General features: G+C 37.4%; 6 protein-coding genes and 3 long non-coding RNA genes across 12 annotated transcripts; 3 read left to right on the top strand and 6 right to left on the bottom strand.

The window, feature by feature from the left end:
* Positions 1-1,386: 1,386 nt before the first annotated feature.
* LOC146713496 (high affinity immunoglobulin gamma Fc receptor I-like) lies at positions 1,387-31,619 on the bottom strand. Its single transcript, XM_085438335.1, has 4 exons — positions 31,616-31,619; positions 31,139-31,408; positions 1,911-2,156; positions 1,387-1,520 (listed from the first exon to the last, which is right to left on the bottom strand). The coding sequence occupies exons 1-4, from the start codon at positions 31,617-31,619 to the stop codon at positions 1,387-1,389; spliced, it is 654 nt and encodes a 217-aa protein (XP_085294461.1).
* Positions 31,620-35,848: 4,229 nt separating this feature from the next.
* LOC146713497 (uncharacterized) lies at positions 35,849-42,630 on the bottom strand. Its single transcript, XR_014917951.1, has 4 exons — positions 42,425-42,630; positions 40,107-40,188; positions 36,734-36,798; positions 35,849-36,630 (listed from the first exon to the last, which is right to left on the bottom strand). It is a non-coding gene; the product is annotated as an uncharacterized LOC146713497 (long non-coding RNA).
* Positions 42,631-44,817: 2,187 nt separating this feature from the next.
* On the top strand, positions 44,818-47,718 carry LOC146713498 (uncharacterized). Its single transcript, XM_085438346.1, has 5 exons — positions 44,818-45,848; positions 46,045-46,404; positions 46,692-46,760; positions 46,869-47,015; positions 47,491-47,718. Exons 1-5 carry the CDS (start codon positions 45,702-45,704, stop codon positions 47,716-47,718), a joined length of 951 nt encoding a protein of 316 aa, XP_085294472.1. The 5' UTR covers positions 44,818-45,701.
* A 5,437-nt stretch (positions 47,719-53,155) lies between these two features.
* Positions 53,156-58,654, bottom strand: LOC146713499 (uncharacterized). 3 transcript variants are annotated; one of them, XM_085448469.1, is made up of 3 exons: positions 53,607-58,654; positions 53,316-53,446; positions 53,162-53,223 (listed from the first exon to the last, which is right to left on the bottom strand). In XM_085448469.1, the coding sequence occupies exons 1-2, from the start codon at positions 58,476-58,478 to the stop codon at positions 53,336-53,338; spliced, it is 4,983 nt and encodes a 1,660-aa protein (XP_085304595.1). In that variant the 5' UTR covers positions 58,479-58,654; the 3' UTR covers positions 53,162-53,223; positions 53,316-53,335. The 3 variants fall into 3 exon arrangements, with proteins under 3 accessions (XP_085304581.1, XP_085304595.1, XP_085304589.1); XM_085448455.1 differs by having other exon boundaries at positions 53,156-53,223; positions 53,316-58,654; XM_085448463.1 differs by lacking the exon at positions 53,162-53,223 and having other exon boundaries at positions 53,264-53,446.
* A 1,323-nt stretch (positions 58,655-59,977) lies between these two features.
* Positions 59,978-60,980, top strand: LOC146713500 (uncharacterized). The gene is made up of 2 exons (XR_014917954.1): positions 59,978-60,077; positions 60,875-60,980. It is a non-coding gene; the product is annotated as an uncharacterized LOC146713500 (long non-coding RNA).
* Positions 60,981-90,469: 29,489 nt separating this feature from the next.
* LOC146713501 (cell adhesion molecule CEACAM20-like) lies at positions 90,470-91,675 on the bottom strand. Its single transcript, XM_085438357.1, has 4 exons — positions 91,642-91,675; positions 91,227-91,487; positions 90,902-91,144; positions 90,470-90,669 (listed from the first exon to the last, which is right to left on the bottom strand). Exons 1-4 carry the CDS (start codon positions 91,673-91,675, stop codon positions 90,470-90,472), a joined length of 738 nt encoding a protein of 245 aa, XP_085294483.1.
* A 6,201-nt stretch (positions 91,676-97,876) lies between these two features.
* On the bottom strand, positions 97,877-98,972 carry LOC146713502 (uncharacterized). Its single transcript, XR_014919278.1, has 2 exons — positions 98,728-98,972; positions 97,877-98,134 (listed from the first exon to the last, which is right to left on the bottom strand). It is a non-coding gene; the product is annotated as an uncharacterized LOC146713502 (long non-coding RNA).
* Positions 98,973-101,687: 2,715 nt separating this feature from the next.
* On the bottom strand, positions 101,688-112,023 carry LOC146713503 (low affinity immunoglobulin gamma Fc region receptor III-like). The gene is made up of 9 exons (XM_085438370.1): positions 111,993-112,023; positions 111,733-111,777; positions 111,270-111,527; positions 110,938-111,183; positions 104,138-104,386; positions 103,711-103,824; positions 103,456-103,521; positions 102,562-102,633; positions 101,688-101,737 (listed from the first exon to the last, which is right to left on the bottom strand). The coding sequence occupies exons 1-9, from the start codon at positions 112,021-112,023 to the stop codon at positions 101,688-101,690; spliced, it is 1,131 nt and encodes a 376-aa protein (XP_085294496.1).
* A 25,081-nt stretch (positions 112,024-137,104) lies between these two features.
* LOC146713504 (butyrophilin subfamily 3 member A2-like) lies at positions 137,105-142,469 on the top strand. Of its 2 annotated transcripts, XM_085448687.1 has the most exons (7): positions 137,105-137,156; positions 138,394-138,481; positions 138,696-139,037; positions 139,800-140,078; positions 140,169-140,288; positions 141,336-141,773; positions 141,914-142,469. In XM_085448687.1, exons 2-6 carry the CDS (start codon positions 138,403-138,405, stop codon positions 141,767-141,769), a joined length of 1,254 nt encoding a protein of 417 aa, XP_085304813.1. In that variant the 5' UTR covers positions 137,105-137,156; positions 138,394-138,402; the 3' UTR covers positions 141,770-141,773; positions 141,914-142,469. The 2 variants fall into 2 exon arrangements, with proteins under 2 accessions (XP_085304813.1, XP_085304805.1); XM_085448679.1 differs by having other exon boundaries at positions 141,336-142,469.
* Positions 142,470-144,179: the final 1,710 nt, after the last annotated feature.

A 144,179-nucleotide genomic window follows, 5' to 3' on the forward strand; every position in this document is an offset into this window, starting at 1 on the left:
AACCAACAGACTTAAAAACTCCTTTGTCCCACACGCCATCAGACTGTTTAACTCCTCACTGCAGGGAAGGGGGAGGAGGAACAGGGGGACATGGGAGGGCGGGAACAACTAATCTGTAGTGCTTTTTTTACACTGTCCAATATTTGCAATGTTTGTTTTTTTCTTATATTTGACTGTGCAATAATCATTGTGCAACATAGTCACTCAAATGTGCAATCCTATTTATCCATGTTGTATATTCTGTATTAATATATGTGTGTATATATGGTGTATTTATGCTTATATCCTTACTCTCATTCCCCTTATTGTATGTGTAACATGTAACTTCTGTCGGTGCTGTGGAAACTGAATTTGCCAGAGGAACCCACCCAAGGGATTAATAAAGTTTCATCTCATCTAATCTAATCTAATCTAATCTTAAACAACTCAAACTCAAGTTATCACCTCATGTCACTCATGGGCCCTACACACACTCACATTCACATTTGTTACCGGCCTGTTTTTCGCTGTGTGCTGGCTGAACACCTCTTCTCCCCGGTAAGAGCCCAAACAGTCTGACTTGCAGTTCAGTTGCTTCATAAATTGCTGTTCACAAGTCGTAAACTGAATCAATTCTCAGCTCCCTGAAGACACCACGCTGCCTCTGCTACAGCATGTTAGCCAGTCACTGTACAGCTTTCCGACAAAGAAAATCTGGCTTCAGATCAATGATGAAGCAGCATTACAATGAAAGAAACAAGGAAGCAGTGTGGACTTTTGTCTTTCAGCAAGAATTCATACTTAATCACTGCAGGTTTTGGACTTTTGATCACACATACTGATGCATGGCAATATAACACAAGATAAATCACTGAAATGCAACAAATTAAGGTTCTATAAACAGCTTGGAGTTTTATACACTGGTGTTCCCTGTAAACACCAGTGTATAACATGTAGGTTTTTGATATGAGTCTTGTATTCTGTAAGCAATTAGTAAAGTACATAAAATATTTGTTTTCTGTATTTATTAATTGAAGCATTTAAAATGCAGTGAGATGCATTTCAGTACATAGAAAATCATAGGTCACAACAAACACACTACAAAGTTCTTTTATAGACAAGTAGAAATATTGCGATGACTTTGCAGATGTTTTTCAGAATTATGATGGGGTTTTTTTTTAAATTGTACTTACACAGATGACTTTTTTATATCATAACATTTTTATTTAAAATATATTTTAATTTCTTAAAACAGTCACATCACATGATGCATGTGCTTTTAGAAGCTTAAAAAGCTTGCAAAACAATTCATTGAGTACCTACATGAAGCATGATAGGATATCAGCCATTTAGCTTTCATTGTTCTATTTGTCATCAGTAGCTGAATCATTTATAGCTGGGCAACCATTAGTTAGCTGTAGCTCTGATTTTCCCAAAGTGATGAAGTCCCACCAAAAGCAGCAGCAGAGCCACCACCATCATGATAGTGAAGACAGTTCGTAAGACGAGGTTAATATGACAACCGTGGTCTCTCTGGGACTCTGTGTGATGGGATGCAGAGATGATAGAAGACAGTGAGACAAAGTGGATTTTCAGTGTATTGAATGTTTACTGTCTGCATACATTTTGCAGACAGTTATTGTTATTTTTTAATTAAAGGAAGTTACTTTAGTTTTGTTACATGAATAAAAATGAGTGATTACAAATTAAAGTTTGACATCATCAAACTTTAAACCAACCTTTTCACTCGTGGTGAAAAAAAATTGTGTAACTGAAAACAATTCAGTGTAGGTAAATTAACTTTGACATGTGACAATAACACCATTATTGTTTCACCATGAGGTTGTCTGACAGCATCTAAAAATCCAGAAGTTTTATTGTGTTGAGGCAATTGCTGTGTCGTGTGGACATTAACCATCGCTGTTTCTCACCTTTGACACTTAGCCAGCTCGCTATAGATTCTGCACCTCCTGAGATGCTGCACTTGTAAAGTCCTTCATCCAACTTGGAAACTCTTTGGATAGTCATGTTTCCTGTGGAGCTGCTCTTAACATGAACTCCACCTTTGTAAAAATGAAAGGTGAAGTTGGAGGAAACTATTTTGTTTCTGCAGCGAAGAGTCACAGCTTCTCCCTCTATCACAGTAACAGCAGGACTCTCCAGGACCACAGAACCAGCTGATAATTAGTCATGGATGAGATATGTTAGCTATTAAATTCATGGACAATTAATCACAAAATATTCTTGTCTTTGTGCAAACATACCAGTCACAAAGGTGGTCAGAGGGCCCGGTGGCGCCAGTGTCCGGCAGCCTTGTCTCTGTTAGTGCGCCCCAGGGTGGCTGTGGCTACAATGTAGCTTGGTATCGCCAGTGTGTGAATGTGTGAATGACTGAATGTAGTGTGAAGCGCTTTGGGGTCCTTAGGGACTAGAAAAGCGCTATACAAATGCAGGCCACTTACTGATGTCTCGTTTCTGCAGCTCAGAGTTACATCTTCTCCCTTTATCACAGGAACAGCAGCAGTCTCCAGGATCAGAAAACCAGTTGAAAATCAATGTGTTGTTTAATTAAAATGTGTGTTTGATTATGAAAAATCATTGCTTACTAAATTAAAACATACAGTGATGTTTCAGGGCGATCCTGTTGCTGTTTTGTCATTAATGTAGCTGCATGATTTTATATTCTCTTTTAATGTATGTACAACAATATAATGAGAGACCCCCGTCATAGTAAAAAGTTCTCGGCTCATACTTAAAGAGCTGTGATCTGTTTGGAACAACAAAGCGAAGCTGCAGCTGAGATTAAGAAAAGAAGAAATTAATTTCAGTTTTATTTTTGAATAAAAGAAAAAAAAATCAAACTACACATAGTAAAATAACAAAATACATATCAAATTTCCATTGATTAAAGCCCCACTGTGTGTATGTGTGTGAAATACAATAAGGCCCATTTGGGAGGCTAACCTAAGAGACAAAGTGCCAGAAATCTGCCAGTAGAGGTGTGTGCTGGGACTGACAGATGGTTTTAGGTTCGGAGTCACATTACATCAGGTTGATTTTCCTTTGACTTTCACAGACCACAGTGTGATCGGCAGTGAGAGCAGAGCAGATGTTGATGAGTTATCTTCAAAGTGAAAATAAGGAGTGAAAAAGGGTATTTGTAGAAACAGCAGATTAACCAGTTCATTTCTTCAGACTGTCACTATTACCAGCAAAATGAATGAATCAGTGAATTGTTCATCAGCTACATGAAGTATGATGAGTGTGATAACTGGTTTCATTGATCTATTTCTCATCATTGCATGAACAGTTTTCTGTTTCATGACAGTTACATTTGCACATAGGTGAACACAAGTTAGAAAGTCTGAGCTAGACCAGCTGTCAGTGAGGAACAGCAGCAGAGCCACAACTATGAAAACAGTGTGTAAGATGAGGTGAATGTGACAGCTGTGCTCTGAGGCGTGGTGTCTCTGAATGTTTCTGCAGAGATTATTTAATATGTATAAAAGACAAAGGTGGATTTAAATGTGTTTTTCTGATCAGAATATATTGAACATAGTTTTTACGTGCAATAATATTGCCTGTGTTCGGGCTGCCCCCTGCAGTATATCAACTAGCAATACAAGACTGACAGAAATAAACACAATTTGACACTGAGTGCATTTGGCTAATATATCAGCCAGTTATTGAAATTAAAATTAAACAATTCTATATGAAAATCTTTATTATCTTTATATAATTATATCTGTTTGACTTTTTAATTTCAATTATTGAATGTGAAAACAGAAAGTCACAGGTCGCATATTTATCCACAAACACAGCATAGAGTCACAGACCATGATGCATCTGCTTCTAGAAATATAGCAAACAACAACAAAAAATGAATCAGTGAACTGGTAAGCAAAAAGACACATGATGTAAGAAGCATGATGGTAACATAATTGTGACAATCAGGATCTGATGCGTGGCCTCTCTGAGCCTCTGTGTAACTGGCTGCAGAAATTACAGAAACTAATGCATGGAATGGAATGGAATCGAATGGATGTAAAAAAAATGTTTGGAGATTTGGTTTTTGTTTTGTTTTGTTTTTCTCTTCCTGCAAAGAAGCAGAATCAGTCAGAGGACTCTGTCAGTAAACAAAACACTTAAGATTTATAGCTAGATGTGATCAGATTGATTGGGCAGAACAATCTCTCTTATCTTTACTCAAGAGGACAATTTAAACAGGACAATGAAACCACATATAACTGAAATTTTGCCACATGCCCACAGGCACGGGAGTTTTAGAGTTTAATAAGGCTGCAGCACGTTGTAATACCAACAGTAACCACTAGATTGCAGCAGAGGAAAGGTTTTTTCCTTCATTACATAATAATGAGTGCTTTTCCACAGATCCACATCAACAGAGGCGCTAAAGAAACTGCATTGAAACTGCATTAGTATTGTATTACTCAACACTTGTGTTAAGTAATACATGTTCATATGTGTCCATATTTATACTATTCAACCAATGCTGGTGCATCAGTACAGCTATAACTGTTTACATTTCTTTAAAACAAGCTCATTTTGAAAACAGCTCCTGGAGGTTTTACTTGTCAGTCCAGTGTAGTGCCAACGGTAACTGATGGCAGAGAAAGTTCAGTCTTTAACTCACCTGGTTCAGGTACAGCCTCAGGCTGGCATTGGGGGCTTCAGCATACACAGTATCTTTATTTGTAACATACTGGCACATAGATGGTGAAGCAGAAGGGATGTTTTTATCATGAAACACAATAATGTCTAAATTTCAAGAGTTCATTTAATAAGAAAAAGAGTATTGTTAATCCTTTCCATAGTTACATTTTCTGCTATCATGTAAACATATTAAATATGCTTGATGAATTAGTACCTTGTTAAAATCCATATTGATAACATATTATAATCCATATTCATCATGAAATATGCTGAAGGTTTTTATCCTCATACTGATAATTAGCCTATGAATTATAAGCTTACTATAAATATTCAAGCAGAAAAGAGCTGAGCAGCACCTCTCTGCATCTTAATCAATTCCTCTTCTCAGAGACACAGTCTGACCTAAAAAATTAGCCTGTTTTCTTTGACTCTGCTGAACAGTTTCTGTGTCAGCATGAAACAAGCCACCAGTTATTCAGTCTGTGCACTACCACACATACAGATATTCTCAGTAGCAAACTTTGCAGGTGTATTTCACTGCTGACCACAAATTTGGTTCATCTGTTTTGGAAAACAAAGCAATGCGACATATTCACATCAGCAGTTGACCACAATGAGAACCTGCTGTTTAGAAGAAATGAGCTGCAGCAGCTTTTTTCTTTTGAACAACATTCATGTACAAACAAAAAGAGCAGAAGCAACAAGTGCTTTAAATGCAACTTCTAAATAACAGACAGAAGCGTTTGCTAGCATGTGAATTTATTGGTACTTATAGTTCTTTGTAGTTCAGTTATATACCCAGCAGATGATGTAGAGCTTGTTCATTTGCAATAACAATACAGGCAGTGCAGAATTATTAGGCAAATGAGTATTTTGTCCACATCATCCTCTTCATGCATGTTGTCTTACTCCAAGCTGTATAGGCTCGAAAGCCTACTACCAATTAAGCATATTAGGTGATGTGCATCTCTGTAATGAGAAGGGGTGTGGTCTAGTGACATCAACACCCTAAATCAGGTGTGCATAATTATTAGGCAACGTCCTTTCCTTTGGCAAAATGGGTCAAAAGAAGGACATGACAGGCTCAGAAAAGTCAAAAATAGTGAGATATCTTGCAGAGGGATGCAGCAGTCTCAAACTTGCAAAGCTTCTGAAGCGTGATCATCAAACAAGCTGGCAAGAAAGGGTATAAAAGAAGAAAAACTAATGACATGGCCACCTTGTTCACCTGATCTGAACCCCATTGAGAACCTGTGGTCCATCATCAAATGTGAGATTTACAAGGAGGGAAAACAGTACACCTCTCTGAACAGTGTCTGGGAGGCTGTGGTTGCTGCTGCACGCAATGTTGATGGTGAACAGATCAAAACACTGACAGAATCCATGGATGGCAGGCTTTTGAGTGTCCTTGCAAAGAAAGGTGGCTATATTGGTCGCTGATTTGTTTTTGTTTTCTTTTTGAATGTCAGAAATGTATATTTGTGAATGTGGAGATGTTATATTGGTTTCACTGGTAAAAATAAATAATTGAAATGGGTATATATTTGTTTTTTGTTAAGTTGCCTAATAATTATGCACAGTAATAGTCACCTGCACACACAGATATCCCCCTAAAATAGCTAAAACTAAAAACAAACTGAAAACTACTTCCAAAAACATTCAGCTTTGATATTAATGAGTTTTTTGGGTTCATTGAGAACATGGTTGTTGTTCAATAATAAAATTATTCCTCAAAAATACAACTTGCCTAATAATTCTGCACTCCCTGTATCTGATAAATGTGGATTACATCATCGATGTTAATTTCTCTCAGATGTGATTTTTGTCTTCATTCATCTCTTTTTGAGACCTGTCAGATATACACGAAATACAGATAAAAAATGTTATTTTCTTTAAAGGATAGAGTAAATTTGGAGATTGTAGTTCGTGTTACACACCAAAATCAATTTCACAGGGCAGCTAATTAACAAACATGATTTTTTTTTGCCATGAACAATCAGTTTTATTAATATTGCCAGTATTTAATATTAACCACACATCATATATTACATATTATCTAAATGCAACAGAATCATATATCAAAGTTAATCTTACCTTTGAGTTCAGTCTCACCCGTGGGTAAGGTGTAGTGTAGTAAGATAAGATAAGATAAAACTTTATTAATCCTCTGGAAAATTCGGTAAATGGCAGAATAAAACACGTCATCATCTAACGGAGAGATATTGAGAGGACAGACGACCACAATACTAATTTGGAATCTTTGGAAAATCTGACAATCAAAGGAACATAATGTCACTATTACATCCGAAAACTTTTTCTGCCGTTTCATTTTAATTACATAAATATCAGCTCTGCTGCTCTAAACAGTTTCTTGATTTTTACCCTGTAGTTCATTAGCATTGCTAGTCAAGCTTTAGTGTTGTTTTCCTTTTCCTAATATCACTTTAAATTAATATTTAGAACCCATCATAATTAAATAGAGCACATGTGGAATCATTAATCTCACCTTTAAGTTCAGTCTCACTTGGGCTTAGGGTGTAGTAAATGGCAATAGTAGACAATAAGTCATCATCTAATGGAGAGATACAGCAGGAGTGAGAGGACAGATATCCACAGTAACATCAGTGACAATGAATACTATTTCCTATTCACTGTATTCCTGCAGTTTAATTTTGATGCATGAATGAATTCTGATGTAATTCTTACATCAGAACATTATTTTTCTGCCGTTTCATTTTAATTACATAAATATAAGCTGCTCTAAACAGTTTCTTGATATTTATCTCACATTTCATTTACGTAGGTTGTGAAGCTTTAGCATTGCTTTCCTAGCATTACAATATTGAGAAATAAAAAATAATATTTGAGAAAATCTATGTATTTTTCCCAATACTGAGACTTTTAAAAAGTTTTTTTCGATATTTTTATTTTGAGCTTCTCAGGCTTTAAAGAGCTTAATTATTTTAATTAGTTTTATTAAAATTAGAGAAAATCTTCATTATAAATAATGTGTACACATTTTAAAAACTATGTAGGAAAAACAACACAAGAAAGTGTTTGTCAGTAGTTTAAAAATTATTTATTTATTTATAAATACATTTACACATTATAAATGTATTTATTACTCTGTTATTATTACTGAAAAGAAAGAAAAAGATGCCTGTTTAAATATCTTTCCTCTTCCTGTTAATAAAATTGTGTTTCTTTTTTCCAAATATAATAACAATTAATAAGCACAATATTCAATCTGACTCCCGATTGTGGGCTGAGCCTGAATGATGTGCTTTTGTTGACAGAAAAAAGCATTTCCATAAAAAAAATAAATCAAAATAACAATTTATATTTTTGTCAACACTAATGAACACAAAGTTTCATGTCGCTTAGTGTACAAAATATTACCTTTATTTCTGTACCAGCAATTGTTGCCAAAATACATTCCAAGCAACAGCACCAGACCGTTCAATAAAGCAATGGCAAGGATCCATGGTGCGTCCTCAGAAGGGAAAAGGCTCGCCTCTTTGAAACAGTTTGGATTAAATGTTGAATGTCAAAAAAAAATTTAAAAGAGAAGAGGGAGATAAAATACCTGAAGGTTACACAAGGTTTTAAAAATCTGGGATATTTTGCGCATCTGATTAACTTACTTATATCAGCCATTACCACAAAAAAGTATTTTTTAAATAAAACGCCAAATAAAATACAGAAAAACTCAATTGAATTGTTTGCTCCTCCAAAATGGAAAATATAAGCAATAACATAGCCAGTACTCACCAACTCTCTCACCCTGAACAACCAGCAGAATCATAAAGGTCATCACTGAAGAGACAAAAGACTTTTGCAGGTACTAATAAAACATTTTGTTACATATCATAACTTGCCCACTGGGCTATGGGCTACTTTGTTTTAAAGTAAAACAAACTAAATCATCACAATTTAGACAGAATTTATAACTTTAACCTTTTTTTTTATGTGGATTATTAACGCTTTTATTTATTGTATATTATATTTACCCATTTTATCTATTATTATTTATTATTTGTATCTATTATTTTTGTTTATTTATCTTATTTGTTTACACATATAATTTTATTTTTCAAATGTGGAAATTGAGAAATTACTCACAGAGTCTGATGCCGAGAGCTCTGACATCCATGTTGTTTTGCTGCAAACTGAAGACTGAGGTGTTACGGCAGTGAGCACGGGTGTCTTCCTACTGCTCAAACTGTTTTAATATCAAATATTTTTAAAACTTCTTACAATGCAACAAAGTTTAATGAAAGTAGTTTCCACTGAGACCGATTTGCTCTTATGACAAGTCGAGCCTCAGTGATAGTGAAGTTCACTGTCAGTGGGTGGAACAAGTAACCACTTCAGACTGTTGCTGCATTTGACACAATTAGCAGGCTGGTTCATGTTTCCCACGCTCGCATTGTTACTTTGATGTTCATAACCAGCTTTTAATTCCTTAATTGATATTACAGTAATATCATTGCAGAAAAACAAGATCAACTTAAATCTTGTTCATAGTTTACAGTCTGTAAACTATACAGAGTATAAACGATGTACCAAATTCATATTTAAAAATATATTTCAAGAGATGAATAAACACATAATAAAAATGAACACAGTCTTGGTGGCACAAAAGAAGTGTTAAGGAAGGATATGAAAGCCATCAATAGTTCCAATCTTTTAATAATTTTTGTGGTAATCTGTTCAATAGATGATGAGATATTTCACGTGATAAGTGAAATATCTCAGTTAATACTTTTAAACTTCTTCTGGAACTTGACATTCATTTTTGGCCACAAGTCAATAAACATGGCTGTAAATAACTTAATCACATTCTGTCATTTAAGCATAGTTCATGTTTACATGAATGTTCATTTAGAGATAGTTGAAAAGTGTCAGGAAGAACATCTGCTTATTTAATGCTTATTACCTATGGCAATAAGCATTAAAAATGTCACTTTAATGTACCGTAACAATACATTTGATTGTTTAGTTCTTTGTTGCGGAGAGTGGGTTTTCTGTTTGTTACTGTAGGTGTACTGCAGGATGATGCTATGTGAGAGATTGCCATGAGTCTGAAAAATCTGCAGACTGCAATTTATATTTTCTACTATCTTTCTTCACTTTTTCTACTTTAAAACCTCACATTCATGTCAGTAAGAATCTATAACCTACACATACTTTTCATTTTTACATGATCAATTTATCAGTATTTTTTCCAAATAAGCTGAGTAAGTCAGCAGACTGTGTTAGTAAACTAAACCACATAAGATTTCGACCACTTAAGAAGTGACACAGTGGAGAGGGCAGAAGGATGTCTCTTATCTTTATTGTAGAGGACAATCTAAACAGGGAAATCAAGGCATAGATAACTTCAACATTTTGAATAAGTGTCACAGTCCTGGGTCATGCAATTCAGTGTTTTGAGTTTCACTGTATTATGTTATCCTTTATTTATTATGTTTTGAAAGAGTCTGGTGTTCTTTGTTCATTATATTTAATTTCACCTCCCCTGTCCTGTCATTAGGGTCATGTGTGTCAGCTGTGTTCTCATGTGTCTCTACTTCTCCTGATCACCTCATGTGTGTATTTAAGTCCTCTGTCTCCCTTGTTCATTGTTGCGTTGTCTGTGTTCCATCCCTACTGGTCAAGTTAAGTGGTCGTCAGGATTATGTGCAGTTCATGTTGCCATTCAAGTTGTTTAATTCTTAGTTCTCTAGCATATTGAGACTATCTCTCCACACCCTTACATATTCCATATGTACGGGGTACGACCCCCCTTGGTCGTGGCGTGTGGATATTTCTTTAAGACACTCCGGCACGCCCGGCTACGCCCCACAGCATACGTATAAAACAGCTGTGCAGACGTGACACCGGTGATCGTTGATCTCCACTTGTTGTGTGTGTGTGCGAAAGGGTGCTTACCTTGAGAGTACTGTGTGTGTGCGTCTATTGGAGCGTGCTTCGGCATCCTCCGTGGGCGATGTATTTCTCCCTTCTAGGTCCCCTGGTAGCCCCGGTATTCCCCTGGTATCCCTTAGCTTGGTTCCCCCTAGCTGGCCCTTGCTTCCCCTTGGTTGGTCCCCCTTCCCCGGCATATCGCCTCGAAAACAAAGCAGGCTTATGCGCTGGTCGGACCATGCTGTGCATCTGCCGGCTAGCGAGTAGCTCGGCTACAGTGTGGAAACACGGCAGGGACACGGCTTCAGCGTTCAAGCATACGCTGTCGCCTTGGCACTGTGCTGCTCGGCTGCTAAGTGTGTTAACACAGAGGGGATACCGCTTCAGCGTTCCAAACATTCGCTGTTGGCCTGCTTAACACTGTGGAAATAAACAGTGGGGAATTATGCTACGGTTCATGGCAGCTATCGTTAGCCGGCCTGCGAGTAGCATTCCAGCTGGTTAGCCTGTCTGGCGTGTTGCCCGCAGCTCGCAGGTTAACGCGGCCAGCAGGGCTCCGCTCGTAGCTTGGCTACATTGGGGAAATGTGTCAGAGTTCCAAGCATATGCTTTTACCTGTCAGCACTGTGATACAGGAGCTAATAAACAGTGGAAGGGGAGTTAAGGTTGCGGTTAGCGCTGGCTACCTGTTAGCACTTCCTGGTTAGCGTGTGGCCCCGCCCCCTTGCTTGGTAGCAGAAGTATGGCAGCCCGCACGTCCCAAACATGTCTGTGTATGGTATTTTTGCCATTTATGGTAGGCACGAGCAGTGCCTGGGTGAAATGGGGCACATATCTGACTAATGTGAAAGCAGTCTAGAGCATGCTGTGCTGGCTGACGTGGCTGCTGCTTGCATGCACTGCTTTGTTGCCAGTGCAGTCTAGGCAGACCGTGCTGGGTTTGAAAGCATTAACTGGCCCGTCCCTCCCCCTTCTCCTGCCTCCAAAAATGAGAGAGCGGGCTACTATGGGGAACATGGCTGCCACTGCTGTGACTCCAGTTAGGCAGGCCATGGGCTGGGTCCCCTCCCACACCTGTTGCTGATTTACTGCTGGCCCCTCCCACAGCGTCCCTCCCATGGCTCCGCCTCTGTAAGGCCTGGGCTTGGAGGTTGGCTGTCGGGTGGCGGATGTTGAAGAAGCTTCCGTCCTCTCCGCCGGTGTTGCCCACCTGTCCCTGGGCTGCCCCCTGCTGGTCCCCGGGCGAGTTGGGACCCTTCAGCTCATGATTGGAGCATGCCAGGTGTGGGAATTGGCCCTTCCTGAGGTCCCCTCTAGCTGAGTGGACCTCCAGGTTGTTGCTATCACACAGCCTCAGCGCCTACTGCCTGAGGTGCTGCTGCTTCCTGGTTGCAGGCCATGTGTGCCCTGCCTCCTGGCGTTTATGAGCCCCTGCCTGCAGTTGGATGCTGCCGTGCATGGCCAGCGAGTGAGAGGTCCCCTGCCTGCGCTGCTGCCTCCCGGTTGGTGCTTTGCCTGTGTGTCACAGACTTACATGGCCAGCACGGGGACGCCCAGTAGCTGGGACTTTGTGTCTGACCTCGAGTGTCTCTTTGCGAGTTCACTCTTGAGGCTCCACTGTCTGCGGACATGTACGTGGTGACGGTGACGGGTGGACCATTGGGTCGTTGCCTTGCTCAGCCCTCCACTTACGCAGGCTAGGCTGCCAGCCCCCCCCCCCCCCCCCCCCCCCGCCTGTCAAGAGCTCGGGGTGGCTTCAGCTTTGAGAATGGACGGGTCACATTACAAGCTTCACCTGTGGTTGCCCGCTTTGCCGGCGTACACGCCAGTTGGACCTCGCTGTGGCAAGTGAGTGTTCTCCAGCTGTGGTGCTGGCTCTCTGTCTGGCATTGCCGGCATGTCGTAGCCCTATGCGACCAGCGGGCTGTTACTTGGCGGCTTGGTGTGCTGCGTTCCCTGGCTATATACCTCGCGGTTCCCGGGCTGCCCTTGAGCGGCCGATCACTTGCATCCTGCATCCTGCAGGACCGGTTCAGGCCAGTCTGGCATCTGCAGACTGCTGCCTCCACCCCCTGGCTCGGCCTTCACGTCTGGCTTGGCCCTGACCGGGGTGGTGTGTGCATCTGTGTCTTGTATATGGCTCTTTGGTCTTCACTCTCGACGGTTCGGTTGCACTGTCTCCTCGCGGCGTGTCTTACAGAGTTACCCCGTACATATGGAATATGTAACGGTGTGGAGAGATAGTCTTGATATGCTAGAGAACGTACGGTTACGCTGTAACCTTGGTTCTCTTAGTGAGAGACTATCCCTCCACCGTGAGGCCACTCGGAGACGCGTTCCGATCAAACGATCACCAGTGTCACGTCTGCACAGCTGTTTTATACGTATGCTGTGCCGGAGTGTCTTAAAGAAATATCCACATGCCACGACCAAGGGGGGTCGTACCCCGTACATATGGAATATGTAACGATGTGGAGAGATAGTCTCTCACTAAGAGAACCAAGGTTACAATGTAACCGTATGTTCTTTCATGCACCCGCACAAAGAGGTTCCACGCTGATCATGTTCATGTTGGTTTACTCATGCCATGCGGTTCATAGTTTTTCATGTACATGCACTGACTCCTTTTCACATTAGTCATAGTTACTCCATTTAGTCATTTCTAGTGTTTTTTCCAGTTTAGGTTTTAGTTTAGCTATAGCCTCTGTTCCTGTTCCTCAACACACAACCCCACACAGTCTCCCCCTGCAGCTCATGACAATAAGTCGGCAGATGATGTGACATTTGTTGTTTTGGTCATCTCACGTTGCCATATCAAGAGTAACCACTAGACTGCAGCAGAAAAGGATCAGTCATAAACAAAATACCTGGAAAAACTCCTTTACTATTACTTAACACTTCTCTAGTGTTCATACAGTCCTGATCAAAAGTTTAAGACCACTTGAAAATGGCAAAAATTCACAGAACTGACCGTTTAAACTTTGCAAGAGAGCACCAAACATGGGACATTGAAAGGTGGAAGAAATTCTCTGATGAACCTTGATGGTCTTCATGGTTTCCAATGTTACTGGCATGACAAGCAGAGCCAACCTGAGATGTTTTTTACGTGCCACAGTGGAGGGGCGCCATCATGGTCTGGGGTGCTTTTTCCTTCAATGAAACACGCTTCAGGAGGTGCAGGGGGGTGGTCAAACGGCTGCTGGTTATGTCCAGAGGTTGCAGAGCATCCCTCGTGACTAAGGGCCCTCGTCTGTGTGGGAACGACTGGGTTTTGCAACAGGACAACGCTACAGTACACAATGCGCACAGGACAAGGGACTTCTTCCAGGAGAAAAACATCACTCTTTTGGACCATCCTGCGTGTTCCCCTGATTTAAATCTAATTGAGAACCTTTGGGGATGGATGGCAAGGGAAGTTTTATAAAAACAGACAACAGTTCCAGACAATAGAAGCCCTTCGTGTAGCCATATTCACCATTTTGAGGAATGTTCCCACTCAACTCATGGAAACCCTTGCATCAAGCATGTCGCAACAAATTGTTGAAGTGATCAACAATAATGGTGAAGTTACTCATTACTGTGTTCATGGTTGAAATTTTGATTTCTGTTTTGAGGTGTGTGTGTGTGTGTGGGGGGGGGGGGGGGGGGGTCTTTTTTTGTTTGTTTGAGGTATGGTCCTAAACTTTTGATCAGCTTTAAAACATCCTGTTTCAGTTTAAGAGTTGTTTTCAATAAATTGCGCACTCAAAATAATGTTTTGTCTCTCTCCCATTTCTTGTTGCATGTTGAAGCTCCACTTGAAACCTTCTTAACCAACCATGCAAAATGACTTGCTACTCTTACTGTTCTGACATTTGGGAACTGATATATAGCCTATCAAGTATGTTGTCTATGTTGTCACTCACTCAGCTTCTGACTTCTGCTTTCATACAGTCTGACAAAACAAATGTAAAACAAAACCAAATCAGCTTATTTTCTGTAACTCTTCTGAACAGCTGCTGCTGCAGTGTGACATAAGCCACAGCATTTTCAGTCTGTGCACTATATAACATTTTATGTAGACACAGCAGTCAGTACCAAACTTTGCAGTTATATTTCACTGCTTACCACAAATTTGGTTTATCTGTTTTCAAAAACAAAGCAACACATTTACATTAGTGGTTGACCACAGTGAGTACCTGCTGTTCAAAAGAAATGAGCTGCAGCAGCTGTTTTCTTCTGAGAAGCATTCATGCACAAGCAAAAAGAGAAAAAGCAACAAGTGATTTAATTTTACCTTCTACATGAGAGACAGACACATTTGTTAGTATGTGAACTTTTATCTGTTTTTATAACCATGTGAGTGACACATAACAGTTTGTTGACATTCACACCAAACCCAGCAGATGATGTACAGCTTGTTCAATTGCAATAACAATATGTGATAAATGTGGATTACTTCATCGACTTCACTTTCACTCAGATGTGATTTTTGTCTTCAGTCAGCTCTCTTTTTGCAATCTGTCAGATATACAAAAATTAAAAAACTAAAACAGTATTTTTTCTAAGGTGGAAAGTTCGAATTACACACCAATATTATCTTCACAGCAATTAAAATTTAGCCATGAACCATTGGTTTTCTTAATATTCCGTATTTAATATTCATCACCAATCAAGTATTACATATTATCTGAATGCAAGACATGAGGTATCATTAATCAAAGTTAATCTCACCTTTGAGTTCAGTTTCACCCGGCTCTAGAAGATAGCATGTCATCATCTAATGGAGAGATGCAGCCATAGTGAGAGGACAGACGACCACAGTAACATCAGTGATGATGAACAATATTTGCTATTCACTGTTAGTTAGGTCTAATTTGGAATCTTTGGAAAATCTGACAATCAAAGGAACATAATGTCACTATTACATCCGAAAAGTTTTTCTGCCTTTTCATTTTAATTACATAAATATCAGCTCTGCTGCTCTAAACAGTTTCTTGATTTTTACCCTGTAGTTCATTAGCATTGCTAGTCAAGCTTTAGTGTTGTTTTCCTTTTCCTAATATCACTTCAAATTAATATTTAGAACCCATCATAATTAAATAGAGCACATATGGAATCATTAATCTCACCTTTAAGTTCAGTCTTACTTGGGTTTAGGGTGTAGTAAATGGCAATAGTAGACAATAAGTCATCATCTAATGGAGAGATACAGCAGGAGTGAGAGGACAGATATCCACAGTAACATCAGTGACACTGAATACTATTTCCTATTCACTGTATTCCTGCAGTTTTATTTTGATGACAAACGTTCTGATGAGCTTCTTCATTGATTTTTTTTTTTAATAGGATAGTATAAAACAGTTTTATTGTCACTGTAATGAGTTAAAAGTGTCAATTTCGCCAGTGCACACTAGGTAAAAAAAAAGCATAAAATAATAATAAAATAAGACACACATGCTCACACATGATGGACACAAACAGTCCTGTCGTATTGTACTCATCCCTGCACACACATACTCATGTTTTTTTTTGCTTTGTTGAGTGTGTTTATAGGCGCTGGTTAAAGGCTGTGCACACCAGCTCATCCTTAGACAAGCCCAACCACAGTGGTATCATTTGCGAATTTGTCAACAATGTGTTGGGCCGTTTTGCAGACATAGGTATATGGGGAGCCAATGCTAAGGCTGAGGCCGCAAGATTTGTGGCTTTCTACTCTTGAGTCTCTGACTGTTGTCAGACAAGAAGCTGCTGACCCACATGATGGTGGCATGTGAAAGACCCAAGTCCCCGAGTTTGTCTGCCAGTTTGTGGGGGAGGATGGCATTAGTTAAAGGTAACTGAGAGCATTTGCACACAGCTCTCCTGCTGCTCTAAGTGTGACTGTGGCTGTGGTGTCCTCTGTAGATCTAATTGCTTTGTAATCACACTGTTGGTTGTCAAAACTGTGGAGCAGGAGTGCTCTAATGTGACCAGTTTTTCAAAGCATTTCTTTGTTACAGAGATGATAGCAACTGGCTAATGGGAACTTAAACTGGGGTTTCCTGGGCATCTCGTTGTGCTAAGCTAAGCAATGTTTAGGTTTGTTCAAAAATTAAAGTGGATGGGCTCAAAGTTTATTCTAAATGGAACAATAAAAGTTGCACTTCAGGCAACAGTTTTGACCTGTATGAAGAAACTATTTTAATTTGAAGCAGACATGTAGAAAGCTCATAGCACATGAAAGCAGAAGTTTTTAAGTAAATGAATTTATCTCCTGCTTTTTTACAAGTCTTTTTGGTATTATTCCTGAAATAAACATTAAGTTAATTAAATAAGAGAAATATTAAAATGATGAGAAGAGAGGCACACTGAGCTACTAAAGTCAGTTTCTTAGTTTAAGCCATTCAACTTACACCCATTACAATTACACCAAAAAACAAAAACAGAACATTCACAAAATTTCTGTTGCCTTTGCCCAGTTCGTCACATAATATTATAGTGTTTCATAGTACTACAACAATTAACAAACAATGTTTATTTTCTGACTCTGTTTGATTCCTGGCTGAGACTGAATTACGTGCTGATGTGATGAGAGCATGTGACAAAGTAAAAGTGATCAACACAAAGTTATGTGCAAAACATCATGTTCTTCACCTCTGTCCCAGCAATTTAAGTACATTCCGACTGACATCACCAGCGCGCTCAATGAAGCAGTGACAATGATCCAAGGTGCAGCATCAGAAGAGAAAAGGCCCGTCTCTTCAAGACAGTCTGGATTAAATGTTGAATATGTCAAAAAAAAAAGTTATTTCACAAGCTTTTAAAAAACCTGTGAGACATTTTCTCCAGTTATATTTGTGCTGATTATACGTAGATAAATAAAACCTCATCGATTGATGAAAGAATATCACTGCAAGAAATAAACGGCTAAACACAAAATATATCATAACACCTATGATCATTATTAAAGAATCTACCGCCTACCTTTCTTTCTTGAATTGTTTGCTCCTCAAAAATGAAAACATTTATATAAATAAGAACATAGCTGGTACTCACCAACTCTCTCACTCTGCACACCCAGCAGAATCATAATGGTCATCACTGAAGAGATAAAAGCAGATTTATGAAGGTATCTGCTGAATCTTACAGTTACTAATATATGAATTCATCACATGCGGCCCTGCTCTAGGCTACCTTGTCTTAATGTACAACAAACTGAAATAAACATATATTAGACAGAATTTTTAACTTTATAACCTTTTTGTAATGTGGAACAAAGATACGTGGCAAAGTTGACATCTCATAACCGTTTCATAAAAATGCAGTCCTTTCTCTTAAAGCAAAACATGAACAACATTGACAAGTTTTTAACAAGATTAATTAAAAACTTTTTTTAATAAATATATTTATCTTATGTATTTATACATATTTTTTTTTCAAATGTGGAAATTACTTACACATACCAAAAGCTCTTACATCCATGTTGTTTTGCTGAAGACTAAGGTGTTACGGCAGTGAGTGGCGGTGTCCTCAAAGAGTTTTAATATCAAATGTTATTAAAACTTCATGCAATGCAACGGAGTAGTTTTACGAAAGTAGTTTCCGCTGAGACCGATTTTCTCTTGTGGTAATTTAAGCCTCTGTGATTACGTTCATATCAGTGGGTGGAACAAGTAACCACTTCAGACTTTTGCTGCATCTGACACAACTAGCAGGCTGGTTCATGTTTCCCATGCTCGCATTGTTACTTTGACTTTTGTCTTACTAATACAAAAATATCTTAAGTGATGGTTGTGTCATTACAGAAATACAAGAAAAAAAACTTAAATGTTAATCTTGTTCATAGTTTACAATCTGTAGACTATACAGATTGTAAACTATGTACCAAATTAACCCAATATTAAATGAGATATCCAAACAAATAAATACATAATGAAAAATAAACTAATACTCAACTTATAGTTATAATAACTGCATGAAAAATCCTCAACAAAAATGTGTAGCTAAGTTCTTCCTTTAATGCAAGACTCTTTAGAGCTCTGTCAATGCAGATGTACAATGCAATGTTGAAATCAGGCCATTTGCTGAAGCCTCAGCCTCATAATGCGTGTGTGTGTGTGTGTGTGTGTGTGTGTGTGTGTGTGTGTGTGTGTGTGTGTGTGTGTGCGCGCTCTGAGAATCACCAGGTTTTGTGTACAGCATTGTAAATAGTTCTGACCATTTGTAAAAAGCAATAAAGCAGAAGGAATGACCTGGCTATTTATTTTGGTGTGTTTTCTCCTGTTAATTAAGTTTGGGAGTTTGGGGTAGTTGTTGTCTTTTGTTTGGTTTTCTGTTCAAGTGTGGTTTAGGTAGAACTTTGGTGGATTCACTTGTTTTGTTTGTTATTTTGGCCTTGAAGTTTAGGCTTTTTCTTCCACTAGAGGGCAGTCTCTTCCTTCTCTCTCTTGAAGTCCAAACTCAAAACCCACTTGTACAAAATAGCTTATCCCACATAACCTTTCCACTCTCCTTTTTTATTTGTTTATGTCTTGTGCTTTTATGATTCTGTAAACTTATTGCTTTCATGTTGCTTTTATTCTACTGTGTACAGCGACCTTGAGTGTTTTGAAAGGCACTTTCAAATAAAATGTATTATTATTATTATTATTAGTAGTACAACTACCTGCTCTAATTAAATAGGTTGCCAACTGCCAATAAAATAAAAGAAGATGAAGAAGAAATCATCATCAGTCATCAGTCACATCATGAGCATTAACCAATGCTCACCGTTGATGGCAGAGTTGGTAACCAGTTTGCAAAGAATACACACATTTTTCCTGCCTGGTGGTGGGGAAACACACAACTTAATTGGGAGACACAGAGTGATGCAGCAAAACACAGTAAGTCGTAAGCACACAGGAGTATCAGGTTATTATGCACATGCTGGTAAGTTGTCTTGTGGCAACCAGTGAATTGAAAAAAGTTACAGGGCTTTTCCTGCCTTTTCTGGAGGGTTTATATTTTACTATAAACTACCTAATATGTATTTTAAAGAAAATACATTAAGAAACACATTATATTAGATAAAATATTTCAAATATGACAAAATGCTGATTTTACAGCAGCAAAATTATTGTATCGCTACAGTTTAAAAAATTTAGAAAGGTTTCTGCCTGTACAGAGTGGATAGTCAAACAAATTGAATCATCGTGAATACATTATTTTATAGGGGTGGGGGAAAAAAATTCGACACTGTGTAGTATCGTGATATTTTGTTTGCTAATAATGTATCGATACAGGGACAGCAGAAATCGATATTTTGTTACAAAAAAGGTTTTTGTGCTCAGAGCATGTTGATCCTCTTTCTGAGCAAGAATCCTGACATTCCTTCACTGTCCAAATGTGTTTAACTTTTTTTTTGGCAGCAATAAACATGACAGTTTACTTATTTTAATTTAAGACATGTTTTATTTTAATTAAGTTTAAAACTTTTTTATTTAATCTAAATTTATATTTTGTTTTAATTTACTTTCAAATTCTTCAGTTGCTGAAGGGGCTGCATAGTTTTCATAAATTGCATAGTTCAGAATAGCTATAATTGTACCAGATGGTTGCATTCAGTTAAGTTGGACTAGACTGTAATACAAACCGTTCAGTTTGTCAACAATAAAACTGACTGGAATGAGAGAAAGACTGAGTGCGAGACTTTAGATAAAATGAATATTGATAAAGTTTACCTTTATGTACAGAATCTGAATATGGCAGATATTTTAAAAAAATCGCAATAATATTGTATCGTGCGTTAAGTATTGTGATATGGTTGTATGGTGATTCCCACCTCTATTATTTTATATGTATTTTTTTTTGTATTCTTATTGCTTTACTATTATAGGAATACATAATAAGGGAAGGGTTCTGGATCAACACCATGATGCAAACTTGTGGCCATAGTATATGCAGTATTCTGGAGGCGGTATAAAATGTCACTGTGTGTGTGTGTGTGTGTGTGTGTGTGTGTGTGTGTGTGTGTGTATTCCTGTCTAGCTATCTTTGTGAGGATCAAAATCTGCATTCTACTATACTTGTGAGAACCAACAGTCACTTGTGAGGACCAAAATCCCGGTCCCCACAAGTTTGAAGGCCTTTTTGAGGCTCAAAATGTGGTTTTAGTGTCAGGGTTACAATTAGGTTATGGTTAGGTATTAGGAGATTATGGCTTAGTTATCTCCATTTGGAGCTCCGTTGCACGGTCCTAGTGGCCGACCGGACCCTTATTCTCCTTATGATCTTCTAGTGTTACATGTGTGCTTCTCCTCTGTTTTCCTTTTATGTATTGAGTCTTGGTAACATCCCACATGATGGCATATAGAGAGGATGCCAATATATAATCCCTGTGTGAATGCACTTACCAAGGGAAATGGCCAAAAGTGCCAAAAGGTCTAAATAAAAAATATATATAATAAATAAATAAAAAATTATTAAAACTCAACTAAAAACCAACAGGCGGTCAGATCCTCCCACACCTCCATAAGGGAAATTTCACCCATTTTTAGGAAGCTTGATTTAATTTGTGCAGTTAGTAAATGTAAGAGTTCATGCAGCTGTTAAGGAACACAGCAAACACAATCAATTAGTTTTCAACCCTTTTATTTACACATTCATGTTAGTAAGTGTTTGGAGGTCAAGGAAGATCTGCTGGCCCATCAGTATCCTTACTAGCCCCCATATTTGGGTTAGGCTTATTTGTTAAAAACGATTAAAACATAAATAATTATACCTAAAAAACCTTAAAACACAAACCTATTCCACCTCTCACGATATTAAAAAAATGCATTAACAAGCTAAAAAAAACAACATTTTTACAGGGAATTATAATTATAACCAAGACCATTCCACTGACCGCCAGGCTGTCCTAAGTGGATTTAAAAGACTAGCTCAATGAAGCTGTCCAACTCTAAAACCCACAGGATGATATTTATGTTAAACTTATCTTCATCCTGGTTGGTCCTAAGGTCAGTTAGCCTAAATTTTTCTCTTTAAAAGAATCTAGCCCGCTCCTCAAAGTATCCATTTTATCTAAGTCATACATCCACATGATTATGTGATTTGATTTTTTCAATGGCAGCTGTGTTAATTTCAACTACGCCGCCTCAAATCAAGCCTCACTTTATTGATATATTAGAATGAAGGGGGATCTGTGCAGTCACATGAAGTATTTACTCCTATGTAGACCGCCTTGTCCCAATTTGGGACATTTCTCATCATTTCTCATCATCGTTTAGGATAAGGGTCAGGGTTAGGGTTACGACTGTTGTCGTAACTATCATATGTAAATTTGAGTGTGCAGCTGTTCCTCCGTGATTGGTGCATCCAGGGTGGATGGATTGCACCGATTGGCTAAGGACCGGGAGGCAGCGGATAAGAAGATACCGCTAAGGACTGCCAGGTCTTTCATCCTCGACCCAACCCAACAAGCAGACCGTTCACTGTGTCACTATGTTGGTTAATGTAAGAGCATGTAGGGTTGGACCACCTTTTTGTTTGATCAGTTTTCTCCTGTTTTTGTTAGGCAGAGGGGAAAGTGATTGTCGTTTGAGTTAGTTCTTTTGAGTAGGTAAGTTGTGTTTATTCCTGAGATAGGTTACCTTTTGTTTGTTGTTTTGGCCTTGGGTTCACCCTGAAGTTATGATATGCTCCCTTCCTTTGTTTAACTGCACTCATTGTAAATAAATCACTGTCACAAAGTATTAAGTGTGTGACGTGCTGCTTAAGGATGGACGGGGATGGATCACCCTTTATGTTGTGGTCTAGATGGGCCTAGACGGGCTGTAACAGTTAGGCATTCATTTTTAATGGTTAGGGTTAGGGTAAGGGGCTAGGGAAACCATTATGTCAAAGAAGGTCCTCACTAAGATAGCTGAACGGGCGTGTGTGTGTGTGTGTGTGTGTGTGTGTGTGCGCACTATTTTTTATGTTTAAAGATGTTTTCAAATTATTACTCATGATATAACATTGTCCAGAGATGCCCTGTAAGGAGAGTGGGAGGAAACAGTGACAAAAGGAGCTGCGTGAGACAGTGGATCGCTCACAGCTGGATTTAAAAGAGCACAGGTAACAATAACACATGTACCAGTTGTTGCATTGCAGAAGGATTCAAGTGAAAAAAACCACACAATTGCAATGTTTTGGTTCTATAACATTTTTCTATCATCACTTTATTATGGATTAGGTGTAACTGTTGTTAAGTGTGGATAATTCAAAAATACATTAATGCAAGGAGGCAAAGTGTGCTTTGTTCTCAGATGGACAGCAAGTGGAGGGTGATAACTCAGATGAGGAGATGGAAGGAGGAAGAGAGGCAAAGAGGGAGTCACAGGCAGAGCCTAGAGAGAGTGTTGAGGGAAAGCTGGAGGCTGGAGTTAGTCAGAGAGGAGGAGTGAAGCCATAAGGAGAACATTCTCAAACCTACTCCACAGCAACTGTGGAACGTTCTTTCAGAAAACTAAAACCAAACGTCACCCCTTTGCTAAGAGGAGAGGATGTCAGAGGTTCTGTAATTGGCAGTTGAGGAGGATGTTAACATCAATTAGAGTGATGTCACTGACATTTTTCTGACATGGTCAACAAAGTTACTGCTATGATTTGGGACAAGACATGAAAAGCATTTTACTTTTTCCTGCTCTTTCCAAAACACACCAATTGTCCTCTTCTGTTTTGTGATTAATAAAATGTTTCATTTATCCTCCTCTTGGTTTATCTCTGTTTTACTGTTGTTTTTAATAATTGTGGCCCAAGAGTTGGGCGTTCGCCTTGTAATCGGAAGGTTGCCGGTTCGAGCCCCGGCTCGGACAGTCTCGGTCGTTGTGTCCTTGGGCAAGACACTTCACCCGTTGCCTACTGGTGGTGGTCAGAGGGCCCAGTGGCGCCAGTGTCCGGCAGCCTTGCCTCTGTCAGTGCGCTCCAGGGTGGCTGTGGCTACAATGTAGCTGCCATCACCAGTGTGTGAATGCGTGTGTGAATGGGTGGATGACTGGATGTGTAAAGCGCTTTGGGGTCCTTAGGGACTAGTAAAGCGCTATCTAAATACAGGCCATTTACAATTTTTGATAACAGTTGTTTTTCATTTTAACTTTTTTTATGTTATTTTTAATGTGTGAATTAAAAACATTCACAGCCTATCCAGTTGCTGGTAAGGTTGACACTACTCTGTGATGGACACACACACGTACACACACACACACCTCTGTCTGACTTTTTTGTTACATTCTTAGCTTATCATGACCACCCCTTTCTTTTGCCCTATTAATATTCTGGTTTCAGTTTATCTTAGACAGGTTTTTTTTTGTTGCTTTATGGTTCCCAGCACTATCACCAATCTTTGCATTGTATTATTATCTCATAACACTAATTTTAACAGCTACTACCTCTCATGTGGAAGTCTCAGATCAAGAATGAGACTGTAGACAGTCTCTCCAACACTGCTGGAGCAGCACGATCAACCCTCAACAGCAACATAGTACCTATCAGGTAAAACATAGGCTAAGTTTGCTTTACATTGAGCCAACGTGATGACAGTGATATAGTATGGTGCAATACCATATTAGATACTTGATGAATGTGGTTTGTTGTTATTTAGCCTAGTTCTATGTGCCCCTTTTTAACTTTGAGCACCTGCCCCTTTAAACATGTCTGCACGGCCCTGTCCAGGAGATATAATACTCAGTCGTTTTAAAAGCTTTCGGTTTCGGTTTTCATGTGAAGCATGACCCTGATGGTAAGCGCTTCATGGACAAAAGTAAAACAGTATGTTGGATGTGCCACGCAATGCTCAATTACATTGGTGGGAACTAGTGCGTTAGCGCAGTTAGCTCGTTAACGTGTTGACGCCATCCAGCCCCACACACAGGGCGATCCGCGGTAGCTCATTAACGGAGATTTGCCGTGTTGTGGCGTTAACATCATTTCAACGAGATTAACGCTGACAGCACTAGTGGGAACACAATGAATATGACTCCACATTTACACCGACATCATCCTAGTGCAAAGACAAGTGGAAGCAGACAAAAACAACAAGCACGCATGCTACAAACTTTACCCGAGTCATTTAGACAGCCGTTAGCACAGGATTCTTCTTATGGGGACCTGATATGTTTAATATGCTGCTGAAAATATAGCCCAGAAGAAGCGTATAGTATAGCTTTTATTTTAGAAAGAGCCATTTCTCTGTAATAAACTCTCTTTTCCAAAGATGAGTGATTTCTCGATCAGATTTATTTTTTATTACTTTGTTGTTTCAGCAACATTAAATTTAAAAACTGTACTTTTGAGTTAAAAATATATATTTACAATTTTAATAAATGGGGGTTGCACCACCCCTAATAAATATATATATTTATACGTGTGTGTGTGTGTGTGTGTATGTATATGTGTGTGTGTATATATATATGTGTGTGTGTGTGTATGTATATATATATATATACATATATATGTATATATATATGTATATATATATATGTATATATGTATATATATATATGTGTATATATATATATATATATATATATATATATATATATATATATATAATGTGTATATATATATATATATATATATATATGTGTATATATATATATATATATATATATATGTATGTATATATATATATATATATATATATGTATGTATATATATGTGTATATATATATATATGTGTATATACATATAAATATCTTAAAAGTCACAAAACCCCTATTGCCCTTTGCAATAGGGGTTTTGCATTGTATTATTATCTCATAACACTAATTTTAACAGCTACTACCTCTCATGTGGAAGTCTCAGATCATTGCCCTTTGCAATAGGGGTTTGTGCATCACTTGTACCTTTCTCACTGTGTCACGGAAGCATGAAACCTTCACACATTAACATCACATTTCAAACTCATTGTTCATTACATTACATTCAGTACATTTTTTAAATTTTTAGCTCTTAAAACTTTTACTTTTTTTATTGGGGAACGTAACCTCACATATTCTGATGCAGATTTTTGACCACCAAAATTATTGCAGAATTGAAAACTGTGTGGCTCATTTATGCTGCTGAAACAACACTTCGTATTTAAAACTAGTTTTAATGTTCAGTTTTTTATCAAAGGGGACAAAGACAAACTTATGCTGCTCTAAATAAATCATGTAATCATTTAATATTCATCATTTTCACTATCACTGTGATTTATTAACATACGCATAAAAAACATATCAGCACGAAGCCCAGAGCAAAGATTTGACTCGTGCAGCAGTCACAACTATTAACAGGTTGAGAAAAAAAAAAAAACCCCAAAAAAAACCATCATCACAAGTTTCCCGGAGAGAATTTTTTGTTTTGTTTTTTCAGGTGAGATTAAAGCTAAAAGAAAAAAAAAACACTATCCAGCAATCTGCATAGAGTGTGTGGATTTTTGTAATATATTTGTAATTAATTGTGAATTTAATTCATCTGTGCTTGTGAAGAAGCCACTTCACAAGCGCATGGCACAACATAGAAGAGCCACCTGCACAGGACAAGACTCAGCAGTCCATCTGCATCTTAAGGATAAAGGACACTCTTTCGAGGATGTTCACATTTTGGACAGAGAGGACAGATGGTTTGAAAGAGGAGTGAAAGAAGCCATCTATGTCCACTGTGAGCGACCATCTTTGAACAGAGGCGGGGGTTTACAACACCAACTCTCTGCCATCTATAATCCAGTTTTGAGTTCCCTTCCCAGACGCCTTAACGCCCACTCACATCCTGGGCCATCTGATCTCAGGAATTCGCATGATAAGGTGGGGCCAGGTTTCACAATGAACTCACCCGAAACTCTGGCAGATTGGGACCCACACCCAGTTTCACACCTTGTCTCAGGCGATTAGAGGATCATCAGGGGGTCCTTTTGTCCCTCTGTGGGGGGTTACTCCCACTAGGTTTATATCTGGGACTCTCCACCATTTGACCTTAGAACTGAAGAAGCTTCTCGGATGAGAGGTGAAACGTCTTCAAGTAACTTAAAATAGTCCAGACGCTTTTCTTTGCAAGCTCCTTTGACTACAATGACCTGGATGACTGAGAACCTTCACAGACATATTTGGGGGGTTATTTTGTTGGGTCTAATTATTGGGGGGGTCATAACCCCCCTAGCTCCCATGGAAATTGTGCCCCTGCACATAGGTACATATACCTTAAAAAAAGCTCTCTGGCTGACAGTTCTTTAGTGATTCTCCAGGTCCTGAAGTACTGGAGCTAATGCTGATGTTTCGTTTCTGCAGCTCAGAGTTACATCTTCTCCCTTTATCACAGGAACAGCAGCAGTCTCCAGGATCAGAAAACCAGTTGAAAATCAATGTGTTGTTTATTTAATTAAAATGTGTGTTTGATTATGAAAAATCATTGCTTACTAAATTAAAACATACCAGTAACAGTGATGTTTCAGGGCGATCCTGTTGCTGTTTTGTCATTAGTGTAGCTGAATGATTTTATATTCTCTTTTAATGTATGTACAACAATATAATGAGAGACCCCCGTCACAGTAAAAAGTTCTCGGCTCATACTTAAAGAGCTGTGATCTGTTTGGAACAACAAAGTGAAGCTGCAGCTGAGATTAAGAAAAGAAGAAATTAATTTCAGTTTTATTTTTGAATAAAAGAAAAAAAAATCAAACTACGGTGTTCAATCAATCAAACCAATCAATATATACCAGAGATACCTGACAACTTTTTTTCTTGAGAACAGAGACCTGACATTTTTTTTTGTCTGATACCTGACGATGTCCTAAAATGTACACCGTACCCCGGTCTCCCCTACCCAATGCCCACAGGACAAGGGACTTCTTCCAGGAGAAAAACATCACTCTTTTGGACCATCCTGCGTGTTCCCCTGATTTAAATCTAATTGAGAACCTTTGGGGATGGATGGCAAGGGAAGTTTACAAAAACAGACAACAGTTCCAGACAATAGAAGCCCTTCATGTAGCCATATTCACCATTTTGAGGAATATCCCCACTCAACTCATGGAAACACTTGCATCAAGCATGCCACAACAAATTTTTGAAGTGATCAACAATAATGGTGAAGTTACTCATTACTGTGTTCATGGTTGAAATTTTGAGGTATGGTCCTAAACTTCTGATCAGCTTTAAAACATCCTGTTTCAGTTTAAGAGTTGTTTTCAATAAATTGCGCACTCAAAAAAATGTTTTGTCTCTCTCCCATTTCTTGTTGCATGTTGAAGCTCCACTTGAAACCTTCTTAACCAACCATGCAAAATGACTTGCTACTCTTACTGTTCTGACATTTGGGAACTGTTAAATAGCCTATCAAGTATGTTGTCTAAAACAGTTAAGTCAGGCAGAAACAAGCTGAGCACCACCTCTAAACATCTAAATGCCATTAAGTTGTTGAAATTATAGTATTACACTCACTCAGCTTCTGACTTCTGCTTTCATACAGTCTGACAAAAAAAATGTAAAACAAAACAAAATCAGCTTATTTTCTGTAACTCTTCTGAACAGCTGCTGCTGCAGTGTGACATAAGCCACAGCATTTTCAGTCTGTGCACTATATAACATTTTATGTAGACACAGCAGTCAGTACCAAACTTTGCAGTTATATTTCACTGCTTACCACAAATTTGGTTTCAAAAACAAAGCAACACATTTACATTAGTGGTTGACCACAGTGAGTACCTGCTGTTCAAAAGAAATGAGCTGCAGCAGCTGTTTTCTTCTGAGAAGCATTCATGCACAAGCAAAAAGAGAAAAAGCAACAAGTGATTTAATTTTACCTTCTACATAAGAGACAGACACATTTGTTAGTATGTGAACTTTTATCTGTTTTTATAACCATGTGATTCTGACAGCTGTTTCTCACTGAAGACACACATAACAGTTTGTTGACATTCACACCAAACCCAGCAGATGATGTACAGCTTGTTCAATTGCAATAACGATATGTGATAAATGTGGATTACTTCATCGACTTCACTTTCACTCAGATGTGATTTTGTCTTCAGTCAGCTCTCTTTCTGCGACCTGTCAGATATACGAGAATTAAAGAACTAAAACAGTATTTTTTTCAAAGGTGCAAAACTCATATTACACACCAATATTAACTTCACAGCAATTAAAATTTTTTCATGAACCATTAGTTTTATTTATATTTTGTATTTAATATTTACTACCCATCAAATATTACATATTATATGAATGTAAGACATGAGGTATCATTAATCCAAGTTAATCTCACCTTTGAGTTTAGTCTCACCGAGGCGTAAGGTGTAGTAAATGGCTCTAGAATATAACATGTCATCATCTAATGGAAAGATACAGCCATAATGAGAGGACAGACGACCACAGTAACATCAGTGATGATGAACAATATTTGCTATTCACTGTTAGTTAGGTCTAATTTGGAATCTTAGGAAAATCTGACAATCAAAGGAACATAATGTCACTATTACATCAGAACATGTAAGCAAACTGGTGGTGGTCATAACTGTGGGGCAGGAGTGCCCTAATGTGACCAGCTTTTCAAAACATTTCATTGTTACAGGGGTGATAGCAACTGGCCGGTTGTAGATGAAGCTGAAAATATTGTGTTTCCTGGGCAGAAGTGTAGAAAGCTCATAGTGTATTATCACCAGCACCTATACTCTTTCCTTATCCATGTTTACAGATACCAGAAAAAACAGCACAGGAAAGCAGAAGTTTTTAACTAAATGTATTTATCTCCTGCTTTTTTACTTTTTTTTTGGTATTATTCCTGAAAAAAGATTTAATAAATACGATAAATAATAAAATAACGATAAGAGAAGAACACAACATTCACAAAACTTATGTTGCCTTGATTTATGTGCTGATGTGCATGATGTGAGCATGCGACAAAGCAAAAGTGATCAATTCAATTCAATTTTATTTATATAGCGCCAAATCACAACAAAAGTCGCCTCAAGGCGCTTCATAGATAGAGAAAAACCCAACAATCATATGACCCCCCATGAGCAAGCACTTTGGCCACAGTGGGAAGGAAAATCTCCCTTTTAACAGGAAGAAACTTCCAGCAGAACCAGGCTCAGGGAGGGGCTATTTGCTGTGACTGGTTGGGGTGAGAGAAGGAAGACACAAAGTTATGTGCAAAACATCATGTTCAATAAAATATCTAAATGTTTATAACATAAGATCCAAGTTCTTGAGTTTGTCGTGTGTTGTTTATGGTCACAGTGGTGTAAACAGGTTGTTCAGAGCTATCACCTGAAGGGGAAGAATCATCCCTGGGCAAGAGAGGTTATGTAGAGATATATATATATATATAGATATGACTCTAAAGCTGTTGTTGGTAGCCCTCACGCTTCTCTTTTTCAGGCTTTGTGCTGTGGTTTGACCTAAGACAGTTTTAAATTATCAAAGCATCACCAGTGTCGAAAACAAAAACACCACATATGACATACTGAGCGGACACAAAAATAATCCTTTTGAGCAGCATATGTCACGTAAAACTACCACACTTCACTTTAGCTTTTATTTTAATTTTCTTAAATGTCAACCTACTAGAAATTGTATCATTCAGTCTCTCAAGCAATGCAATTTTAATCGATTGATACTGATGAAGTTACTCCCACTGTGACCCTGATTTGGACTGGTTAACAACTTTAAATTGATAAATGGATAGAAGGCCATAACATTGGTAACAAGCATGAAATAGAGTAATACAATTGTGATAATTATTTCTCTCTCACCTCCTGGATGGTCTCCATGTGAGTTTGCTGCTGATGTCTTTGAGGAAACTGATGAATAGAAAAGAAAAACCCAGCATTAGAAAAAAAAATGAATAGGGAGCTATTCTTAGAAATTCTGTAAACTTAAAAAACTGAATTACCTCTGTGTTTGCAAGTATTAAGAAATCCGACTACCAGCAGTGTCAATATTATCACTAAAAGAGGCAACACAATCCACAGCAGGAATAAGTCAGGAGTGGAATTGAAGTCATCTGACAGGGTCTCTCCTGAAGAATATGCTGCAATGGTACAACTTTATAAATATCATAGCACGTGTAATATTTCTGACTTTAAACATAAAAATTGTAACATCATTTTTATAACATAAACATTTTCATCAAGACCAAAAAGCAGAAATCTAGTTGTTAGAGTCACATTTCTCTCTCTATGAAGCTCAGACACAGAAATAAGTAAATATAGTTTTAGTCTTACATCTGACATGAAGCCAGCTTTCTGGTGATGTTCCAACACCAGAAATGCTGCACTTGTATCGTCCTTCATCAGACCTGGAAACACTGTTAATTTCCATGTTGTCAGAAGGGCTCCGGTCTATGAGGCCATCGTCTTTGTAGAAATTTGCTCTTTGGTTGGTGTGAGTTGTCTTGCTTATGCAGCGTAGAGTCACATTGTTTCCCTCAAAAACAGGGAAAACTGGACTCTGTAGGATCACAGAACCATCTGAAGATGAAGCAAAATGGATTTTTTTAAACTTTTTTAAAAAGGTAAATGACAAATACATTCTGTACCATACAAGACAAAGTGGATAATAAACCTCACCTAATTTTAAAACAAAACTCTTTACTAATTTCACAAATATGATGAACTTACCAGTTATGGTAATGTTGACACTGTTGCTTCTCTGACCCCCTTTAACCTCACACCAGTACTCTGCACTGTCTGTTACATAAATTTGAGAAATTGTGCATGAAGAGGAAGTTGTTTTACTGTTACACGCTGGACTAAAATGTTCTAACAGTTCCTCAGTGGTTCTGACTCCTCTCAGTTCAATAGGACCATCAGGGCTCTCACAATCAAAAGATAAAGGCTCATACTGAAAGTGTTGGAGTCTGTTAGGAGTCACACGAAGAGTAGCTGCACCTAAAAATTAGAAACATCACAAGATTAATAGTAAACAGAATAATCAACATTCTTATAAAATGTGTTAGTAAAAGATGATTAAACTTAAAAGGATTTTAATAAAAATCATCAACAGACTTATAAAATGTTTAAGTCAACCCCAACTTACTCACTCTCCAAAAAGTAAAAAAAGATTATTTCTTTTATTAACGTCTCTAACGTACTCACCCATTTTTTGGGTAAAGCTATTTTGAACATGTGTCCCCAGCAGAATAACTTCAAGCATTACTAGATCAGCACAGGAAAACTTTAAATTATTTCATGTACAGACATATATACAGTAAATATAAAATATAAAAATAAACCTTACAACAATTACTCACATAGTCTGAAGTAGAGAGTTGTAATCACCATGTTGTCTTACTGCTCACTGACTGAGTAAAAGACTAAAATACAACTGAAGAATATCATTGGGGGAGGGCAGGTTTCCTGTTCCTGTGCAGTTTGTTTAGTCATAATGTCTTATGAGTCTGCAGATTTCAGGTGTAAAAGAGGTCCACCATTACTCGACCTGTTCGTCTGGTTCACTCAAAAAATAAATAAATAAATAAATTGGGTGGTTATTACATTTGCTTGAGTCCAATTAGTTGCCTGGTCATGCAATATCATAAAATCACACAAGATCTCAAACCATTGGAAAATCAGTTATAACTAGAAAGTGCATTTTCTGAAGAAACTGCAGTGTGAATGCTTGAATCTGAATGTATGGACTGAAATGAATTAATTGCTGAATTTTGAGTTAAAAATTTTGAATGAGATAAAAAAAAAAAAGAAAAACAACCTGAATTTAACCTGAAAACAACAGTGCTGAACTGCTAAAAGCTGAAGGTTACACAGAAGAAGAAGTTGGAAAAAAGCTGAAAATGTTTTAATTGTAAATTAGAAAAACCTAAGAAATGAGAAAAGAACATTTAGAGTCAGAAAACATCTGAATGAATATTAAAAGGTCATATTCTTTGAATCACTGAATGACTAAAATGTGATCCCTCCACTTGGACCCACACAGTTTAAAAAGTTTACATCTCTGAGCTTTGAAAGACAAGATGTTGGAAAAAGAACAACGATGGCGACGTTTTGAGGGTAAAATGATGGCTGTAACACTGTGGACACAGCAGCAGTTGAAAGAGAAGTGTTTAAGATGAATCTTGGTACAGTGGCAGGCAGAGCTCGTTAAGCAGGCAGGTGTGAGCCTGGTTGCTATAGTGACCGCACCCAATGGCTCCATACACACGACACAGACATGCGCCTCACTTTTGCTGCTTAAAATGAACAGAAAAGTCAGGCCGAAACAAATCGTTCCCATATGAAAAGTACAAGTCGTATTGACGAAATTCTTTCACCGTGAGCGACAGCAATGTCTAGTCTACCTAATTCTCAGTTTTCATGCCTGTGGAGTTTATTATATGGACGTGGTGACAGTGTAAAGACACCATGCTCTTCTGATTTTCAAACGAACCTTCTGAGCCATTTTAACATTAGAGTCTATGGAAGAGTTGGAAGGAGGAGGCTGTGCATTGGTGACATTTATGAGAGAACCATAACACCTAGTACAATAGTAAACACATTGGATGAAAGAGGACAGCGATGGCTACGTTTTGAGGGTAAAATCATACCTGTAGAGCAAACGCTGTGGATACAGCAGCAGTTTTAAAAAAGATTTTAAGATTAATTTTTTTGCTCCTCTCACTCTAGCAGTTGAGCTGCCTCACTCTAGCCCCAACATTCCGTCCCATACACACCCATTATAAACTCTGAAACGGGTGAAAAAACATCATGAAACTTAAACTGGAACTGAAGAAAAAGTATAATAGATATTGAAAAGATAAATACAAGTTGAATAGTTGAATGTCTTGTCTTCGTTTTAAAGTTTGAATGGTGGCTCTATGTCAATGTATGTTGAAGTAGATACAGTTTAAAGAGGAGGAAGTTGAATGAGAATTTGAAGGGTCTCCCCATTGAAATACATGGGAAATTTTTGTTGAATAAAGTTGAATAAAATTAAAAATATAAATGTTAAAAATGAGAAAAATAGAAGCAGTGTTGTCCAAAAGAATAGGAATCTAACGGTGTTTGAATGGTTTTTCTAAGTTGAACGGTTTTGAAGGAGTAGGCTTTCAAAAAACGTACGGAATAGATAATAATAAAATAGAACTAGAAAGTGCATTTTCTGAAGAAACTGCAGTGTGAATGCTTGAATCTGAATGTATGGACTGAAATGAATTAATTGCTGAATTTTGAGTTAAAAATTTTGAATGAGATAAAAAAAAACAAAAAAAAAAAAACTGAATTTAACCTGAAAACAACAGTGCTGAACTGCTAAAAGCTGAAGGTTACACAGAAGAAGAAGTTGGAAAAAAGCTGAAAATGTTTTAATTGTAAATTAGAAAAACCTAAGAAATGAGAAAAGAACATTTAGAGTCAGAAAACATCTGAAAGAATATTAAAAGGTCATATTCTTTGAATCACTGAATGACTAAAATGTGATCCCTCCACTTGGACCCACACAGTTTAAAAAGTTTACATCTCTGAGCTTTGAAAGACAAGATGTTGGAAAAAGAACAACGATGGCGACGTTTTGAGGGTAAAATGATGGCTTTAACACTGTGGACACAGCAGCAGTTGAAAGAGAAGTGTTTAAGATGAATCTTGGCAGAGTGAGAGAGAGAGCTCGTTAAGCAGGCAGGTGTGAGCCTGGTTGCTATAGTGACCGCACCCAAGGGCTCCATACACACGGACACAGACATGCACCTCACTTTTGCTGCTTAAAATGAACAGAAAAGTCAGGCCGAAACAAATCGCTCCCAAATGAAAAGTAAAAGTCGTATTGACAAAATTCTTTCACCGTGAGCGACAGCAATGTCTAGTCTACCTAATTCTCAGTTTTCATGCCTGTGGAGCTTATTATATGGACGTGGTGACAGTGGAAAGACACCATGCTCTTCTGATTTTCAAACGAACCTTCTGAGCCATTTTAACATTAGAGTCTATGGAAGAGTTGGAGGGAGGAGGCTGTGCATTGGTGGCATTTATGAAAGAACCATAACACCTAGTACAATAGTAAACACATTGGATGAAAGAGGACAGCCATGGCTACGTTTTGAGGGTAAAATCATACCTGTAGAGCAAACGCTGCAGACACAGCAGCAGTTTTAAAAAATATTTTAAGATTAATTTTTTTGCTCCTCTCACTCTAGCAGTTGAGCTGCCTCACTCTAGCCCCAACATTCCGTCCCATACACACCCATTATAAACTCTGAAACGGGTGAAAAAACATCATGAAACTTAAACTGGAACTGAAGAAAAAGTATAATAGATATTGAAAAGATAAATACAAGTTGAATAGTTGAATGTCTTGTCTTCGTTTTAAAGTTTGAATGGTGGCTCTATGTCAATGTATGTGGAAGTAGTAAGAGTTTAAAAATGAGTAAGTTGAATGAGGATTTGAAGGGTCTCCCCATTGAAATACATTATAAATTTTTGTTGAATAAAGTTGAATAAAATTAGAAATATAAATGTTAAAAATATGAAAAATAGAAGCAGTGTTGTCCAAAAGAATAGGAATCTAACGGTGTTTGAATGGTTTTTCTAAGTTGAACGGTTTTGAAGTTATAGGATTACAAAAAACGTACGGAATACAGAATAAAATATAATAATAACTAGAAAAATTTGCATTTCCTGCGAAAATGCAGTGTGGATGCTTAAAGCTGAAGCTGCATGCAAAAAGTAGCTGAAAAAGCTGAAAAGTTGCAGAAATTGTAAAAACTTTGCAGAAGCAAAAGAAGTTTGCTAAAATGGAATAACTTAGCAGAACTGCAATATCTTAGAGGAAACATAATACTTGGCAGAAATACAATAGCATAGCAGAATTTAGCAGAAATATTGTAACTTACCAGAAACATGATAACTTCTCAAAAATACAAGAATTTAGGAGAAATAGTATAAGATAACAGAAAGAATATATTTAGCCAAAAATACTTAAACATTACAGAAACACTATGATTTAGAAAAATAGTACAACAGAGCAGAAATATTGTGATTTACCAGAGACACTGTGATGAACTATGAATATTGTAATTTTTAATTAAGACTATGTTTTAGCACAAATATTATAATTTGGCAGAAATACTATAATTTAGCAGAATTACTATATTAAGCACAAATCCTATAAAAAGCAGAAATGGTATGATTAAGCATAAATACTACATGTAGTAGAAATACTTTGTTTTAGCACAAATCCCATAAAAAGCAGAAATACTGTACTATGATTTAGTAGAAAAACTATAATTAATCAGAAATACTAAATTTAGCAGAAATACTATATTAAGCACAAATCCTATGAAAAGCAGAAATAGTATGATTAAGCATAAATACTACATTTAGCAGAAATACTATATTAAGCACAATTCTTATAAAAAGCAGAAATACTATATTAAGCACAAATCTTATAAAAAGCAGAAATACTATATTAAGCACAAATCTTATAAAAAGCAGAAATACTATATTAAGCACAAATCCTATAAAAAGCAGAAATAGTATATTAAGCACAAATCCTATAAAAAGCAGAAATACTATATTTGGCACAAATCCTATTAAAAGCAGAAATAGTATGATTTAGCACAATAGTAATGAGTTAAACAGAAAAATAGCTCATCTGATAGAGTGGGCACAATAATGGTGTCAAATATTTTGTTCTCCTTGTTCTCCAGTATTCTGACATATGTCTCAAAATAGAGCATTCTCTGTACAATTTCACCCCTCACATAACAAGATGAAGATGTGATCCTTGCATTGTTGAGCTGATGCCATTCCTGGTCAGCTGTCTGTTCTCCTTTTGCTGTCTCAATCTTATGTACCATGTCCTCTGTGACCAGTAAGCTTTCAAGGTTGAAGAGTTCCTCCTCACTGTAGACATGCACACTCTGTGTGGGATCCAGCCTGTACTGAGTGGCAGTGGCAGGTAAAGAGGAGGATCTTGGTAAATGTTTACAGATTTTGTGGGTAATCTGGGCTCCTGGTTAGAGAACACGCTCACCAATGCTGTCTTAAGACTGGTCTTCTTGTCACTGAAGGCCATGGTTGCGGTAAGAGGTCAATTTGTTACATCAATGTCTTTGCATGATTTTCCAGTGTTTAGCAAGGAGATGTAAAGTGGGTCACCAGCCAAGTTCTTGTACAGCGTACTCCTTTAAAGGACCATAATAATGTGAGGATAAAACAAGGCACTGTGAAAGTCATCTAGGCAATAACAATAACAATAATAATAATAACAACAACTTGACATTGTACCTGCATCATTATTCAAAAATGTCTTTGAGTTCATTGATCCATGGAACTGGCCCTGGTTCCAAACCCTGAAAAAAAAAAAATAGCAATAACAAATATAAAAGAAAAAAAATACTTATACATATTACTTATAACAGGTTATAAAAGAACATTAAAGGGTCAGTCCTGAATATGAATCTCAGCACTTACTGCTGTTTGGATTTGTCCCACTGTTGGTCTGTCTCGGTGCTGGTGTGAAGATACAACCTGCAGCTTCAGTTCTGAAAAATGTACTGTTTGAAAGGGCAAAACAGTGTGCTTACACACTGCATTGCCAGCTACACACCAGCACCGATCAGAAAAAAAGGACAACAGGGTCCCGAAGCTCAGTCTGCACTAAACCATATAGAAAGCCAGTCTTACACATACTGACAAAGGCTAGAGACTTTTTCAGGGTTAGATGATGGCGCTCAAGATGGAGCAGGAGTTACAGTCAAAGTCATTTATAATTCTGTGAACAACCATTATTTACCAGGGCTCACAGAATATGATCACTGTCCTTTCTTAGTGTCCTACAGAGTACAGTACCTAAAAGGATACCTTTATCACAGTAACATTCTAATACAAGTATAAATAATTTTAATAAATAGCATTTGAGTACAAATAACTGATATTAAATTTACCTGAGTATTAAAAGTTATTTCTGGGAATAAATTTAAGTGTCAAAATTAAACCTTTTTCTTATGTGCCATTTTGTTAAGAAAAAAAGCACATTGCTGCAGGTTTAATTAAAACAATATGGTAAGCTTTAGGCTTCAGGAAAAAAATGGTATTGGTTGTGAGACAAACAGTGGTAATAAGGGGACTTGTCATAATCGCTGAGTTCTCTACTGTTCTTTCTTACCCTAAGAGGCTTGATGTCTCTCCCTAAACAGGAACAGGTGAGAACTGAACACCCAGCCGATGCCTAACTTACAGTGTGATGCAAAAGTTTGGGCAAAATTGTTAATAGTCATTATTTTCCTGTATAAATGATTGATTGTTATGATAAAAAATGTCAGTTAAATATATCATATAGGAGACACACACAGTGATATTTGAAAAGTGAAATGACCAGAAAGTGTGTGATAATTGTTTAAACAAAATCAGGCAGGTGCATAAAATTGGGCACTGTTGTCATTTTATTGATTCCAAAACCTTTAGAACTAATTGTTGGAACTCAAATTGGCTCGGTAATCTCAGTGACCCCTGACCTACATACACAGGTGAATCCAATAATGAGAAAGAGTATTTAAGGGGGTCTACTGTAAGTTTCCCTCCTATTTTAATTTTCTCTGGAGAGTAGCAACATAGCGGCTCAAAACAACTCTCAAATGACCTGAAGACAAAGATTGTTCACCATCATGAATTAGGGGGAGGACACACAAAGCTATCTCAGAGATTTAAGCTGTCGGTTTCCACAGTTAGGAACATATTGAGAAAATGGAAGACCACAGGCTCAGTTCAAGTTAAGGCTGGAAGTGGCAGACCAAGAAAAATCTCGGATAGACAGAAGCGACGAATGGTCAGAACATTCAGAGTCGATCCACAGACCAGCACCAAAGACCTACAACATCATCTTGCAGCAGATGGAGTCACTGTGCATCGTTCAACCATTCGGCGCACTTTACACGAGCAGATGCTGTATGCGAGAGTGATGCAGAGGAAGCCTTTCTCCACCCACAGCACAAACAGAGCCGCTTGAGGTTTGCTAAAGCACATTTGGACAAACCAGCTTCATTCTGGAATAAGGTGCTGTGGACTGATGAAACTAAAACTGAGTTATTTGGGCATAACAAGGGGCGTAGTGCATCAAGGAAAAAGAATACAGTATTCCAAGAAAAACACCTGCTACCTGCAGTAAAATATGGTGGTGGCTCCATCATGCTGTGGGGCTGTGTGGCCAGTGCAGGGACACATGGATTCCACTCAGTATCACCAGATTCTGGAGACCAATGTCCAGGAATCAGTGACAAAGCTGAAGCTGCGCTGAGGCTGGATCTTTCAACAAGACAACGACCCGAAACACTGCTCAAAATCCACTAAGGCTTTCATGCAGAGGAACAAGTACAACGTCTCAGTCCCCAGACCTGAATATTATTGAAAATCTGTGGTGTGACTGTCCATGCTTGGAAGCCATCAAACCTGAATGAACTAGAGATGTTTTGTAAAGAGGAGTGGTCCAAAATACCTTCAACCACAATCCAGACTCTCATTGGAACCTACAGGAAGTGTTTAGAGGCTGTAATTTCTGCAAAGGGTGAATCTACTAAATATTGATTTCATGTCTTTTTTTGTGGTGCCCAAATTTATGCACCGGCCTGATTTTGTCTAAAAAAAAAAATATTGCACACTTTCTGTAAATCCAATACACTGCATTTCACTTCTCAAATATCACTGTGTGTGTCTCCTATATGATATATTTAACTGACATTTTTCATTGTAACAACCAACAATTTATACAGGAAAATAATGACTATTAACAAGGTTGCCCAAACTTTTGCATCACACTGTAACTCTCAGCCTGGCCATTTCACTTTTCCTGCTGTGCTGGCCTGCCCTGATGATGACAACACTGGTCACCCAGTCATTGTTTGACACTGGTTAAAAAGGGAAGTTATCAATGCACAACTTACAAACATTCCAAAAAGCAAAGCAAAAAACCTTTAGTATTTTGTCAAATGCCATACTTATTTTTGTCGTTTTTAACCAAATCTAGCTCTACTCAGAGTAGAGGAAAAATTCTCCATGTTTCACCATTGGATTCAGCAAAGATGATTCTACTAAGCATTACTTACGGTATTAATATAGATAAATGAAACATTTGCTTCATTTATGAAAGCTGATTCATCAGTGTTAAAACTACAATAAAAGGTGTTACAATCAAGAATTGCTGACATTTCAAATACTCATCAGTCTAAGCTAAGAAACCCTGTGTGACTTGGCCTCAAAAGCACACAGTCCAGTACTTAACCACATAATAATGATTAAAAGTAAGTAATAGTTTTTGTCCTCTAAATATGAAAGCTTGCCTGTTTAATATGCATCTTTGAAACTATTTTTCCCCAAATGTTGGATACTTGTCACAAATATTCCTCTCTGTAGCTCTGACATATCACAGGTCACCTGATGCCTTCGGTTTCTCTCTTGCCTTTCAGTAATCACCTACTTAGAATTCACAAAAGACCAACAATTACACCATTGACAGAAATGTCACAAAAGTCACAAAAAGGTTCTGGTGCAGAGTTCTACTTCTACTTCAGCTTCTTGGAGGCAGGAAGTGTGACAAAAGTGAAGCTTTACAGACAGAGTAGAGCAAAGTAACTGGGACAAATTTAATCTCTAAATGACTATTTACCTGTTCTTGAGAGGGCTCGAACATCATAGTTACTCGATGTTTACACTCTTACAGTCAGTCTTGATCAATTCAGCAAAAACATCTGAAAAACAAAATGTTGCACAATTTTTAAAAATAAAACAAGTAGAATTTTAAGCAAATTCTAACATGTCTGATTCTATACTGTTCAATATTATTTCATTTTCATTGTGACATCACTAGTTACATCTGATATTTCAGAGAAAACACTAAAACAATCAGCTGTTTGTGAGCTGCACACTATGATTGTGATAAAACATTTAAACTTTGTAGCTCATACAGTTATACCTCTGCTTTACGGTCTTCTGGCTTTAAGTTTATTAGGCTCTTCTTGCATAACCATCAGAGAAATAATTGGATAGTAGTCATCTGAATGTTACAGTTACTGAGGCAAAGTGTGTGGCATTAGGAGAAAGAGACAAAAAAGAAAAAACAAAACCTAAGCTGGGAAAGCTATACCTGAAACATCATTAGAAAACCTGAGACGTGGAAACTCAGAGGGGATGTCCAGCAGAGAAAACACAGGGGCTGATAGATAGCAGAGAACGTAGAAGTAACGCAGACAATCTAACGAAAACAGAGGTGAACACACACACTATGGCTGTGTCCCAATTAAGAGACCGCACACTTTGAGTGTGATTACGTCACCGCCACGGGACAACGGCTGTCCCAATTCCAAGTGTACTTCAAATGCATACTCCAAATGCGCCGTCGATTTCCCCAAATATCAAGCGTGGTCCGGTGCACGCTTTGTGGTCCCATATATCCCACAATTCATAGCGCGGCAGTGGGTGTAGATAATTTTGCAGCAAAATATGGCAAAAGGCAGCGGCCGAAGAGTGAACTGTCAATGAATATAACGTCACTGATTTTTGTGCGAATGTTTAATGAAGAACATTAAAACATTACTGTTGGCCACATGTCGGCAAAGTTATGTGACATTAGTGATGTTTGTACTTTCAGCGATTACTTGGTTTTAAAGCCTTTACTTCTAAATTAATTATATATATATATATATATATATATATATATATATATACACACATATATATACACATATATATATATACACATACACACACATGTATATACGCCTGTCCCCACACCTCGCGTGGGAGCCGCTGGGGCTCGGCAGGGACCGGTGCCTGTTCCTGCGCCCCGGAAGAAGGCGGCGGAGCCGGCAGCGGTGGAGGCGGCGCCCGAGGAGCCGCTCCAGCCGGGAGAGACTGAAGCGGCACCCGAGGAGTCGCTCCAACCGGGAGAGATAGCAGCGGAGGCGGCACCCGAGGAGTCGCTCCAGCCGGGAGAGACAGCGGCGGAGGCGGCGCCCGAGGAGCCGCTCCAGCCGAGAGAGACAGCGGCGGAGGCGGTGCCCGAGGACCCGCTCCAGCCGGGAGAGGCAGCGGCGGAGGCAGCTGCTCCCACCGGGAGGGGCGGAGAAGCCGCGGGATAAGTCGGTGGTGCCCGTGCTAGGGGAGTCCGCGGCACCGAAGCCCGAGGTTGGCGGGGTGAGCAGAGCGGCCTCACCTCCACCAGAGGCCGGTGCCTGCCGGACATCTGCCCAGCCGCCTGCGAGCCGGGGCGCACGACCGTGCCGCGTTCACCTGCCACGCGGCCGACCTTCCGCCTGCGGTGGGGGGAGTACGTTCGGCCGGATGGTTCCCCGGCCTCAGTCAGGCGATGGGGGTATGTGGCGAGGCGTAGCCTGCGGTGCCGTGCAGAGGAGGCGGACACACCTGTACGGCATCCGCAATCACGCCCCGCCGAATTAAATATTGTACTGGGTCCTGTGGTTGGGTTGTTGGTGTTATGTTGAGCTGGCAGCAGGAGAGCTGCAGCTCTGAGTGCGAATGTACAGCAACCATGTAGGGATTAATAAAAAAATATCAAAATGCCACTGGGTCTGCCATGGTCGTTTACAATGATAAATTTAAAGTCATACTAACTTTGACATATTTCTTCATATATTTGTTGAATTAAATGGTTATATGAATTAAACAGTCTGTCTGTACATAATTCTGACAGATTTTAAGGAGGCTGTAAGCTCACCAAGCCAAAACCCCAACCATACTATAGCTTTTACATCATTACATTTCTGAGTTTCATAACTGTGGTGGTGCAACTACATAATACATTATTTTAAACATACCCTAAACAACAGCTTTACAATGAACACAACTGTAAAGATTTCTGACCTTAAGTGTTTTACCCTACAGCAAGCTATCACGATTAGGCACTTATATTTAACATAGCTAATACATTTACCTTTTCCTGTCATGTGTTGACCAAGTTTAGCTTACCTTTTTGAAGTAAAACCTTGAAGCTTGACCCTTTGAATTTTGAAATGTTAGGATGCTCAGTCACCGTGTGCAGCCTTGAAACCTGCGCCTTCGGACGAAATCTGGAGGGAATTAGCACTCCTGCGTCTATGAACGTATTCGAACCGCATTGATTTCCCGCACTCTGTCCCGGGGACTAGCAGTAACGTGGATCTGTTAGGCGTGCTTCCATGACACCAGGAAAAGAGATCGCCACTTTCAAAATAAAAGCTCATCTAAAAAAATACATGCAGGGCTTTAGCAGTCGAACTTTAAAAAAACTACATAATACATTAACTACATAAAAAATAAAAAAGACCAGTAATTTTATACGTTTTAAATTGTAAGTTTGAGACTTATAAAATAGTACTGATAATTTCATAATTCAAATTAGACAAGAATCGGGTCTGATCACCAACAAAAACCGCCCTAAAGTAAAGGGACAAAATCAACACAAGGCAGTACAATTGGGAAAAACAACAATCATAGTTAGCCAATCAGGCCGATGGCAACAGATTGCATCACAATTTGTAACATCAAAGACCAGCGGTCCCTTTCCCGGTCTTTCTGAAGAAACTTACAGACACAGTCACAGCTCTTCTACTTTGTGCTCTATTAAGAACTTCATAAAACGTAAGTATTGATATTGAAACCGTTTTTTAGTGCCTTTATACCATGTATAACACATTATAATGTAGTGAAAGATAAAAAATCTAGCCATTTAAGTTCCTGTGAATATAAAGACCGTCAAAGTACCCCTAAAATTTGGTCTGACTTTTCTATCGGCCTATGAATGTTTTATATATCGTTAGCTTCATAGCATAATTGCCTAAGTCAATGACTTAGGCACTTATGCTATGAAGCTAACGATATGTGTATCTCCATTTTTCTCTCGAAGAAAAAAAATTACTTTTGATAAATTCACATTTAGTATTGATAGCAATGTATTTGTAGGTGTCATAGTTTGATGAACTTATTGTTTCAGGGATATTTAATTGAAAAAACTATCTGAATGTATTCATGAAAATGGCATCTATTTTTTTATGAAATATTAAGATCTTACAGAATCAGACAAATCTTCCAGATCTATAACAGTTTTATAAACTTTAAGACGTTACGTTTGGGCTGTTAGTAGGAAAGAATTGCTTAAGGCTGGCACTCTGCCCTGGCAACCGTCTCCCAACTTTGCTGTTTCTGGTCATAAAATTGCCATTTTCTGCCCAGTTAAGGAGGGCGGGACTGACCAAAAAGCAGGGACAGTAATTCTATAATTTTATTGGCTCAAATGATTAAAAAGGGGAGCCAATATGAACTAAAGCCACAGAGACCAAGCAGGCGCACTATGTTTTTGTTTGTGTGTGTGCACCTGGCCTGTGTGTGTTGGGGGAGGGGGAAGGGCAGGCAGGCAATCTTTAAGATGTCTGTAATGTTGCTGTTTTTCACTTCAGGAGCATGAATCCTTTTTCAGATAATCTTCCTATGATGATTCATTGTTTTCTATTGTCCACTGTAACCTATTTTCAAGTATTATTTTAATTAATAATTATTTTAATTATTATCTGAAAACAATTAACCTGAAAGGCCCTGGGGACCTTTTGTGGCTTTTGCATTTTTCGATTCCAAGCCATTTGCACTGTGTTTAATTGAATATAGCCTAATTCTCCAAAAAAAAGTTTGGTATAATTTTATTTCAAAATTCAAGTCTGACTTCCTTAAATTAGCTTCAGTGGCTAAGCTAACAATACACATCCTCTTAGAGCCCTAGTGGACGTTTTCGTCCCATTGACTTCCATTATAAACGCTATTTTTCACTGCAGAATTATTACCGTTAATGTCCTGGTGATTACTCATGTCTCCGTCTCGTTTTGGTCTATTGGCCTTAGAGTTGTAATTGTTTTATTTGTCCACCGGGTGGCGCCCTTGCTCCACATTTGACCCCGGGCTGGAAAACAGCGGGCTGCTTGGACAGACCTGCCGGAAATGAAGCCTCATTTCCGGCGTGCAGCACCGGCTTCGCCCGCTGATCATTTTTTGGTCCCTAGGACCATGAGAGGGTGCTTTTTTTTTTTTAGTCAACAGGAAATGACGTATTTGTTGTCACGTGGTATCGGACGTGTGGGCTGGAAAAAGCAGTCCCCGGTGATCGTGCCCCGGTGATCGTCGCGACTTACCCCGGCAACATGCACTTATTTCGGCCTAGAGGAGGAGCATTTGCCGCCTGGAGACCATTTTCTGGTCCTGAAAAAAAAAATAAAAGGCGATCGAAATGACTGTTTGTGCCAATCTTTAGTCCATCTAAAGGCCTAATTATAATAACAATCAAATATTACTTCAAATGTTTTTTTGGGAAAATATTTAGTTTTTTAGGTTTTTTTTTAGTTTTTTTGTAATTTAAAGGGTTAAAACAACGAAAATATAATTAAAACTTTATATGAATATTTCAGGGAGAAGTAGTTTTAAAAGACTGACCAATTTAAAGTGAAAAAAAAAATTAATATTTAATATTTTTATTGCACTTTTTGGGCGTGGTCGATAGTGTGCATTTTATGAAATGCGCTCCTGGAAAAAAAATAAAAGGCGATCGAAATGACTCTTGGTGCCAATCTTTAGTCCATCCAAAGGCCTAATTATAATAACAAACGAATATTACTTCAAATGTTTTTTTTTTGAAAATATTAAGTTTTTTTGTTTTTTGGGCCTAAAAAAACAGGGCGCTCATGTAATAAACCTGGGATTTAAAGGGTTAAAACAACGAAAATGTAATTAAAACTTTATATGAATATTTCAGGGAGAAGTAGTTTTAAAAGACTGACCAATTTAAAGTGGAAAAAAATATGAATATATAATCTTTTTATTGCACTTTTTGGGGGGTGGACGTTTAGGTCCATTAGGGCCTTTAGAGGGTGCATTTTTTAAGGGCCTACCAAGGGTTTTAAGTGGGGAAAAGAAAATTGTGATTTTTTTTCTGCGTTCCATCCAGAGTGAATTGGATAGACTTACATGTGCTGTAATATTTGTATGTATTTTATGAAGGCTCATAAGCGTTTAATTAATTTTCAGACCAACATTTTGTAAAGATAATTTGTGTTTTTACAAAAATATTGAAATGTTTTCAGGTATGTAAATATCAAGCAGGAACCTCAGAAACACACGTAGGGTTGAGGAAGTTCATGATGTGTTTGTTTTATATCAAAATGTGAAGAGATGACATGAAAGCAACAGGTGTTACTGTATTCTGTCAGAACTGGATCCAGCAGAAATGTATGAACCTGTTAATGTGTTTATTTTGCTTTTTTTTTTTTTCAGAATGGCCTTAAGGAAACTGACTGACAACCGGCCTGAGACGCCGTATTTCCGGCCCCCACCCATTCATATCCGGGTGTTGAAATGTTGTGACCAGCTAAAGGTGATTCAATTCAATTTTATTTATATAGCATCAAATCACAACAGTCGCTTTAAGGCGCTTTATATTGTACAGTAGATCGTACAATAATAAATACAGAGAAAAACCCAACAATCATATGATGTAGACTTTCACATGTATGAACGTGACTATGGAGTAAGATCATAGAAATACATTTCTTTATTTATGTATTTATCAGGTGATCAGCTGGGTTACTGAGGATGGAGAGGTCAAAGCACTGTCAACAAAAAAAAATAAAGTGGCAGCAATCACAGACGGTGAAACAGTGCTGAAGATCACCTTGTTTGAAGAGTTCTCCTCCAAAGTAAAACAGGACATGTCCTACATGATGAGGGGACATGAGCTGAGGGGCCAAGCTCCCCCTTATCTCATCAATATCACTGCAAGGACACAGTTCTTTAAAGCTCCTGCCCTGGCAGTCTCGGAGGCCCTCATCATTAAGGCGGAGGAGCTGCTTAATCCACCTTCCCCAGTAACACCACTAAAGATGAGCCCAACATCTGGAGGGCTCATGACAGTGGAAGGGGAGGTTGTGGAGGTAAATATTTGTGGTTCCATCAGAATTGATATTGCTTCAGGTTTTCAAAGAAACCATTACTTTTTTGTCTTTAAAAGTAAAAATAATAATTTTATTGTTCTTGTCAAACAAACACAAAATGGTGAGAACAAGATCAACCACTATTATTTTGTAAATGGTTGTAGATTTATCATTAACAACAATAATAAAATAATAGATGTAGTAAGTCAAGAAAGTAGCACCTAGATGTACACACACAGATTTATGCAATCACTATAACTGACATTATATTTTAATTGAATTTTCAGTGTTCGGCAGTGAGGACAGTTTGCTCAGGCAAACAACTGGTGCCAATACGCACTCTCCAGCTAAAACAGGTAATGGTGCAACTAAAGTGTAATATTGAAAATGGTGAAAATAGGCACATTTGAGATTTCCATTAGTTAATGAATAAATGTTTCATTCTGTCATTTTTGTGATTTCAGGATGGACATACCATGACTGTCTCCTTGTGGAGGGAGGCGTCAATTGTTGACGTTCGTGTGGGAGATCAGGTAAAGATCTCCCATGTGAAAGTGCACCGCTCCGCCTATGGAGTACAGCTCCAGTCAACTTCCCATACAAAGACTGAGGTATGAAGAAGCCATATGTTTGTACCAACATGTAATAGCAATGTCATTTGCCAAAATGTTTAGAATTATAGGTGGTCCAAAAGATTGACTCTGTTCATCTGGACGTAGCATTTTCAAGTGGGAGAAATGTTTCATCACTCATCCAAGTGACTTCTTCAGTCTCAGCGGACTGCAGGTTTCTGTGGTCTTTGATCAGTGCCCGTGACAATTTGTATATTACTGACCAATTAACTGACCTCCCAGCCTATTGCTTCTTCAGTGGGCTAGTTTCAGTCATTATGCAATGTACTGTTTAAAAGATTGGGTAAAACAGACTGAAGAAGTCACCTGGATGAGTGACAAAACATTTCTCCCACTTGAAAATGCTACGTCCAGATGAACAGAATCATCCTTTTGGGATTTACTTACATGGATCATTGAGCATGCATCAAGATGTGATTACCATATTAAATATATGCTTTTTGTGTATTGACAGACAAAGGAAGATGAACGTACTCAAGTAACTGTAGTTGGTGTGGACACTGCAGAGCAGTGCAGTGCACTGCAGTCCACCCAGCTGCAAGTTCTCCTTCTAACTGGAGAAACCCTCTTCATTGAAGAGGAGATGTGGAAGCCCTACGAGGAGGAGTTTGAGAAGCACAGGATCACTTTTACTGTAAAAATCAAAGGAAAACAAATAGTACACATAAAAAAAACAGAATAAATATATATAGATATAGATATATATAGATATATATATAGATATAGATATAGATATGTATATATATATATAGATCTATATATATAAATATAGTTCATTTGTTTTGTTTGTATTTTTTAAAATGTTCAAGTTGCTATGTTCATTCATTTAAACAATATTTAAAAGTTATAGTTTCAACTGCATTCTTATGCTAAGTGTTTTTTAATCTGATAAAATCTAATAAATAGCTGAAAATGCATAAAGCAGTCTCATGTTTATTAAATGAAACAGAAGACATGGTTTATAAAACACTCTCTAATGTACAGTTACATTGCATGCTCTGTACAGAGCTTAACAGACTTTTTAAGCACTTAAAACCTTCGATAAAGAACACTCCTGTAGGCCAACAACTGCCTATCTGTATGTTCAACATCATATAATACTGTTTTTATGTGTGTTTTCTAGAAGGCTGAAAGATTATATATGTTTTTCTTAAACAGTTTGAAAACATTAATAACAGTCAGTTTCAGTTTCCCTAAGTGTTGTGGTGTATTAGCTTCTGGGCTGGCTGAAGCCTATCAGGGCAAGTCCATTTAGCTCAGAATTCATATGATTACTACCAGTGTTTATTAGAGTAAAAGAAATAAATGTGAGAAGAACATGTGAGTAGTTTCTTTTAAAAAGCCTCATGGCAATGGGGATAAAGACCCTCCTGAACCTCTGAGTCCTGCAGTGCAGTAAGATGACCCTCTCACTGCAGTTCATCTTGTCCTGTGAGGATGCTTAGGTGGCTGTATTTATTGTTCTCCATTTTAGATTACAACTTCTTCCTCATCTGCTCTGCACGATGTCTGACTGACTCAACATCTTTGCAGACTGTCCTGCATTGTTTTGTTTTGTTTTTAGGTCTGGTGAACTCTTTACCACCTCCTTGGTGTTGCTGTTCAGGAGAAGACTGTTGTCATTGCTTCAGTCAGTTAAACAAATCTATACTAGAAAAATTTGCATTTCCTGCAAAAATGCAGTGTGCATGCTGTAAAGCTGAAGCTGTCTGCTGAAAATAGTTGAAAATAGCTGAAGAAGCTGAAGAAATCAAAGTCAGTGTTTAAAAAGTTGTTGAAATTTTAATAACTTTGCAGAACAACATCAAGTTAGCAAAAATGTAATAACTTATCAGAAATGCAATAACTTAGAAGAAACATAACAATTCAGCAGAAATGTTGTAGTTTACCAGAAGCTACAACTTAGCAGAAATGTAATAATTTAGTCAAAAATTAATAACTTGGCAGAAATATTACAACTTACCAGAACTGCTATAATTTTGCAGAAATGTAATTATTAGGAAAAAAATTTATACAGATAACAGCTGAAAACGATGAAGTAACCTCAAAGTTACTTGTTTAACTGTGAAAAATGACCAGAAACATTAGAAAAGAAAGAAAACCAATTCAATTCAATTTATATAGCGCCAAATCACAACAAAAGTCACCTTAAGGCGCTTCATAGATACAGAGAAAAACCCAACAATCATATGACATATGACCCCTATGAGCAAGCACTTTGGCGACAGTGGGAAGGAAAAACTCCCTTTTAACAGGAAGAAACCTCCAGCAGAACCAGGCTCAGGGAGGGGCGGCCATCTGCTGCGACCGGTTGGGGTGAGAGAAGGAAGACAGGAATACCAGCCAGCAGATAAACTGATGTGAAACAAAACCAAGGTAAAATTGCAGAATTTACACAGTTGGTGAAATGTAAAAATGGCAACATAAAAACCCCAAACAAACAAACAAAAAAAAACCAAACAACATTTAGTTAATAAATGCACAAGATGATTCGATGATAAATATGGTACCAATCTACAAAATACTGTCGAAATGAAGTCGACATTGTGATATATTTCAGGTGTGGAGAGTCACACAGCTAAACAATCGATGTGCATATTTAAAGAATCAAATAAAGAACATTGTTGTGGAATAAATTACAGTGAATAATAATCACTGCCCTGCGTTAGAGAGTGACTTATGATGAGGTATTAATTGGCTTAACTTTACCTCTAACAGCTTTTCAGATAGTGCTGTGACCAGGGTGAAATCCATCATAAAGTAACTGTAAACAGTAGAACCATTAGCATGAATGTTATGGTTCTACCCTGATCAAAACTCAAGTCTGCTGTTTGACCTGATATAAAATGATAAAGAGGAACACATATAAATGACCTTTATGAACTTTTCAAAATGACTTTATATGTCTGACCCATTATCTATATATATTAGAGCAGATGTGGAAAACCACTGTTAGACCTACTCTATACTAACACAAACACAGTCAAAAATTCATTGCTAGTGTGACATGTGGTCCTTTTTGCCTTTGACCAATGATATGCTGGTTACTTGGACCAGTTTAGTATTTGCTGTCACAGAGGAATGTTAACCATAAATCCAAAAGACAAAACTGAAAAAATATGTTAATTGCAAACATGTTTTTGCTTAGTAAGAGGATTGAAATTACATGGAAACTGTCACCTTAAAGCCTCATTGTAAATATCATCACAAACAGATGTTTTCCACACGGTTAACAAAGCTCCACCACATCCAATCACTGCATATAAATCTAAAAGAAAACAACAACAAATAAAATGTAATTAACACAAGTGAAGTCTAAGGAGCTTGGAAAGAAAAGCGTCTGGACTTGTTTAAGTTACTTGAAGACGTTTCACCTCTCATCCGAGAAGCTTCTTCAGTTCTAAGGGTCAATGGTGGAGAGTCCCAGATTTAAACCCAGTGGGAGTTTCCCCCCAAAGAGGGACAAAGAACCCCCTGATGATCCTCTACCTAATCACATGAGCCAAGGTGTGAAAGTGGGTGTGGGTCCCAATCAGCCAGGGTTTCGGGTGAGCTCATTGTGAAACCTGGCCCCACCCTATCATGTGATTTCCCGAGGTCAGGAAATCACCCACGCCCACTCCCAGGGTGTGAGTGGACGTTACGGTGTCTGGGGAGGGAACTCAAAACTGGATTATAGATGGCAGACAGTTGGTGTCATAAACCACCGCCTCTGTTTAAAGATGGTCGCTCACAGTGGACGTAAATGGCTTCTTTCACTCCTCCATCTGTCCAAAATGTGAACATTGGCATCCTCAAAGACTGACCTTTGTCCTTTAGATGCAGATGAACTGCTGAGTCTTGTCCCGTGGAGGTGGCTCTTCTATGTTGTGCCATGTGCTTGTGAAGTGGCTGTTTGGTCTCTCCGATGTAGAAGTCTGGGCATTCCTCGCTGCACTGTACAGCGTACACCACAATGTTAAGTTTGTGTTTAGGAGTTTTGTCTTTCGGGTGAACCAGTTTCTGTCTGAGTGTGTTACTGGGTCTGAAGTACACTGGGATGTCGTATTTGGAGAAAACTCTCCTGAGTTTTTCTGATACACCGGCTACATAGGGAATGACAATGTTGTTGTGTCTGTCTTTCTTATCCTCCCTCGCTGGTGTCTGATGTTCTTTTCTGTGAAGCTGGAATGCAGGCACACTGGACGAGCTTATTCTAAAAAAATACAGAAAAAGGAACATTTTTTTTGTGTTAAGGCCTAAAAACTACAAATAAGTTATACAATGAACAATATTGAAATACCTTATAGGTATAGGTATAGGTAATACCTTGCAGGCCATATAACCAGAATCCAGAGCAATCTCACACTCACATGATGGTGAGGAAAGACATGAGCTCTGCAATGAGGTTTGAAGGCCTCAGTTGGGACACGGAAGAACTCAGAAGACAGCAATACCTGCACAGAGAGACAGAGTAGAAAAAGCATAGATTTGTAATCCATAATGTGAATTAAAACTCAAAAAGTGTCAACAAGTATAATCATTTGAGTGTGGAATTATTTATGCAATAAACAGGATTTTAATTAATTAATTGAATTAAAAACACTGACATTTTTTTTTTTATCAAAGATAAAGAATGATACCTCTCTCTGCTCTGAGGATCACTGAGCATCTCTGACAGGAAATACAGTTTCCTCAGTATGAGTCATCATTGATGGTCTCAGAGGTGTGTAGTGTGGTAGCATGATGATGGTCTCCAGATCAGGCAGGAGGTCAGGTGATGGGTGTGTCATCTTCTCCATTGAAGACACACTGGTATGGCAGTTCATAAAACAGCAGTCTCCTTGTGGCATGTAGTTATCTGTGCAGTCCAGCACTGATGGATCAGGTTTGGCTCAGCAGTTCATGAAGATGGTGTCTGAAAAAATATATCTAACAAAACACGTGCTTATAACACCACCCACCCAGCTCAGCCCCCAAGTGTCTATGTAATGCTGGTATGGGGTGTCGGTTACTAAGTCTAATTAGTGCATCAGAAAGCGGGGGCTACACCTAAAGCCCACACTTTTTGATGTCTTTGTTTATTAGCAGCTTTTTCCAGCTGCTCAGAGAATTCTGACTTGGCCTTTATCCACCCAAACCCAAACCCACCCGGATAAAGGCCAAGTCAAACTCACACACCATACCAGCATTACATAGACACTTGGGGGCTGATCTGGGTGGGTGGTGTTAAACTGTAGTCGGGAACTTTCAGAAAACTATCCATTTACTTCTAAATCAGTTTTTATACATATTCTGTAAGCTGTACTAATGTTTTTCTCTACATAATGTATCATTATAGACATCTCTGGTAGCCTAAAGATAGTTTATAACTTTTGACATTTTTTACCTGTAAAACATGATAAGCAAAAACTCATTCATCACAAAAACTTTTGATTCTACAAAAGCTACTATAATCAAGAAAATATAATTGTCTGTATTTATTCATGTGACCCATAATAAATACCTGCATTTATGTGGGATTTATTTATTTACTATTTCATATTTTCAAGCCCTTGGAGGGGAAGATCTCGTTTGTTGAGCTACATACGTCACAGTAAAAAGATTTAGTCATTTAAAACATGAGAATAAAAGAAATGATGTTGGTTTAATAAATGTTGCAGCACATTTCAGGTCAGAGGTGCATGATAGCAGATGTTCTCTGCTCTGCATGAAGTTCAGCAATGATTTGGTGAAATGATTAATAACATTGCAATAAGAAAGGGTCTTCTTACAGACAGAGTAGGGAAGACAATTTTTTCAATGAAAAATATTTTTCATGCTCTACAATCAGTAAACTCTGTAACAAACATGATCTGTAATTGTTTCAAAACTCACCAGACGACTTCATGATTGGCTCGAGGACAGGACACAAAAGACAGGGTTGTGGTAACTGTAATATGATCTCAGAACACCTGAATATAGACATTTCTGTGGCTGAGAAATAAAAATGAGGTCAAGCAGGGTGTTCTTGTCTGTAGTGCCAGAAGTGATCAGCTGTGAATACCCTCTCGACTGAAACTGCTCCAGAATCTGTTTTCTTCCACTCTGCAACTGGTTCTCATTAAAATCTCCACACACAATTATTGGGTGACAGTCCATTATTTCAAGTGAATCTAAAAGACTTACCAGGTTTTGCATGAATGGTGTCAAACTGTAGTCAGGGGGTCTGTACACAACAGCAATGAGTGCAGGGAATGGAGCCTGAACCTTCAACACTAAAAACTCAAGATCAGTGACATTATGCAGATACTGTTTTACCTGAACCTGAAAATGATTCCTCAAATACACAACAACTCCCCCACCACTTCTGCTGGCCATGTGAGGAAAGTTTGTGTAGGACACATGTCTGTTGCGTTTGAACATGGTGTAGCCATCCAAATGAAGACTGTCTGCAACAAAGGAGCCTTGAAGGTGAGACTCAGTGAGACACAAAACATCTGCTAAACACATTTCATGATGACTCTTGATGTCACTGATGTGAGATGGCAAACCCTCTGTATTGTGATGGATCAGTGTAAGAGTGTCAAGTCTGCTGGCTGTTTCTCTGACCTGAAGAAGAGGCATCATTTCCTCAACACTGGCTTGTCTCATGGTTTGGAGCGCTGCAGTTACCTCGGGATTGGCGTAAATCTTTTTCTCATCCAAGTCCTGCAAATAGAGTCCACTGAGAGACGTCACCCTGCTGAGAGCAACGTAAGCCATACCTGGTTCAAAAATGTTCTTCATTGAAACTACAGCTGTCTGTGTTGTAAGACCCTGAGTTTTGTGAATTGTGCAAGCGAATGCTAGCTTTACAGGAAACTGTCTGCGTACTGCTCCTTTAAACTTCAGACTCTCCTCTGCTCTCTCAATGTAAACCAGATCATCAGAAGCTGCATTAGCACTGCGGTTGTGTCTCATAGGCTGCCGGTTGTCCATCCTGAGCCCCAGTTTAATTATGTGTCCATCATTTTCAGATCTCACCACCTTTACCAGTATACCAAAAGCACCGTTGACCAAACCGTTTAGTGTGTCCAAGTTTCTGGTCAGCATGACTCGAGCTCCTTCAGCAACATTCAGAGTGTCAGGTAAATCATTTCTCCCACCTGTAAATGGTTTGTCTCTTCGTTCCATTCTGCCTGTACATTTATCCTTCTGGAAATCGTCTGCATTGATGATTATGATGTTTGAATGAAGCTTCTTCAGGGTATCTGTGTTGTGGGATTCCACATTCTTGTTGGTGGCATAAATGTGTAAGACCTCAGTTGGACATTCTTCTGGTGCAGTCACAGCCTGTGACAACAAATCTCTGTCGCACTGAGAAAGCTCATCTGTCTTTTCTTTGACTCTAATCCTGTTCAGCATCTCTGCAAAGGCCACATCATCTTTCTGACGCATGATCTCGGTTAGAGTGATCATCTGAAAATGTTCCTGCCATAGGTCAATCTGTTCTGGATCGTAAACACAGAGAGGTTTAGACTGTCGCACTGGTGGCAGCTGGTAAAAATCTCCAACAGCTAAAACTGACATTCCACCAAAAGGTCTCTGAGTGCCTTTGATTTGTTTCAGTCTTGCATCCACATAAGCAAAAAGGGGTTTTGAAACCATTGAAATCTCATCAATAACAATAATTTCAGCATTCATCAGCTCAGATCTGACTTCATCCAGTTGGTTACCAAGTCCTTGAATGGGTGGTTTCAGACTCCTGGGTAGTTTCAGTAGAGAATGTAATGTAGAGCCATTGATAGAAAAAGCTGCTGTACCGGTAAATGAAGTCAGTAAAACAGTTGGATTTGATATGTCAGCTTCTTCTGCATTAGCAGGCAGTCTGCTCAGGATCTTTGATGCTTCAGAATGAATACACTTAATCAGATGTGACTTTCCAGTTCCTGCACCACCATTGATATAGAAGAAAAATGGATCTGGGTTCAAACCACAAACTCGCTGAATACACCAGTCTCTTATGGCATAGAACACGCAGGCCTGCTTCTGGTTCAGATTCTGATACATTACACGTACCACGGCTGGATCTACTGCAGGTTGTTCTCTGATGGCTCTGATCTCTGTTACAGCATCAGACTGACGACTGTAGTCGGGGACATTCTCCTGTTCGTTCTCATCATCAGAATGTCTCTCAGGAAGATTCTCATCACATTGCAGCCTCACAACTTCAGATTCAGGAGCAAGATTACACCATTCATCAATCACAACATCCCTATTTTGTTCAAACTCTTCCAGTGCACTCTCAATATCCTCAGAGTTCTTCTCATACTTGTCTTTATTTCTTTTCACAACCCTTTTCACAGACTCACTGTGGTCTGAACATGGAAGTCGTACAAAACCTGAGTTGTAGAAGGACTGATAGGTTTGGAACCCTTGTGGTTTCAGTTCCTGCTCTGATCTGTGTGGAAGGTAAAGTCTCAACAGTCGACCATAATATTGCTCAGGATCTTTTTCCTGTGAACAGTGGTAATATCTGATTATAGCTGGTTTATCATTCTTTCGCCTTTGTACAAATCCAAGCTGGTTTAGAAGAGGAAGCACATCTTTTCCTTCATTTGGACCACTCACCAACCTGCACAAGGCAGCAAAATCAGCCAGTGACATTTCCTCATATTCTGGGGTCTCAGGTCTGCATTTGTATTTATCACTCAAACTTGTCATCCAAATATTACAACTGTCGTGTGTTGTGCTTTCCAGGAAGCTCATGGGCCGACTCATTTTTACTGGGTTATCATCTGTTGGTACAAATACAACACTGCGGGAACATTTTTTCATTTTTAGGCCACAGACTCGAGTCACACACTCCTGTGCACTGATCTCTCTCTTTTTTGAGTAAGCCTGCATCACAGCTCTCATTTCATCACACTCATTGACGGTGTTCTTATCAGAGTTGTCAATAACTGTCTTCAGGTATTCAGAGAGGCCAGATTCTTTCTTTGTTATATATTTACAGAGGTATTCTATACATGAATAGGCATTCAAAATGAATGAGACATCTAAATTAGAGTTCCAGGCTTCAAGCAGGTCTGGGTTGTAATTGTTGATCCAACACTCATTTGGGTCACGTTTCAGAATCAGAGCTGTTTTCTTGTTTATGTCTTGGAGGCATTGTTCATACTCATTCATTGTTAAGTTGCATCGTGACAGAATCTGCTCTATGGTGAGGGAAGCAGCTTCAGGTTCCTTCAGCAGGTTCAACAAAGGTCTGAGTTTGGCTTTTGCAGCTTCAGTGTCTGAATCCTCATCCTGTCTCACAATCATTGTTCTTGTGGCTGGTGGTTTTGGAAACCCAAATCTACAACCAGAGTTCACACTCTTAAAGCATGTCTTTGTGTGGTTTTTGCTGTGCTTTTGTAGCTCAGTGACTTTTTTGTGCAGTTCAGGTTGTTTTTCTGGATCAGGGAGTTGAGCTGAGATGTATCTGTCAACAAAGTCACAGACAGTTTGGTCGTCATCCACATCTGCTTCTACCTTTTCTCGAATCCACAGCAACATGTGTATATGTGGACTACCTCTGTGCTGGAACTCAACTCTGTAAAAGTAATCAATGATCTCACCAAGGGGCTGTGCAGGAGAAAAAAGCAAATCTCTGAACAAAGCCTCAACACGTTTATCAAACATTCGCATGGTGGTTACTGGATTTGATCTTAGAATTTCACACTTTTCTGACCAGTCCAGTGCTTCAAAATCAACCTCTTCACCTTGCTGTCTCTTTATTGCTTGAATCACTTCAGGCCATCTCATCTCAGCAGCAGAGAAAGTGACAAAGAACTGAGGTGTTCCTATTTGGCGAACCATGCTGAATAGATCTCTGGTAGTTTTCTGCCAGTAAGCTGGAGTTCCTCTGAGTGGCTGCATAAATCTGATTGCATCTTTATTTCTTACCAGCTTCTCTACTTCTGTCTTACTTTGTAACATTCCTGATGTGATTTTGCGTCCATCTTTGGTCATAGTTTTACCTTTCCTTAGCTGTATCGTCATACTGGAATTAGCCAAGTGTATTTCAGTGACAAACTGTGAGAAAAACAGGTAATTTGTGTCTTTAGCAAATCTTGCATCAATGTTGAAAAGCCTTGATTTGAAGTAAGCACTTGGTGTGAGTTTAAGAAGTCTCTTTTCATCCAGTGTATTCTGACCAGTAGGAAACTGCACAGGAAATGCCATGGCTTCCAAATGAGGAGTTCTGAAGAAGCTAACAGGATTGTTTCTTTCTGCAGGAGCCACACAATATGTGTTATCAGTGAAACAGAGAATCTCTTCTGAAATGTCTACAGGCTGCAGACAACTTTCTAGAGCAAAACCTCCATTGTTCAAATCACTTTCTGGTTCATCTGGATTTTGTTCCTCTGGTTGTTCATCACAGGATTGCATATTAATATCTTGGTCACTTTGACACTCACTTTCACACAAAAGGGCATCTTTTTCATAGTTGTCAATTTCCATTAAATCTGCTTCATTATAATCATCACTTGCCATGCTGGCTTCATCACTGCTGTCATCATCAGGTAACGTTGGATCACAAAGCAATGCATCATCTCTGATAATAATATCTGTGTACTGTGGATGAATTTGTTTCAGTTTACGCAGAGCTTGAATGAGTTTAGACCAGGTGACAGTCTGGAACAGCTGATGGCCTTTGTAGCACAGTCGTCTTTTCAGCTTTATCCTCATGATCTGTGATTGGCTTCTGATCCTCGGTAAACTGTCAACTGTTTGTTGGACCTCAGATGGTACACACACCACATTACCACGTATGAGTCTCTGTCTCCCCTTTGGAAGAGGAATAATCTTAGCAAATGGTATGCATTTGGCAATCAGATGTCTCTCCAGAATGTTGAGATCACAAAGTTCAGCTGGAATATCCTGCAGTTCTAAACCATTAACAGCAGCAAGCCTGGGCATGCATCCACTTTTGAGGGAACTGTGACATGTGTGACAGATATACTCTTTTTTTCTCTCAACAGGAAAGCTGCAGTGATCATGACATGCTTCATCACACACATGAACAAATTTACCAGTTAGGCACTGATGAGCTACAGTCTGGTGTTTTGAGTAATTTTCTCTTTTGCAGATTTTCACCTGATTAGGAAAAGAAGCTTTTAGACAAACAGTACAAACATAAGATGGTGCTGACTTAATGTTGGATCTGAAACGAGATATGGCCTCATTCATTAAAGTGTTCTCTGGATGACACTGTAAACTCTCAGCTGGTCGATGCATCTGGCGATATTTCCGTTTTATATTCATTGCACATCTGATATTATGCATCTGTCTAAAAGAAAAACCGTTCCAATATTTTACTCTCATTCGTTCTCTCATATTGTCCTTGTGTTGTTGCTGAAATTGTTTTTCTTCTCCATACCGCTTTGTCATATAAGATCGTTTTTTCTGTTTAAAATCTTCGCTTTTTTTATATAGGTTATATACATATGACCTCATGTAAGCTTTATGTTTCTCTCTGAATCCAGCACAAGTTCTGTATATTCTTCTTATACGCTCTTTCTGCTTTTCTCTGAATATGGGAGACTCTCTATATGTTCTTGTTACACGTTCCTTCTGCTTTTCTCTGAATATGGGAGACTCTCTATATGTTCTTGTTACACGTTCCTTCTGCTTTTCTCTGAATATGGGAGACTCTCTATATGTTCTTGTTACACGTTCCTTCTGCTTTTCTCTGAATATGGGAGACTCTCTATATGTTCTTGTTACACGTTCCTTCTGCTTTTCTCTGAATATGGGAGACTCTCTATATGTTCTTGTTACACGTTCCTTCTGCTTTTCTCTGAATATGGGAGACTCTCTATATGTTCTTGTTATACGTTCCTTCTGCTTTTCTCTGAATAGGGGATTGTCTTTATATGTCCTTATGACACATTCTCTTTTTCTCTCTCTAATTTTAGCACTTTCCCTATACATCTTTCTTAAATGTTCTCTCTGTTTCTCCTTATAGGTAGCATTTAATTTATACAGCTCATTTTTGTACAGACTCTTTTTCTGTCTGTGATCAGGATCATTACACTTCTTAGTTGAGTTTTTTTTCTTTGTCTTGAAGCTTTCATCAAACCTGTACATCTGCCTTTCTTTCTTCTTCTGATTTTCCTTTCTCTGTGGTACTTTTTCTTGGGCTAATAATCTTCTCCTTATTTTTCTCCTTTGCTGTTTATTATATTTCAGCAGTTTATTTGAGAGTTCCTCTGTTATATTAGTTAAACAGTAGGCAGTGTTTGAATCATTCTGAGGAACAGAATCTGATGTTACCTGCGTTTCTCTCACAGAGGATGCAGATGTTTCTTTTTCTAAATACTCAGAAGGAAGATGGTTGTTTTCAGTAGCAGCTGTCTCATTTGAATAATCCACTCTGGATGATGTCACTTCAGTCGTTAAAGTGTCTCTCACAGTCTTCTGTGTCTGGTCAGTAGATCTTTGGGAGTTTATTTCATGAACGGCTTCATTTAAAGCTGGTGCTGTAACAGTTGTAGCTGTTTGTCTGTATTCGGTGGTTTGATTAGCATCTCTTTGGTCAGCAGCGTTTTCACTGTGAAACTCGATGGGCTGTAGTTCATAAGTGCAGCTTGGTGCGATGCTGAACATTCTGTACAAACGTTTGATCCTGTCAATCATGTCATTAAGACGTGTGAATTTCAACATAACTGCAGTTCCACCACTTACACTTAGCGACAATGGCATACCAGTAGACTTACGTGGGTGAGGGTCAAAATATGCATATTCACCTGAAGTCAGCCTGCTAACAGCGATGACTGTTCCTCCCATGACTAGCAAAGCATAGCGAACGTCTGAAGCCAAACACTGTAATCCCTGTTCAAGGCTCGGAAAGTGATCTGTACCATCAAATGTGCCGTAATGAGCAAACTGAGACATGTCGACTTGATACTCGTGTCTGCGGCTGGTAACAACTGAGGGAAGCTCATCGCAGGCTAGAAACACACTGTTCACAAACCTCAGTCTGGCATCTGAATAGACGGCATGGCCTTTGTCCAACACACGGTTTAGATCTGCTCTGGTAATAAATTCATCCTCGTGTAAGAATGACAGGAAAACCAAACTGTTAGCCATGCATTGCTGATTCCGGTACTTTCCATACCTAGGAGCGGCCTGGCTTCGGGAAGCACAGACGCTACTCACTCGTGGACTTTCACTGTTTGTAACCTGTACATGAGACTGTCCTGGAGCTTGTCCATCATGCTGTGTTTGTACAGTTAGCTGGGGTTTAGTCTGGATTACCTGCATAACTTCAGGCTCTGGGACAGACACTGAGGGAACACTTCTTTTTACCACATCTGCATAAGACACTGTGGCTGTCTCTCCATCATGCTGTGTTTGTACAGTTAGCTGGGGTTTAGTCTGGATTACCTGCATAACTTCAGGCTCTGGGACAGACACTGAGGGAACACTTCTTTTTACCACATCTGCATAAGACACTGTGGCTGTCTGAACACTGCTCTGCACTTCTGTGCTGGGAAAAGCTGAAACACACACCTTTACCTGCTCACTGCTCTGAGAAACATTCACCTGTTCTTTCTGCTTTTGCCATCTAAGCTTCAGGGACTGCGACCTTTGACTTTTTCTTGGCATTTTGCTGAAGTACAATCTGGAGCTTATATGTGGTTATACACAAATATAAACAAAACTGAACCTTGAAACACAGAAAAACTTATAACTCCTTAAGTTACTGTTAAATCTGAGAAATGTACTATTATACTATAAAATGTTTTTATGAATATATGAATAGATGTTAAAAAGCTGATTTGTACTCCAAACTCAAAATAAAGGAAATTCAAAGTTCTCTGGAAACAATTTGGTCCGTTTTATTGTAGCTCTTTTAGAAACGGGGTTTCTTCAGCTGGATGTTCTGCAGCAGTCAGGAAACAGGAAGTCTGGGTCCTCAGGCACTTCTCGATGACAATACTGACTGAATACTTACACTGAGTGACAAAATGGGTTTGTCCTTAAATAATAATACTATAAACTTGCAGTCAAATGTTATAGCCAATGAAACAGACTAACAGACTGGATCTGATTTATTTATCTGAATGTATGTATTACAAAATAACCAGATTATCTTATTACAAATAAACTTATAAAAAGGTGATATTTTATACAATTGATCAAAGTAAGCCAAACTAGCAGTCCAAACTAAAGTCTAATGCAAAATTAAAATGACAAATGTAGGGCTGTGTAAGTAGTTTCTACTATAAGTTCTACTGTACTGTAATTCTACTACTGTATATTCAACTTGTAATTTAAAGCAAAATGACTGAATGTGAGAGAGCTTAATGACAGGAAAGAAAGAGCAGTGAGAGCAGAGATCTCTCAGAATTCTGTAACAGATAGATCAAGTTCTGGTAACTTGGATTTCTGAAAATTGGATTCTGAAAGGATTCTCAAAACTTGGATTCTCAAATTAGATAGAGCAGTAGAGATAGAGGGATACAAGATGGAATGGCTTTCAAATTAGATAGAGCAGTAGGGATAGAGGGATACAAGATAGAATGGCTTTCAAATTAGATAGAGCAGTAGGGATAGAGGGATACAAGATAGAATGGCTTTCAAATTAGATAGAGTTGGGAGAGTGATAGGATAGACAGAATTGCTTATAATGATAGAGAGAGAGAGGATCTTCTGCAGCAGGTCACCTGTAAGACACAAAAGGCATGGAATTAGTCATATTTCCAACATGCTTGGATTTACCATATTCTTCAGACTATATGGCACACCTAAAATCCTGTCATTATCTCAAAAACATACAATGTGCCTAGCGTATCAATTCTGGTTATGCTTACTGACCTCAAACGGGATTTCTGTGGTACACAGCGCTCAAAATTCTGTCAAATATTTTAGTAAGACTTCGTAAGCTACAAAGCTGCGCTGCTTGATGTATTGTCAGAGCATTATGGCTACCATAGTCAGGACCCTCGCAGAGTAATTCGTACGGTGCTTCAACATAACATTATGGTGTGTGTACAAGGACCTGGCACGTGCTAAGAGACATGCTTAAGAAGCAGATTTCAAACTGATCAACCCATGAAGAGTTTGATGGATTTGTGGATGAGGAATGAACTGAAAAAGTGAGTGTATTGTTCTGTATTTTATGTGTTACAACTGAACAGTGTTGAGAGTTGTTTGTGAATGACTTGAATAAAGTTTGACTTATCTGACTGTTTGTTTGGCTTAATCTGCCTTAAAAACAGGCTTGTTTATTGACATTATGCCTTATAATCTCAAAAATACAATACATGTAGGGCTTTAAATACTAAAGACTTCTACAGTAAATTATTGGACTGAACAGAATGACAATGTTTAACAAATGATGGTGGAACTGTTATAAGGACATTTTTACATTCTATTAAAACAATAAACTAAGTCTATAAACTCAAACTAAGACGTGCTGCTACAGTAACTTACTGTAAATATTAAATGGTCCAACAAAACCAACACACTGAGGTTACAGCACAGTTTCAGGTCACTCTGTATGAATTTTGGCAAAATGAGAAATTTGGAGACAGCTAGTTTCTACACAGCAGTTTCTACATATTTCAGTCACATTTGGGGCATGTTTGATACACAGCAATAAGCACTACACTAAATCTATAATAAACTTATCATAGCTGATATAAAGGCCTAATTAGCAAAATTTAGTATGATGATCATTTCTTTGTAGATCATTTCATGATAAAAAGAACAGAAGTGAGTGCTGTATCTGAGCTGTTGCATGTAAGATCTTTGCTGGAGATTCCCACATTTCTTAAACAAACAAACAAACATGACTTTCAGACAGTTCATCTTTTGTAAATTAGGGCAGGATTATTTTCAAAAAACAGCCTTGATAAAAATATCAGGCCACTATAAAATGTCTTATGTTTATGTTTTCATCCCACCTATATTTTGCAAGTCATTATGACAAATTACAAAAAGCAGTTTTTAGGCAGTGATTTAAGGGAAGAAGCTTTTGAAATCCACCATGCCCTACCACCAGTGGTCTCAAACTCTGGTCCTTAAGGCCTGGTGTCCAGAAACTTTTCTATGTGTCCCTGTTGCAACACACCTGAATAACATTAGTAGGTCATTAGCAAAACTCTACAGAACGTGACTGCATGCTGAGGTGGTAATTCAGCCATTTGATTCATGTTATAGCAGCTCATGAGTGAATGAACATGATGCAATGAAAGTACTTTTAGAAGTACATTTTTCCAAACACTTAAATTACTTAAATTTGAACAGTCTTCGGGGATGCCACTTCAACACAGTCAAATTCTATACTCTCACTAATGACCTACAAATGTTATTCAGGTGTTTTGTAACAGGGACACGTGGAAAAGCTTCAGGACACCGGCCCTTGAAGAGTGGAGTTTGAGACCCCTGCCCTATGTGAATATTTAATTGTCCCTAAACTGCTAGTCGTGAGCTGCTCTAATGTGAAACAAACACATATAGTTCTGTAAAGGTTTACAAAGAGATTTCTAAGGATCTGGAGACCCCAGAAAACAAAAACGCTCCCAGATATTGTAGCTGAACAGGCAAAAACAAGTTGCCTAATAATATCTTGATGATAACCAAGAGCTGTGCTGACTAACTGCACTAAACTGAATCATCTATAGTGAGAGAAAAACACCAGCATTAAAGTCAAACATGGTGCTGTTACTGTGATGTCCCAGAGTTCCTTTACTACTTCAGGACCTACATCAACTCATCAGGTCCTGGGCTTAAGTTTAATCACACTTAGGATCTGAAGCACACAAGCAAGTCCAATTGAATGAATGAAACAAAACACTTGGTGTAAACGAATCAGTCTGGACTTTAATGAAATTAAGATACTTGGTATGACTTGAAAACCCTATCCATCCATCCATCCATCCATCCATCCATCCATCCATTCGCTTCCGCTTATCCTTTTCAGGGGGCACTGGAGCCTATCCCACCTGTCATAGGGCGAGAGGCAGGGTACACCCTGGACAGGTCGCCAGTCTGTCGCAGGGCCAACACACAGGGACAGACAACCATTCGCACTCACATTCATTCGCAGATACACACCTAGTGACAATTTGGATTATTCAATTAACCTATCCCCACAAGCTGCATGTCTTTGGACGGTGGGAGGAAGCCGGAGTACCCGGAGGGAACCCACGCAAACACCGGGAGAACATGCAAACTCCACACAGAAAGACCCCGGCCTGATGTTGGAATTAAACTCAGGACCTTCTTGCTGTGCGGCAACAGTGCTAACCACCGTGGTACTTGGTATGACTTGAAAACCCTATATTGGGCCTTAATTAAGACTTTTTTCTTTTCTTTTTTTGCCTGTCCTGTTTGGATCTAATTAAGACAATTCTGAAATTACAGTGGACCAAAATCAACCAGTGATGTAAACCAGTCATTACCAGTTACTGTAAATGCTTGATGGTAATTGTTGCTATCAGGGCATCCACAGCTGGGTATTAGAGACCAATATGTTTTTACATTAGACCAGGTTGTTCTGGTTCAAAAATGAAATCATCACTTTAAAACTGCTTTTTGTATTTATCCAGGTCATCCTTGTTAGATGATTTGAAACATGTGAAAAAAAGCATAAACAAAATAAATCTGCAAGGAAGAAAGACCTTTCTCAGCACTGTACTGCAGACAAAACCTATACTTACCAGACTTGCGACGATCAGATCAGTATCCTAGAGAAAGGAAACAACACATCAGATCACTGTTTAATGACTTACACTGTTGAACCTCTTCACACACAATCCAATTTACTGTGACATGAAATAACTAGTAAGATCCTCAATTTCTTCAAGCCTTTATGAACTCACTGTAGTCTAAAGAGGACAAACTTTAGTTACAGAGTCTCACATGACGATAACATGTGTAATAAAGGCATGCATACTACAGAAGTGCAAAGAAGAGGCACCAATATTTGTTGGTACAGATTATGGCTTTTTAGCTCCATCATTTTCTATCACAAGTCAGTGCTTAATAAAGTGTGGAAAAACCACAACTGTTAGAATCAACGGAAAACCTCATTAGGTTTTAGTTCTGATCTGAATATGTAAATCCTAAAATACATGTAAATTCTGACATGTTATAGTAACAACAGTGGCACGCCATTTTTGCAATTAATTTCTTAAAAATTATAATAAAAAGTCCTTCCATTGTACCTGTTGGCAGGAATCTTTTTGTATTTTGCAATATTTCCCTTTTATATATAATTTTCAAACACATTGTATCAAGCAACTTATTAAGAAACTGATTTAAACTTAGTGTACATAAATTACACACAGGCTTTAACATACACAACATTGCCTACTCACAACTCTGGTTCTCTTAGTCTTTTATTATTGCTTAAATGTTTAACGTACCACTTCTGTTCACTCAGGCAAAAATACTTCTATAGTGGTCTGACTTTAATGTAATACATAAGCAGAATATGAGTGAAGATATAAATCAACAACTGTGGTGCTCTTAAGTGTTTAAGCTACCACTTACACTAACTCACCTAAAATGCGTTCATAGTTATGTCTGCTAGGTAAATCCATAAACAAACGGAGAACATGAACAACTGTATAAAAACAGTTGTTTGTGTTCAAACATAAAAATCAGACACAAATGGCCTGTTAAACTTCAGGGACAGTCAGAGGTCATGTGTGGGGCCTTTGCTGCTACAAGGTATAAATTCTGACCATTTGTTTTTGCCCATCAGTAAATGGTAATGTCACAAAAACCAAACTACGTTAGGTAAGTTGCTAAACATGTTACACAGTGACAATGTCATATTACTGCAGTTACAATTGCTGCTTACTTACCAGCAAAGGCAAAACCGAAGTTCTGTTTCACTCTGTAACAAAAGAACAAAAATACAGAATCAGACAACTGAAATCAGCATCAGAGTCAATACTGCATCACAATCTGTAGTGGGAAAAAAAATCTGTTAAATTCTTTGTTTACAACAGCTTTACTATAAACACCCCATCTTCTCTTTCTGCACCTTATTAAAGATTTCTGTCTTTATTAAGGTGATGTGTCGTTTTATCCATCTGCAATTCCACAGAAATTCCTCATGAACGTAAAGTTCTAATACTTTGGTGCTATTACATAACACAGCAGATACCACAAGCAATGATTTGCTCGCACTGCACACTTGATCAAATGATAACATCACAGTTTCAAAGCGTGCAACAATCACAAATAATACTTGATACTATAAATGCTTGATGGTAGTTCTTCGTATCAGGGCTTCCACAGCTGGGTATTAGAGACCAGCATGTTCTCACATTAGAACAGATAGCTCTGGTTTGGTTTTCTCTGCTTCATACCTGAAATCATCACTTTAAAATGCTTTTTTGTATTTATTCATATCATCCCTGTTAGATGATTTGAAACATGTGACAAAAAAGCATGAACAAAATAAATCTGCAAGGAAGAAAGACTTTTCCCAGCACTGTACCTCAGACAAAATGAACTCACTTTAGTCTAAAGAGGGCAAAATTTAATTGCAGAGTCTCAAATGGCCTTAACATGTGTAATAAAAACAATAATTACTACAGAAATGCTTTGATAAGCCTTTAAAATTAGACATAAATGGCCTATTAAACTTCAGGGACATTTTTAGGGACACTCAGAGATCTAGTGGGGGGGGGGGGGGGGGGGGGGGGGGGGCTTTACTGCTTATAAATCCTAAATGTGTTTTTGCCCATGAGCAAATGGCAAGATATCACAAAAAGCCAAACTATTGTATGTAAATTGCTAAAAATGTTACACAATCCCAATTTCATATTGCTTCAGTTACAATCACTGTTTACTTACCAGCAAAGGCAAAACCAAGCTTTATTTCACTCTGTGTAACAAAAGACAAAGAACAAAAATACAGGATCAGAAAACTCAAATCAGCATCAATACTGCATCACTCTCTGTTGTCAAAAAGATTCACTAAACTTCTTTGTTTACTACAGCTGGAATACAAACAACAACTCTCCTCTGTTTTCTTTGGTCTACATCTCATTTAAGATTGCAAAACACTCACACATGAAAAACTGCACGACATATTTTTAAGGCTTTAATATTTGAGGTGGTCTGCATTCAAATTCTACTTCCTAAAATATTACCAACTGCACATAGTATCATAGTAAATATGCTGTAGTTTTAAAATAAATATCTATGTACCATACTAATAATAATATACTGCCATATTTTATTTATGTGAAGGTGGGCTGTTGTTTATTTCATTAATTTCCCACAAAGTGAGAATTTAAACTGTGCTGCAGATTTAGGTTGGCACAAACAAGCCTTTGTTAAACAGTTCTTAAAAATTAAAGTCTACATATTAGGAGTTATTATTCTTGGGCTATGTCCACACGTACACAGGTACTTTTGAAAATGGAGATTTTTCTATGCGTTTGCACCTTTCGTCCACACTTAAACGGCGTTTTCGGTCACTGAAAAACTAAAAACGCTTGCCAGAATATTTTCGAAAACTCCGTTTTTGCATTTATGTGTGGACAGGGAAACGGAGAAAACGCAGCGCCTTTTTTGACGTCACACTGTGCGCCACGTTATTGTTTCGGTGAAATGCATTTCTACAATACGGTTACTGTTAATTGTTCTCTCTGCAGTGTTTAAATGCTTACATATGCGCACACAGTTACTGTCCCCCCACAGATATGACTCGGTTCTGCTTCTATGCCCCATCTTTGTTTACCATTTCCCACCGAGGCTTCTAGACTTCTGATTGGCCAACATTTCTACACGGTTAGGAATATAGCGCCACCTGCTGCTTTGGCATGTTCCTAGCAGCGTTCTCCTTCATTTCTGCATTTATGTGTGGACGGGATTGTTTTTTAAAACAGAAACGGAAAATCTCCGTTTTCAAAAATACCCGTGTATGTGGGGACATAGCCTATGTTTAATCCTCAGTTTCTCCCCCCCTCCTTTGTCTTAATTAACCCACAAGACCTGCACACACGTGACTCTTTTTCTCCCGTGTTCGGTCAGAGGCGGTAAAATGGCTCCTTTGATCTTGCCGACAGCTGACACTGAATCTAAGATGGCGGTTCGTTAAAAACTTTACAGCATAAAGAATGAGGCTGTTTTAACCAACTGATTTGTGAAGAGAACTAACTGCACCTTATGTAACAGACTGACAAACACACCAAATGTAATTAATAAAACAACAATAACCGTGGTTCACAGTCAAATTTTCATTTCACACTGGGCTCAAAGGAGTGCTAGGCATTAGCATCGGGTTGTTAGCTCATCAAACACTCCTTTTACATACAAAAATGACAAAGTTTCACTAAGAAAAAGCAACCACTGTGTTACTCTAATATGAGTTATACCTCGGTTGGCTTTATAAATCACTAAAAGAACTCGTTAAATCACACAAACAGACTATAAACATTTAGGAGAGAAGAGGAGAAGCAGAGCAACAGCACTCACCCAGAGCGGACTCAGCGAAGTGTGCGGAAAGGCGGATGTCCGGCAGTCAGGTAAAAGATGAGGCGTTCACGGGTAGTAGGAAATTCCAGTATTACACACAATGGGCATTGTAAACATCAAAAATGTAGGTGATTTTAAATATTCTATACAATATTTATTTGCTACAGAAAAAACTCGCAGAACTTTAAATCTATAACTTGAATAAATATTATTAGAAGGCTCTACTCCTGAACACCAACACCAAAGAGCTGAGTTCACCAGACCTGAAAAAAAAAACAACAACAACCAGTCCAGGACAGTCAGTCTGCAAAGATGTTTTAAAGACAAATATATATATATAAACATTATCCATTAAGGATTCCCCTCAAAACAAATGACTATAATTTCCTAACCGTAAGGGCTAGAACGGTCACTGCACCGTTTTGTTCAGAAGAGATGGGGGAATCTTCCAGTGTTAACAATTTATCATTAAAATGTGAATTTTTAGAGATATACGACATGGATGACTTGTTGACTTAGAAGCCACGAATTCCCCAATATGCAAATTTGAATGCCTGAGGCCACATATATGATTGGCTGCCTGGGAAGCCGTGCAGGCCCTGATTTGTGGATTTGAATTCCTCAGCCCTCAGATATGATTGGCTGGCTTAGAAGCCATGAAGGCCCCAATATGCAAATTTGAATGCCTCAGGACACATATATGATTGGCTGGGAAACCGTGCAGGCCCTGATTTGAAAATTTGAATGTCTAAGTCCTCACAGAGGATTGGCTGCCTGGGGACCTGGCAGAAATATATAGAAATACTATGATTAAGCATAAATACTACATTTAGTAGAAATACTATGTTTTAGCACAAATACTATAAAAAGCAGAAATACTATAATTTAGCAGAAATACTATATTAAGCACAAATCCTATAAAAAGCAGAAATAGGATGATTAAGCATAAACACTACATTTAGTAGAAATACTATGTTTGAGCAAAAATCCTATAAAAAGCAGAAATACTATATTAGGCACAAATCCCATAAAAAGCAGAAATAGTATGATTAAGCATAAATACTACATTTAGTAGAAATACTATGTTTTAGCACAAATAGTATAAAAAGCAGAAATACTGTAATTTAGCAGAAATACTATATTAGGCACAAATAGTATAAAAAGCAGAAATACTATATTAGGTACAAATCCTATAAAAAGCAGAAATACTATATTAGGCAAAAATCCTATAAAAAGCAGAAATACTATAATTTAGAACAAATAGTATAAAAAGCAGAAATACTATAATTTAGCAGAAATACTATGTTAGGCACAAATCCGATAAAAAGCAGAAATACTATAATTTAGCAGAAATACTATGTTAGGCACAAATCCTATAAAAAGCAGAAATACTATAATTTAGCAGAAATACTATGTTAGGCACAAATCCTATAAAAAGCAGAAATACTATAATTTAGCAGAAATACTATATTAGGCATAAATCCTATGAAAAGCAGAAATAGTATGATTTAGCAGAAACACTGTATTTAGCACAAGTACCGAAAAGTACCAGAAATACTATGATTTAGCAGAATAGTAATAACTTATTGAAACACAAATGCACAGAGGGACACACAAACACAGGCTCTAATCCAGTCAACCAGTCTAACTATATTCAATTTAAATCCTACAATGACATGCTGCCAAATAAGGGCAGGGTCCTCTCTCTCCCACTAAACACACACACACACACACACACACACACACACACACACACACACACACACACACACACACACACAGGGAGAGAGCTGCCGAATTTAAATCCACCAATCAGAGTGGCTGTTTACGTTTTCCTGCCAAAACAGGTGCATCTTTTTACACACGCAGCACAGAGAGGCACAGGATTATTGCAGTCTATTTCTCATAGTGAGGACTCCCCACAAACAAATGACCATAATTTCCTAACCGTAGGGGCTAGAACGGTCATTCTTACACCGTTTTGTTCAGAAGAGATGGGGGAATCTTCCAGTGTTAACAATTTATCATTAAAATGTGAATTTTTAGAGATATACGACATGGATGACTTGTTGACTTAGAAGCCACGAATTCCCCAATATGCAAATTTGAATGCCTGAGGCCACATATATGATTGGCTGCCTGGGAAGCCGTGCAGGCCCTGATTTGTGGATTTGAATTCCTCAGCCCTCAGATATGATTGGCTGGCTTAGAAGCCATGAAGGCCCCAATATGCAAATTTGAATGCCTCAGGACACATATATGATTGGCTGGGAAACCGTGCAGGCCCTGATTTGAAAATTTGAATGTCTAAGTCCTCACAGAGGATTGGCTGCCTGGGGACCTGGCAGAAATATATAGAAATACTATGATTAAGCATAAATACTACATTTAGTAGAAATACTATGTTTTAGCACAAATACTATAAAAAGCAGAAATACTATAATTTAGCAGAAATACTATATTAAGCACAAATCCTATAAAAAGCAGAAATAGGATGATTAAGCATAAACACTACATTTAGTAGAAATATTATGTTTGAGCAAAAATTCTATAAAAAGCAGAAATACTATAATTAGGCACAAATCCCATAAAAAGCAGAAATAGTATGATTAAGCATAAATACTACATTTAGTAGAAATACTATGTTTTAGCACAAATAGTATAAAAAGCAGAAATACTGTAATTTAGCAGAAATACTATATTAGGCACAAATCTTATAAAATAGCAGAAATAGTATGATTTAGCACAATAGTAATCAGTTAAGCAGAAAAATTGGGAAAGCAAAATGGACAGCTGAAAAAATGCTGAACATGCTGAGGGTCCCTCAAATATACTTGTTAAATGAAAAAATCAGCAAAAAAATGCACAGGGAGAGAGAAGTAAGTTTCTAGGTCAGCCTGGGAGCTGCTGAATTTGAATCCACCAATCAGAGAGCCTGTGTACTTTTTCCCGCCAAAACATGTGCCTCTTTTTACACACGCAGCACAGAGAGGCACAGGATTATTGCAACCTATTTCTCATAGTGAGGACTCCCCTCAAACAAATGACCATAATTTCCAAACCGTAGGGGCTAGAGCGGTCATTCTTACACCGTTTTGTTCAGAAGAGATGGGGGAATCTTCCAGTGTTTACAATTTATCATTAAAATATGAATTATTAAAGATATTTGACTTCTAATGCACCATAACTGAGTAGAGCGAAGCAAAAACTGCCTTGACTTGCCCTCAAACAACGCTTTGTAACTCGAAATCTATTTGGAGTATCGATATCATTCTTTCACCGTAAGAGACAGCAGGCTTTGGTGAACAGTCATGGAAATTTTCAGGTCTCTGTGGAAATCCAAAAAAAAGTTATGACGAGAGAAAAAAGTGGTTCATTTCCAGAGTTTTAAATCTGAAGAAATCTGAGCGAAGGACGAATTTCCTACCCTCAAACAAGTCCAACTCATTTCAGAACGGTAATAGGTGAGAAAGAAATTCTTGAATTGTGAGCGTCAGGGGTGTCTGAAGATATTCGGGGACAAGCCTCATGTCTTAACTTTGCTTCGTTAAGGAGATATGACGATTCGAATATGCCTCTCATTACAGAAATCCAGCGATGATTTTGAACAAGCTCTCCATTGACTTTATATGGAAAGTTTTGAGACCTTGTGTTGGTCTGAGGAGATTTGCAAAAATTCTATAAATCCCACAACAATGATAGTGACATTTTCTGAAAGCCAGCAAAAATACCTACGTTTTGATGTATAATTTGTGGAAGTTGAGTGAAAATTGAGCAAGTAGCAAGAAGTTGTTCGGACATGAAGTGAAAATTGCAAAACCTTCAGTGGCACACTGGAAGCCAAGAGCATAGCAACCATAACAACGCATGTATTTTGTGAAAAATCACAATTTTGCAACTCAAAACTTTAAGAGGCATAAAAGTAAAACAGTAAAAGATTTCAAAAAGCTGAATCATACCTGAATAGACCAATAATTTAGGAACATTTTAAAGTTTGAATGGTTGTTCTAGGTGAAAATATGAGGAAGTAGTTAAGTTTCAGAAACAAGCAAATTTTAGCAGAATTGCAGAAGTTTCCCATTCATTTCAATGGGACAAATTAAAGGAAAAAAGTGGAATATTTTAAAAAGTATAATAGTTAAAAATAGCAAAAATCGTAGCAAGAAAGAGCAAAAATAGCAGAATAGTTTAAAATTTGAACGGTGAAAATCGGCTGAAAATTGTGGAAGTAGTTAAGTGCCAAAAAGTGTACGGAAGCAACTAGAATAATAATAATAATAATAATAATAATAAAGAATAAAGAGAAACAGGAACTCAATAGTGTGGATGCTTAAAGCATCCACACAACTAGAAAGTGCATTTTCTGAAGAAACTGCAGTGTGAATGCTTGAATCTGAATGTATGCACTGAAATGAAATAATTACTGAATTTAAGTTAAAAATTTTAAATGAGATTTAAAAAAAAACAACCCGAATTTAACCTGAAAACAAAAGTGCTGAACTGCTAAAAGCTGAAGGTTACACAGAAGAAGGAGTTGGAAAAAAACTGAAAATGTTTTAAATGTAAATTAGAAAACCCTAAGAAATGAGAAAAGAACATTTAGAGTCAGAAAACATCTGAATTAATATTAAAAGGTCATATTCTTTGAATCACTGAATGACTCAAATGTGATCCCTCCACTTTGATCCACACAGTTTAAAAAGTTTAAATGCCTGAGCTTTGAAAGATACGGTGTTGGAAAGAGAACAATAATGGCGACAATTTGAGGGTAAAATGATGGCTTTAACACTGTGGACACAGCAGCAGTTGAAAGAGAAGTGTTTAAGATGAATCTTGGTACAGTGGCAGGCAGAGCTCGTTAAGCAGGCAGGTGTGAGCCTGGTTGCTATAGTGACCGCACCCAATGGCTCCATACACACGGACACAGACATGCGCCTCACTTTTGCTGCTTAAAATGAACAGAAAAGTCAGGCCGAAACAAATCGTTCCCAAATGAAAAGTAAAAGTCGTATTGACAAAATTCTTTCACCGTGAGCGACAGCAGCTTCTAGTCTACTGAATTCTCAGTTTTCATGCCTGTGGAGTTTATTATATGGACGTGGTGACAGTGGAAAGACACCATGCTCTTCTGATTTTCAAACGAACCTTCTGAGCCATTTTAACATTAGAGTCTATGGAAGAGTTGGAGGGAGGAGGCTGTGCATTGGTGACATTTATGAAAGAACCGTAACACCTAGGACAATAGTAAACACATTGGATGAAAGAGGACAGCCATGGCTACGTTTTGAGGGTAAAATCATACCTGTAGAGCAAACGCTGAGGACACAGCAGCAGTTTTAAAAAAGATTTTAAGATTAATTTTTTTGCTCCTCTCACTCTAGCAGTTGAGCTGCCTCACTCTAGCCCCAACATTCCGTCCCATACACACCCATTATAAACTCTGAAACGGGTGAAAAAACATCATGAAACTTAAACTGGAACTGAAGAAAAAGTATAATAGATATTGAAAAGATAAATACAAGTTGAATAGTTGAATGTCTTGTCTTCGTTTTAAAGTTTGAATGGTGGCTCTATGTGAACGTATGTTGAAGTAGTAAGAGTTTAAAAATGAGTAAGTTGAATGAGAATTTGAAGGGTCTCCCCATTGAAATACATGGGAAATTTTTGTTGAATAAAGTTGAATAAAATTAAAAATATAAATGTTAAAAATGAGAAAAATAGAAGCAATGTTGTCCAAAATAATAGGAATCTAACGATGTTTGAATGGTTTTTCTAAGTTGAACGGTTTTGAAGGAGTAGGCTTTCAAAAAACGTACGGAAAAATAAAATATAATAATAACTAGAAAAATTTGCATTTCCTGCGAAAATGCAGTGTGGATGCTTAAAGCTGAAGCTGCATGCAAAAAGTAGCTGAAAAAGCTGAAAAGTTGCAGAAATTGTAAAAACTTTGCAGAAGCAAAAGAAGTTTGCTAAAATGGAATAACTTAGCAGAACTGCAATATCTTAGAGGAAACATAATACTTGGCAGAAATACAATAGCATAGCAGAACTTTGCAGAAATATTGTAACTTACCAGAAACATGATAACTTCTCAAAAATACAAGAACTTAGGAGATATAGTATAAGATAACAGAAAGAATATATTTAGCCACAAATACTTAAACATTACAGAAACACTATGATTTAGAAAAATAGTACAACATAGCAGAAATACTGTGATTTACCAGAGACACTGTGATGAACTATGAATATTGTAATTTTAAATTAATACTATGTTTTAGCACAAATACTATAATTTGACAGAAATACTATCATTTGGCAGAAATACTATGATACAGGAGAAGTACTGAGATGTAGTAAAAGTACTTTGATTTAACAGAAATACAATTATGGAGGAGTAATACTTTAAAATGGGAGAAATATTGATACACACACACACATACACAGAGCCTAAAGGGAAGAGTATTTGTGCCATGGAGTGTTAACAAGAATGTGAGGTCCATATTAGAAAAGCTCGTAAAATCACAAAAGTTTGCAGAATTGTAATAAATGATGAATATGAATTACTGGTCTGTGACAGTGTATTAATTTTTAGGGAAAAGATGGGGGAATCTTCCAGTGTTGACAATTTATCATGAAAATGTGAATTTTTAGAGATATATGACATGGATGACTTGTTGACTTAGAAGCCATGAAGGCCCCAATATGCAAATTTGAATGACTCAGGACCAATATATGATTGGCTGGGAAGCCGTGCAGGCCCTGATTTGAAAATTTGAATGTCTAAGTCCTCACAGAGGATTGGCTGCCTGGGGACCTGGCAGAAATATATAGAAATACTATGATTAAGCATAAATACTACATTTAGTAGAAATACTATGTTTTAGCACAAATACTATAAAAAGCAGAAATACTATAATTTAGCAGAAATACTATATTAAGCACAAATCCTATAAAAAGCAGAAATACTATATTAAGCACAAATTCTATAAAAAGCAGAAATACTATATTAAGCACAAATTCTATAAAAAGCAGAAATACTATATTAAGCACAAATCCTATTAAAAGCAGAAATACTATATTAAGCACAAATCTTGTAAAAAGCAGAAATAGTATGATTTAGCATAAATACTACATTTAGTAGAAATACTATGTTTTAGCACAAATAGTATAAAAAGCAGAAATATTATAATTTAGCACAAATAGTATAAAAAGCAGAAATATTATAATTTAGCACAAATAGTATAAAAAGCAGAAATACTACATTTAGTAGAAATACTATGTTTTAGCACAAATCCTATAAAAAGCAGAAATACTATATTAGGCACAAATCCTATAAAAAGCAGAAATACTATGTTAGGCACAAATCCTATAAAAAGCAGAAATACTATATTTAGCAGAAATACTATATTAGGCACAAATCCTATGAAAAGCAGAAACAGTATGATTTAGCAGAATAGTAATAACTTACAAAATTACAAATATGGAGGCATATTGGAACACAAATGCACAGAGGGACACACAAACACAGGCTCTAATCCAGTCAACCAGTCTAACTATATTCAATTTAAATCCTACAATGACATGCTGCCAAATAAGGGCAGGGTCCTCTCTCTCCCACTAAACACACACACACACACACACACACACACACACACACACACACACACACACACACACACACACACACACACACACACACACACACAGAGGGAGAGAGCTGCCGAATTTAAATCCACCAATCAGAGTGGCTGTTTACGTTTTCCCGCCAAAACAGGTGCATCTTTTTACACACGCAGGACAGAGAGGCACAGGATTATTGCAGCCTATTTCTCATAGTGAGGACTCCCCTCAAACAAATGACCATAATTTCCTAACCGTAGGGGCTAGAGCGGTCATTCTTACACCGTTTTGTTCAGAAGAGATGGGGGAATCTTCCAGTGTTAACAATTTATCATTAAAATATGAATTATTAAAGATATTAGACTTCTAATGCACCATAACTGAGCAGAGCGAAGCAAAAACTGCCTTGACTTGCCCTCAAACAACGCTTTCTAACTCTAAATCTATTTGGAGTATCGATATCATTCTTTCACCGTAAGAGACAGCAGGCTTTGGTGAACAGTCATAGAAATTTTCAGGTCTCTGTGGAAATCCAACAAAAAGTTATGACGAGAGAAAAAAGTGGTTCATTTCCACAGTTTGAAATCTGAAGAAATCTGAGCGAAGGACAAATTTCCTACCCTCAAACAAGTCCAACTCATTTCAGAACGGTAATAGGTGAGAAAGAAATTCTTGAATTGTGAGCGTCAGGAGTGTCTGAAGATATACGGGGACAAGCCTCATGTCTTAACTTTGCTTCGTTAAGGAGATATGACGATTCGAATATGCCTCTCATTACAGAAATGCAGCGATGATTTTGAACAAGCTCTCCATTCACTTTATATGGAGAGTTTTCTGACCTTGTGTTAGTCTGAGGAGATTTGCCAAAATTCTATAAATCCCACAACAATGATGGTGACATTTTCTGAAAGCCAGCAAAAATACCTACGTTTTGATGTATAATTTGTGGAAGTTGAGTGAAAATTGAGCAAGTAGCAGGAAGTTGTTCGGACATGAAGTGAAAATTGCAAAACCTTCAGTGGCACACTGGAAGCCAAGAGCATAGCAACCATAACAACACATGTATTTTGTGAAAAATCACAATTTTGCAACTCAAAACTTTAAGAGGCATAAAAGTAAAACAGTAAAACATTTGAAAAAGCTGAATCATACCTGAATAGCCCAATAATTTGTGAACATTTTAAAATTTGAATGGTTGTTCTAGGTGAAAGTATGAGGAAGTAGTTAAGTTTCAAAAACAAGCAAAATTTAGCAGAATTGCAGAAGTTTCCCATTCATTTCAATGGGACAAATTAAAGGAAAAAAGCTTAATATTTTAAAAAGTATAATAGCAAAAAATAGCAAAAGTCATAGCAGGAATTAGCAAAAATAGCAGAATAGTTTAAAATTTGAACGGTGAAAATCGGCTGAAAATTGTGGAAGTAGTTTAACGGCGAAAAGTGTACGGAAACACCCGGAATAATAATAATAAAGATAAAGAATAAAGAGAAACAGGAACTCAATAGTGTGGATGCTTAAAGCATCCACACAATAATAAAGATTAGAATAACAATACTGTGAATGCTTTTCAAGCATTCACACTAACTAGAAAAATTTGCATTTCCTGCGAAAATGCAGTGTGGATGCTTAAAGCTGAAGCTGTATGCAAAAAGTAGCTGAAAAAGCTGAAAAGTTGCAGAAATTGTAAAAACTTTGCAGAAGCAAAAGAAGTTTGCTAAAATGGAATAACTTAGCAGAACTGCAATATCTTAGAGGAAACATAATACTTGGCAGAAATACAATAGCATAGCAGAATTTAGCAGAAATATTGTAACTTACCAGAAACATGATAACTTCTCAAAAATACAAGAATTTAGGAGAAATAGTATAAGATAACAGAAAGAATATATTTAGCCAAAAATACTTAAACATTACAGAAACACTATGATTTAGAAAAATAGTACAACAGAGCAGAAATATTGTGATTTACCAGAGACACTGTGATGAACTATGAATATTGTAATTTTAAATTGAGACTGTTTTAGCACAAATATTATAATTTGGCAGAAATACTATAATTTAGCACAAATACTATAAAAAGCAGAAATGGTATGATTAAGCACAAATACTACATTTAGTAGAAATACTTTGTTTTAGCACAAATCCCATAAAAAGCAGAAATACTGTACTATGATTTAGTAGAAAAACTATAATTAATCAGAAATACTAAATTTAGCAGAAATACTATATTAAGCACAAATACTATAAAAAGCATAAATACTACATTTAGCAGAAATACTATATTAAGCACAAATCCTATAAAAGCAGAAATAGTATATTAAGCACAAATCTTATAAAATAGCAGAAATAGTATGATTTAGCACAATAGTAATAAGTTAAACAGAAAAATTGGAAAAGCAAAATGGACAGCTGAAAAAATGCTGAACATGCTGAGGGTCCCTCAAATATACTTGTTAAATGACAAAAATCTGCAAAAAAATTTATTACAGCCACACAATCACAAATATGTACACATGAGGAAACACACATGCACAGAGAGACCCACACACAAGATCCAATTCAGTCAACCAGTCTAAATATATTGAATTTAAATCTTAGAATGAGATCATCCCATTAAAAGCCTTTCTCTCTCTCTCTCTCTCTCTCTCTCTCTCTGTCACACACACACACACACACACACACACACACACACACACACACACACACACAGGGAGAGAGAAGTAAGTTTCTAGGTCAGCCTGGGAGCTGGTGAATTCGAATCCACCAATCAGAGAGGCTGTGCACTTTTCCCCACCAAAACAGGTGCATCTGTTTACACACGCAGCAGCACAGAGAGACACAGGATTTTTGCAGTCTATTTCTCATAGTGACGACTCCCCTCAAACAAATGACCGTAATTTCCTAACCGTAGGGGCTAGAACGGTCATTCTTACACCGTTTTGTTCAGAAGAGATGGGGGAATCTTCAAGTGTTGACAATTTAATATTAAAATATGAATTTTTAGAGATATATGACATGGATGACTTGTTGACTTAGAAGCCACGAATTCCCCAATATGCAAATTTGAATGCCTGAGACCACATATGTGATTGGCTGGCTGGGAAGCCGTGCAGGCCCTGATTTGTGGATTTGAATTCCTCAGCCCTCAGATATGATTGGCTGGCTTAGAAGCCACGAAGGCCCCAATATGCAAATTTGAATGCCTCAGGACACTTATTTGATTGGCTGGGAAACTGTGCAGGCCCTGATTTGAAAATTTGAATGTCTCAGTCCTCACAGAGGATTGGCTGCCTGGGGACCTGGCAGAAATATATAGAAATACTATTATTAAGCATAAATACTACATTTAGTAGAAATACTATGTTTTAGCACAAATAGTATAAAAAGCAGAAATATTGTAATTTAGCAGAAATACTATATTAGGCACAAATTCTATAAAAAGCAGAAATACTATATTAAGCACAAATCATATAAAAAGCAGAAATACTATATTAAGCACAAATTCTATAAAAAGCAGAAATACTATATTAAGCACAAATCCTATAAGAAGCAGAAATACTATATTAACCACAAATCTTATGAAATAGCAGAAACAGTATGATTTAGCACAATAGTAATAAGTTAAACAGAAAAATTGGAAAAGCAAAATGGACAGCTGAAAAAATGCTGAACATGCTGAGGGTCCCTCAAATATACTTGTTAAATGAAAAAATCAGCAAAAAAATGCACAGGGAGAGAGAAGTAAGTTTCTAGGTCAGCCTGGGAGCTGCTGAATTTGAATCCACCAATCAGAGAGCCTGTGTACTTTTTCCCGCCAAAACAGGTGCATCTTTTTACACACGCAGCAGAGAGAAGCACAGGATTATTGCAGCCTATTTCTCATAGTGAGGACTCCCCTCAAACAAATGACCATAATTTCCTAACCGTAGGGGCTAGAGCGGTCATTCTTACACCGTTTTGTTCAGAAGAGATGGGGGAATCTTCCAGTGTTAACAATTTATCATTAAAATGTGAATTTTTAGAGATATACGACATGGATGACTTGTTGACTTAGAAGCCACGAATTCCCCCAATATGCAAATTTGAATGCCTGAGGCCACATATATGATTGGCTGGCTGGGAAGCCGTGCAGGCCCTGATTTGTGGATTTGAATTCCTCAGCCCTCAGATATGATTGGCTGGCTTAGAAGCCATGAAGGCCCCAATGTGCAAATTTGAATGCCTCAGGACACATATATGATTGGCTGGGAAACCGTGCAGGCCCTGATTTGAAAATTTGAATGTCTAAGTCCTCACAGAGGATTGGCTGCCTGGGGACCTGGCAGAAATATATAGAAATACTATGATTAAGCATAAATACTACATTTAGTAGAAATACTATGTTTTAGCACAAATACTATAAAAAGCAGAAATACTATAATTTAGCAGAAATACTATATTAAGCACAAATCCTATAAAAAGCAGAAATAGTATGATTAAGCATAAATACTACATTTAGTAGAAATACTATGTTTTAGCACAAATAGTATAAAAAGCAGAAATATTATAATTTAGCACAAATAGTATAAAAAGCAGAAATATTATAATTTAGCACAAATAGTATAAAAAGCAGAAATACTACATTTAGTAGAAATACTATGTTTTAGCACAAATACTATAAAAAGCAGAAATACTATAATTTAGTAGAAATACTATATTAAGCACAAATCCTATAAAAAGCAGAAATACTATATTAGGCACAAATCTTATAAAATAGCAGAAATAGTATTATTTAGCACAATAGTAATAAGTTAAACAGAAAAATTGGAAAAGCAAAATGGACAGCTGAAAAAATGCTGAACATGCTGAGGGTCCCTCAAATATACTTGTTAAATGAAAAAATCAGCAAAAAAATGCACAGGGAGAGAGAAGTAAGTTTCTAGGTCAGCCTGGGAGCTGCTGAATTTGAATCCACCAATCAGAGAGCCTGTGTACTTTTTCCCGCCAAAACATGTGCCTCTTTTTACACACGCAGCACAGAGAGGCACAGGATTATTGCAGCCTATTTCTCATAGTGAGGACTCCCCTCAAACAAATGACCATAATTTCCAAACCGTAGGGGCTAGAGCGGTCATTCTTACACCGTTTTGTTCAGAAGAGATGGGGGAATCTTCCAGTGTTTACAATTTATCATTAAAATATGAATTATTAAAGATATTTGACTTGTAATGCACCATAACTGAGTAGAGCGAAGCAAAAACTGCCTTGACTTGCCCTCAAACAACGCTTTCTAACTCGAAATCTATTTGGAGTATCGATATCATTCTTTCACCGTAAGAGACAGCAGGCTTTGGTGAACAATCATGGAAATTTTCAGGTCTCTGTGGAAATCCAACAAAAAGTTATGACGAGAGAAAAAAGTGGTTCATTTCCACAGTTTGAAATCTGAAGAAATCTGAGCGAAGGACGAATTTCCTACCCTCAAACAAGTCCAACTCATTTCAGAACGGTAATAGGTGAGAAAGAAATTCTTGAATTGTGAGCGTCAGGGGTGTCTGAAGATATTCGGGGACAAGCCTCATGTCTTAACTTTGCTTCGTTAAGGAGATATGACGATTTGAATATGCCTCTCATTACAGAAATCCAGCGGTGATTTTGAACAAGCTCTCCATTCACTTTATATGGAGAGTTTTCTGACCTTGTGTTAGTCTGAGGAGATTTGCAAAAATTCTATAAATCCCACAACAATGATGGTGACATTTCCTGAAAGCCAGCAAAAATACCTACGTTTTGATGTATAATTTGTGGAAGTTGAGTGAAAATTGAGCAAGTAGCAGGAAGTTGTTCGGACATGAAGTGAAAATTGCAAAACCTTCAGTGGCACACTGGAAGCCAAGAGCATAGCAACCATAACAACACATGTATTTTGTGAAAAATCACAATTTTGCAACTCAAAACTTTAAGAGGCATAAAAGTAAAACAGTAAAAGATTTGAAAAAGCTGAATCATACCTGAATAGCCCAATAATTTGTGAACATTTTAAAGTTTGAATGGTTGTTCTAGGTGAAAATATGAGGAAGTAGTTAAGTTTCAAAAACAAGCAAATTTTAGCAGAATTGCTGAAGTTTCCCATTCATTTCAATGGGACAAATTAAAGGAAAAAAGTGGAATATTTTAAAAAGTATAATAGTTAAAAATAGCAAAAATCGTAGCAGGAAAGAGCAAAAATAGCTGAATAGTTTAAAATTTGAACGGTGAAAATCGGCTGAAAATTGTGGAAGTAGTTTAACGGCGAAAAGTGTACGGAAGCAACTAGAATAATAATAATAATAATAATAATAAAGAATAAAGAGAAACAGGAACTCAATAGTGTGGATGCTTAAAGCATCCACACAATAACTAGAAAGTGCATTTTCTGAAGAAACTGCAGTGTGAATGCTTGAATCTGAATGTATGGACTGAAATGAATTAATTGCTGAATTTTGAGTTAAAAATATTGAATGAGATAAAAAAAAAAACAAAAAAAAAAAAAACGAATTTAACCTGAAAACAAAGGTGCTGAACTGCTAAAAGCTGAAGGTTACACAGAAGAAGAAGTTGGAAAAAAGCTGAAAATGTTTTAATTGTAAATTAGAAAAACCTAAGAAATGAGAAAAGAACATTTAGAGTCAGAAAACATCTGAAAGAATATTAAAAGGTCATATTCTTTGAATCACTGAATGACTAAAATGTGATCCCTCCACTTGGACCCACACAGTTTAAAAAGTTTACATCTCTGAGCTTTGAAAGACAAGATGTTGGAAAAAGAACAACGATGGCGACGTTTTGAGGGTAAAATGATGGCTTTAACACTGTGGACACAGCAGCAGTTGAAAGAGAAGTGTTTAAGATTAATTTTGGCAGAGTGGCAGAGAGAGCTCGTTAAGCAGGCAGGTGTGAGCCTGGTTGCTATAGTGACCGCACCCAATGGCTCCATACACACGGACACAGACATGCACCTCACTTTTGCTGCTTAAAATGAACAGAAAAGTCAGGCCGAAACAAATCGTTCCCAAATGAAAAGTAAAAGTCGTATTGACAAAATTCTTTCACTGTGAGCGACAGCAATGTCTAGTCTACCAAATTCTCAGTTTTCATGTCTGTGGAGTTTATTATATGGACGTGGTGACAGTGGAAAGACACCATGCTCTTCTGATTTTCAAACCAACCTTCTGAGCCATTTTAACATTAGAGTCTATGGAAGAGTTGGAGGGAGGAGGCTGTGCATTGGTGACATTTATGAAAGAACCATAACACCTAGTACAATAGTAAACACATTGGATGAAAGAGGACAGCGATGGCTACGTTTTGAGGGTAAAATCATACCTGTAGAGCAAACGCTGCGGACACAGCAGCAGTTTTAAAAAAGATTTTAAGATTAATTTTTTTGCTCCTCTCACTCTAGCAGTTGAGCTCTCTCACTCTAGCCCCAACATTCCGTCCCATACACACCCATTATAAACTCTGAAACGGGTGAAAAAACATCATGAAACTTAAACTGGAACTGAAGAAAAAGTATAATAGATATTGAAAAGATAAATACAAGTTGAATAGTTGAATGTCTTGTCTTCGTTTTAAAGTTTGAATGGTGGCTCTATGTCAATGTATGTGGAAGTAGTAAGAGTTTAAAAATGAGTAAGTTGAATGAGGATTTGAAGGGTCTCCCCATTGAAATACATTATAAATTTTTGTTGAATAAAGTTGAATAAAATTAAAAATATAAATGTTAAAAATATGAAATTTAGAAGCAGTGTTGTCCAAAAGAATAGGAATCTAAGGGTGTTTGAATGGTTTTTCTAAGTTGAACGGTTTTGAAGGAGTTAGATGCCAAAAAACGTACGGAATATATAATAATAATAATAAAGATTCGAATAACAATACTGTGAATGCTTTTCAAGCATTCACACTAATAATAATAAAGATTCGAATAACAATACTGTGAATGCTTTTCAAGCATTCACACTAATAATAACTAGAAAGTGCATTTTCTGAAGAAACTGCAGTGTGAATGCTTGAATCTGAATGTATGCACTGAAATGAATTAATTGCTGAATTTTGAGTTAAAAATATTGAATGAGATTAAAAAAAAACAAAAAAAAAAACTGAATTTAACCTGAAAACAAAGGTGCTGAACTGCTAAAAGCTGAAGGTTACACAGAAGAAGGAGTTGGAAAAAAACTGAAAATGTTTTAAATGTAAATTAGAAAACCCTAAGAAATGAGAAAAGAACATTTAGAGTCAGAAAACATCTGAATGAATATTAAAAGGTCATATTCTTTGAATCACTGAATGACTCAAATGTGATCCCTCCACTTTGATCCACACAGTTTAAAAAGTTTAAATGCCTGAGCTTTGAAAGACAAGATGTTGGAAAGAGAACAATAATGGCGACAATTTGAGGGTAAAATGATGGCTATAACACTGTGGACACAGCAGCAGTTGAAAGAGAAGTGTTTAAGATGAATTTTGGCAGAGTGGCAGGAAGAGCTCGTTAAGCAGGCAGGTGTGAGCCTGGTTGCTATAGTGACCGCACCCAATGGCTCCATACACACGGACACAGACATGCACCTCACTTTTGCTGCTTAAAATGAACAGAAAAGTCAGGCCGAAACAAATCGTTCCCATATGAAAAGTACAAGTCGTATTGACGAAATTCTTTCACCGTGAGCGACAGCAATGTCTAGTCTACTGAATTCTCAGTTTTCATGCCTGTGGAGTTTATTATATGGACGTGGTGACAGTGGAAAGACACCATGCTCTTCTGATTTTCAAAAGAACCTTCTGAGCCATTTTAACATTAGAGTCTATGGAAGAGTTGGAGGGAGGAGGCTGTGCATTGGTGACATTTATGAAAGAACCATAACACCTAGGACAATAGTAAACACATTGGATGAAAGAGGACAGCGATGGCTACGTTTTGAGGGTAAAATGGTGGCTGTAGAGCAAACGCTGTGGACACAGCAGCAGTTTTAAAAAATATTTTAAGATTAATTTTTTTGCTCCTCTCACTCTAGCAGTTGAGCTGTCTCACTCTAGCCCCAACATTCCGTCCCATACACACCCATTATAAACTCTGAAACGGGTGAAAAAACATCATGAAACTTAAACTGGAACTGAAGAAAAAGTATAATAGATATTGAAAAGATAAATACAAGTTGAATAGTTGAATGTCTTGTCTTCGTTTTAAAGTTTGAATGGTGGCTCTATGTGAACGTATGTTGAAGTAGTAAGAGTTTAAAAATGAGTAAGTTGAATGAGAATTTGAAGGGTCTCCCCATTGAAATACATGGGAAATTTTTGTTGAATAAAGTTGAATAAAATTAAAAATATAAATGTTAAAAATGAGAAAAATACAAGCAATCATGTCCAAAAGAATAGGAATCTAACGGTGTTTGAATGGTTTTTCTAAGTTGAATGGTTTTGAAGGAGTAGGCTTTCAAAAAACGTACGGAATAGATAATAATAATAAAATGGAATAATAAAGATTAGAAGAACAATACTGTGAATGCTTTTCAAGCATTCACACTAATAATAAAGATTAGAAGAACAATACTGTGAATGCTTTTCAAGCATTCACACTAATAATCGGTTATAGCAAGGCCCAAAATGAATACACACTTCACATAAATGCTCTTGCTATTGCTATTTATTGTGGTCTAACCTGTCAAGGACAAAAGAGAAAAGATAATTCTCTATCAAGCTTTGTAATCATAGTAATGCTGTTAGTGTTAATCTCGTTAAAATGACATTAACACTATAACTGCATTAACGTGGCAAATCTCCATTAGCGAGTTACCGCGGATCCCCTCGTGCGTCGTCCTGGACGGCGTCAATGCATTAATGAGCTAACCGTGCTAACGCGCTGACGGTGTGCAGCCCCATCAGCGGTAACTCGTTAACAGAGATTTGCCACGTTAATGTGGTTATGGCATTAATGTCATTTTAACAAGATTAACGCTGCGCCACTAAATCATAGCTTCCCTAATTTTTTTAAAGTATAGAGAGACTGCTTAATGGCGAGGTGGTTAGCACTGTTGCCTTAACGCAAGAAGGTTCTGAGTTCAAACCACAACATGAGTTCTTCGTGGAGTTTTCATGGTCTCCCTGTGTTTGCGTGGGTTTTCTCTGGGTAATTTGGTTTCCTTCCACAGTCCAAAGACATGCTGGTAGTGGAGTTAGGTTAATTGGTCGTTCTCAATTGTCTATAGATGTGAATGGTTGTCTGTCTTTCTGTGTTAGTTGTGCAATAGACTGGTAACCTGTCAAATTTTCCTATAAATCCAACATACTGAAGAAAAAAATGGTGCATATAACAAGTTTTATGTCAACCACACTGTGAGCAGGGAGAACATATGGCAGTTTCACGGAGACGTTCACAGATGGACCAGTAACGAGTTCACACAACATAAATACACAGGCTGTATCCCAATTCAGGGTCTGCAGCCTTAAAGTACGCAGCCTTAACGGTCTACAAGGGCCGCGTACTCAAAGACCGCTAAGGCCGGAAGTGCGAGGCTTGTGAAATGGGACGGTCTAGCCTCCGTCGCGCTGCCCAGGTTGTCTAGCAACCATGATACTAACAGCTGGAAACGTTTCATACAGCTTTGTTTGACAGAAATGAAGGAGAAAATCTTTTGTTCATTTGTTTGTTTGTTTCTACACGAGCTTTGATCATTCTCTGTAAGATTAAGCTCAGCTATTGAACGGCGTATATTTTAAAGTAAAGGCTTTAAAACCAAGTTAGTACAAACGTCACTAATGTCACAAACTTTGCCGACATGTGGCCAACAGTAATGTTTTAATGTTCTTCGCTATTCTTAGGATGCCTGGGTCGTTGACCCAGGGTTTTTGAGTTTATTATATTATTTATAATTTCTAATCTTTGGGTTTTTGTTAGAGTCATGTCTTACGGTTTGTCTCTGTGTAATCCTTAGTTGCAGTCTCCCCTGTCCGCTATATCCCCGTGTCCAGTCAGTGTCTGTGTCTGCCCTGGTCCCACGTCTCTGTTCCCTCTGTTGTAGTGCCTGCCTGTGAGTCTGTGTCTTTGTTCAGTCTGCGTTATGTGTTTCCTGTTTTACTTTGAAGGTCTCTGTCTTATCTCAGTGTGTTCAGGTTACGCTTCCTGGTCTCGTCAGTTCTGATTTGCCCCAGCTGTGTTTCCCTCCTGTTACTCATTCCCTGATTGCTCCCGCTGTGTATTTAAGCCCTGTGTTTCAGTTTTTCATTGTCGTGATCTACCGTTTACCTATGTGTTCTGTCAGTCCTCCGGTTTAAGTTTATTTTGATTTTTTCCAGTTATGTTATATTTTGAGTTTTACATTAAAGCTGTTTTGAGTTCACGATTGTCTCTGGAGTCTGCACCTTGGGTCCTATTCCTGTCTGCACACAACCGTCACTTAACAGTTATTAAACATTTGCACATAAATAAGTGACATAATATTCAGTACTTACTTAAAGTTTACTCTTCGGCGCCCCTCATCAGCCGTTTTTTTTTTTTTTGGCAAAATTATCCACACCCACCGCCGCGCTATGCATTCTGGGATATGTTGGGCCACGAAGTCTACACCACCACATCCTTAAAATTCAGGGAAATGAAGGACGCATTTGAGGGCCGCATTTCAAGCAGTCTTTGAATTGGGACAGCCTTCGTCGCATCGCAGTGTCGTAATCGGCCTTAAAATGCAGCCTTTAAGGCTGCAGACCCTGAATTGGGATACAAGCATATTAGACAACATTTTTAAGTTTTTTAACCTTTTTGTAATGTGGAATAAACATACGTGACAAAGTTGACATGTCATATCCGTTTCATAAAAATGCAGTACTTTCTCTTAAAGCAAAACATGAGCAACACTGACATGTTTTTAACAAGATTAATTAAAAACTTTTTTAATAAATATTTTAAATTAATTTTTATACATATTTTTCAGATGTGGATATTACTTACACAGTCTGATACAGAGAGATCTAAAATCCATGTTGTTTTGCTGAAGAATGAAGGCAGTGAGTGGGGGCGTCCTCAAACAGTTTTAATATCAAAAAATTTCATGCAATGCAACAAAGTAGTTTTACAAAAGTAGTTTTCACTTAGACTGATTTTCTCTTGTGGTAATTTAAGCCTCTGTGATTACGTTCATATCAGTGGGTGGAACAAATAACCACTTCAGACTTTTGTTCAGACTGCCTGTACGGGAGAGCTGCCCTTTGTTTTGATTCCGTTTTCCTCTGTTTATGTGTTGGTAGGTAGGTTATGCTTTTATGTTGTGTATTTTGTTTTCTTTGGGGTTAGGCAAGTTATTTTCATATCAAGGATGTTTTGTTTGTTATGTTGGCCTTGGCTCTAACCCTCAGTCTGAACTTGAACTTTTATGCTAGCAGGAAATAAACCTTTTAAAACTACCATCTTAGCTCCTCCTTCACTATTTACCTTTATGTTAGTCCCTTCTAACCCCTACAGTAGCGTGGGGACTTAACACTAATACAAAAATATCTTAACTGATGGTTGTATCATTACAGAAATACAAGAAAAAAATGTAAATATTCATCTTGTTCATAGTTTACAGTCTGTAGACTATACAGATTGTAAACTATGTACGAAATTACACCAATATTAAATGAGCTATCCAAACAAAGAAATACATAATGAAAAATAACCTGTTTTCTTAGTGGCACAAGAGAAATGTCAAGAATGCATATAGAAGCAACTAATTGTCAATTTATAGTTACAGTTATAGTATAATAACTGTATGAAAAATCCTCAACACAAATTTGTTGCTTCAGTTCTTCCTCTCTTTAGAGCTCTGTCAATTTAAATCTACAGGGTGGGCCATTTATATGGATACACCGTAACAACATGGGAATGGTTGGTGATATTAAAGTCCTGTTTGTGGCACATTAGTATATGTGAGGGGGCAAACTCTTCAAGATGGGTGGTGACCATGGTGATGCAGAAAGCTTAATAGTCTCAGAGTCTCTTCCTTTGTAGGTTTTTCCTGTTATAGCCACACAACTGTAATGAAAGCCTGTGAACTTGTACTTTTAAAGGTATCTACAAAAGAAGAACAACAATGACACACAACTAGTTGTGGGGATGTGAGTATATGAAAAAAGGGCACAAATTCAAACCAATACTTAAGAGCTGGCTGTAGTTTAGACTTTTTACTTGCATGAAATGTTTTTTACATGTTTGTGTTTTGCAACTTTGACCAGGTATACTACAGGTAGTACATATTTTTGACAGAACACTGATAGGTTTGTAGCATAAACCTATTCGCTGGAACATTAAGGACAATTCAACTACACAGCAAAAGCATTAAACACCAAGTAGGCAAAGTTCTTCGTGTTACTCATGCATGAGGGAGAGAACCACGACAAGCGCCGTTCCTTCGCTTGACCCCAGTCGCTCTCGTCCGCTCCCCCGTAACACTGCTCTTTTATTGAGGTTACATGAATATACATAGGTTCATTAACATATGTCGTATACATACAAACAAAGAGTACCTTGCCTGTGTGTGTGTGTGTGTGTGTGTGTGTGTGTGTGTGTGTGTGTGTGTGTGTGTGTGTGTGTGTGTGTGTGTGTGGTCAGAGTGTGACCCCATAAATGACTTCCCTAACCCTGCTGGTTTGGAAGTCCAGCAGTTCATCTAAACAAAAGGCACTTAGCCTAAAACAGATAGAGACACATTTATCCTACCATAAAACAATAAGAGAAGGTACGACCTCTCCCATGCTCCCAGAATGTGGGTGTGAATGCCAGAACACTGGAATTCAAACCAAGCCTTTGCAGACTATTAAGGATCACACATCCTATCACTACACAATCAATTATACACCTCTAAGCATATATTGTTAAATATTTCTAAGCATAAATGACAATCAACAATACAAATCTAACAAATGCAAATGCAAAAAAATATATATATTCACAAGTACTTTTAAAGAGGATGAGTTTAACTGAGAATATTGAATAGTAACAAATATGAATAAGGAATGAGTATGATTAAAGAATAAAATGCACAAGGTGGCATAATGAAATGTTTCAGTGCAGTTAAATCAAAGGTAACAGGTGTCAAAGTCTATATACTGTATAGAGAAAAAGCAACAGTGTGAATCCTTTACAGTTGTTTAACGGAGTTATCGTGGTATTTTACAGACATTACCCAGATTGACCCGTCAACCTTCCAACTGGTGTACCAGCCACAGCACCTTGTATTCTCAGGCAGTCCCACATCCAAGTACTAACCAGACCCGACCCTGCTTACCTCCGGATTTCAGACAAGATGGGACATGCTCACGATAGTGTGGCCATACGCCCATATTAATCACTTTCTGTTTTCTATTTGTGCTGTCATTCATATTCACTTATTTCCTGTGCAATGACAGTTACATTTACATGAAGTCGAACATGAGTTAGCTGTTGTAGCTCCAATTTTCCCATAGTGAAGTAGACCCAGCAGCAGCAGCAGCAGAGCCACCAGCATGATGGTGAACACAGTCCGTAAGATGAGGTAAACATTACAGCTGTGCTCTGAAGAGTCAATGAATGTGATGAAAGAATCTGTTTAATCACACAAAGCAGGAGACTGAAGTAAGTCGTAGTCATTGGACTAGAATTTATGCTGATTTTGTCTGAAAGAATAGAAACCACAGGTTCCACCAAACCACCAAAGGTTCCTAAGACTGACACATAACTCAGTTAAGAGTCACTACATGATTCCGTTGTAATAAAGAGGGGGAGGGGACAGAAAGAAATGATAAACAGCTCTTCAGTGTCTGTGTCAGTGTCTAACCTGTGACATTCAGCCAGCTTTCTGGTGATTCAGCTCCTGAAATGCTGCACTTGTAAAGTCCTTCATCAGATTTTGAAACTTTGTGGATGGTCACAATTCCTTTGGAGCTGCTGCTGATGTTGAGTCCATCTTTGTAGAAATCGGCTGTGAACGTGGAGGAATTCATCTTGCTTCTGCAGCTCAGAGTCACATCTTCTCCCTCCATCACAGGAACAACAGGACTCTCCAGGATCACAGAACCAGCTGAATACCCATGTGCATAATTCTTTTAATGAAAAGTTGTTTTTGAATATAACAATATATTGTTTACTTAAACCAAACATACCAGTGACAGTGATGTTGATAATGTTGCTCCTCTTCCCTTCTCTAGTTTCACACCAGTGCTTTCCACTGTCGTCTACATAAATAGCGTTTACAGTGCAGGAGGATCCTGTTGCTGTCTTCTTATTGCTGTTGCTACATGATTGTATTTTATCTTTCAACTTATGTAAGACATTATGATGAGAGACTCCCTCACAGTAAAAAGTTACTGGCTCATATTCAAAGAACTGTGATCTGTTTGGAACAACACGAAGAAAAACTGCATCTGAGACAACAAAAAAAAAAAAAACCTATTTACTTTTGTTTTTGAAAAACCAAAATATGCGACTATGCTAACTGAAATAAAAAAAAAAGGAAATCACAAATTGATAAAAACAAATTGACAAATGTTCATGTCAGTTTAACTAGCCGTTACTTACCAACTCTCTGATCATGTGCAAAAAACATCATCATCCAACTCATCGCTGAAAAGACAAAAAAAAAAAAGGATTGCACACACACACAAATTAATCGTGTTAAAAATTTTAATCGTTTTTTTAATCAACCGTGATGGCGGATTAATTTGCATTAACACGTTAATTTTGACAGCACTATATATATATATATATATATATATATATATTAGAGATGGACCGATCCGATATTACGTATCGGTATCGGTCCGATACTGACCTAAATTACTGGATCGGATATCGGAGAAAAATAAAAAATGTAATCCGATCCATTAAATATCACGAAAGCACCTCGCAAAACTTGTAACATGCCGTAACTCACCTCAGAACGTTAGCATGTCGGAACAGTATGCATCACGTGATAGAGCGGCTGTGGCATGCGGGACCTGTCGGTGGTCTGGATAGCATTTGGAGCTTCGCTAGCATTTCATCTCCGATAAAGTTATCCCCGAGAGAAGTAAAGCAAGTGTATAAGTCCATCTCTGAATGTTTGTAAAGCATTCCTGCCTTAAGCTTAACAAGCAAACTGCCTCATCTTGCTGCTACTTCAATCATGAAACTGCTTAATGATCAGCTGATCGGCTTTTCTGTCGTGAGTCCGTCTCTCTTGTTTGTTTTTGGCCCACTTTGCACCAGAAAGAGGAAACCAGTGGCTGAACAACAGCAGAATGTTTAAGCTTGATAAGGTGTTGTTAGAATTTATTTAATATTACTTTCTACACCAGGATCTTTTTCTATGTAGCTGACGCTGGTAACTGTGCAGGGGCGGATCTAGCAAAGTTTAGCCAGGGGGGCCGATAGGGCATGAACAGGGAAAAGGGGGCACAAAGACATACTTTTCTTTCTTATTCTCATTTAAAATGTCTAGCTTTTAATAAATAATTATCTCACACCCAAAGTTTTAATTTGATGTAAAAGGAATAGAAGTCAATTACTGTATATAGTAACTATTAAGTCTAATATATATATACCCTAGTAAGCTATAGTACTTTTTCCTTTGGGAAGGTACCATCTGTGCAGTCTGCAATTTTGTTGAAGAAAGATGTTGAATCTATTTAATATTTCTTGAAAAATAATTGATTTCTGTGCATTTTTTTTTTCACACTGCATCAAATTAAGGTTGATTACGTCGATTAAGCATCATGAGGTGGAGCGTGAGGGGTGGTTCCCTATTTTTTATTTATTTATTTTTGTTGTTACTGGGAGTTGGAACCCTATTAGTTAGGTTGCTTAATATTTACGCTAAGTACTCTTTAAATTACCAGAATAGGGAGGATGGTGTAGGTTTAAGTTTATTAGATTGATCAGTATTGCTGAACTATGAAATATTTTTTTTTGCATACAGGTATAACAGAATAGCTTTAGTGTAGTTGTTGTTTTAAACTTGAGTATGAACTTATACAAAATGCAGCAAGATATTTAAAAAAAACAGTTTTGTTGATTAAAAAACACTATATCGGATTCATATCGGTATCGGCAGATATCCAAATTTATGATATCGGTATCGGACATGAAAAAGTGGTATCGTGCCATCTCTAATATGTATATATTAGAGATGGCACGATATATATATATATATATATATATATATATATATATATATATATATATATATATATATATATATATATATATATATATATATATATAAGGTTTCTCAACATGAAATATTTCAAACAACACAGTGATTTGACAAAATTACTAACTTAAACAGAATCCTTAAAGTTTAGCTTAATAAATAGTTAATGTGATAATGGAGAAAGTACTCACTGAGTCGGATGCAAAAAGCTCTGACCCCCATGACGTCTTGCCGGTTGTGAACAACTCTCTTCCTGTGTGGCTAATTTATGCTACTGAAACAATACTTGGCATTTAAAAATAGCTTTGAAAGAAGCAGAGATGCTGCTGTTGTTGTCAAGCCTCAGTGTTTCAGGTCACCATCAGGGAAATTAAGACCTGAATGACCTCTAATTTCCTGATTTCTTTAATTTTTGTAATGTCTTTAAAATTAGAAATATCCTGTCTCAGAGTGACGCTGAAAAACTAGTTCATACATATATTATTTCCAGGCTGAACTACTGTAATTCATTATTATCAGGATGTCCTAAAAATGCGCTGAAAAGCCTTCAGTTAATCCAAAATGCTGCAGCAAGAGTCCTGACAGGGACTAGAAAGAGAGAGCATATTTCTCCTGTTTTGGCTTCCCTTCATTGGCTTCCTGTTAAATCCAGAATTGAATTCAAAATCCTGCTCCTCACATACAAGGTCTTAAATAATCAGGCCCCATCTTATCTTAAAGACCTCATAGTACCGTATCACTCCAACAGAGTACCTCGCTTTCAGACTGCTGGCTATCTTCATTCCTAACATATTTTAAAGTAGAATGAGAGGGAGAGCCTTCAGTTTCCTGGCCCCTCTTCTGTGAAACCTACTCCCAGTTTGGATTTGGGAGACAGACACCCTTTCCTTTTTCATAAAGCATATAGTTAGAGCTGGATCAGGTGGCCTGATTACTTTACTTTTAACAGTAAAATATGGTGGTGGTCAATGATCTGTGAAATATTTAAAATTGTTTGATGATCTGAAACATCTTAATGTGACAAACATACTAAAAGAATAAAAAAAAACAGGGAGAGGCAAACACCTTTACCACTACTGTGTGTATGTATGATAGTATAACATTTACTACTATTTAAATCAAACTACATTTTTTTCCTTATGTGTTATTTGTTCATGATTTGACCTTTGCTTGAGTCTTTAACCTTTTACTAACAATGTTTTTGTTTTTTTGTTTTTTTATCTAACAACGTTTATCTTTAACTATGCTTTTTAAGTGCTCAATCATTTTTATTATATTTATTCAAAAATAAGAGCAATATTAATAGTGTGTTTAATTAAAGATTTGTGTTAAAATAAAAACGCATGTCAGAAGTTGTACTTCATGACATGTAACCATTCTAAGCTATGTGAGGAAATTCACAACCCTCACTGTCACTAGATACAGTATATCTGTATCTGTATATCTGTCTAAAAGAGGTGCTTCAGACTTACACCCTATGTGGTTTACATTTGGAGCGTAAGTTCACTAAGCTCAAATTATCACTAGCATCTGCACATTTATAAATATCACATACACACTGAAGAAACATTCAGATGGTGCACTTTTTTTCTCCTTGTGACTTAATACTGTATAAATAATATTGTGCTACTGTTGTTGAAAAATGCTCAGTAACATATTTTCCCTCTTCTTGTTTTTTCCTTACAGCAGCACATGTTGCTCTACCTGCGTTTACTCTGCTGGCCTCTATGGACATGGAAAAAACACTTTGCTTTCAAAACTTGGACTACTCTATTCAGACAATACATCTCTTGGGCAGAGAATCATCTCCTAGATATTATCATCGTAATTATTATTTCAGCTGCTGTAATAAAATAATTTCTTAAATATAGGGCAGACAAAGTATTCGTCATAAACATTACAACTGAACAATAAAAATGAACAGAAATATTACCACTACATCTCTGTTCTGACCTGTTTGAACCTCAGTTATGCCTTAACCATCTACTTCTGTTGACTGACAGAGCAATGCGCAAGAAAAATGTACAAGATTACAAACATTACATGTCAAAAGAAATTAATTAGCACATTTTTCCATGTCACAATATTTAAGGTGCAGTGACTCCCTTACTTTGAAAACAAGGAAAAAAAAAACAAAACTACACTACACTTTTAAGCCACTCGTCTAGCTTTGAAAATCTGTACATGTTCGTGTTTGTTTTGCGGCTTGGCTTGATGAGATGTCCATCTTTAATCAGCTGTGAAGGTAAAGGAAGCAATTTTGTTTCTGCTGCTCAGAGTCACAGTTTCTATAAATTTTAATCAAAATGAATCATTAAATATTCTTTCTGCAAAAGTATCAGAGCACTGACGTACTGTTGCTTCTGTTCCCTCCTGAAGTCTCATATCAGTACTCTTCACTGTCATTTGTATAAAGAGTTTTAATCTTGCGGGATGATCCTGTTGGTGTTCTCTTGTTTGTTGTGTTACATGAATTATTTTCCCTTTGGATTTATGCACAACTTTACAATTAACAACTCATTTAAAGTGAAATATTATTGCTTCATATTCAAAGAACTGCAGTCTGTTTGGAACAATACAAAGAGACACTGCATCTGAAACAAAGAAAAAAGAAAGCTTGAGTTTAGAGTGCTAATCTTAAGCAGTATTTAAAAGTTATTTCCTACAAACAGATGTAAAAACTTTATTTAAAAAGTGCACCAGCAGTCATTCATATCACATGTGCATGTAAAACATATTTTAAAACAGCTCAATATCTCACCTGTGACATTAAGCTCACTGTCTACTAAAACTGCAGTGCTGTATCGAAATAATGAACAAGTAAAATATTTTTTTTAAGTGTATCAAAAACTCATATGATGATTAATCATCACAGGACAAGGTTCACAAAAATCACAAAAAAACAACAACAACTCTTCTTCTGAATTGCTCTCTAATCCAAAATGATTAATGACGTTCATATAGACAAGTAAAGAGCTGGGACTCACCAACTTACTGTTTCTGTATACCCAGAAGATTTACTACAACTTTGTGAAGTTTACACATGTACAAGACATGGACGTGGTGACAGCACTTCTTTATTTTGACATTCGGTTTACTGTGGGTTTACAATGGGACACAGACACTCCTGCTCCGCTAGCACGTCCACTCTCCTTCCTCTCTGACTGTCACTGTGAACATATGAAGAGTCACAATCACAGGGGGAGGGGTGCAACCGGCCAGAGACCTCACAGACTTGTTGACTTTTACCGATATGAGTAAATATATCATCACATCTTATAACTGGACCTATGTCTTAAGGTTAAAACAAACAAAAATGTCATATTGTGGAGGTAAGCATCAACGACACAGAGCTCTCAGTTCTCACTCCTTTATTCGTCTCTCAACAACAACAACTGAGCATATCGCGCCACAAAACACAGGAACACACTTCCTATACACTGGGTGTGAGTGGAGCCCTCTAGTGGTCCACCACAATATTTTAAAAACATTTGTTACTTTTTTCCATCAAGTGGAAAGTACTCGCATAGATGCACAGAGCTCTGACGTCCATGTTGTCTTGCTGCAGACTGACGAAGGCAGCATTAACTGAACTGTAACAGCAGTGAGCAGAGGTATTGCTAATTGCTAATAAATACATCTTAACATCAAATATTTTTAGGACTTTTAGGACAATGCAATGCAATAATCAAGTTTTATAAAATAACTCTCCAAAAAAGCTGAGTTAACTCACTGTTTCAGTTCACTATCCTTGGCCAGAACAACAAACTGGTTCAGACTTATGTTCTGTTTGGTGCAACTTGTATGCAGACCATGTCATTAAGTTCAAATCATGTCCAACTGTTTTCTTGCACATGATAATGTTTTGCTTGTACTCAGATGACCTCTAGAGTCACCATGTCTCAATCCAGTGGAGCATCTTTGGGATGTGGCAACTGTGTGATGCTTTTCATGTCAATATGGAACAAAGTCGTTGTGCAATGTTTGTTTGAAGTGTTTATGTGTTCAGTATTTTAGCATCTTTTACAGTAATCATTGCATTTCTTCATTGCAGTCAAACTCTGCCATCTGCAGTGCATCATAAGACATTATAACATTTACTTTTTTCAGGCATTGAAAGGTTACATGTAGTTTGACACCGAGCCAGAGGTGGCAAAAGTACAGACATTCTGTAGTTAAGCAGACATACAGATACTTGTGTATCTGTAAAATTACACAGTTATTCAACCTTTTTACTCAACTAAAAGTGAAAGGGTCATGAATCTGAAACACACTCAAGCAAGATAGTAAAAACTACACAGCAAATCCAGCATGTCCAAATTAACACTGTCGGATTTGATTTCAACACTATTAAAGTGTCTATATGGGTCCACACCAGAGAGTGTTAATTTAACTCTTTTTGGAGAGTTGGTACGTTAACTCTGATTTAGTGTTAAACACCAAATCTGTCTGGAGTTGATAATTTAACACTGGGTGTTAAGAGTTTATATATTAACTCTCAAAGAGTATTTTAGTTTAACTACGTAAGAGTTATCTTCTAATTCATTCTAAAAAGCGGGAATTTTACTGTTCTGAACTTCTAGAAATTTCTTTTGGAAATAAACATTTACTAAAAAGATGCAATGGTTTTTGAAAAACATTTATTCTGAACTGTGCACCACAATTTCAAAACATTTTCTGAAAGATGTAACAGTATACATGTTCTCACTTTCATTAGAATTTTGTTTATCAAAAGGTCTGACATAGGTGAGCTGGTAAATGCAAATAACAGCATTCTCATCACTTATTTCTTCAATACAATATGCATGTCCTTCATTCATCCCTTTGTGGAACTTCAACGCACTTCTGCTCTCCCCCATATTCCATCTTCACAAGCATATCCTGTGTGGAGATTGAATAAAAATTAGTTGACACTAATTAACGGCCCAAATAATCCAGTAAACAATTGCAGCACAGTAAAAAAAAAAAAAAAGGAATCCTCTTTGAGCCATTACTTGTGTAAAGTATTTTCCCAAAAGACAAAGACACAGGCAACAGGTAATACTGAACTAAATGTAAAACCTCAACCTTTTTCATTTTTACCTAAACCGTGTGCACAAAACTCTGGAGGGATCTATGCTAACGCTGAACCCAGTCAGGACGTCTGCTACTGCTGTTTGCTCGTTTGTTTGTTTTTTATATGTGCGATCGTTTTCAGGCTTCAAGTAGCACCATTATACCAACATTTCACATTCTAGACATTGTTTTAGGTGTATTTGACCAAAAGTTTGACTGAAAATTCACATGCAAGCTTTTTTTTCAAGGCTGTGGTATTTGCCCACAAACAATACCTTTCAGCTAGCTAAAACAGAATATTATGCTATCACCGAGCAACATGGCTAATGCCTTTCACACAGCTTTGTCTCAACTCCAAAGAGCCACAGAAGTAAAAGCTCATAATAATAATTGAAACAATCTTTGAAAAACTGACTTACCAAGCATGGCAAACAACTCGAATATGTAGAGCAAAATGTTCTGAAACAGCTTCACTTCAGCTTCGATTGGAGCCGTGCTGGGGGCGGAGTCTGTGAATTTACTCTGTTGGTGTCATAGCCCCTCTAGGAGTTCAGAGTTAAGAGGTCAAGAGTTAATGTTTCCATTGTAACACCTCCAGATTTGACAGAGAAACACTCATTTTTAACACTCGATTTTAACTACTATCATTTTACACCTCAGAGTTACATTAAAAGAATGTGACTCTGCTTAGAGTAAAATTAACTCTACTTTTGCAAGGAGACTATTAACACCAAAACATTTAACACTTTTGAATTTGCTGTGTACCTTCAAAACTTTCTACCAGACATTTACTTGCAAAGCTAAGTGAACCTCGTGTTATATTAATGTAATAAAATTATATTAGTACAATGGAGTACAAACTACAAACTTTACTTCAGTCTAATTTTTTTGAATCAGTTACGTTCAACATAATCACCTCAGAGACCACCTCCAACTTATTGAAGGCTTACTGTGCTATTCACGGACATTTACACTGTATTTATAAACTGTATTTATTATACTATACTATGTATGTATGTACAGATGTGTATGTATAACTTGTATATATCTTTTTGTTAAACACCTGTGTTACTATGTAGATACTGACATTATTGTGTATTACACACATTCCCTGAGTAGGTATACCCTTAAACATATGTCTATGTTTAAAGGTACATACATATTTCTATCTTAGCTTCTTCTCCTATCCTTAAACAATCTGAATGTAAATCTACATGCTGTCAATGGAGAGATGCCAAACTCTGTTTGACAATAAAGATCTGTTCTATTTTATTCAAAGAAAAAACAATGACTTCTTTGTTAAAAAAATGCTCTATTTTCTGTTACTTTTATTTTTCTTTGTCTGTGAGTTTGGTCAAGGTATAAAAAGATCAGGGCGGCGGCCCATCTTTAGTGACTGCTCAGCTGTTTGAGCAGAGCTTTTCTCCATATTGCAATATGTTATTAAACCCACTTCAAAATGATGCTCACCAGGTGTTTATAGTTTATTTAAAGTATTCCATGACACTACTTCATTACACTAACAAAGCATTTGTACTTCAATACGTCCCACCTCTGCACTGACTACGTGTGCCTGATATTACCACTACTGGCCAGAGGGGCTGATGGCGCGATATGGCAGCCTCGCTTCTGCCAGTCTGCCCCAGGGCAGCTGTGGCTACAACTGTAGCCTCCACTAGTGTGTGAATGAATAGTGGAACTGTAAAGTCCTTTGGGTGCCTAGAAAAGTGCTATATAAATGCAATCTATTATTATTATTATTATTATTATTATTATTATTATTATCATTATTATTATTACAACCATTAAAAGACAAATTGATTGTGATTTTCACATATGATTAAAATGATAAAACGATAACCAGTAACATAGAAATAGAGGTTACTAACATTGGCTTCGAGATGGAGGGCAAGTCTTCTTTGAAAACGTCAGAGCACTTTTACAAATATGTGATGTCTTGATAAACTGAGCAGATATTTGAGGTTTACACACCTTCACGCCTGAAAATATCTTAAAAGTTTATATTGTGACCCAGAAAGAGTAATATTAAAACTAAGTAGCTGCCGCCATTGTTAGAAACAAATTGGCTGGGCTGCGCTATGAATTCTGGGATACATTGGGTCACGAAGGATACACCGACTCGGCCTTCAAATGCAACCTGAGAAGGATGCAGCCGGGATCTCGCAAAAGTTTTGCGAGATTTTGCAAAAGTTCTTTAGTAATAAGAGGCTCTGGGGGGCCTCTTATTACTCCTTGTAATTTTGCAAGGAGTGCTGTAATGTCTGCCCTTTGCAATAGGGGTTTGTGTATCACTTTATAATTACTCTACCTTTCTCACTGTGTCACGGAAGCATGAAACCTTCACACATTAACATCACATTTCAAACTCATTGTTCATTACATTACATTCAGTACATTTTTTAATTTTTAGCTCTTAAAACTTTTACTTTTTTTATTTACTCACATATTCTTCTGACCTCTAAAATTATTGCAGAATTGAAAACTGTGTGGCTCATTTATGCTGCTGAAACAACACTTAGTATTAAAAACTAGTTTTATCAAAGGGGACAAAGACAAACTTATGCTGCTCTAAATAAATCATGTAATCATTTAATATTCATCATTTTCACTATCACTGTGATTTATTAACATATGCATAAAAAAACATATCAGCACGAAGCCCAGAGCAAAGATTTGACTCGAGCAGCAGTCACTACTATTAACAGGTTCAGTAAAAAACAAAAACAAAACATCATCATAAGTTTCCCGTATAGCTGGAGAGAATTTTTTTTTATTTTTTCAGGTAAGATTAAAGCTTAAAAAACAAAAAAAAACAAAAAACAAAACAAAACACTATCCAGCAATCTGCATAGAGTGTGTGGATTTTTGTAATATATTTGTAATTAATTGTGAATTTAATTCATTTTTAGTTGTGGTATTTATATCTCTAAAAATAGACACATAATATCTGCAAACACTTTTTTACAATATTTACTTCCACATTTCTTATATCGCTGTGTAACTTTATTTAAAACAGGCATGAGGAGAGGGAATTTTGCTAAAGCAATTAATGTTAAAAAAAACCTTATTTAGCCTCTCAAAATATAAACTACTGTAACCTACTGAAGCCGAGCCCACAGGAGTTGAGAGCTGCGGTCCTCACTCAGCAACTGACTTCTACTTTTGTTTGCTCAGACGGTGTAAAAGCAGAATTTCAGATCAGGTAGCAGCATGAAACCAGACACCTCATTCTGGGTACTAGACAACACTTAAACTCAGTTAACGTCATGCTCAGTATCAAACTTGGCAGTTATATTTTATTTGCTCACCACAAACTCGGTGCGTCTGTTTTGGAAAAAAGTAATGTGACACTTTGACGTTAGCGGTTGACCACAGTGGGTGTCTTTGAAAGCTGCAGCAGCTCTTTTACTGTAATAGCATTCATACATGTGTAAAAATGGAAAGAAGATCGAACAAGGTGATTAAACTTATTTAGAAGTTGATTCAAACTGTATATATACACTTGTAACCACGCGGAATGGTAAGCAGCTATTTCTGAACAAACAAAACCGTTAACAGGTTACAGACAGCAATGTCTGGGTTTGATGTACAACATCAACAACAAGCAATGTACAACTTGATTAATAAAAACAAAACAATATGTAATAACATTTGGTCACTTCTTTGTTTTTACTCTCACTCAGATGTTTTCAGTCATCTCTCTCTGCAACCTGTAAGACTCACAAAAAGGTGCAGAAGAAAAAATTAAAAAACAGGATTGGAAAAAAAAATACTTTAATGGTGCATATTACGCACCAATGATGACTTTATAGAATAGTTTCCAACAAAAAGAACATTCTGTGTAAAACACTAGTTTTCCTGTGTTGCAAAATCAGATCTTTTACATACACAAATCTAGGAGTGAGTGAATGAGTGGTATGTATAAAAAGTATAAATCTTCCATATACTTATAGATCTCTATAATCCATCACAGATTGTGTGAATGCAGTCTTACTTATTGTACTGTAGAATAGAAGAGATCCTCTGCTATGGGTTGGCAGGGACCTGCTGAGGGCATCTCTGTGCTTGTTCCTGATTCTGCTTTGACAACTGATGGAATTAAATCAGTTGTCATCCAAAATACTTTACATAATAAAACATTTATTTGTTGAAGATCATTTAAAATCATTTTCTGGTGTTTCTGATGTCTCAGTGCCATCATTGAAATTCCTTTGAATCACAACTAGTCTTACCTTGTAGTTGATTGTCACCATGGCCTAAGCTGTAGTAAATAGGTCTTGAGGGTGATGCAGCTTCATCTTGTACTGGAGAGGGACAATGGGAGTGAGGGGAACAATAACCACGATGATCCCTGTCTGTTATTCAATGTATTCATTAAGCTTAATTTTTAGGAAAATCTGACATTCAGGGTTAGAAAAGAAAATCTGTGTCACTCCTGCATCATTATGTAAGGGGTGCTAATCGAACACTGAGCTAACAAAAACCTTAACTTTCCAAATGAGTTTCTGCTGTCTGCCTGATTTGACTACAAGAATATCAGCTTCTCTTAAGAGCTTCTTAGTATTTTTTTACTATTGTACTAAACTAAGATACTATACTTTACAGTTCTGATCTATATGTTTTACATTTACTGTACAACATATACTCTAAAATTTTCAGACACTTTTATGAATGTGTTTTATTTATTTATTTTCAAATTTTTTGACTATGCAATGATATATTTCTTTCCTTTATGGGTGGTCAAATGGTAAAATTATTGATTGTATTCTGCATTTTTTCTCCTTCATTTAAATACTTTTTGAGACAATTAATGCTAATTCACTGAATATTATTGTTTAAAAGAGAAACGAATTGTGTTAAATGTTAATTTTGAAACTGAACGCATGTCTGAACTTGTACGTCATGTAACTATTTCGAGCTGTCTGAGATACATTACGTGTTTAAAAGAGCTGCTGTAAAATTGTGGTTTGCATTTGAGCTGGACGTTTTGAAAAAATTATCACTCGCATCCATACATTTATGAATATTACATACATGTCTAACCAACCTACAGACCATATGAGTAGACAAAGGCAAAACTTCTTTTCACAGTCTTAATTTTGTGATATTGTTGCTCCATAAACTACCTCCTGTCTTCCTGTTTTTTCTAACAAAAGCATATGTTGCTCCTCCTGCATCCACTGTGCCTGCCTCTAAAAAAAACAAATAAAAGAAGAGAAACATGTCAAACAGGTACAGATAGTTTCTCAGTTTAAGCCAGTTAGCTTATAGAGTTCACTTTTGCTTAAAATCTTTGGATGATAAATTTTAAAATGCATCTGCCTGACAGACAATAATTTTGCAGATTTTATGCTACTACTACTAATAATAATTTCCATTACCTCTCTTCCAGTAACTTTTTCCAAAGTGATGCAGTCCCACTGCCACCAACAGAGCACTGACTAAAATGGTGGCAATGATCCAAGGTGTGGCAGCAGAGGAGGAATGAGTCTTGTCTGGTTTGAAAGCACAGAAATGCTTAAATGAGACAAGCAAGTAAATCATCAAAGGTTAATTTTAGTTTCTTTGTTATGACATATAAAAATCTTACTAATCAACTTAAAAGCTTCTAAAATGTGATGGAAATGTTGGCACACCAGTTTTAGTTGGTTAAATCTGCAACTTAGGTTTGAACACTGGAAACTTGTCGGCAGTTTAAAGACGCTAATACAAACAGATTTAACATATTTAACTTTGCATGAAGAACATCTAATATCATTCATATCACCTTATTTTAAAACCTTATTTTCAAACATCTCAGTGTCTCACCTGTGACTTTCAGCCAGCTCACTGGTGATTGTCCAGCTCCTGAGATGCTACACTTGTAAAGTCCTTCATCTGACTTTGAAACTCTGTGGATGGCAATGTTTCCTGTGGAGCTTCTATGGATGTGACGTCCATCTTTGTAGAAATCAGCTGTAAAGTTGTTGGAGGAAGCTGTTTGGTTTCTGCAGCTCAGAGTCACAGTTTCTTCCATCAACACAGGAACAGCAGGACTCTCCAGGATCACAGGACCAGCTAAATGACATACATTTGATAGTTATATATTATATTCAATCAATATTTTTCAGGAAATAATGTTACCTTGATGAAAATATACCAGTGACAGAGAGGATGATAATGTTGCTTCTTGTCCCTCCTCCAGTCTCATACCAGTACTCTCCACTGTCGTCTGTATAAACATTTTTAATAGTGCAGGATGATCCTGTTGGTGTTCTCTCATTCGTTTTGTTACACGATTTTATTGTCCCTTTGAATTCCTGCACAACTTCACAATAATCGACTCCTTCGCAGTGAAATGTTACAAATGGTTCATATTCAAAGAACTGCAATCTGTTTGGAACAACAAGAAGAGAAACTGCATCTGAAACACAGAAAAACAAAAGACTCACTTTAGACTATTAAACCAACATACTACACACATTGAATAAAAAATAAACAAATCATCACAAAAAATCTAACTATTTCCTATAAATTAGTTTATTTTCCAAAAAGGGGAATTAAAGTTGATATATATGATAAAACTCACCAACTTTCTCATCCTGTACGTCCAGCAGTATCATGATGCTTATCACTAAAGAAGATAAAGGAGCTACTCAGTTACTAAAATATGTATAATTACTAAAAGTAATACTAAAATAACCACATCTAATATGGAGTCCACAAAAATACAATAGCCTACTTTAATAACCTAAATTTATTAATAATGTAGAAATAGAGAAAGTACTCACACAGTCTGATGCAGAGAGCTCTGATCTCCATGTCGTCTTGATGTAGACGGAAAACTTAACAGTCGTGAGCACAGGTGACTCTTTGCTACTAAAAGTAATTCAATAATCTAGTTTTAGTAAAGCAGTTTCCAAAGAAGCTGAGTGTCTTTTGTGTCAAGTCAAGCCTCACTGTTTCAGTTCACTGTCAGTGGGTGGAACAACAAACCAGTTCAGACTAATGCTGTGTTTGATGCAGCTTGTAGGCTGGTTCATGTTTCCTGTGCTCAGTTTGGTGAACTGTGCAGAAACACATCACAAAAATAGTGAACATTTTAAGCCTCTTTGAGGGTTAGCCCAGGCACTCAGAAAATCACCAAAATCATTGAAGCCACTCAGTCACAGGGCATTTAATATTGCTATAGATAAATAAATGCTATTCTGGATCTGTACATGTTCAATACACATCTGTTTAGGTTCAAGGTTCTTTATTTGTCACATGCATAGTTATACAAGTATAACACACAGTGAAATGTAGCCTGACACGCTCCTCGACATGTGCAAAAATGGGGAAGGGGGGGGGGGGGTAGAGGAAGAACATTATACATATATAGTATATACATTGGGTGAATGTGCAGTAGTAGCAGCAAGCAGGTGAATTCTGTACATTAATATGAATAGACCTCTGACTATTTTACAGGATAGACAATATAAACATATTTAAAATTAAAGGAATTGAAATGTACATTGTGGCTTGGTTTAGAGTGTCTGGAAGAGAGTCCTGTCTCAGTCAATTATAGATGATGTGAGAGGGCGGGTGTGTGTGTTTAGGGCCTGGATGGCTTGGGGATAGAAGCTCCTCTTGAGTCTCTCTGTCCTTGCCCGGATGATGCGGAACCTTCTACCAGATTGCAGAAGTTGGAACAGTTTGTTGCCAGGATGGGACGGGTCCTTCAGTATCTGCGCTGCTCTAGTCCGGCATCTCCTGGTGTAGGTGTCCTGAAGTGGGGGGAGAGCAATCCTGCAGCAGCGTTCTGCTGTACGGATCACTCTCTGGAGAGCTTTTTGGTCCTTCACACAGCTGTTCCCGAACCACGATGTCATGTTCTGTGTGAGGATGCTCTCCACAGCGCCTGTATAGAAAATCCTGAGGATCTTTGGAGAGACCCTGAACTTCCTCAGTTGTCGTAGGTGATACAGGCGCTGCCTAGCTGTTTAAGATTTGTTGTTCCTATGGCAATGACCATTGAAAACATCACTTTAATGTAGTATAACTTTTGAACAGACATATTAGCTACAGATCCACAATCCCCAAATTTGTGGGTTGGAGACAGGGGCGGAGCGTGGAGGTGGCTTACGGGGCTTAAGCCCGTGTTGTTTTGTCAGAAGCCCGGGGTATTTTGGAGTGTAATTTTTTCATAGTTAGATGCCTGGCTGACAACTGTATAAAACAAAAAGTACACACAATATTCGAAGCACATAGTGCACACTGTGGGAATTTACGACTGTGCGTGAATCCCCCCTGATATTGGTATGATCCAAGCTCAGGCACTAAGCGACTGAGCGAGGGGGCGGGGGGAGCTGCTGCCCGTGAGTGCACTGTTGGAGAAACGGAGCCAGCCATACTAAGGAGAGCTGAAGTTTGACCAGGTACCAAAGCAAGTCATTCGTACCGTACAAATAATGTAAATATGACGGTGCATCACGAAAGATTGATATGAAACTGATCACTTGACCAATATTATTTTACTTGCTCTTCAAGTGAATCAACAAATGGCGAAATGAAAAGCCGAACAAATGCTATTTTTTAGAGAGTCTTAGCTTACGTGTGTTTATTTCATATTTTCAGTTCTTACCCTCCCCGACTAATTCGGTTTCAGTTATGTACTGAAATATAAGAATGGACATTAGAGGGTTCTTTCAAAGAAAAAACTCAGGTAAATGTTATTTTATATATTATGCTTTGTATGTTGTTCAGTATATTTCTATGCAAAACAAGAGGGATTTCAGTACACAGCAGGATATTCACATTTGTAACCAGATATTTACATACACTTTAGGGAGAAAACATAAAACATTTTTACTGTACAACATCAATTTAGAGTAAACTTTTGTTTTAGATAAATATTGAAATATATTTTGAATTTGTTAAATGTCAGAATAAAGAGAGACAGAGCTGTCTATTTTTTATCACTTTCATTAAATTTAGGAGTACATGTACACTAAGTTTATTGTTAATTAATAAGAAACTCCAGACGATTCCATTCTGAGCTGAAGAAGCTTCTGATAGGTTAGTAGAGTCCATGTGAGTAAATTGGTGGCACAGCTGTGGATGCATATAAGGCAAAACACAGAGCCTGTTTCTTTGACATGGGAACATCAAGAGATGTCAACCAAAACACCCAGAAAAGAACTGTGGAGCTCCATAAGTGTGGCTCAGTTTGAATACAATTTGGTGCCATTTGCAATTAAGAAACACAGACAGTTTCTCTCTTTACTCTTAAAGTTAACAAATATGTTTTTATATTTATCAATCTAAAAAAATAAACATTTAGTCTGATTTGATGTTACAATTAAAAAAGTGTTTGTGTTTTGATCTGAAGAGTTTGTAAATATCTGGTTTCAACTGTATATTTGATGATTGTCAGCACAAAGAGGGAGAGAGAGGAACAGAGATTGAGATGGAGAATGAGGACAGAACAGATGAACAAGAGCAGGTGAGACACACATGTTAGTCAAATGGTTGCTTACTAAAAGTATCACTGTATCATAGGTACTCATGTATCTCGTACCTAGTGTTTCTTTTTAGGTTTGCTATTTTTCAAATTCTATATTTATTAAGTTCTGCAGGCCTGTTTGCACAACAAAGCTAAATAATTATATAAACTTTTCTCAATCTAAATATTGTACTTTGGTAGAATTAAATAAATAAGTGTAGTGCAGGTCTATGATGATTTTTAGTGCTACTATCATCTAGTTCTGATTGTGGTTATGTCTTGGTTAAGTCCTCAGTAGTCCTGATTTTGAACTGTTGTAGTCCTGTTTTAATTCCAGATCAGTTCTGGGTCTGGTTGAATTGGGGTTTAGTCCCTGTGTCTTGATACAGCCCCGACTTCGTTCTGCCTTGCTGCTTAATTAAAAAACTAGTTTAAGGTGTCCTGCATGTGTGATATATATATTTCCCTATATGAAGTCATTCTTTTTTGAACAAAACTCAAAACAGAGCCAATTAATCTTTCAGTCATTTCTACACCCCCCCCCCCCCCCCCCCTCAAAAAAAAAAAAAATCCCACATGCATACTACCCTTTAGGGCTAAGCCCCGGGTGTTTCAAATGTCTGGCTCCTCCTCTGGTTGGAGACCTAAAAAACAAACTAGACTGGTCCCTGAATACAGATGAACTACTTTATAATATGTTTATGGAACGAAAACAACAACAAACACATCAGTACTGGAATCCTCCTCTCTTTCTCTGATTTAAAACAGAGAGACGCAGAAAATCATTCGGCCCTGCAGCCATCAGGCTTTTTAGTTCTCATACAAATAGCGGATGAGCTGTATCAGACTTTCCTTTGATAAATAAAGTTCTCTTTCTTCTCCTTAATGTTATTATTATTGTGATGTTTATTCGTCTTTGGGATATTACTCTCCTCTTCCACCACATCTGAAAGGTGTTCTATTGGACTGAGATCTGGCGACTATGAAGACCATTTATATACAGTTAATTCATCTTCATATTGAAGAAACCAGTGCGAGATGATTTGAGCTCTTGTAAGAAACCATCACAACATGGGTACACTGTGATCGTAAAGTGGTGGACACCAGCAACAACATTCAGGTAGGCCGTGATTTTTTAAATATTCTCAGTTGGTACTAATGGGGGCAAAGTGCGCATAGAAATGCTCCCCTGCACCATTACACTGGATGGTAAGATCTTTTCAGATCTACCAGGTTCTTCAAAAGTTCTTTCTCTGGCAACCTCAAATAAAAAGATGACAATTTCATAAATAATTATTAAGAACTTTCACAGTTAAAGCACTTGACCATAGATTTAAAAGTTCACTGTTACTCTTAGTTTTTTTAACTTTAACTTTACATTTCACGTTTATGTTTGAGTGAACAAATAACTGCAGTCGTGACACCCATAATTAAAAAATAAAGAGACTTTTATAACTGTTTGCAAGCATGTGAGACAGAGGAAGCAGCTCTCCAAATGCAAATACGTTCTTCAGAGCAGAAAGCATTGTGGGCTTTTGTCTTTCAATGGGCATTTTCATGCTTCAGGTTTATACCTTTGATCACATATGCTGATGTATGACAGTATAACCGAAGATAAATCACTGAAATACAACAATTGATCCCTCTGAAAACAGCAAGGTTTGCTGTTTGCTAAAATTTATTGTGAAACATTTACAAATTGTAGTTTGTGGATCAAAATCACTCACAACATCAACTTGATCTCAAGTTAACTGTACCATTAAAATTAATGCATAACAGCCAATTTAAAAGAATTAAAAAAAAACATCTGAAAGGCATGTTTTAAAGTTATCTACTGTCCAGCCCAACATGCCTTGCATTGCAAAAGCAATTATTTAAGTATATGATCAAATCTTTGTTTAATGTATTTATTATTTTTAGCATATAAAATACAATCAGATAAAAGTGAGACACGTATTAGTACATAAAACTTCTCACTTGTGTCCACAAAAACAAACACATATGAAAGTATCTTACTAGACAAGTAGCAATATTGCAGTAATTTTGCAGATGTTTGTCAGAATTATGGTAGTTGTCTTAAAAATGTTTCTACATATATGACTTTTATTTTGTTTTTTTATTGTTTAAACTTCTTAAAGCTGACACAGCACATCGTACACCTGCTGCTAAAAGCTTAAAAATACAGCATGCAAACCTCTTCATTGAGTATCCAGATGAATCATGATGTGATGTTAACTCTTTAGCTTTGATGTTTCATTTTCTCTTGTGTCACAGTGACATTTATAGTTGGGCAACCATTAGTTAGCTGTAGCTCCGAGTTTCCTAAAGTGAAGAAGTCCCACTAAAAGCAGCAGCAGAGCCACCATCATCAGAGTGAAGACATTTCGTGAGATGAGGTAAATATGACAGCTGGGCTCTGAGGAGTGGTCTGTTACAGTCGCTGCGTGATGGGATGCAGAGATGATAGAAATTACTTTGTGAGACACAGTGAACTTTCAATGTGTTAAATGCATTTTGTATAACAGTTTGGAAACAATATTCAATACACTGTTGCTGAATTGACTGACTGATTGAATATGACTGTCTCTGCTCTGGTTAAATATCCCAAAAGGTTGATTGTGTTCATCTGGACGTTTTAAATGGGAGAAATGTTTTGTCACTCATCCAAGTGACTTCTTTCTTCTTCTGGCTAATTATGTACTATCCTCATTTATAATATATCATATATGATATATATGACATATGATTATTTAAACAAAAGACTAATCTAGTTAAGGTGGCAGAGACAGCCAAAATCCCAGACTTATTGCTTTACAAGAGTGGTACATTAACCTGAAAATCACAGAATCTGAGACCATCTTTAAAATATAGTCCATGTAAATGTGTACTGTCGGCTTACATTTTTGCACTATAGCAATTGTTAATCAAATGTAATTATGCAGATTTTGTCACATGAATAAAAATGAATAGTTACAAAATACAATTTGACATCAGTGAACCAAGATTTTCACCCCTGTTTAAAGATAAATTGTTGGTAACATGGTTTTTACCATGAGTTTGTCTGACAGCATCTATAGATCTTGAATTTTTACTGTATTGATGGAATTTTTGTGTCATATGGACATTAAACATTGCTGTTTGTCACCTGTGACACTGAGCCAGCTCTCCGGTGACTGTCCACCTCCTGAGATGTTGCACTTGTAAAGTCCCTCATCTGACTTTGAAACTCTGTGGATTATCATGTCTCTTGTGGAGCTGCTGTGAACATGAGATCCATCTTTATAAAAATTAGAGGTGAAGTTGGAGGAAGCAGTTTTGTTTCTGCAGCGAAGAGTCACAGCTTCACCCTGCATCACAGGAACAGCAGGACTCTCCAGGACCACAGATCCAGCTGAATGACAAGAATCTGAGATTTAGTTGTTGTGAAATTTATTTAAACTAAGTTTGAAACAAAATGTTGTCCCGGTTCAAACTTACCAGTAACAGTGATGTTGATGCTGTCGCTTCTGTTTGCTCCTTTAGTCTCACACCAGCGCTCTCCACCGTCATCTGGATACACACTTTTTATTATGCACAATGATCCTGCTTTTCCCTGGTTGTTGTGACTGCATGAGTTTATTTTCCCTTTGGAATTATGCACAACTTCCCAATAAACAGCATCCTCACAGTAAAATATCACTGATTCATATTCAAAGAACTGCAATCTGTTTGGAGCGATACGAAGAGAAACTGCATCTGTGAAAAAGAAAAAAAAAGAAAGTTTCAGACTTGCAATAAAAGTACTGTTTGTTAAACAATGAAAAAAACATCACTTGAGCAAAATTACATGTTCACTAAAAATACTTTTTTCCTACTATTCTTACATTCATACGTTGTCTGCTCCGACAAACACAAAACCATGAACAGTGTTCAGATCAATGAGGAAACTTATGACACTCACCAACTTTTTGATCATGTGCACACAGCAGGATCATGAGAGTCATCACTGAAGAGACCAAAGAGCCACAGGTTACAAATATTCTGTTGAGTCCTACAGCTGCTGATAAATGTATTTTAACATCTTATAAGTTGTACAACAAATTTGTAAAGACAAATGAATTATTAAATATTTGGCATTTAATAATTACTGTTATTTAATGGTGGCTCTAATGATTAATAAATAAGCTGAAGCTTATTTTTCATGTGGAAATAGACACTTACACAGTCTGATGCACGGAGCTGTGACATCCATGATGCTCTGCTGCTGACTGTGTGGACAACTGACAGTGAGCATGGGGGGTTCTACTGTGTGGTTTCTTTCTGCAGCTAAAGCGATGCTAAACAAAAATAGTTTTCAAAGAAGCTGCATTGCATTCAAGTTACCCACAGATCAGGAGAAAAATACAGACTGCTTTCAGTGCAACTTGCACGTTGCACTGAAAGCAGTCTGTATTTTTATACATACTTTGATGTACTAGCATGTTAACATACATTTAATAACATTAAACTCTTTATCAAAACTGAAAAAAGAAAAAAAATGTAATATTGACTTACTTCATTATTTACTGCAGATCATTTAAAAATCTTATCTTATAAGATTATATTTATCTTTTAATATTAATATTATCTTTTAAAATTAAAAGGCACAGAAGGCATAAAATCTGGCATATTGTATGTTTTATGATAAGAGAACTCTTAGGGACTTCAAATCAGTAAAAGATCAATACCAGTTAAGCAATGCGGATTTTTTCATGTTTCTTCAAATCAGGCATTATCTACATAACTTTATACCTAAGAGAACAGATCTTTTCTCTCTTCCCATTTTGAATATATTTGTCAAGGCTTACCATGTAGATCCTGGCCTCAAGGTGATTTCTAGATTGTATAAGGGTTTACAAGAGGTTAAGAAGTTGAACACTATCTACATTAAACAAAAATGGGAAAGGGAAACAAATATAGCAATTTCAAATGATATCTGGTATCAGCAGTGTGTGCCTTTCAGTGGAAAATTTCTAATATATGGAGATGTTTTGGTTGGAAGAGTCTCTGTAGGTTTGTTATTACACCTGCACAAAGTAAACACTACTCTAATCACTCTAGCTGCTGCAGAAACTGTGGGGCCCAAGGAATAAAACACTTCCACTTGTTTTGGTCTTGCCCATTGATCAACACCTGTTGGGAGTTATATTTGACAGTAATATTACCTTTGAAAAAACATATTAGCTCAGTTGTACAGCGGTCCTTTTTCAGACTGAAGCTTTTATCTAAGGTGAAATCATTTTTATCTTTGAACATGCTTTGACCATATTTTTTGCACTATAAGGCACACTTAAAATACTTTAATTTTTATCAAAAATGGACAGTCCACCTTAAGTATGAATTCTGGTTGTGGTTACTAACTGATTTTATGTGGTACCTAGTGCTCAAAAATCTGTCAAAGTACGACTTTGGTAGTCGTAATATACTGCAACAATATGGAAATAGAGCAGCTGCGAGAGAATTCAACATTAATGAATCAATGGTACTGAAGAAGAGGACGCAAGAAGAATGAGTTGAGTAAAGTAAAGTAAAGTTCGGCTTATTTGACTATTTTGTTTTGCTTAATGTGCCTTATGGTCCGAAAAATATGGTATTATATCCCAGTTCGACAATTGTAACCCCTTGTCATGGTACTGAGTCTTTGACTCAGTGGTTTTTGGTTTCGGTTATTATTATCTTATGTTTCAGGTTAATTCTTGTTTACATGTTCTTTGCGGTAGGGTTTTGGTTATATTTTTGAGCTCCTTCTGTTCTGTGTCTCTGTGCCTGGCCTGGTCCCATGTCTCTGTGTTTCCCCCCCGAGTCTGTGTCTGTAAGTTCAGTCTGTGCATTTCTTGTTTTACTTTGAAGGTCCATGTCTCGGGTTAATGTATTCTGTTCTGTTTCCCTCGGTCTCTGTGTCTTTACTGTCTTTTGTATTTAAGGCCCTGTGTTCTCCGTGCTTAGTGTCATGTCATGTCGTCACTGTCTCATCCCTGGAGCTGTGTGATTTTCCCCGTGTTTCCTCGTGTCTCAGTTTATCATTCCCTAGTTTAGTGTGATATTCTGTTTCGCCGTTGGGCCTGCAATAAAGCAGTGATTTTTGAGTTTAGTTAACTTTCCGTGAGTCTGCACTTGGTTCTTTTCTTGCCTCCACATATGTTGGAGTTAGTCAGACCTGCCTTGCAAGACTGCAGTTGGTCCAGAATGCTCGTCTTCTGACACAAACTAAAAGTTGTGAACAAATTTGTTCACATGTAGGGGACATGGCAAACAGGTGGAAGAAGATGATCTGGTCAGACGAGACCAAAGTTTAACTTTTGGGAGGTAAATATTATATTGGAAAATCTGTTAGTGTATATAAGACTTTTTTCTGTTTTTATAAAAAGCTCATATGTCAGCAGAGCCATAGAACTGAAGAAAGTTTTGAGAATCACATAAATATTGGAAATTGGAAAAGTTGCTGCTTAATTTTTCATAATAGCAATTTGCATATACTCCAGAATGTTATGAAGAGTGATCAGATGAATTGCACAGTCCTTCTTTGCCATGAAAATTAACTTAATCCCAAAAAAAACCTTTGCACTGCATTTCATTGCTGTCATTAAAGGACCTGCTGAGACCATTTCAGTAATCTTCTTGTTAACTCAGGTGAGAATGTTGACGAGCACAAGGCTGGAGATCATTATGTCAGGTTGATTGGGTTAGAATGGCAGAGCTGACATGTTAAAAGGAGGGTGATGCTTGAAATCATTGTTCTTCCATTGTTAACCATGGTGACCTGCAAAGAAACGCGTGCAGCCATCACTGCGTTGCATAAAAATGGCTTCACAGGCAAGGATATTGTGGCTACTAAGATTGCACCTAAGTCAACAATTTATAGGATCATCGAGAACTTCCAGGAAAGAGATTCAATTCTTGTTAAGAAGGCTTCAGGGCATCCAATAAAGTCCAGCAAGACTTAACAACATTACTTCAGTTATAGTACACCAACATCTCTGATACATTAGCACTAAGGGAACACTGAATGACCTAGTGGGTTTTGTCCATAAAACTACTGATCTAAGATTACCACAAAAGTAAAAGATCTCTCAGCAAAATTATGCAACATTTTAGACACCATACAAACATTACTGATGAGTCACTCAGTAATGTTTGTAGGCTGAGTGCATTTTTAAAACAAGTTGTGCAAACTGCACTACAAGGTGGATATTTGCAAAATCATGACTACCTCATGATATTTTGTCTCAAAAATTAACCCTATGAATATGTCAGTGCCGTTAGGATGAAATTACTGTGTCACCAACATTTAACGTTAGACATATAATTTTAACAGCCTCTGTAAACTAATATCCTGGCTTGCTCAAAAATGCCGTTGTCTCTGAAAGTTTCAATCAAAATTAGAAATGCTACTCTGGGAGACTGAGATAACTAATAGTGCTGCCTCTTGTGCAGTTAGTTTCCAAAACACATTATTCATGGTTACATACAATTTTAGACTGATGTGGGCCAAAGCCTAGCATAGCCTGTAACGTTATTATGACGGACACATTTTATGAGTTAATTTGGCTTTAAGTGACTTACAGGTTTCTTTGAAAAATACTTTCTTGTATCCAGGTTCTTCCTTTTTGCTGCCATCCTCCTCGCTGCGCAGGTTTGCCGCTGCTAAAACTAAACAGAGCTCCCTGAAAGGCACAGCCAATCACATTGGCCATATATGTCACATGATGTAGGACTCCAGTACAGAAGTAATTTAACTGTTTCTGCACCGCTGGGTGAATGAGACGCTGACCAGTGTTGGTCAAGTAACTTGAAAAAAGTAATCAGTAACTAATTACTGATTACTTCCCCAAAAAAGTAATCCGTTACTTTACTGATTACTTATTTTCAAAAGTAATTAATTACTTAGTTACTTTTTAAAAACACGATTTACAGCCTGAATAGGTGATAAAGCGATAGATCTTTCAGCCCAATTCTACTTTTTCTCCATAATCCATCATACAAAATGTGATCAAATGGAAAAGTCTCTTTAAAACTTGTTTTATCAGTTTTAATCTTTTAACTTTATGCATCAAGCAAAAATTAAATTATATGCGACATTCTCTGATTTGAAGAAATTAGTTTAATATTTAAACCTATTTTCTGCACATTCCAGCACATAAAATATTTTTTGTGTTTACGCTCAGTCTTTCAAATAGATGCAAGTAAAACACAGCAGAAAATAAATAAAATCAAAGACTCAGCGGTCCTGTTGCTCTATTTTCACCTGTAAAGCAGGAATGAGGTAGGCGGAGGTTTACCCTGGTGCAGGTGTGCCGCAGCGGTCAGTGGAAGAATCGGCGAGTTTCTCTGTGAATTTCCCATTACGTCGTTGCACACTTGGTGCTTGTTTAGTTTTTTTTTTTTGCTGTAAAAAGAAGTTTTCTTCACATGCACAATGGCACTAATGTTTTTGTCACTTTTTATGGAATCAAACTCAAAGTAAGGTCAGTACTTCCACACTTTAAACGCTGCACGCTCATACTCTCTCCTGCACTCGATATATTATCCATTGTTGATCTGCACACAGCTGTTGTCACAAACGTCACACTCACTTACGTCACTGTTGTGAGACATTCTCGCATTAAGATCAAGGTTTTAGTAACGCAGTAACGCAGCGTTCCTGTGGGAAAGTAACTAATTACCGTTTTTGCAATAGTAATCCCTTACTTTACTCGTTACTTGGACAAAGTAATCAGATTACAGTAACGTGTTACTGCCCATCTCTGACGCTGACAGATCGTTTTTTTTCTTTCTATCGGGTTTTTTTTCTTTACTCGAAGAGATCAAATTATTGGTGGGGGCAATTCAATAAACCCTGGATATTGGTGGGGACATGTCCCTGCCGTCCATGCCAAATCTACGCCCATGAGTTGGACTGACAGATGGTTTTAAGTTGGGAGTCCCATTACGTCAAGTTGAGTTTCCACTGACCTTTACAGACCACACTGTGTGGGTTATGAAACTTTTCGACTTACGAAAGACTGTCAGGAACAAATTAATTTCAGAAGTCGAGGTTCCACTGTATTTGTAGAAACAGCAGATCATTTCATTAACAGTTCATTTCTTTTTTTAAAAAATGCAATTTTTATTTGCTTTTAGAACAAAGAGAAACTGTATGTGAAAACATAAGTAAGCAAACAGACAGACGCCAAAAGAAGCAGAATCAGTCAGAAAACTGTCAGAGTTTAATAAGTCTGCAGCACGTTGTAATACCAACAGTAACCACTAGATTGCAGCAGTGGAAAGGTTTTCCCTTCATTACATAATAATGAGTGCTCTTCCACAGATTATCAATCTTCACCAAAAGCGCTAAAGAAACTGCATTAGTATTGTATTCAATGTTCATATTTTTAATACTCAACCAATGCTGGTGTATCAGTACAGCCATAACTGTTTACATAAACTCTTCACATGTTTACTTCACCCCAATTCCAATTGATATACATACCAAAGAAAAGAGTTAAAAATTAATCAGTGTCATGTCAGCCTCTACCTCACATGAACTGCTGAGCTTTGCTGTTTAAAACATATTTCTTGCATTTGAAGCATGTATAATGTATATTGTTACTTGGCCCTGGGACATGTATTGAATCTTTTTCTCTTTTCTATTTCAAAGCAGGAGATTAAGTGGTGATCAGCCTGACAGTAAGATATCTCATCATGCTTTGCAGGCTTAGTATTTAAGTATTTATTCTATAAAAGTTTATTTTGAAAACAGCTCCTAGAGGTTTTACTTTGTTCAGTGCCAACAGTCACTGGTGGCAGAGAAAGTTCAGGCTTTAACTCATCTGGTTCAGGTATGCAATGCAATGCATAATCTAGGAAGAATACTACAGATAAATTAAGTCATAAATAATACAAAATAAATAATTAATGTGATGAAGCTATGGCTTCGCATGCCTCAGCATATGTCTGAATGCCTGCCTTACCAGTTTGTACTTCTGGGTGGGTGTGGTTCAGGTGGTAGAGCAGCTCAGCTACTGACTGGAAGGTTGGTGGTTCAGTCCTTGGCTTCCCCAGACTGCATGCCAAGTATCCTCGGGCAAGATACTAACCCCAAGTTGCTCTCAGTCCATCAGAGTGTGAATGCTTAGATTGCACTTAAGTATAGAAGGAAGTGTTTGTGTGAATGGGTGAATGAGAGCGTAGAAAACCACTACAGTGGGGCAAAAAAGTATTTAGTCAGCCACCGATTGTGCAAGTTCCCCCACTTAAAATGATGACAGAGGTCAGTAATTTGCACCAGAGGTACACTTCAACTGTGAGAGACAGAATGTGAAAAAAAATCCATGAATTCACATGGTAGGATTTGTAAAGAATTTATTCGTAAATTAGGGTGGAAAATAAGTATTTGGTCACCTCAAACAAGGAAAATCTCTGGCTCTCACAGACCTGTAACTTCTTCTGTAAGACGCTTTTCTGTCCCCCACTCGTTACCTGTATGAATGGCACCTGTTTGAACTCATCATCTGTATAAAAGACACCTGTCCACAGCCTCAAACAGTCAGACTCCAAACTCCGCCATGGCCAAGACCAAAGAGCTTTCGAAGGACACCAGGAAATGTATTGTAGACCTGCACCAGACTGGGAAGAGTGAATCTACAATAGGCAAGCAGCTTGGTGTGAAAAGATCAACTGTGGGAGCAATCATCAGAAAATGGAAGACATACAAGACAACTGATAATCTCCCTCGATCTGGGGCTCCACGCAAGATCTCATCCCGTGGGGTCAAAATGATCATGAGAACGGTGAGCAAAGATCCCAGAACCACACGGGGGGACCTGGTGAATGACCTGCAGAGAGCTGGGACCAAAGTAACAAAGGTCACCATCAGTAACACACTACAACGGCAGGGAATCAAATCCCGCAGTGCCAGACGTGTTCCGCTGCTGAAGCCAGTGCATGTCCAGGCCCGTCTGAAGTTTGCCAGAGAGCACATGGATGATACAGCAGAGGATTGGGAGAATGTCATGTGGTCAGATGAAACCAAAGTAGAACTTTTTGGTATAAACTCAACTCGTCGTGTTTGGAGGACGAAGAATACTGAGTTGCATCCCAAGAACACCATACCTACTGTGAAGCATGGGGGTGGAAACATCATGCTATGGGGCTGTTTTTCTGCCAAGGGGACAGGACGACTGATCCGTGTTAAAGACAGAATGAATGGGGCCATGTATCGTGAGATTTTGAGCCAAAACCTCCTTCCATCAGTGAGAACTTTGAAGATGAAATGAGGCTGGGTCTTCCAACATGACAATGATCCAAAACACACCGCCCGGGCAACAAAGGAGCGGCTCCGTAAGAAGCATTTGAAAGTCCTGGAGTGGCCTAGCCAGTCTCCAGACCTCAACCCCATAGAAAATCTGTGGCCGGAGTTGAAAGTCCGTGTTGCTCGGCGACAGCTCAAAAAACATCACTGCTCTCGAGAAGATCTGCATGGAGGAATGGGCCAAAATACCAGCTACTGTGTGTGCAAACCTGGTAAAGACCTATAGTAAACGTTTGACCTCTGTTATTGCCAACAAAGGTTATGTTACAAAGAATTGAGTTGTATTTTTGTTATTGACCAAATACTTATTTTCCACCCTGATTTACGAATAAATTCTTTACAAATCCTACCATGTGAATTCATGGATTTTTTTTTTTCTTCACATTCTGTCTCTCACAGTTGAAGTGTACCTCTGGTGCAAATTACTGACCTCTGTCATCATTTTAGGTGGGGGAACTTGCACAATCGGTGGCTGACTAAATACTTTTTTGCCCCACTGTATATAAGAACCAGTCCATTTACCATTTCGGTACAGCCTAAGGCTGGCACATTGTTAAAATCCATATTGCACTTCATCATGAAGCATGTCGAAGGTTTTTATCCTTAAACTGATATTTGGCCTATTAATTATAAGCTTACTATAAATATTGAAGCAGAAAACAGCTGAAAACCACCTCTCAGCATCTTAATCATATCTACTTCTCACTTCTCAAGAGACACAGTTTGACCTACAAAATTAGCCTGTTTTCTTTGACTCGACTGAACAGTTTCTGCTGCAGCATGAAACAAGCCTGTGCACTAGACCACACATAAAGGCATGCTCAGTAGCAAACTTTGCAGGTGTATTTCACTGCCTACCAAAAATTTGGTTCATCTGTTTTGGAAAACAAAGCAATGCGGCACATTTATATTAGTGGTTGACCACAGTGAGAACCTGCTGTTTACAAGAAATGAGCTGCAGCAGCTTTTTTGTTTTGAACAGCATTCATGCACAAGCAAAAAGAGAAGATGCAACAAGTGGTTTAATTTATATAATTTAAAAGTCTACATAACAGTGTTTGTTAGTATGTGAACTTTATTGGTACTCATAGTTCTTTATTGTTTAGTTATATACCCAGCAGACCATGTAAAGCTTCTTAAATTGCAATAACAATATGTGATACTTCATCGTCTTCAATTCCACTCAGATGTGATTTTGTCTTCAATCAGCTCTTTTTTTGAGACCTGTCATATAAAAAAGAAGTACAGAACAAAACATGTATTTATTTTCTTTAAAGGATAAAAAAATGCTATTGTTTGTGTCACACACCAGAAATAAACTCCATATAGCAGCTACTTAAAAAAACAGTGATTTTTTTTGCCATGAACAAAAGTTTTATTATTATTGCTAGTATTTAATATTTACCACGCATCACATATTACGTATTATCTGAATGCAATACATAAAGAATCACTAATCAAAGTTAATCTTACCTTTCAGTTCAGTCTTGACCGGGCATAAGGTATAGTAAATGGCTCTAGAAGATAACGTCTCATCATCTAGTGGAGAGATGCAGATGGAGTGAGAGGACAGACGATCACAGTAACATCACTGATGATGAAAACTATTTTCTATTTTCTGTATTCATTAGATCTAATTTTAATCTTTAATTTTAATTTTCTTGACAATCAGAAGAAAATAATAGTATTCTTACATCCGAACATTATTTTTTGGCAGTTTCATCTTAATGAAATAATTATCTGATGCTCTAAACAGCTTCTTGATTTTTATCCTACATTTCATTAACACTGCTAGTCAAGCTTCAGTGTTGCTTTCCTGGCAGAACTCAGAAATACAAAATTATATTGCACAAAATATATATATTATTTCTCAATACTAAAATTTTTAAATAGTTTTTAGATATTTTGTCTCTTGAGCCTCTTGGGCTAATTAAATAGTTTTATTAAAATTATTTAGAATGGAACATTCACGCCACTGTGTACACATTTTAAAAATGTAGGAAAAACAACACCAGAAAGAAGACTGTTTTTATGCTTTGATTGTATTTGTTTAAAACGTAATTTATTCATACATGTGTGTGTATATGACCATGAAAAATAAATCAACATAACATTTTTTTTCAACATTAATGAACACAAAGTTTCATGTATCTTAGTTTACAAAATATTACCTTTATTTCTGTACCAGCAATCGTTGCCAAAATACATTCCAAGCAACAGCACCAGAGCGCTCAATAAAGCAATGGCAAGGATCCATGGTGCATCCTCAGAAGGGAAAAGGTCTGCATCTTTGAAACAGTTTTGATTAAATGTTGAATGTGGAAAAAATTTAAAAGATAAGAGTGAAGATAAAATACTTGAAGATTACACAAGCTTTTAAAAAAAATCTTGGATATTTTATGCATCTGATTAACTTACTTATATCAACCATTACCAGAAAAAAGTATTTTACTACTGAAAACTCTGGACTGTATTTGATTGATGAAATAAATGAAATACTAAATAAAATACAAAAAAAAAATTAATTGAATTATTTACTCCTCCAAAAAGGAAAAATGAAGTTTATATAAACAAGAACATAGCTGGTACTCACCAACTCTCTCAGCTTGAACTCCCAGCAGAATCATAGTGGTCATCACTGAAGAGATAAAAGAGTTGCTGACTTTTGCAGGTAATAATAAAACATTTTGTTACATATCATAACTTGCCTACTAGGCTATGAGCTACTTCATTTTAAAGTAAAACAAACTAAATCATTCCATTTTAGACATAATTTATAGCTTTAACCTTTTTTAAGGTGGAATAAAGATATGACAAAGATGACATCTCATGTTTCATAAAGATACAGTCCTTTCTGTTACAAAGGACTGAACAAAAAACAAAACTGATACATTTATCGAGATAAATCAAAATGCATTTATTTATTGTAAATTATATTTACCAATTTTATCTATTATATATTAAATGTATCTATTATTTATGTGTATTTATATATATATAATTATTTTTTTTCTAATGAAAATGAGAAATTACTCACACAGTCTGATGCCGAGAGCTCCGGCATCCATGTTTTTTTGCTGCAAACTGAAGACTGAGGTGTTACGGCAGTGAGCATGGGTGTCTTTCTGCTGCTCAAACCTTTTTAGTATCCAATAATTTTAAAACTTCATGCAATGCAACAAAGTAGTTTAATGAAAGTAGTTTCCAGTGAGACCGATTTGCTTTTGTGACAAGTCGAGCGTCACTGATAGTCAAGTTCACTGTCAGTGGGTGGGGAAAGAAACCACTCAGACTTTTGCTGCATCTGACACAATTAGAAGGCTGGTTCATGTTTCCCACACTCGCATTGTTACTTTGATGTTCATAACTAGCTTGTAATGACTTAACTGATGGTACAGTAATATTGTTGCTGAAAAACAAGATAAACTCAAAATCTTCTTCAAAGTTCATTGAGTATAAAATATTCACCAAATTTATATTTATTAAGATATTTCAACACTATTATAAACAAATAATAAAAAAAAACCACAATTTTCTTGCAGGCACAAGAGAAACATTGTTGAAGAATATATGAAAGCCATCAATAGTTACAATATTTATATAATTTTAGTGATAATCTGATAAAGAGATCTAAGGAGCTCGGAAAGAAAAGCGTCTGGACTTCTTTGAGTTACTTGAAGACGTTTCACCTCTCATCCGAGAAGCTTCTTCAGTTCTAAGGTCAAATGGTGGAGAGTCCCAGATATAAACCTAGTGGGAGTTTCCCCCCAAAGAGGGACAAAGGACCCCCTGATGATCCTCTTCCTAATCACATGAGCCAAGGTGTGAAAGCGGGTGTGGGTCACAATCAGCCAGGGTTTCAGGTGAGCTCATTGTGAAACCTGGCCCCACCCTATCATGTGATTTCCTGAGGTCAGATGGCCCAGGAAGTGAGTGGGCGTTAAGGCATCTGGGGAGGGATCTCAAAACTGGATTATAGTTGGTGTTGTAAACCACTGCCTCTGTTCACAGATGGTCGCTCACAGTGGACGTAAATGACGTAAAATTCTTTACAAATCCTACCATGTGAATTCATGGATTTTTTTTTCACATTCTGTCTCTCACAGTTGAAGTGTACCTCTGGTGCAAATTACTGACCTCTGTCATCATTTTAGGTGGGGGAACTTGCACAATCGGTGGCTGACTAAATACTTTTTTGCCCCACTGTATTCAGTCTGTGCACTATATAACATTTTATGCAGAGCCATGCTCAGTACCAAACTTTGCAGTTATAGTTCACTGCTTACCACAAATTTTCTTCATCTGTTTTGGAGGGGGAAAAAAGCGACACATTTACATTTGTGGTTGACCACAGTGAGTACCTACTGTTTAGAAGAAATGAGCTGCAGCAGCTTTTTTCTTTTGAACACCATTCATGCACAAGCAAAATACGAAAAGCAACACGTGCTTTAAATTAAACATCTAAATAACTGACAGAAGTGTTTGTTTGCATGTGAACTTTATGAGTACTTACGATCAGCTACATCTGACAGCTAGCTATTTTTGAATATACATTAGACATGACATTTTACACACTGACATTCACACCAAACCCAGCAGATGATATACAACTTCTACAATTGCAATAACAATATGTGATAAATGTGGATTACTTCATTGACTTCATTTTCACTCAGATGTGATCTTGTCTTTAGTCAGCTCTCTTTCTGCGACCTGTCAAATATACAAATAGTAAAGAACTAAAACAGTATTTTTTGGGTGGAAAAGAAAAAATGCTATTGTTTGTATTACACACCAATATTAACTTCACAGGACAGCTACTAAAACAACTATGAACATTTTGCCATGAAGCATTAGTTTTCTTAATATTATATTTTGTATTTAATATTTACCACCCATAACAAATTACATATTATCTGAATGCAATACATAAGGAGTCATTCGTCAAAGTTACTCTCACCTTTGAGTTTAGTTTCACCTGGGTGTAAGATGTAGTAGAAGATAACATGTCATCATCTAATGGAGAGATACAGCTGGAGTGAGAGGACAGACGACCACAGTGACATCAGTGATGATGTACAATATTTTCTATTTACTGTATTCATCAGATCTAATTTTAAATCTTGTCAATCAGAAAAAAGTAATGTCATTCTTATTTTTCTGCAGCTTCATCTTAATGACATAAACATCAGCTGCTCTAAACAGCTTTTTGATTTGTACCTAATAGTTTGTTAGCATAGCTAGTCAAACTATAGCGTGGTTTTCCTTTTCCTAATAAAGCTTTTAATTAATATTTAGAACAAATCATAATAAATGGAGCACATATGGAATCATTAATCTCACCTTTAAGTTCAGTCTCACCCAGGCTTAGGGTGTAGTAAATGGCGGTAGAAGACAATATGTTGTCATCTAATGGAGAGATACAGCAGGAGTGAGAGGACAGATATCCACAGTAACATCAGAATACTATTTGCTATTCACTGTAGTCTGACAGTTTTATTTTGATGACAAAAGTGTCAGCTGTTCTGACGAGCTTCTTGATTTTTAGAATAGAATAGAACAGCTTTATTCCTTCTCTTTCCACCCAGTCTACGTCCATTCTTGTCCACAGTCTGGTTACCTCCCGTATTGACTACTGCAATTCTCTTCTGCATGGGCTCCCCCAAAAATCCCTCCATAAGCTTCAACTGGTTCAGAACTCTGCTGCTCGCATTATCACCAGAACCCCCTCCTACCAGCACATCACCCCAGTTCTTCAGGAACTTCACTGGCTCCCTGTGAAATTCCGGATAATATTCAAACTTCTTCTGCTCACCTTCAAGGCCATTCATAACCTCGCTGCTCCTTACCTTTCTGACCTGTTAACCACTACCAGTTCTGCTCAAATTCTGTTCTGTTAAAATCTGCATATTCTCTGTGAATCCACTGTTTGTATATTTTATCTTGTGCTTTTGTTTTATTGTTCTTATTCTGCCATTGTTTTACTAAGTGTTTTATCCTATTGTAAAGTGTCCTTGGGTGACTTGAAAGGTGCTCATAAATAAAATTTATTATTATTATTATTATTGTCATTGTAATAAGTACACTAGACTTTACACTAGAATAGTGCACACTAGGTAAAAAAAATATAAAATTGGCAGTAATATTAATAAAATAAGACGATCACGCTCACACATGATAGACACAGACATGCTGTCCTGTGGGAACAGGTGGAGTCGTAGGTATATGGGGGTCTCCCCTGTGGGGAGCCAATGCTAAGACTTGGGCCCAAAAATGTGTGGTTTCCCACTCTCCGGTGCTGGACAAGAAGCTGCTGACCCACATTATAGTGGCGTGTGAAAGACCCAAGTCTTAGTTTTTCTGCCAGTTTGTGGGGAAGGGTGGCATTAAATACAGAGCTAAAGTCAACCAAGAGCATCTGCACACAGCTCCACTGTTGCTCTAAGTGTGCCTGTGTCTATGGTGTCCTCTGTAGATCTAATTGCTCTGTAAGCACAATGTTGGTTGTCAAAACTGTGGGTTAGGAGTGCTCTGACCAGCTTTTCAAAGCTTTTTTCTTTATTACAGGTGATAGCAACGGGCTGGTTGTAGATGAAGCTGAAAATATTGCGTTTCTTGGGCATTCTGCTAAGCTAAGCTTATTCTAAATGGAACAATAGAAGTTGCACTTCAGGCCACAGTTTTGATCTGTATGATGAAACTATTTTTATTTGAAGCAGAAGTGTAGAAAGCTCATAGTGTATTATCACCAGCACCTACTCTTTCCTTATCCATTTTACAGATACCAGAAAAACAGCACATTGTGTTTAGTAAATGTATTTATCTCTTGCTTTTTAACCTGTTTTGTATTATTACTGAAAAGAACTGATTAAATCTCTTTCTACTACTCTGTCTTTTCTTGGAGTGCTCTGCATATTTTCTGTTAAGACTGAAAATAAACAAATTTACAAGATGAAATTAAAAAAACAAGAGAAATAATAAAATAACGATAAGAGAAGCACACTAAACAGCTAAAGTCTATTTCTTAGTTTAAGCCATTTAACTTACACCCATTACAATTAAAACAAAAACAGAACATTCACAAAATTTCTGTTTCTTTTGTCCAATTTGTTATATAATATTATAGTATTTCATAGTACAACAATTAACAAACAACATTCGTGTTCTGACTCCTGGCTAAGCTTGAATTACGTGCTGATGTGCATGATGAGAGCATGTGACAAAGTAAAAGTGATCAACACAAAGTTGTGTGCAAAACATCATGTTCTTCACCTCTGTCCCAGCAATTGTTGCCAAAGTAGATTCCAAACGACAGCACCAGAGCGCTCCATAAAACAATGACAATGACCCAAGGTGTACCATCAGAAGAGAAAAGGCCCGCCTCTTCAAAACAGTCTGGATTAAATAATGAATATGTAAAAAGAGTTCAAATGAAAGAGGAAGATAAAATACCCAACAGTTTTAAAAGCCTTTTAAAAAAACACTCTGGGACATTTTGTGTGCATGTTTCAGTTAATATCAGCCATTAAAATACATAAATTTGTAGATAAATAAAACAAAATTCATTGATGAAAGAATATCACTGCAAGAAATAAAAGGCTAAACACAAAATATATCATTACACCTATGATCATTAAGTCAAGGACAAAGAACCTGCTACCTACATTTCTTTCTTGAATTGTTTGCTACTCAGAAATGAAAAAAATGAAATGGAATTTATATAAACAAGAACATCGCTGGTACTCACCAACTCTCTCACCCTGAACACCCAGCAGAATCATAATGGTCATCGCTGAAGAGATAAAGGCAGATTTATGAAGGTATCTGCTGACTCTTACAGGTACTAATATATGAATTCATCATACGTGACCCACGTATGCTCTAGGCTACTTTGTCTTTAAGTAAAACAAACGGAAATAAACATATTTTAGACAACATTTTTAACTTTTTAAAAAATTTTTAACTTTATAACCTTTTTGTAATGTGGAACAAAGATATGTGACAAAGTTGACATCTCATAACCATTTCATAAAAATGCAGTCCTTTGCAGCAAAACATGAACAACATTGATACTTTTTTTTACAAGATTAATTTAAGTAAATTATGCATTTATTTATCTAATTTATTTCTATGTATTTTTTTCAAATGTGGAAATTACTCACACAGTCTGATATCGAGAGCTCTGATATCCATATTGTTTTGCTGAAGACTAAAGTGTTACGGCAGTGTCCTCAAACAGTTTTAATATCAAATGTTGCAATGCTACGAAGTAGTTTTACGAAAGTAGTTTCCACTGAGACCGATTTTCTCTTGTGGTAATTTAAGTCTCTGTGATTACGTTCATATCAGTGGGTGGAACAAGTAACCACTTCAGACTTTTGCTGCATCTGACACAACTAGCAGGCTGGTTCATGTTTCCCATGCTACTTTGACTTTTGTCTTACTAATACAAAAATAATGTAACTGATGGTTGTATCATTACAGAAATACAAGAAAAAACTTAAATATTAATCTTGTTCATAGTTTACAATCTGTAGACTATACAGATTGTAAACTATGTACCAAATTAACCCAATATTAAATAAGATATCCAAACAAATGAATGCATAATGAAAAATAAACTGTTTTCTTGTTGGCACAAAAGAAACATCAAGAATTGATGTGAAAGCAATTAATAGTCAATTTATAGTTATAATAACTGTATGAAAAATCCTCAACACAAATTTGTTGCTTAAGTTCTGGAAGACTCTTTAGAGCCCTGTCAATGTAAATGTTTTTAATTTTTAAATCATTTTTAAATCAGGCTGTTTGCTGAAGCCTCAGCCTCCCAACTTGTAGTGCTTAATCGTGTGTGTGTGTGTGTTTGTTTGTTTGATCTAAGAATCCTAGGCTTTGTGTACAGTATTTTAAATCGTTGTGACCATTTTTAAACAGCAATAAAGCAGAAGGGATGAACTGGCTATATATTGGTGTACGTTTTCTCCTGTTTATTAAGTGTTTGTCAGTGAGTGACTAGACTGACACACGCACGCACACACCTTCATACACGTCACTTCCAAGCACTTATCTGCAGTATCTCACACTCATATACACACACACCAAGTTACTTTTGCTCTTTTGCTTTTGTGTGTATTTTCCTATTCTGTCTAGCATTCCACTGTCTTGTCTTGTTTCCAGGGATTCACCTGAAACCCTGGCTGATTGGGACCCACACCCGCTTTCACACCTTGGCTCAGGTGATTAGAGGATCGTCAGTGGGTCCTTTTGTCCCTCTTTGGGGGGGATACTCCCATTGGGTTTAAATCTGTCAGGGCCAGCAGCTTTGCAAGGGTTGATACTGCTCAGTGCGTTATGGACGTGCATTGTGGTGAGAATGACGTTATGGCAGTCATCAAGGGGAGGGTTTAGGCAGACTTTTCCTTGTTGCTTTGCTTTTCCTTGGAATTGCTAGGCTTGTGGCCAGAGATGACCTGGATGCGCAGGCACATGCATCGTTGGTCAGTGTGGACAAAGTGTTCCTCCACCTTCAGCTTGTAGCTGTGCTTGGCCTCTTTGATGCCCCCCTGTAACGTACTGTAGGCCTGAGCGTCTCCGGATCTGAAGGCATTGTTACGTGCATTTTTTAAAAACTTTTTTTCTTTTGATTTGGCGATCATTTTGGCTGTGTTATAGCTTGTGGCACAGATTTTAGTAGGAAATCTTCTTTTCAGTCCAAGTTTTGAAATCTAGGGTCTTTCACATGCCATCCATACTCTGTTTTAACACCTTTGTGTATAAAATCTGCCATAAAATCCTCTCTCTCTCTCTCTCTCTCCCCCCCCCCCCCCACAAACACACACACACACACACGCACTTTTTCTCATTCAAAGCCTGGATGTTTTCATTTTGGGGCGACCGTGGCTCAGGGGATTGGGAAGCTCATCTGTAACCGGAAGGTTGCCGGTTTGATCCCCTTGCTCTCTCTGTCCTGGTCGTTGTGTCCTTGGGCAAGACACTTCACCTACCACCTACTGGTGTTGGCCAGAGGGGCTGATGGTGCAATATGGCAGCCTCCCTTCTGTCAGTCTGCCCCAGGGCAGCTGTGGCTACAACTGTAGTTGCCTCCACCAGTGTGTGAATGTGAGAGTGAATGAATAGTGGAATTATAAAGCACTTTGAGGGTCTCAAAAAGCGCTATATGAATGCAATCCATTATTATTATTATTATTATTATTTTAAATTTTTCCACATTACATATGTTCAGTGGTGTTCTTATGTTGTTTAAGTTTTTGGTGTTGTTGGAGTTTCCAAAATAAATGTTTTCAATTGGCCTAGAATGGCAAAATGGTTAAATCTGGTGAAGTAAAGTAAAAATGTCAAATATCACAACTTTTCTTCAAAATGAAATTAAATAAAGCATGTTTTTATACTACAATGGCAGAGAGATTAAAAAAATGTGGTTTTAGTGGAAGTGAATGGGGCATTTTTATACAAGGGAAAGTAGTAGTAGTAGTATTAGTAGTAGTATTTGGCACTCCAAAAAAAAAAAAAAATTATGTCTAAAACTTTAATCACTGGTGACTCAGTGTTTTGACTTTAGTTTTATTATTAATCTGTGATTTCATCGTGGTTTATGATTACTTGTGTTTTTCTTTCTGTTTTGTATTTTCCGTGCTCTAGTTCTTCTTTACTTTGTAAATACAAGGCTTTGTTCCTGTCTCCTCGTGTTTAGTGTAGGTTTAGTTCAGTCTTTATGTTTATATTCTTCCCCAGTCAGTCGTGTTTCAAGTTACTCCTGTCTCTGTGCTCCCTTAGCTGTCTGTGTTTATAGTGTTGCGTCTCTTGTTTAATTAGTGTCAGCTGTGTTTCCCTCCTGGCCCTCATTTACTCCTTTAATTTATTGTCTGCGTTTTCCTCTGTTCAGTGTTGCGTCACATCCTTTTACTTGCCTGTGTGTTCTGTTCACTTTTTCCAGTTTAGTTTAGTTTAGTTTTAACTCGTGCAATAAAGCTGAGGTTTTTTTGAGTTTAAGTAAATGGCCTCGCTTTACTTAGTCCCTATGGAGCCCAAAGCGTTTTGCACTACATTCAGTCATTCACACATTCACACACTGGTGATGGCAACTACATTGTAGCCACAGCTGCCCGGGGCACACTGACAGAGGCGCATCCTGGAGTTTTTGTTTCCTCCCTTCCTGCCTATCGCACACAGACCTTGACAGGAGGATACAAAAGGGTGGAAGAGTACTTGAAGTCATGTGTCATATGATCATGTGACTGGAGAGCTAGGGAAAAGTAGACCACAAAAAAATTATATAAATGTGTATTTAAGATATGAGTATTGACATAATTTATGTATTTTCTCATTGGTACATCTTATATGTGACGTGATATTTTACAAATGAAGTATCAACATTACATAAATATGGCACATACCACACAGTATTACAAGAAATTATTATGTATTTTTGGCATTCTATCATAGAGTTATGATTACAGGTACTCTCATTGTGAGAGTGAATTTCTTTATCAACAGTATATCAAGCTGACTGTGTGAACTGTTATGGCTGTGTGCAGCCAGGCAGGAAAAAGAACCCAATATGCAGACTCGTGGAGGCAGAACTTAAACTCTAACTCCACTGCTTTATTGCAGGAATTAGTCAAAAAACAGAACAAAACTACGAGGGCTGGAAACTGAACTGGAAACAAAACACAAAGGCCAGAACAAGGGTACGACACGACACTGACAAAGAGAAACGCAGGGATTAAATACACAGATGGAGCAATCAGGGAATGACAGACAGGAGGGCAACACAGCTGGGACAAATCCGATCTAACGAGACAAGGGAGCAAAACCAGAAACATTAACATGAGACACGGACCTTCAAAGTAAAACAGGAGACACACAGGCACAGAACTAAACCACTACAAAACACTAGAAATCACAAACCACAAAGAAATCATAAAAAAAACAATAACAATACACAAAACACTACAGGGCCCTGTTTCAGGAAGCCGGTTTAGAAAACTCAGAGTGAAAAACGATACGCAGGGTTGAGTAACCCCGAACTGTCCAACTCGGAATATTCGGTTTCAGAAAGGCTGATAACAAGTAGTTCACTCAACGCGGAGTTGCTTTAACCCCAAGTGAAGCGCGCGGACGAGGATACATAAAGCCCTGATAAGCGGAGCACAGATTAAGCGAGTCACCATGGAGACGGAGGGAAAGAAGGCGCGGTCAATGTATTTCACAGCGCTTGACGCCGAAATTCTGATGGCAGCATATGCCGATAACATGCAAATTTTGCGGAAAAAAAAGTAACACAGCCACAGCTGCAAAAGAAAGAGAGCATGCATGGCAAAACATAGCCGACAGAGTCAATGCGTGAGTGTTAATATAAACATTGATCCAGGGATTTCCACCCATTTAACACGTTATTTTATCATATGTTATTTTATTTGTTATTTTATACATTTTATTTTGTGATGTGATGTGAGCGCAGGTGCAACCCAACAGGCCCCAAACGTTCCTGGCAGCAAGTAAAAATGAAATATAAAAATATAGTCCAAACAGGTAAGGTGTAATTGTATTATGAGCCATAGTGCTTGGTCTGTTTGTCCGATGTAAATCAATTGCAGTTAGAGGCTACATTAATTTCCTTCCTGTAAGCACTTATTGAAATCATCTGAGCACATTACAAGTACATATTTGCTTACTCTGTATGCTCAAATGTGGCCCGTTATAGCCAACAGAAAAAAAGCGGAGGCCCGAAAAACAGGTGGGGGTCCTCCACCACCACCACTCACAGAGGCTGAGCAGTTGGCCCTCAGCCAAAACAGTGGGCGCCCTGTGGCCGAAGGCATCTCTGCGGGGACATCCTCTGAGTCAATAACCCCGCAAGACACAAGTGCCTACATAGGGGGTAAATCCAAAATAATACATGATGTGCATACATCCTTTCTTCACAGTCACCTTTGCAGTGCGACACATTCATTTGATAAACTCTTTACCATAATGGATTATTTTGTAGTGAAGTTATTTTCCTACTGATTTTGCCTTCCCTCAGTCTTGGTTGTCTTTGAGAGCATAATGACAATGAAGTGTAAGGTGATTGGTATGTTTGTTAATTGCCATTTGGTCCCTTGTAAGTTATAAGTGACCTGTATAAACCTCATATTCTATCAGTTGATGGTGGTGGTGTACTGCATCTGGTGCAGCCTCCTGTTGAGCCAGACCAACATGCAGTTGTGAGTAATACTCCACAGATTATATGAGTTTACAGTAGAACAGCAATGTTGTCTATTTCTTTACTACAGGAAAATAATGAAGAAACATTGACAGCTGTTACAGAGGAGGAAGCAACAGAGACACTTTATGAGGTTTACATCTTTTAATACTTTGTGTACAGGAAATACAGGCGACCAATAAAGCCAGTTGAACAAAAAATCTGTTTATTCTTCTTTCAACATGTTGAGGTGATGGGTCAAAAGAAATGATTGTGACATATGGTGTCTCTGACTGTGCTTCCATCTTGTATGTCCGTGGGAGGGTCAGGATGTTCATGGTTTGGATCACTGCTGATGTTTGATTCAGAAGGACAGTGTTCTCCTCTAATTGTGGCAATGTTGTGTAGAATCACACATGCCACAATAATGTCACATGCCCTTTCTGGGGTGACCCTGAGTCTTTGCAGGCACTGGAACCGGGCCTTAAGCATTCCGATAGTCATTTCAATTCTGGCTCTTGTCCTGCAATTAGCCAGATTATATCGCTGCTGTGGGCCCGGTTCAGGGTCAGAGTAAGGGGTAAGCAAATAGGGTAAACATGGATACCCCCTATCACCAAGCAAGTAGCCAGTGAACTCTCCTAAGACAGAAGGGTACACTTCAGTTCAAATGTCCCTGAAGCAATTGGTCTTTATATATTTTAAAGTATTCTCAACTCACCATGTCCACATTTTGTGCTCAGTGTACATTCACGGAATATTTGTGAGTCATGGACAGAGCCTGGCCACTTGGCTTCCACATTTGTGATAATGTTGGCAGCATCACATATGATCTTCACAGTGCAGAGAACACACATTAGCATCCATTACTATAATGAAATAATTTGTTAGTTTGAAATGCTACAGGGAACTATGTACCTGCACATTAATGCTGTGGAAAGACTTCCTGTTCACATAGTCTCCTTCATTTACTGAAGGAGCAATGATTGGAATGTGAGTGCCATCTGTACAGCCAATCACGCCTGGGAACCCTGAAAATAAATGTGCAATTTAAGTAGTAGTCCAAGTATCACCACATCATAAATTAAGTTTTGGTCATCCTGATACCTGCAATTTTGTGGCATCCCTCTTTGATAAATCTTGTGGGTCTGTGACCGGGGAACACCACAGACGAGTACAGGAGACGTTTCAGTGCAACTGTAACATTCCTGACTGCCCGACAGACGGTAGCCTTGGAAACGTGCTCAGCGTCACCAATATTATACAGAAAGCTCCCGTTTGCAAAAAACCGAAGTGCAATACAAATAATATGTAATGAACTGAGAGCATGTCCGCGATGTGTCACATGCGTAATATATGGCCTGAGGATGTTATTCAAATAAATTATAGATTGTGCTGAGAAACGGTAACGTTCGCACAGAAAATCATCAGGAAATGATAAAATGTCCAAACGCGCTCTGATCACTCTCTCCCGGCGGAGAGCTCTGCGGAGAATTTGGGCTTCACGATCTACTGGCTCTTCAAGGAAGGGACACGCCATGTCCGACACTTCCTACTGTCAGGTTTCCGACAAAGGGGCGGAGACAGTCAGGGTTAGTTGTAGTAAACCTGCTAGGGGGCAGGTTAGCTTCACGGAGTGTGTCGTCATAGTGACTCACTGAGGCTTCATCTGAACTCGCTTTGTGAAACTGAAAACCCACAGTTTTCGTTAACTCAGGGTATACTTAGTCAGTTTTTCCACTAAACCGGCTTCCTGAACCAGGGCCCAGGTCACCAAAACCAGGACTGTGACATGAACCATGTACGCTGGAACAACACTAAAAGTGAATAATGGAGAAATAATAAGTAGGACTTAGCTGTTCAGCCTTTGTAGTCTTTTAAGTTGTTCTATTCCTGAGCAATACATTTATGGTAAATTATAATTGAGAACATATTCTACCATTTTATATCTGTGTCATGTGATCATCTAATTAAAGCAGGTGTCTCAAACTCTTTCTCTCTTTAGGCCCATGTCACCCCTACTTGTGGCCTGTATGTTGACATGTAATAAAATATGAATATAATTTAATTTGGTCCTTGAAGTTACTTTTTTTTGTTAGGGACGATTTGTTTGTTGATGAGTGCAATGTTAAAATAAGTTCTTTAAAAAGCAAAAAAAAAAAATAATAATAATAATATGAAGGCAATTTGAGCAGAGAGTACAAACATGTTGACAGATTGACTGTGGTGGTTCAGTGAGAGTTATTTTTAAAGAAAACAAAAAAACTACAAGACACATGGTCCTAAATACAACTAAAAAATAAAAAAAGGTTTTACTTATCCTGCAGTCCTACAGCAGAACCTATAATATGGACTTGATTCCAAATGTATTGTTATAATTCATTGGTTTATGCAAGCATGGCTCTACAGAGCAAGCCAAAAAAGAGGCAAATGTTAGCTAAAGTCACATTATCCACGGATAAAATTGAAAGTGCAGACTCCCAGTTGGCAGGAGTCTGCCACCGACTGGCTGCCAGCTTGTTGCAGGCTGTTTCTATTTATGCTTATTATACAGAACCTACCACAGGTTTTTCCAGGCAATAATCACACAGTTTTTAAGTTTGCTTTAATAGTTTATTAATATGCTATTAAATAGAACTAGACTGTTTTGCATTTTGCAGTTTTTATTGTGCTTATTACACAAACTACCACAGGTATAATAACTTAGAAATTACCACATTATTACGGTCTTGTTTCTTCCGTGTTCCCACTTTATGACAGAGCTCTATTTTCACATTGTTACCCCCAGTTTTGGGACCTTTGTTATCCAATTACATTAATTCCAGCATAATATTACTCAATTGTAACCACTATTGCTAATATGATATTACCTGGATATTACCTGGTTTTTCCTTTGGTAATTGCATAGTAATAAGTAACCACACTCTTACCATCTTGTTTCCTGCTTGTTACCCTACTATTACCCCTTATTACTGCGCTGTAATAGAAAGTGCTACCATTTTTGGCCAGAGGTTAGGCGCTGTTACAGTGTTAAGGGTATGATGGCTCTGCAGTGATGTTCCTTGCTTGTTTCCTGATCTGAGGTCAGTTCAGCAGCAGTGGTGTTTTCTGCAGACCTCACTGTCTGCTGTTGTCTGTTCTTGTCCTGTTTGGTGATCCAAAATAATAGTGATATCGTAGTGGAGAACAGAAAGGATTACTGCAGAGTGGAAATGGATCACCAGACAGTTTGTTGGTGTCTTAGATGAACTCTGAAAACACTGTCTGTCTGCTTTTTCTTCATGTGATGACCTCCTCTAATGCTTTGTTACGAAGATTTTCACTATGACATGAAATATGCAGGAGTGTTTGAACATGTGTAGCAGGACTCTTTGACTCTGCCAGAAGGCAGTGAATATGTGAATATTTGTGCTTCACCCTGTTCTAAAAACACAGTGTTTTATATTTCACCCTTCCTCTCTGTGTCTCAGGTTATCTTCAGGTGATTGGTTCATCTCAGCCAGTCGTGGCCATTCATGGTGATGATGTCATCCTGCCGTGTCACGTGCAGCCTCTCCAGTTTAGGACAAGGAGGTGACAGTGGAATGGTGGAGACTGGTCCTTCCTCCTGACCCCAAAGATGCACAAAGCCAGCACATGTATGTGTACTGTTACCACCAAAACCAGGAGGACGTAAACATGAAGATGTGGAGGTACGCTGGGAGGTCGGAGCTGTTCAAGGCCTGAAAAGCTGCAACGCATCGCTCAAGATCAGGAAGGTGGAGCTCTCAGATGATGGAATATACAGATGTTTCCTCCCAGAGATACAGAGCATGCAAAGATCTGCAGATATCCGGCTGGTTGTTGGTGAGTTCTTCCAGGAAATGTTTAATATCTAACTCACTGTTGATGATGTCGCACTGAGCTATTCTAGCTTTAATTTTAATGAGTAATTTGACATTATATAAAGTTCTTTTAAGCCTTCTTAGAGAAATTATTATTTGATACGTCATGTAGTATTTTATCTGCCTCTGTTATTAATTAAAAAACTTTTTTTTTCAGAGTCAAACGTTGCTAAAACTGTGGTGATGACAACAGAGCTGCGAACCGGACCTCTGCAAACAGCAGTTGTGAATGAAAAGAACAATGTTAGAGGTAAAAATGATTCTTTACAAAGATCACAACAGTGAAGTGACATATGAACGATGATTTGTGCCCTGAACACACAGAGTTCCAGCTGTGCTGCCGCCTTTTACTTTAACTTCCAGGTTGATCTGTTAAACTTAGGAAGAGGTCAGAGGTCAAATGTGATATGATAATTTAAATCTTTATACTTTATAAATGTTGACATTATACGGCGTACTTTTAAGCATAGTAGTTTCTAGGTTTTAAGTCTTTTTGTCAATTTTCCACCAACAAATCATAAAGTTGAATTTGGTGGATGTCAGACAGATTTTAATTGAATTGTTATAACATGATCCTGCTCTACAGCCTACAGAGTTTTATCAGAATACGTTCAAAACTTTTAGAGCTGTTGTGTTTACAGAGAGAATGAAGTGCAAATGCTACCAACAACATGAGCTCCTTATTGAAGATGATAAGAAACTGCTGAAACTATTTTGAGCTCATCTTTGTTTTACACATGATCTGTACTGATCTGATTGATGAAATATATGCAATTAAAGGTAACTGTCCCTGTGTTCATAGTGCTCAGTGTTTATCTAATAGATGGAAAACTAGAAACTGATCAGACAGGAATGTCAGGTTTGCAGTGACTCATTAGTTCCTGCTTCCTGCTCAGCTTCAGTGACTCATTTCACTTCGACAGTGAAAGTTTGGATCACTGTGTCATAGTCTGGAGTCTTCATCTGTGGTAAGTCGTTATCTTTTTTTTGTTTCTTTGGTTTGTGCGGTTTGTGTGTGTGTGTTTGTTTTTGAGACAGGGAACAAACAAACAAGAACTTCATAACAAAACACTAAAATTTGTTGTCAAAAACTATGGCATTATTTTTTTGCCACTATTCTGAGCACATGTAAAAAAAAGAATGAGACCACGTAAAAAGAATTTGCAAGTACACGTGTTGCATTTTGAGGAGAAATTTATTTTGAAAGAAGAAAAGCTAAACTTGAGTGAACAAAATTCATTGCTGCATGCAAAAAAATTAATTTCAGTGTTTGCTATGTCCCTGGTAGTAACCAGACTGAAAAGCAGCGCACATTTCGGTGCTTTATTTCGGTGCTTTTTTTTCCTGAGCTGTGATACACTTTAGATTCTAGCCAATCATTTTACGTTTCCGAGGATAGTAGGCGGGGCCAGGTACGTACGTTCTTTTAGAGCAGAGCTACAGATTAAAAATGCCCAAGGCGAAGCGGTCAAAGTCTGGCTGTACTTCACAGCAAAATATGCAAACTCAGCAGCCTGCAACAAGTGCTCGGGTCCAGGGCAGATGCTGATGGCTCAACAATCCAGTGAAGGATGACACAGGTCCGCCATCATAAATAGTGCTCCAAATCAGCTGGGATTGGCTGCAGGTGTGACGGTGAGCACAGGTGCGTGGGCCAGGGACAGGAGCCCATAATGAGCACCGCCCTGGCAGAGGAGAGAGAGAGAGCACAAAGGAAAAAAACAAACAAAACACAGAGTCAGCCGGTGAGGAACGGGGACCATCACAAAGAAAAAGTCATAATTTTCCAGTTTGTCTTTTAACTGAATATCCATATTTCCTGCAATGCAATTGATCTGTCTTGTAACTGTTTGTCTGGAGAGGAGTACATTTTAAATGATTACCTTTTAAGAATTTTATTTTAAAATAATGGAATTTTTTAAGGGCATTTTAGCATGAGAACGGCTTAGTGCAGGGGTGTCGAACTCCAGGCCTTGAGAGCTGGTCTCCTGCAGGTTTTAGATATCACCCTGGGTCAACACACTCGACTCAAATGATTAGTTCATTACCCTGGAGAGGTTCAAGACATGTTGAGGAGGTAATTTAGCCATTTAAATAAGCTGTGTTGGATCAAGGACACATATAAAACCTGCATGACACCAACTCTCCAGGGCTGGAGTGTGTGTGTTGTTTTTGCAGATTTGATATATGCCCTTTTTTTTGCAGACATCTAGAATGAGTGGTATAAAGGATAGACATCGCTTGGTTTTGCAACATGTTGTGATCCTCATTTTTTTAACACAATCTTGTGGTGGTAAGTTGCACACCAACATTTAGAAAATCCACAGTTTAAAGTACTTACCTGTAGTTTTTAACAGAACATGAAAACAAACACTGTTACAGCAACAGTTTATGTTGATTTTGTTAAATAAATCAGTTACATATCTTACTCAGCCTGATCTTGGAAACTCATGAAGTCTCCAGAATTACAAAACTGCAGAATTTGTTTGTGTGCCTAAATTTATTAGGTCAACATCAGATGATTGGTCCAACTCAGCCAGTAGTGGCCATGATTGGTGATGACATCATTTTGCCATGCCACCTGGAACCTGCTGTGGATGCTGTTGACCTGACTGTGGATTGGTCCAGAAAGGACCTCAAACCTAGATCTGTCTATGTGAGGCGAGAGGGTGTGGAGCTTCTGACTGAGCAGAATCCTTTGTACACAGGAAGAACATCACTCTCTGTCAACAAACTGCAGTGTGGAGACGTTTCATTGAAACTCTCCACAGTGCAACTCTCTGATGCAGGAACATACAAATGCCTTGTACCTAAATTTAATGCAGAAAGTGTGGTGACGCTTGCTGTAGGTAAGTTTCATTTAATTTAGATTCATTTCTTCACTTTGCAATTTAGATGTGAAGAAAGACTTTAAGCAACATAGATATTGAGGATCAAAGGGCACTCAGAATGACAAGTAGGATAAAGGAACACTTGTGTCAGCTCCAGTAGAAAGTGGATCACAGACATGTGAGTTGAGAATAGAAGTGCATTTATTTTGGGTAACCAAACCAGCTCTGATTTGGGCTAAAAAATGCTTCTTGAACATATATTTGGACTGAGCATACTGACACAAACTGACAAGAGGGAATCCCTACTGAATCATTGGCAATCTAGTATTCTGGCCATAGGGGTACACAACCTGACCAGTGTAGCACATGGAACAGCTGGACAAATAAGAGAGGTGCATAACAAAAACCAACAGTATTTATAATTGGAGGGGATTTGTGCACCCACTAAATGGGCGTTTAGCCAACCGAGGGGGAGTTGGCCCCATGATAAAAACACTACAGCCAAGGAGGCCCTTTTAACGACCAAGAGGGACCAGAGGAACGTTGATTTGACAAAGGAAATACTTGGATAGGTACAGAGTAATTTCAGCCTATATACAGGAATTTTGACAGGAGCAAATGGAATAAATAAGAATATTCGAATTTTGTCCTGCCAGATTGGCAATGTTGATTTCACATATCATTGGGCCAATCTATAAGTCTCTTAGGACAAGAACAATGTGAGTTAAGATTGATCAGAGATAAATTTGGGCGAACAGTAACTATTTCTTTTCTTTGCAGGTTCAGTTTCCTCACCAGTCATAGAACTCACTAATGTCAAAAATAAAATGGTGTTAGAGTGTAAATCTAATGGCTGGTATCCAGAGCCTCAGATGTTGTGGGTGTACAGTGAGGGAAAACCCATTACTGTTGAACCTGCAAAGATTTTCAGAGGTTCTGATGGCCTCTATACTGTCAGCAGTAAAGTGACTGTGGAGAAAGGACAGAGCTACAGCTTCACCTGCAAAGTTCAACAGAAGAATATCAGTCAAATCAAAGAGACACACATCCATGTTTCAGGTAGAAATGCCTTTTTTTTTTATATCACTCACATTAATTTTCAGTTACAGAAAGTAGAATCTAGAACATTTTGTCTCCTTATATTCACAGGTGATCTCTTCATGGTCCAGTCTAATACTGCTGTTCACATTACCATCAACTTGACTGTCTGTTTAATAAGCGTCGGGACAGCAGTAATCCTAATATGGAAGTGTGGACAAAATAAAACCAGTAAGTTCAAACTTCATGGTACTTTTTACCCCAACCTCAAATTATCATCAGACCTTTTTAATGTCTTGTTTTAGTGTAACTGCCTTTAAAATAAAGGGCTAAGAAGTACAAACGTGATTCAAATAAAAATGACACAAACACATAAACAACAATGTTAAAGGCACCCTAGGGAAAACAGTGGATGGAGATTGCAGCATGACCAAAATTATTACAGCAGTGATCTTGTAATCTCATTGCCTTTGTAATTGTTGCTTTGAAGATGCAGTTCATGTAATTGCTGCAGGGCAGCGGTTTACCAGCAAAATTGAAGGCTCTCAACAACTTTACTTTTATAAAAGAATATAACCAGCAACCTGCTGAATGTGTAAAACGTTTCCTCTATTGTGACTGAGACATTTGGGGGGGGGGGGGATAGGTAAAGATATTTGAGGAAATCACCCACCGTAAAATTATTGTTATAGCAACAATAATAATAAAAAAAAAACTTTTTGTGCTTCATCCTGATTGTAAGTATTGCCATCAAAATATCATGTTCGCACTCATTTACTTCTATAAACAACAAAGTGAAAGGAAATTAAAATGTGAGAAATATGTATAGATATGTATGAATAGATATGTGATTTTGAATAAAATTGGCAGCACTTCTCTAATGTAATAGTAATGCTTCAAACTATCTATTTTTATTTACATTTTAATACTGGTATAGTAATTTAGAAGTGCCAGCACATGTGTAATACATAGAAATTACCAAAATTTTATCCCTATGATCTACATACTTGTAGATAAATACAGTTAAATACAGGGTATTTATGTTAACCCTTATATTGATATGTATGTGGATATACATTCCACTCAAGATTGTTTCATGTTTTTATTCATTTTTTAATTTAAATTAGTATTATATTATACAGTAATTAATAGTCTTGAAGAGTCTAAATATTTTGGTTTGTTTGTTTTGTTTTGTTTTAAGAAGCATCCAAGTATGTATTTTAGCTCTCAGCGATATTAGGTTTAAACATTTTTTTTCCTGCAATTTTATTCTAACAGAAAACAAAAGACTTGAAGATGAGTTTCAGAACAATGAGGAAGACTTAGAACATGTCCAACAAACCATTAAAAAACTCAAGGAGCAGAAGACATCTCTGAAGAACCAGAGAGAAAAACTCATCACACTGATTCAGGAGGACAAGACAGAGAAGAAAGAAATCATGAATATGTTGGAGACTTTTGTCTTAGGCAAACAAAGGCAAAAGCTTACAAATAAAGAAAAGGACCTGGAAAAGAGAACAGAAGTTCATGATGAACTGTTAAAGATGACAGAAAAGCTAATGGAGGAAACAGAGAACATTATAATCCAGATCACAGAAAGAAAGGGAAAGTTAGAAAAAGACAAGGAACAAATTATTAAACACTTGAGAGAGAAACAAAGAAATGAAAAAGATTTTGAAGAAACTGTCAGAGAAACAAGCGAGAAACAATGAACAGGTGTGTAAGAACCCAGGATGAGTTTTTCTTTAATATGTCAATGCTAAAATCACACATACAAACTGTCATGTTGTGTTCAGTTTATGTTCCCAGTGTCTTCAGTAGTGAACCTAACCCTATTTTTTTTCTTTTTTCCTCAGCAAGCAACAGAGTAACACGATAAATAAAACGTGGATTTTGCATTGCTGTCATTTTGCGATGCGATACCTGATATGTCTTTATTTATTTGCTTTAAATACACTTAAACAAGACATTTTGACTGTATTTTATCATAGGAGATTTTGTTATGATAAAATGTATCAATATTTTTTAATCTTTTTAATCTTCTGTCTGTGTGAAAGTAAGAATTACACTGTGAGAGAAAGATGAAAATATGCTGTATGTATTGTATTGTTGTGAGATCGCAACTTTTTCTCTCCGTTTTGGCCTTCAGTCCACACTGAGACGGCGTTTTCAGTCAAGAAAAATGGAGCGTTTTGAAGATGTTCTTCAAAGTGGATACATTTAAAAATGGTGTTTTCGCATCGCAGTGTGGACAGCGTACCTGGAGCCTTTTTGAAAACCATGATGCATTTTTAACCATGTGATGCAGTCATGTGACCAATTAAACTAAGACAGCGGAGGGCAGTTGTTACAGCAGTTGTTTTGTTTGCTCTCAATTTTGAGAGCTCTATTAAAGATTAATATCAGTTTGTACATGCTCCAGATAGCTTTTCTTCAAATTCTTTAATTCTCACTCGCTTTTGCAACTTTGTACTTTTGTGTTACTCGCAGCAAAAACTCCACCTAATTGTTAGTCCATTTAAAAAACTTGGTGCTTTTCCTCAACATTTTGCCGCAACGTTTTTGGACGTTTCAATGTGCACTCACAGCTCTGTGAAAACGACTGAAAATGGTAGTGTGGACGCGGAGCATTTTAAGATGAAAACGCCATTTTCAAATTTATCCGGACTAGTGTAGACTAAAAGCCTCTAAAAGTTCTAAAACGGAGCTTTCCCTCTATTTCCTTCAATGAAGCTTTTTTAATTTTAATCAAAGATGAATCAAAATATAAGTTTGATCAATATTAGATCACTATTTCAATGAGAAACAAAGTTTGATTAATGGAAATAACTGTTTTAATGTCTGAGTTTTGTGGTGGTGTGTAAGTGCTCATGAGCAACTTCAACCTTTACAGTTTTGTGTCTAATTCCTCACCAAGAGTCTGACCTTGGTGTGTGTGTGGGTGTGTGGTGCAGGATGGGGGGTGAAAGTGACAGCCTGGGGCCACTAATTTAAGAAAATGTCTGACTACAAAATGTATGATTTAATAAAAGAAGTTTAATAAAATAAATCATTTTTAAAAAGTGAATTAACAGAGTTTAAAGATGTGAAAGTATTCCTCTGTGTTTGAATTATGTTACAATAAATTTTCATGTGAAAATGTGCTAAAGAATGTTAAGAAAAACAAAGGATGTAATGAATTGATTTTAAAGTTTAAAAGTACAAACTTTGTGTTAAATCATATTATAATTCAGAGAGACAGAGAGTGACAGATAAGGTGGACATAGGGTGATAAAATATCAACCACTTGATTGGATGTCCAAAATGTGAAGATGTGACGCCCAGTATGAGAAAGGGGAGAAAGGGTGAGCAGGTAAAAAATGGGGTATAAACAATGTTCCCTCTAATTTTTCATGTGTCTGAGCGAACACACAAACTCCCTGAGCGGCCCCTTGGACCACTCTGAGCGACATCAGACGTGTGCACTGTGGTCATGCCAGCATTGAATCCATCCAAGTTACATGGTTTATTTAAATAATCAAATTACAGCATTTACGTTTATGTTAGACTACTTTTAATTAACTGCTTTAGCCCACTTACAATGAAAATGTAAAACAAAAATGTAGTCATTGACCTGTGTAGTATGTTAACACTATTGGAAGTAAAAATAACTTGAACTCAAATTTTGAAAACACAACTTTCTTCTTTTTTTTTTTTTTTATAAAGCTCTGACTTGTATTATGAGTCTGAGTCTGTGGTCTGGGAGCGAGTCCTGTAACTCTGTCTGCAAAATACAGCATATAAAGACCAATGTTGGGCAATTAATTATATAGTTATTTCTTCTAAAAAGTAACTCAGTTTGGCAAACAACAAAGTTTTTTGCAGCTATTTTTTTAAATGCAGCCAAGGTGTTTTTTTTTAAATAAACATTTCAAACTATTTACAGAACAATCAGGTGTTCTGCATCAAATTTGATGCCATACAAATCATTTGTGCAACTCTAAAAATAATTTCTGTCCACATAAAGGAGAACATCACAAGCCTGATACCTGCAGGCCTGACAACAGGAGATGTATCACTCCTGTAAAACCTGTAACATTCAGCAGTCGCCTCATTTTTCTGACACACACAACAAAACTATTG

Source organism: Copadichromis virginalis, linkage group LG3, assembly GCF_057382275.1.
Source record: "Copadichromis virginalis isolate Kocher_CV1m ecotype Utaka linkage group LG3, C_Virginalis_male_GT1.1, whole genome shotgun sequence".
Classification (NCBI taxonomy): domain Eukaryota; kingdom Metazoa; phylum Chordata; class Actinopteri; order Cichliformes; family Cichlidae; genus Copadichromis; species Copadichromis virginalis.

Coding starts and splice junctions, on each gene's coding strand:
- LOC146713499 (XM_085448455.1), bottom strand. CDS start 58,478: ATGAGGTCATATGTATATAACCTATATAAAAAAAGCGAAGATTTTAAA.
- LOC146713496 (XM_085438335.1), bottom strand. Junction 2,157..31,138: donor TGTCAACATTACCATAACTG/GTAAGTTCATCA, acceptor ACTAATTATCAG/CTGGTTCTGTGGTCCTGGAG. Junction 1,521..1,910: donor GAGCTGGCTAAGTGTCAAAG/GTGAGAAACAGC, acceptor CCCATCACACAG/AGTCCCAGAGAGACCACGGT.
- LOC146713498 (XM_085438346.1), top strand. CDS start 45,702: ATGTATGAACCTGTTAATGTGTTTATTTTGCTTTTTTTTTTTTTCAGA. Junction 46,405..46,691: donor TGGAAGGGGAGGTTGTGGAG/GTAAATATTTGT, acceptor TTGAATTTTCAG/TGTTCGGCAGTGAGGACAGT. Junction 46,761..46,868: donor GCACTCTCCAGCTAAAACAG/GTAATGGTGCAA, acceptor TTGTGATTTCAG/GATGGACATACCATGACTGT.
- LOC146713504 (XM_085448679.1), top strand. CDS start 138,403: ATGAGTGGTATAAAGGATAGACATCGCTTGGTTTTGCAACATGTTGTG. Junction 139,038..139,799: donor TGTGGTGACGCTTGCTGTAG/GTAAGTTTCATT, acceptor TTTTCTTTGCAG/GTTCAGTTTCCTCACCAGTC. Junction 140,079..140,168: donor GACACACATCCATGTTTCAG/GTAGAAATGCCT, acceptor TTATATTCACAG/GTGATCTCTTCATGGTCCAG.
- LOC146713501 (XM_085438357.1), bottom strand. CDS start 91,675: ATGATGATGTTTTTTGCACATGATCAGAGAGTTG. Junction 91,488..91,641: donor TGCACATGATCAGAGAGTTG/GTAAGTAACGGC, acceptor TTGTTGTCTCAG/ATGCAGTTTTTCTTCGTGTT. Junction 90,670..90,901: donor AAGCTGGCTGAATGTCACAG/GTTAGACACTGA, acceptor GTGATTAAACAG/ATTCTTTCATCACATTCATT.
- LOC146713503 (XM_085438370.1), bottom strand. CDS start 112,023: ATGGATGTCACAGCTCCGTGCATCAGACTGT. Junction 111,528..111,732: donor TGCACATGATCAAAAAGTTG/GTGAGTGTCATA, acceptor TCTTTTTCACAG/ATGCAGTTTCTCTTCGTATC. Junction 111,184..111,269: donor CATCAACATCACTGTTACTG/GTAAGTTTGAAC, acceptor CTTGTCATTCAG/CTGGATCTGTGGTCCTGGAG.